Source organism: Marmota monax, unplaced genomic scaffold (assembly GCF_021218885.2).
Source record: "Marmota monax isolate L192 unplaced genomic scaffold, Marmota_monax_Labrador192_F-V1.1 WCK01_AAM20220418_F8-fsc00010, whole genome shotgun sequence".
Taxonomy (NCBI): domain Eukaryota; kingdom Metazoa; phylum Chordata; class Mammalia; order Rodentia; family Sciuridae; genus Marmota; species Marmota monax.
The window spans coordinates 28,351,480-28,473,375 of NW_026692321.1; the positions used below are offsets into that span (position 1 = coordinate 28,351,480).

Here is a 121,896-nt window from a genome sequence, read left to right on the forward strand (position 1 = left end):
CAGTCATGTAATCCATATCTTATTCTGACATTGTGTGAGTGTCAATGTCATGGCCCAAGTTTCTTTCACTACTAAGACATGGGATCTCAGGGATGATTACTAGAATCCTTTGTCTTGAATTACAGTTTAGCTAACCTATTGCATTTCTGACATTTGCCACCTAAGTTTCCAAGAGTCCTCTGTCCCCCTTATTTCACAGAACTGGTCTTCCCTTGACTTTCCATTCTGGGTATCTAGTCTATTTCCTTACAATTTTTACTGCTCTTCCCAAGGTATAAAGCCTGGGTGAAGGTCCTGGCATGGACCTCCATGAAATACTGGGATTCCAGATAGCACTCACTCGATTTTGTTAACCACCCCTAAACACGAGTGAGGCCATCCTGCTTACTTCTGTCCTCTAACCTTGCTCAGTGACCTTGGTGCCATGCCTGACTTCCTTGTCTGAATTTCTGTTGTCACTTTGGTCTGTCCTATTTCAGCAGCTCCACCCTGACTCCCAATGTGTCTTGCTGCTGTGCCTTACTGAAAAGTCTTAAAATCTGATAGGGTGGATAGTGCTGTTGCTGTTACTATGTTGCCTTCCTTTTAGGAAAGCTAAGGCTCAGAGATATTGAGTGACTGGGCCAAGTACATATCTAATAACAGCAGAGCCAGACCTCAAGCTAAGACTCCTGTCTCTAAGTGGTTTGATCTTTGTCCAAATGCTATATATGCTATTTTGCTCTAAAAATCTTAAGGGTGGTTTTAAGATTTAAATGTGATAAAAAGCTGAAAATATTCAGGACATAAATGTCTTGTTGTGATTATCAACAGTCAATGGGCTTCCTCCAGTTTGCAGTAATGTATTTCTTCTGGATGTGTCCAGGGTCTTTGAAACAGAAAAGCTGCTACTCCCTGCGTAAGATGAAGCCTGCACATGGGTGGGAAATTATGGCAATGTCTACAGATGCCAGGTGTGAACAAGTCACATTCCAAAAGTTCATTTGTGGTCATGTAGAATGGAGGCATCATTTTCCCAAACAGATAGTTCTATAAATGGTGGTTAGATTCTTGGGCTGGCCTACAACAGCTGTTTAACTGATGATGCAGCTGGAGCACATTTCTTATTCACCAAGTACTGAAGTAATGTATTTATTATGCTCTTGCAACATAATAATCAAGTTCCTGATCAAATAAGAATGTTTGTTTTCAGTCTTGGTCTCTGTGGAGATGGGTCCTGATAGCAATAGTGATTTGGTCACTAGTGTCTGGAACAGGGGTCGTTCAAAAATTTCCCTGAGTTTTCATAGTTAAAGGAGCTGGTTTGCCAAGTAAGAAATGAGAAGCTAGTCTAGAAAGAGGTCAGGTGTCTGGAAAAAATAAAAAGTGCAGATATGAAATAGAGAAAGGGCAGGAGAAGAGGACATTGGAAAAGAAAATGCTGTGAAGTGGAGGAATCAGAACAAATGAGAGATTAAACAATCATTGGAATCAAAATGAGCTGAGGATGAGAAGCACAATCTGACAAGGAATTGTGAACGAATAAAGGGACCTAGACAATGTGGAGTTAGACAGTGAGGGGTTTTGTTTTAGTCAGCTTCTCATCGCTTTGATCAAAAGACACAACAAGCTTTAAAAGAAGAAAATTTTATTTTGGCTCACGGTTTCAGAGGTTCAGTCCATGGACTTCATTACTCTGGCCTATGGGGAGGCAGAACTTCATGGCTTAAGGTAATGGTGGAGGAAAGGAGTCCAGAACATGGCAACCAGGAAACAGAGAGCGAGAGCGCTTATCACCACAGATCAAATATAAACCCTAGGGGAATGCCCTCAGTGGCCTACATCTTCCAGCCACACCCTACAGGTCTAAAGTTACCGCCCACTTAATCCCTATCAGTGGATTAATCCATTGATTAGATAATAGTTCTCATAATCTAATCATTTCACCTCTGAAAATTATTGCATTGCCTCACACGTGAGATATATGAGGGATCCCTCATATCTATACTATAACAGGTTTACAATGTGAGAGACACAATTTTGCCAGGTGATTTTGAATGGCTTTGAACAGAGATGTTTTAAAGAAAAAGTTCTACTAGTAGTGTTTGTGTAACTTAATTCTAGGTGTAGCCAATGGACTGTCAGATTAGCCACGAATTTTCACAGATGGGTACAAAGTTTGACCCAGGAGAACATTAAGTCTGAGGAAGGATGGGGAAAAGAATCTTGCAGGAAACTGAAATTACTCCATGCCCAGCATAATTGAAAAAAGGCAACTTAACAGAGAAGAAACAGATAGCTCTGGTGAAGTACACATCTTTATTTTGGTGTTTGCCCTCTTACTAAGACATGAGAGAGAGAGAGAGAGAGAGAGAGAGAGAGAGAGAGAGAGATATGGCTGAAGGTCCCAGATTGAAGAACTCAGTAGTCTGGGGGGAGATACTATTGTGAGCTCTCATGCCTCAGGATTGGTTTATCAAGGAATGAGAGATTATATTTTAGGACATGACCAACACCCTTAAATAGAGAGATAATTGTCCTAAAGGAAGGTAGAGATTTACAACATAAAGGATTTAAGAATGTTCTTTATCTCCAAGGTGGGACCAGGGAGCCAGGCTATGAACTGGGAGACCCAAGTGTATCTATATGATGGATTTAACTTGCTCTTTAACTTTTTTTTTTCATAGATTTTGGAAACAGGATGTTCAGTGTTATTTTTAATATTAAAAGTTTTAATTCCAAATCCTTAGTCAAGTCCCACAACCTCGTTATAGATGGACTGGATGAATGAAGGAATGTGGCAGAAGAGGGAAATGTCACCTTCTATCGAGGTCATAGACTGCAGCAGAGTTCTAAGGAGGGGAAAGTGCCCTGAAGATCCGAGCAGTGAACTAACAGTGAGGAGCCAGAGGCCCAAGGTGGAGCTGGGAGACTTCAAGAGCAGACAGGAATGGGAGTGACCTTCCATGGGGGAAGTGTCCCCTGGGATTACACAAATTAAAGAATGGAGACTTTTCTATCTGACCTTCCATAAAGATGTTGGAAGGGCAGATTTCTCAGAATCCCACATAACTGAGTACATATGTGGCTGGGCTGTCTCAGGAATGCAAAGCAGTTGAAGACTGTTCCAGAAGGATTGAAGATACATTGAGGTGAGAGCCAGGAGGGACCCATCAGAAGACCCTTGACAGAAGCCAGTGGGGAAGCCAAGCCAGAAAGACTTTCTACCTCGTTAATCATTTTAGTGAGGTAGGGAAAAAAAATGCATATATACAGATGTAGGAGTTAGGCAGGACTAGGAATTGTGTTTGCCTTTTTCTGATACTATTTATTGTGTTGCTTCCTATTAATTAAACTTCTATTATGATAATCTCATAATGAGAGTATGGCAAGAGAAATACCTGTTCTTTATGTCAGATACTCTTAGGCAAGTTGGGGCTGTTGGCAGAATATTCCAGCCAAAGCAATATTTTGTGAAACTAATTATCTAGAAAGCTTTTGGAAGAGTTTGCTATAGTAAATGTGAGACTTAGGAGAAGAAAATTTTCAGAAACTGTGGAAGTCTCAAAGGATTTATTTTTTAGTTGATATAGCCGGAGCAGTAGAAGTCAACAGTTTCTGATGGAAGCAGACCCTGAGATAGTATTGTTCGTGCAAAATTAAAACAAGGCTTTGGCATTACTTCCAACCACATCATATAATTAGGTAGGAGGCTTGGTGAGGAAAAAGACTTGGAATTTGGCTTTAATTGTATTGCAATTTTGCTAATCCTTTTTTGTACAACGTCCTATAGTTTTATCACATTCAGGTGTTTCTTACCCCTAATAAGACTTTAACAAAAGTCTAGATAATTTTTATGTTTCTGTCTCAGTGTTATGTGCTATATCCTATAGTTAGCAGCTAGCCAAATTGCCTTCAAATATGGTTTTCCAGTTTCATTCATATACCCCATTTCTGGCTTCTGTTCATGTATTCATTTCAGTTTTTTTCCCAATATGACTGCTTACCTACACTATGCCTGTATAGCCACTCGGAAATTAAAAAATACAGTATTTCTTGTGTTGATAGAATGTTCATCAACACATGTCTGTGATTCACATTAGTTTATATATGACTAGTAAGTAGAAAAATAATAAGAGTAGTATAAATTTATGTGTGTCCCTTATGATAACATTTTTTTGTGAAGCCTAAATAATAGTGTTGAATACTTGGAACACAAAGGACACCACCACAATGCACAACAAGCCAGTGCAATCCACAATGCCAAATCCCTGCATGCTTTTGCTCTTTCTTCAGTTTGGCTACATGTTATGTCTTGGAAGGGTTTGTTAGTGGAAGAGTTCCTGATTTTTGTGCATGTGCTTTTTTTTTTTTAAAAAAAAGTGTTTTTAATTTTGAGTTAATTGTAGACTCACATGCAGCCCTATGAAACAGTACAAAGAGGACATGTACAAACATTTACCCAGTTTCCCCCAGTGATAACATCTGGCAAAATTATAATACAATACCCACGTTAAGATGTTGATGTTGATATAAAGAAGATGCAGAACTTTTTCTTCACCATAGGATCCCTCCTGTTTGCTTTCCCCACCTACTCTGACCATGAGTCCCTGTCATCACTGATTTGTTCTCTAATCCTATGGTGGTGTCATTGTGGAATTCAAACCTTATACGTGGAATCATATATACACGGAAGCATATATACACAACCTTGGGAATTGCTCTTTTTTTTCACTTAGCATAATTCTGTGGAGATTCAAGTGGTGTGTGTGCGTGTGTGTGCGTGTGTGTCTAGTTCATTCCTTTTACTGCTGTATCCCATGGTATTTAACCTTGTACCCCCTGAAGACAGCTGGGATATTTCCAGTTTGAGGTAATTATGAATAGAATTTTTATAAAACTTTGTGTTCAGGCTTTTGTGTGAACAAAAATCTTCATTTTTCTAGGATAAATGTCCAGGAGTACAATTGCCAGGTTACATGAGAGTGACATGTTGTTTTGTAAAAACGGCCAAATTGTTTTCCAGTGTGGTTCTGCTATTTTACATTTCAACCAGCAATGTGCGAGCTACCCAGTTTTCCTGCATGCCTCCTGATATTTGCTGTTGTCACTATTTTTTTTTCATTTTAGTTTTTCAGATAGGTGTGAAGTGATATTGTAGTTTTAGAGCACATTTCCCCTGTGTTTGATGACGTTGAACAATTTTTCATGTGTTTAATTGCCAGTGGTATGTCTTCTACAGTGAAATGGCTCTTCGTGTCTTTTGTCCATTTTCTAATGAGATTTTTTTTAACTGATTAATTTTGAAAGCCCTTTGTATATTCTAGATTCTAGTACTTTGTCATAGATGTGGTTTGAAAATATTTTTTTTTCCATTCTGTACTTTGCTTTTGGATCCTCTCCACTGAGCAAACATCTTTAATTTTGAGGAAGTTCATTTAATCTTCTTTCTTATAGATAGTGCTTTTGGAATCAAGTCTAACTTTGTTCCCGGCCATGAATCCTATAGAATTTCTATTTTTAAAATAAAAGTTTTACATTTGACATTTAAGTTTGTGATTAATTTGGGGTTAATTGTTGTATTGCATGCGAGTTTATGTCAAGGTTTTTTTCTTGTTTTGTCTGTGGATGTCCAATTGTTCCAGCACCATTATTTGAAAAAGCCATCATTTCCTCCATTGAATTGTTTTTGCACCTTTGTCAAAAATCAATTGGACATAGTAGTGTGAGATTATTTCCAAGTTCTCTACTCGGTTCCACTGATATGTGTTTCTATTCCTTTGTTAATACCACACCATCTTGATTATATAGATTGCATTTGGGTAGATGGATTTCTCCCAATTTATTCTCCTTTGTCAAGGTAAATTTTAGCTATTTCAATTACTTTTCTATATAAATTTTTTTATCTATCTGCAAAAAAAACTCATTGAGACATTGATAGAAATTGTGTTAAACTGTATTTCACTTTCACTCAACTACGTTGAGTCATCCAATCCATGAACATATTTTGTCTCTCCTTTTATTTAGATCTTCTGTGATTCCTTTCATTTGAACTTTGCAGTTTTCAGTGTACAAGTGCTTTATATGTTTTGTTATATTTACACCAAAGTATTTTCTTTTTGAGCTGTTTTAAATGGTATTGTATTTTTAATATCTGTCTTTCTAGGCTTTCCCTTTTCTGATCCTTTGACTAAAAATGCAAGATTTTGTTTGGGGCCTTTTTGTCTGTGCCCAGTGGTGTTTCTGGGATTGTTGGCTTCTTCAGCTCCAGGTTTAGCATATATGAGGTAGAAAGAAAACCTGGGAAACTCACTACTGTGTTATTCCTTAGATCACAAGGTCTCTAGCTAGTTTAATAATCTCTTTTACGTTTTTTTAAAATAATTTTTTAGATCTCAAGATTTTTACATATACATATATTTATTTTAGTCGAGATGCCTAAATATTAAATCGGAATCCTTCCCTTCAAGAACTTATTATTTAGAGTGCTCCAAATTTCTCTCCACATTAACCCTACACAGTAAATTAACAGAAACAAAGGCAAAATTTTTAGTTGCTAAATAGCTTCTCTAGTTATACTTAAAGCTACTATCTGTAGGTATACATAAAGCTTCACTATTTGCACTGCATTCTACTAGACTTTGTTCCTTTTACCAATAGAATATAATTACTACCCATGTCTCAGGAGAGTTCAAACAACCTCTTCCTCGGGGAAAAGGGAATAAAAGTAGATCTGGCAACTCTTTACTACACTTGGCCCCAATGACTCATTCTAAATTCCTAAATTTGTTTTGTGCAGGTCCTACAGGCTAACCACTTCTTCTCTTTCCCTAGATCAGATCCTGTAGTTCGGTCAAGAAAATGGCCTTGTTATTTTTCTCAATAGTGCTTTTATCTTTCTTTTGCACATTACTCTTTTAACCTGAAATGTATTTTCCTTCTTTAAACCATTCTTGTTTACTGAGTGTTTGCATTGAAGACAACCCTGACCTTCTGCAGCTGGTTCTGATTAAATTCACCTAGTACTGACCATTTCATTTTTCCTTTCTGAGTTCTCCAGTCATTTAGAGACTATAGTGTGTGTTGCATTAATTTACATTTGTTGAAAAGTCTTTAAGAAACTAGGTATTGCCAAACACTGCATATGTATATAGTCAATTCAGCTTGTAAATTCCATTAGTATGGGGCTGTCCTAATCTTGTCTCTTCTCAGATCACCAATGTCAGTTATTTTACGTAAGTCAGATGCTACAGTTCACATGAGATGGTGCTTCTGAGTGAAACTGACAGCCATTTCAAAAAATCACAGCATATTGAAACAGCAGAGAGGTCAAGAACACCAGGTAAATAGGACCTAAATATTTAGTAGGTGTTCTATTGCTGAATGAATAAGAAATGAAATGAATGCCTGCATGCATAAGGACCGCTGGGGCTCAGCAAATCCATTTCCAGTGGAAATTATTTTGGTGCATCAAATATTTATTAAGCTCCCAATAAGTTCCTGTCATTTTGCTAGGTGCACAGATAGGAATGTAACAATTGTAAAAAATTCAGTTTACCACTTCAGGAAAAACAGTGAAGAAAGACACGTATGCACATGGTTAATACAATCCAAGAAAAGCACGCTGATAGCCCAGGGAGAGCTTCGAAGCTTAGCATGATTATTCAGGAAATGATTCTGAGATAAAATGAGACCCATCAAAGCTTAGCATGGAAGAGACCACCAGGCAAAGAAAGGGTGGAAGGGGAAGGGTACTTCCGGGAAGGGGAACTGCATGGGGCAAGGCCTGGGAGCATTTTAGCATGACTAGTCCAGTGAATGACCAGTTGTTTGGTACTATTAGAGGTAAGAATAGAGAAGTATATAGGCATGGACCATGAAGGACCCGTTCTTCCTGAGAGTGAAAGAGAGTTTAGCCAGGTTTGAGGGAGTCCCTAGACCATGGCAGGCGAAAGAGTAACAGGGTTAGAATCATCCCTCTGGCTGGAGGATGAAGTTTTTGAGTGAATTAAAAGAAGGAAAATAGTGTGATAATCTAGGAAGGAAATGACAGAGTCCTTGAACTGGGCTATCATAATAGAAATGAGGGAGACGGAATGCATTAGAGAACTAGTTAGCATGAAAAACTGTCAGGGGCTGGAGATGTGGCTCAAGCGGTAGCGCGCTCACCTGGCATGCGTGCGGCCCGGGTTCGATCCTCAGCACCACATACAAACAAAGATGTTGTGTCCGCCGAAAACTAAAAAAAAAATAAATATTAAAAAAAAATTCTCTCTCTCTCTCTCTCTTAAAAAAAAAGAAAAACTGTCAGGAAGTGGTGATGATAGAATATGGAAGATGAAAGAGAAAGAAGACTCTAGGCAGATCTCAGAGCCCTACTTTGGGTCATTGTGTCTCTTATTGTGTCACAGAAGAAAGGGAAGAGAATGGATAATGGAGATGAGATAATAAATTCGTTTTTGAGTTTGATATAACCATGGGAATATTCAAATGAATATAGGATCATCTTCAACTGGAGAAGGCTACTTGGGAGAGCCATGTCCTCAAGGGAGAGATGAGTTTCAGTTAAGGACAGGAATGGAAGGAGCCTCTACCAAGAAGTTGAAGTGTAGGATGGTTAGATTGCCATGAAAATAAAATTTCAGGGGACAGCTTTGAGGTTGCAGTAGAGGTGGGCTTAGACACAGACAGGAGTTACAGTCTTATGAGATGAATGTGTGGGAAGGTCATGGGATCATCCCTGGCATTCTTCTGGTGACCAAGGATAACATAGCTTACAGGCTTAATATGGTCAGCCAGCTTTGAGTATTCCATTTGGAATTTACGATTTAGTCAAGGAAAGGTCTGAGTTTGGCCTTGAACAACTCCAGTCAAGGGTGAGTGGTGGTTTTAGTTTCCTGTGATAATAGAGAATGTGATGATGATCTCCAGATAATAGCTGCCATGAATCTATAAGCCCTGGAGTGAGTGGAAGTCAGACTGGCAAAAACTGGCCCCAACATATCTGTCTGTGATTTTTTCCAAAAGTATACACCAAACAGAAAGTTAACCAGAAGATGCATATTTGGCTAATTGGATTATTTCAATTTTTTTTTCTGCATTGGTAGTGGAGACAAGGTAGGAAAAAACAGATTGAGGAAACAAATAAATGCCAAGACACAAAAAAAGTAAATGGTTCCCAAAATGATTTCGAAGTCATTTGTAGGAGTAAAATGAGTTTTTATAAGAGGTGCCTTTTTCTCAGCCATCCAACTTTTTTAAAGACTTCTGATTTTTTTTTCTGAGTGGTACTGGTATGGATATTATAGCTGGACATCTGATCAATTATAAGGCTCAACACAGGTACACACTCTAAAATGGAAAGCCATTTCAGCTGTGCTCAGAGCAGCAGGCATTCAAGAGATGAACCTCAAATAGGAAAAGGAAATCATAGAAGTGAAAGTGATTTGAAAGATGTAAAAGCTGTATATGTTTAAAAGGTCGTTCTAATATGATTATGTTTTGCTGTATCATCTCTCCTTTAGTGTCAGGAATTTCTGTTCCTAAAACTCAGGTTCCTTAATACCTGGTGTAAGATTTCTCTAACTCCCAACTGCCTTCTTCAGTACTGCTTATGACCAGTACCACCCCTGACTGAATATTTACCTTCCACCTCAAAGTGATGTTCCTTCATGTTAGGCACACCCTGAAATTAAGGACTCTATCTCCAACCTCCCTCTTCTTGTGTTTCTGGACTTAAAGAAACAATGATTTCCATTGGCATCTCCTGGCCTGGCTCATTCTGTCATCTTCTATGTATTGGAACCATTCTCTTCCATCAAATAGCCTTCATTGTCAGGATACTGATGACCTTGGTCTGAAAGAGAAACAGTCATCTCACCCAAATCTAGAATACTGTCATCAAGTCCTGTACAAAAGTAAATGTCCAGGAAGAAGTGGAGTTCATTTAGTAAGCCAGAAAAAGGTATTCAGGTGAATGAAGAGAAACAAGACAGATATTGAGATGTGGAGTTTAGAGATTGGATTTAGATGGCCTAGTGGGCCAGGGTGAGGAATAGAAGATTCCACCACCTGGAATAGGATTGTTGGTTGATTGGCTTCTACATGTTCTCCTACATGGTGCTTGGGTGTGTGCTGGCTGCATTTAAAGGTCAGGGAGGCAGAAGGTACCCTGGTTTGAGAGTTACTCTGTCCTACTCAACAAACCTTCCATGAATTCCATAGAAGTCCACAGCGAAAGTCCACACTCCTCACCTGGTGCAACCATTGAGTTCAGTTCTTACTGGCTTGGGGATTAAGATGGTCACATTTCCTTTAATGACGAATTCTGATGATACACAAATGGCAAACAGTCCAAAATGCTTCCAGGTTCTCTGCCCTTTGGAGCCAAGAAGTTTCTGTCCCCAATCTCAGGCCCATTCTTTAAATCCTCACTTTCTTTTTCTTTCTCCTTTTAGGGTGTGACTGATAGGGGCAATGGTCCCAAGAGAATTATTGCAAGAATATTTGATTTTCCTCAAACAGAAATAATGGCATGGGCAATGAGCATAAGAGATGGTCAGGGACATGCTGAGTGGGGAGAGGTAGGAGAGTGAAGAAAGAGAATGCTTCATGTTTTACTTACCTGCTGCTGTGTGATATGCTATCGCAAAACTCAGTGGCTTAAATCAACAATCATTTAATATTTTCCATTATCCCACAGATTTACTGGGCCCAGTCGGGTTTGGGGCTCATTGTATTCTCTACATATGACGCCAGTTGGAGTCACTCACGAGACTGCACTCAATTGGGGGTTTCATCCATGATGGCCTCTCATCCTCCAGGGCCTCTGTGGTGCAGACTCAGATCACTGAGTGCTCTCCTCTGAGTTTCTCAAATAGTGCTTGGAAGCAAGAGGGTAGCAGCAGAACTCTCAGCTTTCCTGAGATGTAGGACTGGGACTAGTAAGGTATCATTTCTGTCACATTGCACTCACCAAAACAAGCCGTGTAGCCAGGCAAGCTCAAAGGGAGGGAAGACAGACTCCAACTCTTGGTGGAAACAGTAACAGGCCGTACAGGAACAGGGGTTGGGGGAGTGGGGGCAGGCTTTGTCTCAGCCATATTTGCAGACAAACTACCATGAAGGAAGAGAAAGGTTGTACACAGTGCCTTGATTGATTGTGGTCCAACAGGTGTATTTAATGCAGACAGCTAGCCCAGTGTCTATTCTTAAGAGAAATGTAACTGTCCAAGACTATTAAGAGTAAATATGTCTTTATCACTTATATCTCTAAATCAAAAATTGCCTTATCCTGAACACTATTGTCTGCACCCAACAGGGCTTTCCAAGATAGCTAAGGGTAAATAAAATAAAGATATTCAGCTATGACAACTTTTCTTTAGAGAGTGCTAGGGCTTTAAATGAAAGCAGTAAATTTTCCTCCTCTGCAATAACGAGAAACCCTCAAACCATTTATGTAGCATAATTCAGAAATTACAGCATAGTTTACAATAAAGCAATTTTTGGAGCAGTCGAGTGTAGCAGTCAAAAGATTTTTTTCTTCGCAGCCACACTGAGCAAAAGACGAAAAGGAAAGGAGTCGGTAGGGGAAAGAATTGAAGCTCTGGGTTCCTCTGTAACCTCTACTGTGCTCAGGGCTGGTCACCAGCTGCTCCTGGTTCTGTTTCTTCATGTTTCAAGGAGGGATAACAAAGTTAGGAGCTGCCTTGCCTGACCCTGCCCACTTCAGAGGGTTGTTGAGGGGCTGCTCTATGATAGGTGAAAGCATTGTCAACACTCCAAAATGCTCTGAATGTTGTTATGGTTATTACTATGTTATTTCAGTAAATATACACTCGCCAGTAAAATATCTGTCGATATCAAAGGTGAATGTGTTGATTTCTTTGTCAAGGCTTCTTTGTGGTATGTATGTATGTGTTTGTTTGTTTATTTATTTATTTTGCAGTGCTGGGGAGAGAACCCAAGGCCTCACGCATGCAAGGCAAGCATTCTACCCCTGAGCTACATCCCCAGCCCATGTAGTATTTATTTTTAATTACAAAGTTCATACATGAGTGAAAGCTAATTGTAAAAAGATCAGGCATATTTATAGAAAAATAATAACAAAGCCTCCTCTAGGTCCTAATGCTCTCCCATCTCACTCTCTTTTTAGAGGTAACCAGCATTGAGCTTGTGTGTTCTTCCAGGTCAGTTCAATATTTTAAAAAATTCATACAAAGATAGATACATATAGTTTTTACATAAATGATATCTGTGAGTATGAATGTTCGCAAAATGTATAGATTGTTATTTCAGAAGTCAGTAAACCTATTTTTTATTCTTGCCAAATTCAAGTACAGACTGACAGTAGATACTTCTTGCAGATTGCATATATATAAATTGTCTTCCTCATAGCCATTATTTATTGTGAATATATTCTATTTTACCATATTGAATATATTTTTGAAAAAGCTCTTTAAAACACTTCAGAACAAGTTTTGAAATATGTCAGAAAACTCATAATAAAATCATTGCATTTTGAATCATACGCAGTGGTGCATGCCTGTAATCCCAACAGCTCAGGAGGCTGAGACAGGAGGATCATGAGTGCAAAGCCAGCTTCAGCAAAAGCGAGGCACTAAGCAACCCAGTGAGACCCTCTTTCTAAATAAAATACAAAATAGGGCTGGGGATGTGGCTCAGTGATCTAGTGCCCCTGAGTTCAATCCCCAGTTACTCAGCACCTCCCCTCCCCACCAAATCTTTGCATTTTGGTTGCTTCTGCCTCTCCTTCCTTTCCCTTGATTGTTTTGCCTTTTCCAAACCCTTAAGCTGATAATTGCAAGCAACTCCTCCCCTTCCACTGCCTTCAATATTTTTGGGGGGTCATTCACAGTTCATAGATTCATTCACATATCATTGAGTGACTTTTACATCAAGGTAAAAGTCACTCGATGATATGTGAATGAATCTAAAAGTCACTCGATGATATTTTTCATATCCAAATCCAGGACTGCCTTTGACTTCCTCTAACATTCTTAATACTGCCTCAGGGAACTCTTTGCTCTTCAGCCCCTCTCCCATTCCCTCACCTGCCTATGAAACATAGCCCCTATTTGACTTATACTTTTGATTAATCTGTATGAATGAAAAAGTCTGTTGGTTAATTTTTCATGCCACAGATACTTCTAGAGTGACTATTGTGTAAGTGGCACCGTGGACAAGCATGCATCAGGAGGCCTGGTCCATGCTGGATCATGGAAGGTTTATTGAAAGAAATGTGAATTTGAACTGAGATCTGAGAGAGAAGATAACTAAGTTAATACTCTCTGTGTGTGTGTGTGTGTGTGTGTGTGTGTGTGTGTGTGTGTGTGCTCACATAGGGAATACCTGTTCCAGGCAGAGACTGACCATACCAGAGGTCCTGCGGTGGGGCAAAACCTAGCACTTTCATGGACTCAAAAGAACATTGTGATCAGACCATAGAAAAGAAGGGATAAAGATGAGAATTTAGGTTGAGTCATGCATCTTAGATCATGTAATGTAGATCAGTTGAAGATATTGAGGACATTGAGAATATTAGCCTTCAACTCTAATGGAATAAATAGGCACTGAAAGATTCTGAACAGGAGTCCGTGTGTGTGTTTGTGTGTTTATATGCAAGTGTGTGTGCTTTGGTGTATGCTTGTATACATACCAGAGACAGCGCTGATCAGGTTTGCATTTTGAAACAATACTTTCTGACTGTGGTAAGGATAACAGTTTGGAGAGGAGCGAACATGGAGCAAGGAAACCAATTTTAAAAGGTTCCAATAAACCTAGAAGGTACATTAATAAGAATTAATAGCCTTTGATATTCCTTAAAATCTTCAAAAATGTCCATTTACCACCTCATACTCTGATAATTAAATCCATTACAAATATTTAAATATAATTTACAATAAAACTCTGAAGAGACTATTGCTCGAGTATGATTATCTGTATTAAAACAAGAAAATTTTCTACTATTGACACTGTAAAGCTATGGCAGTTCTGCTCCCTGATGCCCTTCCAGGGAAGGTAGAGAGCAAGAAGGTCCCACTGAGCCTGGGATGGAGGGCTTCAGGGAGAGGGGTCACTGTCTGACAGCCAGGAGGCACTCAAGGTGGTCTTCCATGAATTTATGGTGGTCTAGGTCATGGTCCCTGGAAACTTGATTTGTTACCTTCCTGTACCTACAGTCCTAGATTTTCCCAATTCAATTCATGTACTCATGATCCAGACTTTACTATGGCCATATTTATCAATAAATACTTATGAGCCATTTGTTATACAAAAAGCCATTTGTTGAGAAGGCAGTAATAAAAACATTCTATGCATTATGACCCAGAATTCCCAAAGCACATGATTTGGCAGTGACAGAGGCTTATAAAACTCAGGAACATATTTCATTGCTGTCTTCAGTGAGAGGCTTAAAAGGGCAATATTGACTAAAATGGAGATGAACAGATTCTCACAAACAAGAATCAACAGCAAATGCTATTTAAGGCTTTTCTCTGAAAGGGATTCTGTCTTCTAAAATTTAATTATTCTGATTTAATCCACACATTAAAATATTTAAAAATAAAACCCGCTGAAGAAAACAGAGAAGGGTGCTATCCAGATAACATTGTTAAAGTGAATCTTCGCTTGCTTTTGTTTCATGGGATACTGATTTCTAAGTGTTTGTTTTAAAGCTATGATTTGATGTATTTATGTTTTTTAGTCCCCAGATTCTTTTCCTTTTCTGCAATATTTCTGGTCTGGGCTTCCCTTTCCAATGTTTAAATAATTTGCCATGGATCATATGAAGAAATGGATTTTTGAAATGAGGAACAGTTTTTAGGACGGTAAATGGTTCTGCCTGGGAACACACCCACCATGAGATGGGGGAAAGTGAGGAAAAGCGAGAACATGGAGGAAAGCAAAGCAAAAAAAGAAGCAAGGTTTTATGGATAAGCAATAAACAAGTTTGTTTACTGGGGAAAGGGGATCATTCTGTGTGCCTTCTACAAGTGTGGCCAGCTGAGAATAACCCATTCTTCTACCCCACATATGGCGGCTTCTCCAGACTTACCTTGGAGGAAAGAAATTAGGTTGGAGATGTTACATGCAAGCATTTATAGTCTGGATTTCTCACTAAAACGTGGAACGGAAATGGGAGACAAAGATGTCAAGAGCATTTGCTTTGAAGTCATCTAAACCTGCTTTGACTAACAGTTGTACAATGTTTTATTTTTGTTTTTTGAATTCCATAGGCTTTTGTTTCCTCATTTATAAAACAGAATTATTTTCAAGTCTATGGTGAAAAAATATGTGGTGTGTGTGTGTGTGTGTGTGTGTAATCTATGGATTTAAATTTATAGATATATACCTATATAGATTACCTCTTCATATCTATGTATTTATATTTATGTCACTATTTCTATTTATAACCACATGGTAAGCACTCAGTGCTAGATGATCTTGCTATTATAGTTTGGAGCTAAGATTGGCTTAGACTTCTTGTGGTAGGCTGAAGGGCCCCGCCAAAGATATCTGGATCTTAAGCCTTGGAACCTGTGTTACTTTATGTAGCAAAATAGGCTTTGCAGATATGATCAAGGTAAGGCTCTTGAGACAGGAGATTATTCTAGATTATCTGACTGGGTTCAGTGCAAACCCAGGGGTCCTTATAAGAGAGAAGGAGTGAGAGTCAGACAGAAGGTGGTATGGTGACAGAGCAGAACAGAGAGGAAGAGATTTGTAGATGCTGGCTGCAATGGTGGAGGGGGAGTCAAAAGATATGGGCTGCTTTTGAAAGCTGGAAAGGGAAAGGAAATAGATTATTTTCTGAAGCCTCCCAGAAAAAACCCTACAGATCCATTTTGGATATTTTTATCTCTAGAACTTAGGATAATATATTTGTGATGTTTTAAGCCACTAAATCTCTGGCAACTTGTTAAAGCAGCCGTACGAAACTGATACAGTTGTGCCTAGAAAGGTCCTGTCAGAGCTTCCCCTGCAGCTACCTCTCTCTCCATTTGTTGAGAGTCACAGGCAGTCCTGCAGGAGCTGGAACTTTGAAGGGACACTCGGAGAAAGGCTCCCAGGGCTGTCTTGGAGACTTGCAGTCAGGTGCCTATTCTTCTGCTTTGTCAGCAAGCAAACTGTACCTGGCCTTTCACTATCTTTTGAACAGATCTGGGATTTGGGGAAAGCTCAAGAGAACAAACAAACAAACAAAAAAGGAAAAGCAGGGAAAAGCAGGAACCCACCCACACACATTGCAAGCCGTGGCTAGCTGGACTGTGGTGGTGTTTTCCCCAGAAGGCTCTTAAATGGCTTTAAACAGAACAGTTTCTGTTGTTGTTGTTGTTGGGGCCCTACATTCTTTGTCAGGGTTGTCATGGACCCAAGGGGTGTGACCTGCAAGCCACATCCTCTGGGGTGTTCTGTGGGCAACTCTGCAGCATGGCGTAGGGACCTTGACTTGAGAGCGCTGCTTCCCTCTAACCCTATTGCTCATCAAGTATTTGACCTTTTAATGCTTATTCTTGAGATTAAAAGATCTCCCTAGTCTCCCTCTGTGAAAAAATACTTTGTCCTAAAGTTATGGGGAACTGTTACTTCAACCCCTCATACCTGCTAGAATGTCACCCTTTGTCCCAAACAGAAAAAACAAAAAATTTCTACCCTCTCCCCAAGCAATGGTCACACAAGGGACCATTATCTCATTCTGGAACATTGCACTCACTCTCTGCTCTGTAGCTGGATTAAAGTACTTGTTCCAACATGTTGGAATCCTTTGTGCGTCCCCCCACCCAAGAATCAGTGTGTTCTTCAGTGCTAGAATCAGGTCTGGTAGAGCTTAGTATTCCCAGAGATTAGCAGGGTGCTTGGTACATAAAAGGTTGTTGATAAGTGTTTGTTGAATAAATGAACTTTAGCTTATGTAGTTAGTTATATAGCTCTATTCACCATATGTATTTGTTTTTTTTTTAAATTGATATATAATTTGCATAAGTCCACTAGAAAGCCTTTACACAGTTAAATTATTATACCTTCACTTATTTTTGGAAATATTGAAATTGCTGGGTTGAAAGATAGAGACATAATGATTAATAAAAGTCTGGCAAACTATTTTCTTAAGTGGCTATACCATTTCCATTTCTACCAGCAATGCTTAAGGGTATAGTTTCTTCACATACCCTTCAACTTTTGGTATTGTCATTGTTATAGTTCAGATATTAGGTGTACCCCAAAAACTCATGTGTGAGACAATGAAAGAAGGTTTAGAGGTAAAATGATTGCATTATGAAAGTCTTAACCCAATCAGTGAATTAATTCCCTAATAGGGTTTAACCAAGTGGTAACTGTAGACTGGTAAGGTGTGGCTGGAGGAGGTGGATCATTGTGGGTGTGCCTTTGGGGTATACACTTGATGAGCTGAGCTTAATCTCTTTCTCTGCTTTCTAGTGATGTCCTGAGCCACTTTTCTCCACCACACTCCTCCTCCATGATATTCTACCTCATCTTGGGCCTAGAGCTATGGAGTCAGCCAACCCACAGACTGCACCTCTGAAACCATGAGCCAAAATAAACTTTTCTTTCTTTAAGTTGTTCTTGTTAGATCAGTGGTATTTTAAGTTTTCTAACTTGATTCTTTTTCAAGATTGTTTTTCCAAATCAATTTTAGTATTAGTTTGTAAATTTCTCTTTTAAAAAGCTGCTGGAATTTTGATAAAGATTTTATTAAGTCTGCAAATAAGCCTGGGGAGAATGGACACTGACTCTTAATTCATGAGCATGGTATGTCTTCCCATTTTATCTGCCTTAGTTTCTCACAGTAATGTTTTATAGCTTTTTATTATATTTTATAGCTTTTTATTATATCTCTTAAAGACTTTTCCTAAGTATTTGACATTTTTGATACTACTGCAAATGGTATTTTAAAATTTTGTTTTCTAATTGTCTATTGCTGTAATATAGGAATAGAATTGATTTTTTTTTGCATGTTGACCTTGGTAAATTCACTAATTAGTTCTCATAGTTGTGCACCCACAGATTTTTCTATACACGCAATCTTGTCATCTTTCAAGAATCCCAATGCCTGACCCACCTCTGAAATGGGAGGACACTGGGAATGCATCTCACTCTGCTGGAGTAACCAGGTCACACTGTCCATGTGCTGCAGTCTTCCTCAGTAGCTTCCTAAGTTTTTCTGATGTTTCTGACCCACCATTGGTCTTACATTTTGATGGATTTTCTCAATCTACTGAAATGCTTCAGCTCCATGTTTTCTTCATATTTTTGCTCCAAGTTCTTATAGCCCATAGTTCAGAAGACAAAACAGTTACCAGAAACCCCCTATGCATCTATGGCCAGGAGGAATTTCTGCTCATGTGACCGGGGCAGTGCACTGCTGTTCTTGTTTCTGTACTGTGGGGAAGCCTTCCTCAGTTTCGTCATCATCAAAAAGATATGCTTCTCATGGAATCAGAGCTGAGCACAGAGCAGCATGCTGGAGTGTGGGGTGCTCAGTCAGAGGAAGAGGTAAAGCTATAGGATAGACCATATATACCCACTGGGAAACCAATCCTCTGTACCCCCTAACTCAGAGAAGCGTTTTGAAGGACACATGGGCAACAGTCCTCACCAGTGTGACTGAGCATACTCTGAACTTGACCAAGCTCAAACTTCCAGCTCACAAGGTGAGATTAGCATGTTTTTACCAATTTTAACAAAAGCCCTGATGCACAGGGATAAATTTGATATGAGAAAAGAAATCTGGGATTTGGAAAAGGAACAGTGGGACTTGGGTATCCAAAGAAGAGGCCAAAATAGAGATAATTCTTTTTATCTCACTGATTCTTAGCAATAGGAAATTGGAAGTCTATATGAGGAGTGCACTCATGATTTATAGTTTGCTTTAGAAAAATCATGCTTAGCTTTAACCAAGTAAGACATATATTCTCTTCCACAGTTGAATGAACACCAGGAAGAGGTTGAGGCATTTCTATTATTCCTTTCTATTGCAGGATCCTTACAGGTATTTGGCCTTGGGGTGCTGGGATGTGACTCTTGCAGGAAATAGTGCTTTGTCCAGAAGACAAAGGAGCAGTTGACAGCTTACAGGAGCAGTTGATGGCTTACAAGAAACCGCTGTACCAGGGCTTCTCCTGTCAGGGTGTGGTGCTTCTTGCACGTTTACACCCCTTCTGCCTGAATGCTCCTTCATTTCCTGTTACAAAGAAGTGCGACTTCCTCTATGGTAGTAGATGCTTCAGTAATAGAGTTGCCTCAATCAGAGAGGATCGTGACCCATTCCACAACCACAGATGCCACAGAGAAGTCCTCAGCAGAGGAGTGTGTCACTCTAGAGCCGTGGATAAGTCCCTCTCCCTTCAGGTTGAAGGACCTTCTTCCAGGTAAGAGTGGCTCACAGATGACACACAGACACCAAGCTGCCGAGGTGGCAATGTAATGGTGAGTACAGTCCTCTATACCCGCTAACAGGGAAGGCACTGATCACTTTGCGTTTTGTCCTTCAAACCAAGAACCAAAGTCTGCAAAAAGAGACAAGTATTAAAACCCAGAAGAGCCAATAATCCTCCCCAGAATTGGTGATCTCTTGTAGAAGGGTAATGGTTAAAAAGAAAAAGATAAACCACAGTAGCCTCAATATAAGTGTTGACCTTCATGTCTCTGGGTGCTTGTAACTGAGAAACAGAACTGTGATCCCCCAGGAATTATAGATTACAGGTAGTTTCCTTTCTGGTCTATTTATTTTTCTCTCTTTCTCTCTAGCTTTTCTGCCTCTTTTTCTCCACTGCCCTCTTTGTCCACGACTGATGATTAGTTCAGAGAGAGAGTAATGTGTAGGAACCCATATGTGATTTTTTCCCCTACTTTCTTTCATGCTAATCCATTCCTCTCTCATACCTGACAGTGACCCACCAGCCAGGAAAGTAGAAGGCTCCCTTCCTGGGATGCTGCATGTGACTCTCATGTTTGCTAGAGGATCATCTGATGGATGTAACTTTATCAGCTACCCCAGAAAGGCTATAGCACCTTGACCTTTGCAGGCATTCAAGAAATATTCATTGAAATAGATTATAAATTAAACAGTTTTACAATGCTTTGCAGGAATAATGTAATGTTATTTGAGCAACTGTCAGTCAGTTCTATAATTCTAAGGCACCTGTAAAGAGATAGTTTCCAAAAGAAAAGAATGCTTATGTCACCTACACTTTGTGTTTCCATGCTGGGAAGTTCCTAGTACAGGAACAATCTGGCTCTTCCTGGTATCTGGGGCACAGAAGAATTGGGACACATGGGACACTGCTGTTTCTGCAGAGTATACATTCTGTTTGTCTCTTGGCTGTAGAGGTAACAGAGCAGGCCATCTCTGGCCCTAGTATGGAGTGGCAGTTGTCCAGGGTGGCCTGTGACCCAGTGAGCACGTCTTCCTAATTCAGGGGGATTGATGCACTTCCCAAGTTCACATTTTGTTCCAAGATTACATTCTCCAAACAGAATTATCACTGGGAACACTGGTATTTTGGTATTTCTAATCTGAATCCCATATCTATTTCTGAATTGGTTCTGAGATCAGGAAAGGGATAACATGATGTTAAATATTGACTCACACCTTTAATAATAAAGTTCCTTTCAGCTGAAGTTGAGGAAGGTCATGGGAATAATGCTGATTGGATTGAGCCTCTTTCTTGACAAAAATCACACTGGGATGGAACTCTTGCCCCTCTGCTCCCAACAACTCCCTAGCACAACAGTGTTTCCTAAAGATGGCAAACCTGGGCCACTGCTGCACAGTGGGCAATCAGATTAACCTGTCTGAGTCTGTGTCCTTGGGATACTTGTTTAACTGGAATATTTTCAGTTTAATGAATTCTTTGGTATTAATTCTCCTACTTTGTTGTTGTTAGCACAAAGAAAACAGATCAGGACAGGTACTAGTTGGTGAGTGTCTTAGGCCATTTGTGTTGCTGTAACAAAACATCTTGGGATAAAATTTATTGTTCAGAATAAATTTATTGCTCACAGGCTGGGAAGTCCAAGATGAAGGTGCCAGCAGCTTCTGTGTCTGGTAAGACCTTGGTCTCTGCTTCCAAGATAAAACCTTGAATGCTGTGTTCTCTGGAGGAGATGAGTGCTGGGTCCTCGCATGGCAGAAGAATCGAAGATAAAAAACAGTCTCGTTATTTTCTCAAGACTTTCTATAAGGGAATTAATGCCTGAAGGCAGAGCCTTTATGATCTCTTAAAAACCCCAACTGTTAATACTAGTGGGATGAAGTTTCAATATGAATTTGGGAGGGAACACAAAAACACTCAAACCAAGACAGTGAGTATTCTATCAGTGAATTGTGATACTTTTTATGATTCACCTCTTTACATCAGGTGAAAAACACAGAATTTTCATAATATATTTTTCATTCAATAGATATTTATGCTATGTCAATTTATTCGAGGGCTACTCAAATAAGGAAAACCAGATGTAAACTCTGGCTTCTGCAACTTTTACTCAGTAAAAAGAGACTGGCCTGTAGTTTTCATTTGATATGCGTAGGTTACCAACACACAGGTAGAGTTTCAGTGACTCCAAAAGCTTTTGGAAGAGCAGTCACCATCATTCCCATCTCAGTAAATCCTCCTAGCATATTGGTGGGCTATATGGCCAGGATCTACTATCCACTGATCCCCTACTTTGGGAACTCCAGGAATCCTTATGGTAGACATGCGGCCATGATGGATGGAATGATGTATCCACTGCAAACTGAGCATGCAGCTTTCTTGTCTAAAATAATATCATGTTTGAAAAGTTGTGGATTTTATGTTTTTTCTGATCACAGTGTCACTTCCAATGCACTAGGAATAACTCACCAAAGGCTTAGCACACCTCTTGATGTTTTTGAGCTGTATGTGCTTTACAAATACAATGATTACAACCTGAGGCTCTCATATTACTCACTGTTGTCTATTAAAATACAATGGATAGCAGAATGTAAGATTTCAACATGTTTGTACTCTTTTTACCTGGTGTGGCAGTAGAAGCAAGGAAGGATTCACAATTTTAGTTTTGATATTCGGGGAAAAGTGAGGATTCAGCAAATAATGTCTCAGCCAAATTGACTTAATTGCTTTTTTTTTTTTCAGATGCAGTGATATTCACAGTGAAGAAATTAAATGTCTTATAAGAAAATCAATATTAACAAGATTTTTTTTATTCAAAAGTGGGCTGGGGCCTTATATCCACAGCAATAGAAGAGTCTTATATGAATCTTAAAGATCCCAGATTGAGATCCTGGCATTTGCAGTCAGATTGGCATGAATTTGAATACCACCTCTCCTGTTTGCTTGGGACTAAGAAAAGCTGTTTCACCTCATCTGCAAAATGGAGATGATAATGTCTAGCTTGTAGTCTGTTATAGTTGTTCCTGAGGTGCAAATATATTAGTTTGTGAGCATAGTACCTGGCCTGACATATGTTCTCATGGAATGGGACTAATTAAAGGTAGCCCAAACATACATCATGGGATCTACAATCCCCTAAGAATAGAGGCCCAATTTTCCCCATTAGCACAGAACAGACTCTGAAATCATCAGCCATGGGAAACTTAGGATAGAGAAACAAATGGGAGAGGTAGAGTAGAGAGGAAAAGAACAGGTAACATAGACATTCTCTGAGTTCCCTGGCTTAGCCTGAGAGGCCTTTTCCCATAACGTTGGTATAAGAAACCCTGGCCAATTAGACCATCAGTACCCACAGAAGGGTCTGGGCTACATCACAGTTCTCATTTACAAGCTCACAGTCACCAATCCCCGCTTAAGATGTCAGTGTTGTTAAGTGGGTGTTCTGTGAAGAAACTCTCAAGCAAATGATGCTTTTAGGAGAAGCAAAAAGTTCTTTGAATAATCAGCCACTGTAATAAGGAGGTGAGGGGGTGTTGCAAGTTGCTTGCAAAGTGACAATAAATACGAACTTTCCAAACCACTCATCTGTTTTGCATGTGTAAAATTGGCACTTGAGCATGTCATTTGGCACAAAATTGCATGACATTCAAGTTTTTATATGGATCATGAACATACATTAAAAAAAAAAAAAACTAATTGCAACATGGGAAATCAGTGTTGGCTTTGGCCAGCAGACTGTAAATCATTCATTACAGGAGTAACGGCTGCTGAAAATGATGCTTCCTTTGCCTTTATTTTCCATTTACTAAGAAGCGATCCTCATCATGCATTTCTTTTCTCAGAGAAGCAGGATTCTGACCATATGAATTCTTTAAAGTTACAAAACTAGGTATGCCCTTGACTTACCTTGTTCTTTAGGACCCCAATTGGGTCATTGAAATCTGTGATTCAGTGTACTTTTTTCAGGTGAGAGCCTAGAGCTGAGAATGCAATCAAACACACAAAAATAAGTCAACCATGTGCCTCCTCTGGGCATCTGATTTGGCCTGTGAGTGCGGGCTCAAAAATAACTAGATGCTTAATTACATTTCTAAACTTAGTTCATGAATTTGCATGTGCAAGTAATCAGAGAAGTATTTGCTTAGAAATGTGTTCCATTTCCTGTTTTCTGTAAATCAAATTACTGAGCAGCAGATAGGATTCTGAAATATTTAAAAAAAAAAAAAAACTGTATTCTAGAGCCCCACCACTTTAGCCAGGGGCATTGCAGAATCTTGTGACCCAACCAGGTTAGACATAATACCTCTTTCCGGAGAGGCTGTCACTGGCAATCCAGGACATGGGCCAAAGTAGGTCAAGTGACTTACAGATGCAAGTCTTCCGCATTCTTCACCCTAGTAGAATCAGGTCTTCTCAATATTGGGTTTTTGTGCTCTCATTTTGGTAACCATTGTTAGACTATTCAGTGGACACATAGGAAAGGCATTATGAAAGATGGGAGACAGACCCTTGTATGGTACTCCTGTCTTCAATTCATTCATTCATTCATTCAGTTACTCATTCCATTCAAATGTTTTCAAGTGCATATTATAAATTATATTAAAAAGCAAAGATGAAAAAACAAAACCCCAGATTTTAAGAAGGTATCAGTTATACATCAGTTAACAAATAAATTAGAATTTTAAAAAATTAAAAAGAAGGTAACTGTCTAGAGGGAAACTTTCTACAGACAATGACAATACATTATAATAGGTGCTGCTAATATAGGTGGGGAGCTGAATTATTGATCTCAACTCCTCACTTCTGCAATAATAGACAACTATTCTCCCTATGGCCTTGTAGTGATAGAATGTACTTCCGCTCTCTTGGTTCTAGAATTGGCCATGTAGTCTGCCTTGACCAATGAGATACAAGCAGAGGTTTGAAATGGGTTTGACAGGTTGGGTATCAGTCCTTGAACTTAAGCATCACCACGAGTGGAACAAGGGCAGTTCCAATCAACATGCGGATGGATAGAGTGAGAAGTTAATGCTTGTTGTTTTATTTCACTGGAATTTCATGGCTATATATTTGAATAGCATGAGCTGACTGATACCCTGAGACTAGTGCAAGCAAATCTAAGAGGGCTTCCACACACAGACTTAAAGATTCTGAAGAGCTTTCTGAGAAATGGTAATGACTGAGCTGAGACCGGGAGGATAAGTGATCCATGTGCACTTGTGTGTGCACGTGTGTGTATGGTGGGAGGTTTGGTGGTGAAGGCAAAAAGAAGGGCAGATGGAAGCAAGAGCAGTAAGAAAGCATCACTTATTCTCTGAGGTGCAAGTAGCACAGGTTGGCTGAAGCAGGCGGAAGAGCCAACCCATTGCATAGTACCACCACCTTGAAGAGGGAGGAAGGCTGAATTCAGCAGCACATTTGAGGCTGCTCTCACTGGACAGTGGACAGTGAGCGCTGCTATGGTGTCACTGAGGATTTCCTTGTCAGGAGTTTCTTATAGAGAAAAGCTACTCAAAGGAAAGCTTCAAGTCACCTTGACTTGTGCTTATTTCCCATTATCCGTTGACAAGGATCCAGTGAAAGACGACAATGCAGAGTGTATAATACATACAGTCCTGGTATATGGAGTACATGAGATGATTCTGCCACATATAGTATTCTAACTGTGATTTGGAGATAATACCTTTCTGTTGTTTTGTTTTCAGGATAAGTGTTCTAGAATCATATCATTTCTTTTCTTCTCTTCCACTATGCTGGCTATTATTTAGAAATTCCATTCTTGCCACTGAATTGGAGCCATGATGGAGTCAGCTGATGTGCCCATCTCTTACAGAAGGGCACCATCCATGTAACATCCAGCTAAGCATGCACATATACCACACCACCACTAACAATCCTGTTTCTTTTCTATATTTCCCACTGACCCCTGGTACTCTAAATATCATTAATATTTTTCTCTGATAAAAGGGTCTTAAATAGAATAACTCATATTGATTTGAAAGCAATCAAATTGGGTCCAAATTACCTAACCTAATTCTTTAAAAGAAGAATAATGCATTTGGCTGTTCAGGATTTGTTATTTTCTTTGAATAATGCAATGTTAGAAAAGCACTATAGACTTAGTAGGATTAGATCACTCACCTCGAATGTGTGCTTCTGAACCATATCTGAATCTTATATTAAATGGTAATAATAAGAACCATATCCACCTATCCTTCATTCCTACATTAACTTGGTCCATGACTCGAGCATACCATTAAAACATAATAAGTATATATGTTCTTTCTTTCTTCCTTTTTAGTTAAGAATAATTTTAACTTCATGTGGCATTCCTCTTCTGAAATTTAACCAGCATCTTGATTACCCACTCCTTTAATGAGATCTACAAACTCAAAATTCAGAAGAGTCCCTTTATTCTGACATGTACAACAATTATCAAGATTATCTTAACAACAATCTGGTATACAGTGGAGTCAGTAATTAAACAGAAAAGCCATTTAATTATTTGCCAAGAGTTTACCTGTTAAAGTGTCTCAGAGTTAGAGACTGTCCAGATCATATAACCAGGAAGTTAAAATTAACGACCAGAAAAACAAGTGGCTTTGCCTGTAACATTTCTCTAGGATGAAAATTGGCTTTGGGGTAGTTTGTAATCTGGGCTGTATTCCCTGATCTGCCACAATTAGACATGTGGCCCTGGGGGCAAATCACATAAGCCTCTGCGGTCTTCAGAATCCTCATTCATCAAATTAGAGGGCTGCACCAAGTAAGTTTGAAATTTCTGCTTCTTTCTATGTCTAGCACTTGAAATTATTCTTCAGAGTGGTTGGTGAGCATTTTTTTTTTCCAAATCCACTTAGATGAGAACCAGCATAGAAGAAGCTGAGACTGCAGAGAGTAGCACACAGGTTGAATTTAAAGAACTTTACCACAAAAAGAAATGTGAACCATGGGACTGAATTACGCCATCACTTTGCTCTTAGAGGCCCTTAAAAATAAATTGATAATATAAAGCCTGCTTGGTTTACATATAGATCCCCTTGAAACTTGCATGAATTTAAAATGTGGACACACTCAGAGAAACAGAGGCCAACTTTACCATAGGCAACTATTTTATTTATCTTTGTTAGGTCTCCAAAGTTGTTTGTTCACTGATTCAAGTGAGTTTTTAAGTGGGGTACCAGGGATTAAATTCAAGGGCATTCAACCACTGAGCCACATCCTCAGCCCTTTTGGTGTTTTATTTAGAGACAGGGTCTCACTGAGTTGCTTAGCAGCTCGCTTTAGCTGAGGGTGGCTTTGAACTCATGATCCTCTTGCCCCAGCCTCCAGAGCTGCTGGGATTACAAGCATACACCACCATGCCCCACTCAAGTGAATTTTTTTTAAATTGGTTGATCGATCTTTATTTTATTTATTTATATGTGGTGCTGAGAATCGAACCCAGTGCCTCAAACATGCCAGGCGAGTGCACTACTGCTGAGCCACAGCCCCAGCCCCTCAAGTGAGTTTTGAATTGCATATTTTGTTTTACGAATAGGATGTCTCATGGAGCCCAAGAACAGAAATGAGCTGGACCTCCAAAGAGGTCTGTATCCAGGAAGAGAAAAATTGCCAGGAGCCTCATTAAGGACTCTTTTGTTTGCTGCTGCTTTTTTCTGCTTATTGCTTATATTCTTTTCTTTATGAAGAATATGCAGCCCCATATTCTCCAGAATATGTAGCATATGCAGTCATATGTTCTAGACTGGGCCATTAGCAGGGATTCTGCAGTGCACAACTCCAGGGGGCACTATTCATATTTTGGTGTGTGTGCACGATGCCCAATGGAGATGTGCAATGGGAGGTTCTACTGTAGCTTAGAGATGTTCTCAGATAAGGGGGACCATTGTTAGCTGTTGCCAAAAGGCATTTAGCATACCCAGCTAATTGTAGTTGCTGCAAAACCAATCCCCTCCCCCCAATACAACTCTGTTTCACTAATCAGACCTTAGTAGATATATTTCTTCTACTGAGGCCAGAAATTCTACCAACCTGTCAGATCTATAACACATGCCCATTCTTTGCGGTTCTGTATCTTTGTGCCCGAGATGAGATTCTGATGATAGAAAAGCTAGTGGATCTCCTGTGTTTCACTACTTAAAAATAACTCTGATTTCACGATGGCTCTCAGACCTATCTATAAGAGACTACTTCCTTCCTCAACCTCATTTAGAGGCAAGAACTCCAAGTAGATCCTATGGGAATGTCTTCTAGAATTCCAGAGTTTTCTTGGTTCACTTCGACAACCAGCTCCAAACTCAACCTACTTTGTAAGATGGTTTTCATAGCAACAATGATCCACATGTTTCTTCTCCAAAGCACACAGATTCACTGGACATGAACCAGTATTACACATTTTTAATTTATTTTCTTTGATTCAAAATGTCTCCATGCATTTTCATGAACACTAGATGTGCAGATCAATTTAGCCCTAATTTGCCTTATTTAACTTGGCCATGCTGGGAACTAAATCTTTACTCAAGTGGCTACAGTTAAGATATCAAATCTTGGAGAAGCTAAGCTACTTTTGTTTGGTGCTTGGCATCTGGTGCATGTAAAATGGCCTGGATTGGATATTTCCTTCCCTCTAAGTAAGAACACATCTCTTGAAAGGTTTGGTACAGTCTTGCCAAAGAAGGAAGCAGGAAACTCAAGCCAGCCTGAAGTTTTTGTGAGCTATGGAAAACTGGCTAAATTCACCATGAAAATAATTTGGAAACAAGAAGTGAGCACAGAGCGGCCTCTTCTTATTGCCAGTTCTTCATTCCAGTATCTGGAATACTATGCATTAATTCATATTTACTGAAATATGACAATTATGACTAAATTTTATTCATTTCTGTGACCATAGTTTACAATTGTGATCATCTGAACAAATAACATGAAGTTTACCTTTGGCCTACCTTTTAAAACTAATGCTTGCCATGGAATTAATAATAACAACAAGTTACAGATACTCAGTTTACCTGAGAGACTAAGTTCTTAAGTGATTAACAATTGAACAATTTAATTTGCACATGATAATGTGTGCATTTTAAATGACCCTGTATTTTTATAAACTAAGTCTAAAAAGTGTTAGTCTGAATTACTGAGGCTCAACTGTACTTTAATTAAAGGGAAAAAGTGAGTCTCATTCTCCAAAACCAGTTTACTATGGTACTTACAAGTTCCTGAAGTTTCCCAAATGTGCACCAGACCTTGCAGAACTCAGAACCATTATAGTAGATTCAGTTACTCAGCTAGGGCTATTCATTCCCTTTCACCATGACTACTTTTTTCCCTTTTCAAAAGTTCATTATTTTTCTAGTAATCATAGTGGGTTTTAAAATTTTATTTCATTGTATTTTTTTAGCTTGTTTGATTGATTATCTTTTTTTGTGTGAACACGTGTGTGTGGTGCTAAAGATGGAACCCAGGGCCTTACACATGCTAGGCAAGCGCTCTACCACTGAGCTGCACCCCAGCCTTGATGACCTGTTTTTAATGGTTGAATTTAGAAGGTCCCATAAACAGGTATTAATAAAAGGGATGGAGAAAAGATTTGTCTATCACAATATGGGAATATTAAATTAACTTGAGAAGGACTACCATGTGTCAAGAAAGCCATGCCTAATACCAGTGATATGAAGATTAAAAAGACATGGTCCCAGGAGGAAAGACAAAATTGCAATGCAGGGTAGAGATTACAATGAGAAAAAGCAGGAGTATGAGACAGGGAAGCATGAGGATTGGAATAATTACCTGGAGAAGTTGTAGAAGGTACATTGAAGAAGTGGGTGGGCTGTGTCTTCAGGATTGGGTAGGGGTTACTCAGGACAGGAGGATCATAAAGGTAGTCTCAGTGGTGCAAACCCTGGTGGATCCGAGGCCGGTCAAGAAGCTCTGAGAGCTTGAAGCAGACATTAGAAGAAGAAATGGCAGGAGATGAGGCTCCTGGCTAGGATGGGGCTGTCCATGAAGGGCTCTGTATGCCGTGATAAAGGAATTAGGGTTTTAGCTTGCGGTAGGTGATTGTAGAGACATTTTTTTTTTTTAAAAACAAACATGCTTCCATTTCAATGAAATCTTTCACCCAAGCTCCAACATATAAAGATGGATGAGGAAGTGTTCCTTTAAAGCAGATGCAGGGAGATCTGGGTTTACACAGGAAGCTACCTGACAGCCCAGCTGGACAACCATGAGGAGACACTATAAGCACAGAAGTGACCCAATGCTGCTTGCCTTTTTGAAGACCATGAATGAAGAGCCATCAGGAAGTAGGGAGACCCATTTGAGGCCTATAGTCACACAAGTGAGGGTAAGGCCTGGAGAAAGCGTCTCTCCCTGGCAATAGACAAGTGATATGTCTAAGGTTGGTTGATTGAATGTGGGGGAGGAGAAAGGCCATTGAGGGTGAAATAGAAATTTCCTTCTAACTGCAGCAAGGCAGGCAGTGATGGGGGCGTTGAAATTTTTTTGACAAGAATGTTCCTATTAGATTCTGAGTAGTTTCATTCTAATAGAAGACTCTGCAACCATGTTTGGAATGTGCCAAATTCTCATGGAGACAGGAAATGCTGTAATTAGGGGAAAGACTTTTAAGATCTTTCCTGGTTTTGGATTTGGGAAGATTTCTCAGAGGCAAGTTTGAAACAGAATAGGACCTCATTGTAGTTTTAAATGTCCCCTGAGTTTCCTCTGGCTTCTCTTGTCTGATCAGTAGTGAGCAGGAGACAAAATTCCTAACACTGTCAGCCAAATTCAAACCACTTCTTTCTGCTGCAAGTGTTTCTCGAAAAGCACAGAAAAAGTATAAATTACCATTAAAAAAAAATGGAAAATCTTCACACTACAGCTTATTCTGTGGAAGATATGTTGGCAGTTTGAGTTTTGCAGCCTCCAAAATAAAGTTCTTTGATGGAACACATGTACTTCATTTTTGCCAGTAAACTTCTAAAAACTCAAATTCACAAGGAAGTGAGACCATTTCATTTCCAGAATCAAGGTTGTGCCTGCTCTCCTTGCCCATTTCCCCTGAAGCATGTCCTTAGAGTTAGACCAAAGAAAGGGTAGCATAAAGCATCTTTGTTTTTTTCCTTAGAGGAAGTAATTTTGAAACTATGAAGAGTATATTCTGGCACTAAGGAATTAATGACTTTCTGTTAGCTCTTTGCGAGTTGACCAGAATGAATGCCAACAGTGGGTCTCCTAGGGTGAAGAAGAAAGCATTTTGGTCGATTATGAAGAACTGTGGAATGCAGATTTTGTACCATTTTTATCACATCCACCAGCAACTGCAAAACAAATGTGATTTCAGAATGAGAACTACGGATGTAGAAATACAAAACTAAATAAAAAGAATACTACAGAGACATTTTTATAATTTAATGAGTATGCTCATTACCAAAACTATTTTTTTAAATAAATGCTTATTCATATTTTCAGGTGTTTGCAAAGTTTGATGAAGGCCAGGTATAGAGGAGGGGCTGAAGAATTTCCCTGCTTTTCTCTCCAAACCACCATGGGAGGGAGAGGACTGAACAATCCATTATGCCAATACCAACTTCTTTTCAAAGACAAAATAAGGACCTTGTTTACCCAGTAGTCACCTAGAGAATTCCATGATTTCAGGGTAATTAGATTCCTTCCTAAGAGCTGAATGAAGGTTTCACTTTCCTCTGGAGAAACTGGGCCATTTTAAAGGAAACAATTAACATGCTTTTAACTGCGGCAACAGAATCTCCAGAGAGGGAGGGGCTTCACAAAGTGGCCCAAGGGCCAGGTGACACCTCTGACCCAGGACAGCCTGTGTGTGTACATATACTTAATCTTTGGTCTTTCTCTGGATTTAAAGTAGAAAATTTGAGTCAAGCATCTCTAGGGTACTCTCCATTCAGGAAATTAAATGCTTGTTAAGATTCTATGACTTACCCTGGACTTTACTTCTATTTCACAAAAACATTAGCTTTAATGAACGAACAACTTTGCTGTACTTACAGCAGACAGATGGAAATGCTTTAATGCCAGAGCCTATTGGACTCAATTCCCCCAGTCCTGCTATATCTCTCCCTTCTATTGACATACTGTCTGAAATTTCATGATTAGAGATTCACTCCTTTTGATTAAATATTGTCCTTCCTCTTTTCACATTAGATCAATCTGGGAGCAAAAGCACACTAAATCCTAGTTTGAAAATAAAAACTCACCAAGAGTTGGTGAGGAGGTATCAAAGGAGTAACTTCTATACAGAGTGATCCAGAATGTAGATTGATATTATTACTTTTCAAAACTATTTACAAAACTCTATTTCTGGCCAAGATGAAGTAATAAGGACTGCTTGAGATAGCTTTAAAAATCTGACAAATTAGATGCAATCCTCTTTTTCAAGTCATAGAACATCAGATAAAAGCAGTGACCCCTGAGAGGTGGAAACAATTCAGGTGAGACTTACTATGGTCCCAGGATGTACTTTGAGAGCGTTTCCAAGTGACCTTTCCAGAGAAGATATTGTGATGTGTGTTGCTGTGGCAGGATTCTTGGGAATCTGTTGGTATTTTAATTATGATTGTTATGACTCTGCTTTGATGGCTCTAACTCCAGCTTTCTCCTACAGCAAGGTGTGGCTGAACAAGTGACTGGCTGACAGTCGCCCTTGACAACTTGTCTGACTGATAATCACACTAACAACTGTGTGCCAATAAGCAAATGTGATTGTTGGTGTCTAGGACTTTTTTCCCCAAAATTGTCACCTAGGACTATAAATGTCTGTTCCTTCAGACTGTCATTTGATTATACATAATAGAGGGGTTCATTCTGATATATTCATAAATGCATGTGACATTGTTTACTCTATTTCAACCCCCAGTACTTACTCTTTCCCTCCCCTCCTGCCTTCCCAGGTCCCCTTCCTCTACTCTGTTGATCTTTCTTCCATTTATTTGTATTTGTTTTTTAATTGGTGCATTATAGCTATGTACAGAATTGGCAGACCGCCATTCGGGATACGCCTGCCTCCCTGTGACTCCACTCTGAGTGTTCACTAAGAAAAGTCATCAGCTTTGCCCAAGTGAGCAGTCCTTTGACTTCATCGTTGGCATTGGTAGGTTGCTGGACCCCTTCAAGTGCCACTTGAAGGTACCTTTCTCCTGGACTATTTGACAATTCCTTCTGTGGATACACGGTGCTTGTTAGTAGCAACTGTGCTTAGGTAATTTTCTTTTACCTTTTTTGGGGCCTATATTTTCATGTATTCCTTTTGTTCATTATACTTCTGTGTGCATTGCAATAAACTTGATTTAGTCAGAAACTCTTTGCCTCACTTGGTTTATCATTTCCTTAAAGGATAGAAGGATTCCCTCTGTCCCTTCTTAGTGGAAACACAATCCTTGAGTTAAATTGTCATCAGGTATTAAAGGACTAGATCACCTGGTGATCCAGTGTGATACAGAGGGCCCAGGAAGAGCCCAGTGGAACTCCCCCTTCCAAGTAGAGAAGATAGAGTTGGGAGTCTGGAAAAGGCTCACGTTCAAAGGGCAGAATAATGAAGAGGAAAGAGCTACAGAGAGAGAGAGAGAGAGAGAGAGAGAGAGAGAGAGAGAGAGAGAGAGAAACAGACAGATAGACATTGAGATCTATAGAATCCCTGACTGCTCAATGTATTGGTCAGTACAGTGTACAAGAAGGCTACTCAAAACTAGTTGGGTAAGAACTGTTTGGATGGACTAGAAGGAACAGTACTCACACCCACACTGGGTAGGATGGTGATTGTTTCTACCAGCCAGAATGGAAAACTTCAAAATTCACAGGGTACCAGGTAGATTATTCAGATGGGTCTTGGGAGTAATTCTTTTTAGACTACATGTGATTCTGGTTCTGGTAGCAAACCTTTAAAGAAATACCTACCTGAAAGGATCAAACAGTTTTTAAACAACTCAACTATAGACCCAGAACAGAGTCCAAGAATATTTATAGGAATACAAAAATACCCAACACTAAACTAGATTAAATTCACAATGTCTGGCATCCAATCAAAGTTTATCAGTCATGCAAAGAAGCCAGAGAACTTAAGGGGAGGTGACGTATACCCCATCTCTTGATGTGAGAAATGTCAAAGTATTTGAGTGCATGTTTTAAAACCACCACAATTCCATCAGGGACAATACTGTTAGGGAGAGGTGTGGCTATAGCGAAAAGAGGGAAATGGTTGACACCACGCAGTAGCTGTAAGAACTTGTTCATTCAGCAGAGACATTTTGGACACACAGAATTCTTTCTGAGGAACCTGAGATGGCACAAAGTTCCCCCAGAGCAGGTGGTGGTAAAACCCAAGCAGCCCTGTTCCATGACTGTCACCTTATACTTTCATCTAAGGTGGAACATCCCTGGTAGTCGAAGGATTCCCCTGATTCTCAAATGAGAGTCCATGGATGTATTCCTGAGGCTTTCTGTGTCGTGCTGACATATATATTTGGAGGGTTATCATTTTGATGATAGTCTTTAAAAAATCAAATCTCTACTTAATTATCTGGATGAGCACATCATATACTGCTGCATACTTTCAGTGTTTGCATTTGTAATTTTATTTTCTGTTCATATTGACACCAACAGAAGATAATAACATGGTATATTGTTTGAATGAAGTCTTTTTTTGCAGCGGGGGAAACTTTAAAGAAGGGGTGGGGGAATTCAGCTAGCACATGCCCACTATGATGGAGGCACGCAGAACCTGCGCTGAGCTGAGTCATGCATCATGCGGGGAGTGCACAGTGATATTTCCCAGATTGCCTCTTTGTTCATACCAGCTTGCGGTAAGTGAGGAGGAAATGCATAACGGAAAATGTTCTGTTTCTGATTCACACCATTGTAAGTTAAATTACATTCCCATGAAACGCATGTTTCAAAAATCCCACCAATGAGACTTCATCTTTGTATACATAAGACAGCTTTCTGTGGTTATCAACTGGGTATATCATCACAAGCTTGATGTTGGCTCACTGGCAGGACTTTTTTTTTTCTTTTCCATGAAATTTGAGGTCTGCTTATTCTAAAGTAGGAAATAAAGCCTTGGAATTTTGCTATTGTTTATAGTAGGCTTGTCCTAAGAAATACTCACTACATTACTCTCTGGGGTCAAAATTCTGGAACAGAATTCAATGTGAAACTGGAACTATGCCCATTACTTTCTACTCTTGAAATCCCATTTTGATCATTTAGTTGTATCAAACAGCATCATTGGTTATGTTAAATTGCTATTGTTAATTAGAGTGCTTTTATAATTTTGTTTGCATTAACTTTGAAATGCTTTGGCTTATGGTATAAGAACTGTAAGGATAAGTAAGGACTTCTTCCCACGATCTATATTTTATATACTTCAGAAATATTTTTACAACATATAACACTGAGAATCCATAGAATTTTCTTTCTCTAAAAAAAAAACTATGTTTCTTAAGTCTGAGAAGCGTTTGATTATAAAATGATCACATCTTCTACTACATATTGAGCTGGTTCTTCTGTTATTGTATTATTTCAGCACAACTGACATTCATTCCCAGACTTTTAAACCAATGATTTAATGCCAAAGCCCAAGCCTCTTTCTCAAATGAGATATACTTCCTCTTGCTGGGCACTCTCAAAGTCATACGGACACATCCTTTTCATTGTCCCTGGCCCTTCCTCCCAGCTACATGTTTTTCCAAAGCACTGGTGGCCAAATCTGGTGTCTATTGTGAGCGTTAGCCTGTTTTTCAAATGTCCCAGCACAGTTAAGACCAGGTCCTAGACTTAAACTGAAAGTACAGGGATAGCCTAATAACAAGGGAGAGTATCATAGTTAATACCACAAAAGTTGCTCTTTGGATTTACTGGTCAACTCCTGACCTTTAAATTCCCACTTAGCCATCTCAGATCCCTGCCTTGTCCCTAGAAGTTTGACCCTCTTCTCCAAACCTCTTTCCTCATTGTCCTGATCTGCTCCCTTCCTGGCACCAAATGACCCAGAGTGGAGATGTCTATTTCCTTCTAGGGAAAATTCCCATTCCCTCTGGGGCAATGAGCTCAGTCCTTAAAATGCTGGGTCATCTGGTCTCAAATAGCTTTTCATGTGACATTTCAACCAAACGTCTCCCATCCATATCAAGGGACATACAAGTTTCTCTAATTCTGTAGGGATACAGTCATCCTAAACATACATTCCATTTATATTACAAAACAGAACTTAATAAGACAGGCTTTGGTATCTACATCTGGGTTTATGATAATTTTACTTCTCTCCAAGAAACACAAGAGCACGTGTTTTATATTTGTGTAATTCAAGAGCCCTCTCTGGTTCTTCTCCCCTGACATAGAAACTTTGTCAATAAGATTGATAAACATTATATCTAAAATTGCTAAAATAATAGCAATAATAATATGGAAAAATAGAGTCTCAGCTGTATTGGTATTGTAAATAAGGAAACATTTTTTTAAATGAAGCGGAAAAAAAAGATTCAGATACTCAAAATTTATTTGTATTTTAAGAGAGACGATGTCATATAGCAGTGCAATCTATGAGCTCTAGTGTCAGAATATCTGGGACTTAGGATCCTGACTCCGCTATTTACTAGCTAGGCAAGTAACCTGAACTCATTGTCTCACTTTCTTCATCTGTGTAATGGAGGTAACAGTACCTCCCTCATGGACTTTTATGAGGATTCATATTTAAAAGTGCTTAAAATATTATCTGTAATAAGTCCTCAGTAAGTATGGATAGTGTTGGTGAAGATGGTGATGATGTCGATGATGGAGGTGAGGGTGGTGGTGGTGTGGTAATGGTTGGCATTTGGGTATTCTGCAGGAGGTATATCAACAACAAAAAGTCAGAAGAGATCCCAATTCATGCTTTAGTCATTTTCATTGGTAGTGAACACTTAAAAGTGGACATTTTCTCCTCTTCCTCTTTGACTTTCCTCCATACTTTTTAAAGCACCACAAGGGACTCAGGAGAGGCTGTTGTTGAGCCATTTAACTCTTCCTGACCTTCTCTCTCCTTGGTGGTAACCAGGTGGTAAGCTCAGTTCTCCAAAGGGGTTTCCAGGAATGTGGCTCTTTGTGCTTCTTTGTGCAGGATTTAGCAGGGCAGAGCAGTGTCAACCTGGGAGCCTGAGGAGAGTCACCAAACTGGGAAACTCCAAGAGGCAGTGTGCAAAAGGGACTGTGAGGTGAGGGTGGCGAGGAGGAATGGTCTTCAGACCGTAAGGTGAGCAGCTAAGCACTTCCCCCTGCGCAGGCGCAGAAGCTCACACCTACAATTCCAGCTACTGGGCCCGCAGGGGCCTGAGGATCACAAATTCAAGGCCAGCTTGGGCAACTACACAAAACTCTGTCTCAAAAATAAAAAAGGACTGGGGATGTAGTGCAGTATGAAAGGCCCTGGGTTCAATCCCCAGTACTGCAAACAAACAAACAAACAACAACAAACACTTTCCTCCTGTGTATGGCTCCCCAAACTCTCTGTCTGGGGTTGGCTGACAGTCTAGCCTCTTAAGGTATGACCTTGGCAGCTTCTTCAGTGGCTGTGAAGCTGCTAACCCTCCTATCTCTTTGGATACCCCTGTTGGGAGGTGGAGATGAGATTTTTGCCTCTTGGTATCAGTCCCCTCTGCTGCTATTTCTCACCATTAAATTTAAGGATCTTTGCTGTCAGGTCTCATAAACAGAAAGTGCACTTCCAAATCAGAACCTCTCCGTGGGCTCCCAGTATGTCACAGTAGACAAAAAGATATTCATGACAAGGATTTTTGTTAACATGGGTGTTTGTTCAATCAACAATATTTAATTAAAGAAGTAACAAGTGATAAAGATCATAGGAGTCCCCCAAAGAACAATCCTAACTACTCCTAAACTATGTCACTATATTAATTTATAATTATGAAAATAAAATATTATGGCCAAGAAGGCTTTGGGGTTTTGAAATAGAATGTTATCTGAACATTTTTGATTGCTTGCAAATGTATACTTTATGTTAAAGAAATATGAATTAAATATAAATGGTAGTTTTATGACAGTAGAGCAAATGGATATAGTTTAGAACTAAATTTATTATTATTAACTTAAAATTTGCATGCCAGTTTACATAGTTTTAAACCAACAAATTATTTAGAATAAACATGTTAGGCAGTTTATATTTACTGTGTGCTTTATCAACAGGTGGACCCTCGTGGGTTTTTTGACTATCAAACCACTTCTAGGTAATTGCTGTCAAACATGACTTGACAAGATTAACTTTTCAGCTCACAACCTCTTTAAAGGGGATCACAAAATAGACAGCTGTCATTTCCCTATCATTTTCCTCCTCATGGTTCTCCCAGGATGCCTCTCTTACCTTCCAGATGTGCCCATGAAGTGGAAGCAGTTACCCACTCTGGCCAATAGTTAAGGTTCCCCCAGGATTCAGGTTCAAATTCATCTCACTAAAACCTGTATTCACATACACTATTATGATTTATTGGAAAAAAGGAGAATATGGGATTGGCCTTCCCCTGGACTTTCCTTCTATTCTCCCTTTCCCACCTTTTGGTGATGCTACTTGAGTGATCTACCTGAGTGATGCTTTGTGTAATTCTGCAGCTATTTTTATGCAAGAATATTTTTCCCCCTTTATGATGGATTGAGTCCACAGCCTTGTACATGCTAGGCAAGCGCTCCACCACAGAGCTACAACCCCCCCCCCTTCTGAATCTATTTTTATAAGAAAAATATTGAAATCCTACAGAACATCAACTAACAACCCAAGAAAACCTGGAAGCAGCTACACAATTTTTTTTTTCTAGTTTCTGGAACCAGGGTCTGACTCTTTTGAGATGCATGCTCTAGTTGTAGCCAACAGATGAAGGAGCCAATTCTTATTTCAGGAAGCTGCCTTCAAGCTCAATTAGAAATCTTGAGACAGAGCTTGAAATTCCCATTTTTCATATAACATAATATAAAAAATTGTTTTTCTAGAAAAATGGATTCATGCAAGATTATTCAATCAATTCAACTTATGGCTTTCTTTCTTTTTCCTTTTTCTAATTTCAAATCAAAGGTGTTTTAATCCATAGAAAAGTACTAAACAGATAATGATAACTAACATCAGTGATACGATTGCCCTTTCACAGATAAATGCCTCCTTGTGCTTTCCTCATTTGTCCCATGATAGATAATGAAGGTATCTGGGACTTGGACTCCCATCCCCATTTGTCATCTGAGGACACTGACCATGGTGCCCAAGATCACATGGTTAGGAAGTGATGTGTCTTGGCTAGAGCGCATCTCGCCACCATTCTTACTGAGAAGTAATAGTGGCAGTCATTATGGACCTGCTTCACAGACACACAAAGTTAGACACGTCCCAGACATATGAATGAAGCAGCAGGAACCCACTTTCTGACATGGGTGGAAATGGGCTCAGTCTCTGCAAAGAGGTGACTGTTGTCAACTTCCAGACCAACATGCTCCTCCCCTGAAGATGTTCCTCACCTTCTCCTATTGGAATGTCCTGTGGAATGGCTGACTCAGTCTTTCAGTTTTTAACTCTCTTAGTTTTCTTATCTTCCTGTGACAACCTCAGGGAATAACAGATGTTGCAGGTCCGACTGGTTTAGGCTCTTTGCCACACAAACAATAGTGACAAACAACTTTGGGGGGAAAAAAAAAGTGTATGTTGAACTTTCTTGTCAGTCATGTCATGGTAAGAATGCAGACCCTAGGGGCAGGCAGCATGGCTTGCATCCTGTCCCTGTGGGTATCTGAAGTGTGATGTCAGGCAACTCAGTTTGTTTTTGACAGTCTTGGTTTCTTTACCTGTAAAATGGAGATGTAAATCTCTTCTCAGTTGAATTTAGGAAACTGTCAAATGAGATTCTATGAAAAATAGTACTGATAAGGAGTGATGCTTAATCAATGCAGGTTCCCCTCTTCTGCACTTCACAGGTCTGGCTCTTGAATACCTTTAAATATCTAGGAAAGATAAGGACACAGCTGGCTTCCTGCAGGAGTGTTGGGGCACCTTTGTTCTGAGGACACACTCATTCTTTCCTCATCCAGATTCCCAGCAGTGCTCACTGGCGCTAATGCCATCTGCACAGGGGCACTGGGAAGCCATCTCCTCCTTTCTTCACATGCACACAGCTGGGGTTTAGCAGACATCCAAAGATAGTTATGGAACAAGTGAACAGTGCGGGTCTGACTGTTAATTCAGGACCCTGGACCCTCTCAAGAGAGCTCTGTAACATAACATGACATCACTAATCATCTGGTTAACTGCCCTGAAGCAAATAAAACCCATGAATGTCATTTAAGCCTTATGGGACTTAAAAGTTGCCATTTCCCAAACAGTCTCAGCTGCAGAAGGAGAGGCTACAATCATGTGGCAGCAGAAGAGCAGTTTCTTCCTGAGCCTTGGAATAGTAAAGAAGGAAATAGAGGCAGTAAGTTTGTCTTCAGGAAACTTCAGGAATTGCCTCTGTGAGGCGGGAAACAATGACCCTGCTCAGAGCAACGCTGGGCTACATTTAAAACATTCCTTACTACTTACCTACTTACCTCAGTATTTCAAAGTGTGTTGGGGTCTGAGACTGCCAACGCTGTGTCAATTTTTCATCCAATTGACTAGTCGCCAATTCAACAAATAATTATCGAGCACTTCTTGTGTACCAGCTCTGTGCTGATTATTGGTGTCCTAAATCTTCAATCTGTTCTTGAGCAGCTTCATTAATTCACTTTTCAGTCTCCAAAACATGAATGATGAGCCATTACCCACCTCTGACAAAGACCTCACTTTGGTGAAGAAGAGGCAGCTCGCTCTCTCTCTTCCTGGTTGCTTGGCCCTAGTTTCACAGCCCGGCGGCCATAAGAACAAATTTCATTTCTCTGCCATCCTTTCAAAACCAGAGAACAGCTTCTGCTCCACCCTGAGGCTTTGTTTCTCAAAGTCAGCAGGCCCACATCCTTCTGCAGTACCACATGGGACTCGGTCCCCACCCTCCTCACAGCCTTCCTTATCCCTGAAAACCGACAAAGAGGAAGGGAAGGGCACCTGCTCTGCAAAGCAATCATGGATGACATTCTGGAATTTCTGGCCACTACATGAGGGGAATGGGCACTTCCAGAATTTGACGATACCTCACAAGTATCAAATGAAGGATTCAGAGCAAATGCATTAGCCGGATACGAACCGCAAAGTGAGGGAATGAAAATAAGAGCCTTTAGACAAACCTTCAGGAAAACTTCCCAACCACGAGCCAATCCCCAAGCATTTGGAAAATAGCTTGAGGTGCTCAGCAGATCGCAGTCGGGAGCCTCTGGAGGTGGTTTGTATTGTCTCGATTGTTCTTATTTTCACCAGGGTAAACTTCACAGGGCACTCAATGGTTGGAATTCTTCCAGAGGAACAGTGGTTTGTGATTCAACACACAAAAAGCCTCTCCCTTCCTTTTCTTTTCTCTTCTTCCCCTTTCAGTGTTGGCCCAAGATCTTCTCAGGAGACCACAGATTCCCCTCCAAGAAGACTGTTTTTATTATCAGGTATGATGAGTATACCGGGGAAGTTGATTTATATTCAGTTAGAAGTTTTCTTTAGGACAAAAAAATAAAATAAAGTGAACATCCTTTCTCCTAAACAAAGTATTTGGCACTTGGGCTGCAAATTTATTAAATGTTTCCAGATTGATTTTCCCAGAGCCCAGTCTATATGCACACAAGGATACTGGGCTGGTGTTTCCACGGGCCTCTGCTTTATGCCAGGGAAGAGAAGGTTCAGGTATGAGGTGCCCTATAATGCACAGAGACTAATGCTTCAGCATTCCAAGGAGGTTGGCTGATGTTCCTGGGTCCCCTGGACTGCCCTGGAGTCTAAAATGAGGAGACTGACCTAATGTAGCATTTGCCTTCCAAGAATCATAGGCTGTATGTAAGATAAAAGGAGCAATATTCAATTCAGCCATGCTATCCCCTCGGGACATTTGGTGTGAACACACCAATGGCACAACACCAAGCCCAATGGCCATCCTTCCACATGACTCTGTCACTCTGGTGCTGAGGGATGCTCCTAGGAGAAAGCCAGGAGGTCAAAGATAGAAGACTGGTCTTTTTTCATTCTTTCTTTCTTTCTTTTCTTTTTTTTTTTTTTAAAAAAAAAAGACTGGTCTTTTTACAAAGCAAAGATTCTTATCTGATAGGGGACTGGTCCAGAATTGCCAGCACTCATGCATTTTACTTACTTCTAAAGAATTGAGACTCATGTGAATTAAAAACAATGTTGTCCTTCAGCCTTCTCAGATGCACAAGCTAACTCAAGCAGAAGGTGGGCTACCAGATGCTGCTTGTTATCCTCCCATTATCCATTCTTGCATCATCCTGATAATGGAACTCTGATTTTGTTAAGGGGTTAACTGACTCAATTGTATCAATTTCCACTCTACTCCTTATAACAAGGAGGAGACTTGGGGCACAGTTTTAACCAAGGTGATATAAGAGGAAGTCTATAAGGATTTCTGGGAAAGTTTTCTTTTTTTCTATTTTCATCTTCCTGTTTTCAGCATGGATGTAAGGCTGGAAGTGCAGCAACCATTTTGTGACCATGAGATGATGACCATATGGTAAGACAGCAGAGCAGAAAAACGAAAGGAGCCTGAGACTTGATGTCCTCAGGGATCTGCAGCACTAGGCCTAGAGAGCATCTTTCTGCAACCCCCTCATGCACCCACTCTACACTCACATACACACTCACACCTCATCTCAGGAATTGGGACCCCTCATTCTTTCCAAAGCTTTAGGGATCATCCTTGACTCTTCTCTTTCCTTTACCATCCTCTAGACTCTTACATGTTTTTGTTATCAAGTCCTATCAATTCTATCAGCAAAATATATCTCAAATTAATCTCCTTTTTGTCTTGGCTTCCACTCTGTAGAAAATGCATTGATGCCTGGTATGTGGCTGGAGTCTCTAATGGGGTCTCCCCACAAATGCTTTCCTCCTGCAGTCGTCTCCACACAGCGGCAGAAGTGCTTTCTCAAAATGGATCGTGTCACTTGTCACTCCCTCATGTAAACACCTCTATGGCTTTCCATTGCTTTCAGGAACTCACAATGGCACCCAGGCGCCATATGATCCAGGGCCCAGGCCTCCCCTCATCTCCTCTCTTACTGCTCTTTCCTCTGAATTCAGGGGCTCAAAATCACTGATTCCTCACCCCGGATGATCTTGCCTTCAGTTCAGCTCCATCTCTTCCTTCAAATTGTGGCTTAAGTGTAACAGAGCTTTCCCCATCTCCATATCTAGAGGAGTTCACCGGCCACGGCTGCTCATCCTGGCTCACTTACTTCTCAGCACCCTCACAGCTTACCATGATCCCATTGATTTGTTACTTTATTGATACTGATTATAGTCTTGGACTATAAACCCCACACATACAGAACCCATGTATTTTTCGTCATCTTTTTATCGCTAGTGCCTAGTCTACTGCTTGGAACATAGTTAAAGCTTAGTGGAGTAAATGAATGAATGGGAAAGTGAATTTTATTTGGATATGATACAGTGCAATGCATGTAATTTTTTATTTGATATAAGTATAATGATGTATGTATTTCTATGACGATCTTTATTTTAAGCTATTGTTTATATATATGTATATACTTTATTTATTTGTTATTTGTTATTTTTTATTTATATATAACAGCGGAATGCATTACAATTCTTATTACGCATATGAAGCACAATTTTTCATATCTCTGGTTGTATATATAGTATATTCACACCAATTCGTGTCTTCATACCTGTACTTTGGATAATAATAATCATCACATTCCACCATCATTAATAACCTATTTATTTTTAGTTTCCCATTTTCAATTGGGTTTTTTTTAATATAGGAAAACATGGTCTGAATCACAAATGCATATTAAATGTAAATTGATATTTAACATCTAATGATGTCAAAGTGTTTTCCTTGCCAGTTTGGAATATTTTTTCATATTATTATTATAAAATAATTCCTGTGAATTTATTTTTTATATTTTGGTTTTAAATGGAAAGATTAGAGAGGCATTTTAAGACTGGGATTTGCAAATACTTCTTTACAAATGACACATGGATATTGTTAATATCAATGTTACCAGCATGGACAGTTAGACAATTTGTATTTAAATCTGACTTTTGATAATTTACTGTGTGACACTGAGCAAACTGTGTGTGTCTCATTTATACCTTTTCTTTCTCAGTTTACTATCAGGAGACAGCAGTAACACATCTTAGAGAGTTGTTAGAAAGTTTCATTGAGAAAACTCATTGTAAATGTGTCAAAATATCCAGAATACAGTGAACACTATCTAATTTTAGATATTGGCACAGGTTTGCTAGGACTACCATAACAAAGTCCCATCAACTGGGTCTTTAAATAACAGAGCTTTACTTTCCCAGTTCTGCAGGTTGGATCCCTGAGATCAAAGTGTCAGCAGGTTGGTCTCTTCTGAGGCCTCTCTCCTGGGTTTGCAGATCTCCACCTTCTCCTGTGCCTTCAGGTGGCCTTCCCTCTGTGCCTGTGTCCTGTCTTCTCTACTCATAAGGATGCCAGTCGTGTTGGATGCCAGACCATCCTAGTATCTCATTTTCACTTAATTACCTCTCTAAGATGCTGTCTCCAAATACAGTCACATTGCAAGGCTTAGGACTTGAACCTAAGAATTTGGGAGGGATACAATTCATCCCATAATACTACTAATATTATCTCCCCAGACAAGCCAAACTGAATATTGTGTAGTTTCTTTTTTCAGCACTGGTATTTGAAGTACTGCTGACTTCTTAATGAGAATTTTGAAAAGATGAATACAATTAAACTTGGTAAGTCACATCAGGAGGCCAGTTTATAGAATGACTATTACTTTTATGCTCTTTATTAACTTGTGTGCAATGTGAGTGTCCTTTATGCTTCAGACCTTTAATAAATAATTAATTACAGAATACTTAAATCATGTGAGACTAAGAATAAGCACCACCATGAACTGCATGTGATGGTCAATAACACCCTGGAAGTGGCCGGTGTGCTGAACTGGGCATGGCTGGAAGACTCAGTCACCAGTACCTTCCCTGACTCCCTCCAGCTACTTCAATAGGGCTACTCAACACCTACATGGACACTTGGACCAATCCAGTAAAAACAGAAAATACTTTCAAAGTTATCTATTTTTTTTAAGTAACAGTGGAGAGATAGGCACACCAAAGCATCAACACCAACTTCCAAATTTTCACGATGTACCACTGAGAACTTCTGATTTAGGCTAAAACTTCTTCAAGCAACAGGGGAACTCTTTGAAACACAGCCTTGAAAGTGGAGCTTGGATAGGGGGTATCAGAATTCCTGGGTTGAATGCTGTCATCTATTAGTCGTTTGATGGTAAGCACATCCTTTGTCTTCTCTGAGTTTCAATTTTCCATGCTGGAAAACAGAGGAAATAGTATTTCTCTCCCACCTCACAGAACTCAAGGGAGAAGAAGGGATATCATGAAATACTTAGACAACTATAGTTGATCAACAAATCAATACTACAATATCAATACTAATAGTAAACACTAAATGACCCTTACTCTGCTCTGTGCCGTTGTAAGACTTCTTTATGCACTGGTTCATTTAATCCTCACAACAATCCCACAAGGCTAGTGTTGTTAATTAACATCCTGATTTTAGGTGGCTTACCAGGTCACAGAGCTAGTAAGTAGCAGAGATAGGATCTTAATTCAGGCATTCCAGAACTCTCTCCTGCCCTATACCTGCAAGACATGTGGCTGGATAATTTAGCTAATTTTGAAAATGAAAAGAAGATAGTGGTGGTTATCCTGGCTCAACAAACAAAACTGGGCCTTGAATTAGGCAAATAAGAGAACACCATTGCTCTCAGAGGAGTCGTTACTGTATGAGGCTGGCAGGAAGGTTGCTAGTGTGGGGAGGATTTTTCTGGAGGCCCCAGGTGTTCCCAACACAGTGTACCAAGGGGTGGGAATTCCAGGATGTCAGGGCTTGTTCTTGCTCAGATGGACTGCCCGCACTTTGGATAACAGGTCATTTTGTGCTGTTCTATCTTATGAAGCAGAGGAGGTCTCCTGTGAGTCTGTGGGGAGAGAGGGACTTGGAAACTAAATAAAGACTATGTTCAAATCCTCACTGGGAAGTCTTTCTTACTCTACCTCTCCCAGTATCTTCTGGTGGTTTCCACAGTTCACTTTATACGCTTTAAAAAAAACTCATCTTTTAGCACAGAGCACAGTATTTCACATTGACAAAGCACAAAGCACTTACCAATGATAAGAACTGGGGCAAATATTTTATCTTCATTTTTCTATCTGACAAAAATATGTGCTCTCAGGGAATTGGCTGTCTGATTCCAAGCGGCTGTTGAACTAAATGCATAAATTTTACCTTGGCGTTGAAAGTCCTATATACTTGGGCTTCTTGAACTTCAACATGACATGAGTCCCCTGAGGATCTTGTTGAAATGCAGTCTTTTTCAGTAGGTCTAGGATAGGAAGAATCTGCATTTCTAACAAATTTCCAAATTAACAAATTTAAAAGTAAGTTATTATATGTTTTTCTTTTACACACACATACACACACACACACAAAAGCAAGTGTTTCAAATGTGCTAGTTCTGTGATAGAGCCCGGGTCCTATCTAACTTCTCAAACACTCCCTCCCACCTGCTTTTTCCTTATTCTTATCATATATCTCATGGCCCACCAAATGCCACAAGCTTTCCCAGCTCATGCCTTTGTCTGGGCTGCTTTTCCTGACCAGAGCAACTGCTTCCTCCATCGCTGCCATAGACATCCTACTTTGAAGTCAAGAGTAGTTCAAATGCCTCCCTGCATTAATTTTTATAGCTATCCCCAGAAAATGTCTTCTCTTTCTTCTTAGAACAGCACAGATTATAAAGTCCAAAGTTACTTTTGCCATTTTGTCCTGCATCTGCCAGAAAAGGTCAGGTGGATCTAAGTGAGGTCAAGAGCAAATGGTCAAAGTCACTTGGGCCAGCAACTGAAAGATGGTAGGAGCTAGTTGTGGACATATTTTGGGTTATGTACATTCAGTTCTCCCACATTTCCCTTTTCTACTAGATTCTAGATCACCTGAGGCAAGTCTCTACCATCTGCACATCTTTTATTCTACAGTACTTTGCTTGCAACTTGATCTTGGTGGCCATTTAAAATCAAGATCTGGAAGAGATATCGGCACTCCTGTAGTTGCTATCACAATATCCACAATAGGCAAGATGTAGAAACAATGGAAATGTTCATCAACAGAAGAAATGTGGTACATGCATACAAGGGAAAGCCATTCAGGGCCTTGTGCATGTGAGACAAGCACTCTACCAACTGAGCTATATCCCCAGTCCCCCATTCAGCTTTGAAAAGAGGTAAATCTGTGATATACAACCATATGAGTGAACCTTGAGGACATTGTGCTTAGTAGAATAAGTCAGTTACAGAACAACAAATATTGAAAGATGCTACTTATGCACACTATCTAAAATAGTCAAATTCATAGAATCAATGAGTGAGAAAGGGGAGGCCAGAGATTGGAGGGAAAGGGAAGTTGGTAGTTACTTACTATTAAACAAGCATAAAGTTTCTGTCAAGCAAGATGAAAAAATCTCTAGATAGTGCATGCTTGTAATCCCAGTGGCTTAGGGGGCTGAGGCAGGAAGTTCACAAGTTCAAAACCAGCTTCAGCCACTTAGCAAGGCCCTAAGTAAATTAGCGAGAACCTGTCTCAAAATAAAATGAAAAAAAGAAATATAAAGAGGGCTGGCGATGTGGCTCAGTGGTTAAGTGCCCTGGGTTCAATCCTTGGTGCCAAAAAAAAAAAAAAAAAAGATGAGGGAAAGGGGAGGAAGGCAATATGGTGTTCTTAGAAAGACATCTTGGACTCACCTAAGGGTGGAAGGAGAAAGAGGTGACTCCTGTTGATAATACCAGACTTTATACATCAATACCAAGAAATGCTACTCTCTCATTTTGAAAGCTATTGTCAGGCCCAGGGCATTGGTGGGCATTTGTAATTCCAGCTACTTAGCAGGTTGGGGAAGGAGGATCCAAATTCAAGGCCAGCCTCAGAAATTGGTGAGATCTCAAAATTAAAAAATTGTAAAAAGGCTGGGATGTATCTGAGTGGTAGAGTACCCCTTGGGTCAATCCCCAGGACTGAAGAAAAAGAAAAAAAAACTATTGTAAACGAATATGCATTGACATGGAAAGCTATCAAAAATAAACTGAGCTAAAAAGGAGTATGCCATAAGCCATTACAGACTGCCTAATTCTAATGCTGCTGAGAGAGAGAGAGAGAGAGAGAGAGAGAGAGAGAGAGAGAGAGAGGGATGAGTGAATGAATGAATGAATATCTGTGGACATATGTTTTCAGTTCTCTTGGACATACATCTAGGAATGGAATTGCTAGTTCTTATAACAATGCTATGCTTAGCATTATGAGGAAATGCCAAGCTGTTTCCCAAAGCAGACACACCATTGTTCATGCTTCCCGCCAATGTATAAGGGTTCCAATTCCTCCACATCCTTGCCAATACTTGCTATTTTCTGTTTTTGATTGTAGCCACTCTAATTGGGTTTGGAGTGGTTTTAACTTGCATTTCCTTGATGAGTAATGTTGAGCGTCTTTTCATGTGTTCATTCACCATATGTATATATTCCTTGGAGAAATATTTTGCCCATTTTTATATGGGCTATTTGTCTTGACATTATTGAGTTGTAAAAGTCTTTTACATATTCTGGATGCATATCTTGCTTCTTGTCAGATACATTTTTTTTAAGTATTTTCTCCCACTTTGTGGGTGTTTTTAAAATTTCCTTGATGGTATTCTTTGGAGCACAAAGTTTTTACTTTACAGAAGTTTCTTTTGTTGCTTGTACTTTTGGTGTCATATCTAATCAACAGTTCCCCAATCCAAGGTCACAATTCACTCTCTAATTTTCTAAGAATTTTCTAGTTTTGGCTCATACACTTAGATCTATGTTTCATTTTGAATTAAATTTTTCATGCAGTGTGAGGTTGCATATTTTTATATTTTTTTGCATATGACTATCTGGTTTCCCCAGCACCATTTGTTGAAAAAACTATTCTTTCCCCATTGAATGGTCTTGGCATCCTTGTTACAGCTAAATTTTACATGGCCACTTGGCTTGGCTTTAGGGCCCAGTCATTTGATCAAACAAGTCAGATGTTGCTGTGAAGGTATTTTGTAGATGTGATTATCATCTACAGTGAGTCATTTGACTCTAAGTAAAAGAGTCTCCTCAATAACATGGATGCTTCTCATCCGGTCAGCTGAAGGCCTTATGTGCTAAAATGGGAGTGTCCAGGAGAAGAAATTCTTCCTCAAGACGGTCATGCAGCCTTGAGGAAGGCCGTTTTACCTACTGGCCTGCCCTGTTTCAGTCTCAAGACTAAGATATCAACTCTTGCTTAAGCTGAATGTCTTTTGTTTCTTTTTCTGGACCAATTTCCCTGACCAGAACTTCCTGAAAATGTTATAGATGGGGCAAGAGTGTGAAACCAGTATGCTTAAGAGACATCTAGACTCCTGTGTTCATTGCAGCCTGATTCACAATTGCTAAGTCATGGAATCAACCTAGGTGTTTTTCAATGGGTGAATGTATAAAAAAAAAAAGTCACTCCCCTCAAACAGATATCATTCAGTCATAAAAAGGGAAAAAATCCTCTCATTTGCAGCAATACGGATGAGTCTGGAGGACATGTCAAGTGAAATAAGCTAGGCACATAAAACAAATACTCCATGTTCTCAGTCACGTGTGGAAGCTAAAAAAGCTAATCTTGATCTCATAGAAGCAGAGAGTAGAATAATGGTCACTAGAGACTGGGAAGGGGAGATGGAGAAGAGTTGGCAAACGGGTACAAGATACAGCTGGAGAGGAAGAATAAGATCTAGTGTTCCATAGCACAATAGGGTGACTATAGTTAACAATAATTGTTTGTGTATTTCAAAGTAGCTAGAAGGAAAGATCTCAAATGTTTCCAACACAAAGAAATGATAACTCTTGGAGGTGATACATGTACTAATTACACTGATTCGGTTGCTGTACATTGTATACATGTGTCAAAATATTTTACCATGAATATGTACAATTATTATGTGTCAATTAAAATAATAAAAAGTATTAGATATCCTCGTCTTGTTCCTTATCTTAGAAAGAAAGCTTTCGATTTTTCAACATTACAAATAACTTAGCTGTGGGTTTTTTAAAAAAATGTAGATTCCTTTATCAAGAATAGAATTTCCATTCTATTTATAATTTGTTGAGGGATTTTGTCAATTGTTCTTTCTGCCCCTATTGAGAGACCATGTGGGTTTTGACTTAGGGTCTAACATAGATTGATTTTTGAATGTTGAACTACCTTGAATTCTTGGATAAATAACTCCTAGTCATGGTTCATGATTTTTCTTCATATATTACTAGACACACACACACACACACAATATAAAAACCATTGTATGGAAAACATTCAGCACTAAAACACAATAAATAGAACATTCTACCAAATTAAAAAAAAAAAAACAACAAAAATAAAAACTCTCAGATAACTTTGTTAGTTGAAGATGCTTATACAGTTTATTGGAGTTAACCAAAACCCCCAAATGACTGAATCATTCTTATTAATCAAACTTCATTAAACTTGCAGAATTCAATATGGTTTATAGAATGACTTTGAATTCCTGCCATTATTTAAAATATCACATCCTTTTCTTCCTTGTTGTTTGTACTTCCATTTGCTGCCTCCAGATTGCTGGAGGGTGGGGGCAGTTGGTGATGGTGCAGGGCGGGTGGGCAAGGCATATGCTCTGGATTAGTCTCTCAAACACAGAGTTTTAGAGAAGGAAAGCCCAGCAGTTGAGACAGGATGAGTAGTCATCATGTGTGTCTGGTTAATTCCGCTGTTAATCACAGGCTTGTAGACTATGGGGTCAGAGATCCCCTTAAATCACTCAATTCCCTGCTCTTAAGCCAAGCTACAGTCGCACAGGAATAGATGCTCAGTTTCACTTTGGATTAACCATTGTTAATTAGTTTTCACAATTGTCACAGATGTGCATTTGTATTTTTGTAGCTCTTAGGTGAGAAGCTCCCTTTATTTACAGTTGAGGAGCTTCAACCTTGGTGAAGTACAAAGGACTACAAAGTGCATGTAAAATATTATCTTTTGCTCTTTAAACATGTATCAGAGGAGATGGCTTCTCAGCACTTCCTAATCATCCCTATGGACACTGGTAGAAGAAGTCTTCCTTAGCATTGATCACCTTTTCCTCTTGTTTTCTCAAGAGTGGAAATGAAAAACAGTTGCTCTATTTTATGGTCTCAGTTAATTTAATTTATATCTGCTGTAAATATGATTGCTCCAAACTTCATAGAACTTTCAGTTGGGCATATAGAAAGGACCTTCCCTCTTGCCCCAGTCATTTCCAGTAGATATATTTTATTGCTTTAATTTATGTTTTTATTTCTGTTGTTGCTTTTTTCAAAAAAAGTGATATTTTATTTTTATGATGAATTCTTCCTAGCAACTCTCTAGACATGTGGCATTCCAAAATCTGACTATTTTAATGGCCCTTTCCACAGGCAGATGATCTTGATAAGACAATGAAGAAGGTTTAAGGAGTACTGCACAGTCTCAAACTTGGCAAGGACTCAGGCAGGCATTGTCAACGTGGCTCCTCAGAGGTGCTGTGGATGGACACAGACGAAGGATCTTTGGCTCACTGCATGTGTATATCGCTGTGGATATTTTACACTCATGAGAAATACCTAAGAGGGAAAGAATAGCATGGAATGAAGTGACTACATCCCACTAAGAGACTTTCAACTCTCACCGAATGACGGAAAGAGGTCTTTTGCAAGGGCTGACTAGTATCTTCTACCCACTGTTTGGCTCTGACCTATGGCCTGGAGGCCAAGCATGAAGAATTTACAAATTAGGCATATGATTCTTCCAGAGGAAGTTGCATAAGGTTGAAGCGACATGGCTAAACTTTCTCTTGCCCTGTGGATTTATGGCCTCACATGTGGATAGAAGAATGCAAAAGCAGATCTCCACGGAGTGAACCAGCTTGCCTCTGCTCTGGAGCAGAGTTTCTCACCTTTTCAGCTGATGCAAGTTAGCTTACTTCCTTACTCAGTTAAGTTTCCATTCTAGCCTATTGCCTAGTCCTTGTGGTGGAGAGACATTCCTTTGCTTCTAGAGACAAACCCAAAACTAACTAGGATTGTCTTCAGGGATTTTTATAAATAGGGAGGAGAGCTTAGATGTCAAAGCAGGTGTTTCAGTTTCCATTGTTAATTCAACTTCCTTTCTCCCTGAAATAGTGAATCGATTCCATTAAAAAAAAAATAGTAATAAAGCAGTTGAGAAGGACCCAAGGATCTTTATAAGGGATTTCTGTTTTTCAATAGCACTGGAAAACATGAATTCTGTTATTTATTTCACATATTTCACAAAGGATCTCTCCAAAATTGTCCTACCTCAGTAGCAGATCTGCACTATTGTCAATAGCTACCCCCTTTTCTGGGTTTCACTGCCTGGGTTCCAATTTGGACTCCATCACTCCTACCTGTATAACTTTGCGTAAGTTAAAGTACACATGACTCTCTTAGAACAGTGTCCAGCAGGTGGTGAATGCTCAAACTAACACTGGCCATCATGATGATGATGGAGATGAAGTGCCAGGTTCTTTTCTAGGCTCTTTGGATATATTCAAATCCTCACAAGCACCCCCTTTTTCATACAAGAGACAAAGCTTCAGAAAGAGTGAAATATTAGCCAATGCAACAAAGTTTCAATGTCTCAGGGAACAGACTCAACCAGTTCTTTCTTTCTTTTTGTAGTTGTAGATGGACAGAATGCCTTTATTTTATTGGTTTATTTTTATGTGGTGCTGAGGATCGAAACCAGTGTCTCACTCATGCTAGGCAAGCGCTCTGCTGCTGAGCCTCAACTCCAGCCCTTCAACCAGTTCTTTCTATTCCAACTCCAGAGTCCTTTCCTTTATCGCACCACCAGGTTCCTGGTACAGATATCAGCAATCTGCATGAGGAAACTTCTTTACAGTTGATAAACATTTTCACAAATATTGCTTGTTACCACTTAACATTTACACAAATGTATATGTGTGGCTTAACTGCTGGGTGATTAACAGATGAGAAATGGGTTCTGATAGGATGAAACTGACCTGAATGTATACAGCTCATGTGTATGGACAGAAACCAGTTTCTGGCTCAGCCCCTCTTTTTCACTTATGTCACTGCTATGGCTTGGTTGAGTGTCCCCAAAGGCCCATGTGTTGAAGGCTTGATCCCCATAGTGGCTCTATTTATTGGAGGCAGTGGAACCTTTAAGAAGTGGAGCTTAGGAGGATGTCCCTAGGTCACTGGAGGCATGCCTTCAAAGGGGATCATGGGACCCCATCCCTTTCTTTTCTCTTTGCTTCCTGGTCATGAGGCAAGTGGTTTGACCCCACCACACATGCCCACTATGATATGCCACCTTGCCACAGGTTCAAAGCAATGGAGCCAAGTGGTCATGGACTGAGACCTCAAAACTAAAAGTCCAAATAAACCATTTCTCTTTATAAGTTAGTTTTCTTAGTTTTTTTTTTTTTTTTTTGTTGTTGTTGTTAGAGTGAGAGAAAGCTGACCAAGCCAGTCACTCCAACTGAGAAACATCTCCTTTCTGAAGTCCACTATGGCTTTTTCAGTTATCGGTCTGAATTCCTTTCCATGGCCATCTGCTCCTTCAATTCAAGCTTTGATTTTTCCTTTAAAACTCTGGTGAAGAGTCCTTTCTTCCAGGGAGTGTTCCCTGATTTAAGTTTAGCAAGACTAAATTTAGTCTTTAACTTAGCAGGACTAAAGCCCATCAGGTGGTCTACACAGACCCTTTGCTTTTGCTATACTGCTCCACACATGGTGTTGGAAGCTTCATAACTGCCCTATAAGGAAAGTACTTTGATTGCGAAGGTGGAAAATCCAGGACTCAATGCAATGTGGAGCCAGAGACCCTTCTCTTAAGCACTTCCTTACACTACTCTGTGCTCAGATTTTCCATCTCTTTAGCTCTGCATTGTGAACCCAGTTCTGATGCTCTGAGCTCACCTGTAGGGGAAAATGCCACTTCTGAGATGGACAGTATTTGGTTGAAGTAGTGGAAAGTCTTAGCCAAATATCCCTGAGGTACTCTTCAAATTAAACTAAGAAGTAGATGCAGGTATTTGTGAGAATAGGCATACTGCACAATTGGCTCAGTTTTGAAGAAAAGAGGTGGTCTTCATGGCTGTCTTAGAAACCAATGGGCTGGGTTGCAGTTGATCAGTTGGGAATTATAAATCCAAGAGTCTATGGCCTACATTATAGAAGGCAGCCAATGAATATTGAGCATATTTATCAGATCTTTATTGAGCACCATCCAAATGCTAAACTCAGTACTGGGCACCATAGGTACAGTGGTGAATAAGAAAGTCCCTGTCCTCATGAAGCTGACATCCTTTTGGAGGAACTAGACTAACAGATAAGCATATGATATACCTGGTGGTGATAAATGCTGTTCTCCAGAAAAATAAAGCATGGTGAGGTGATGGAGGTTGGATGTGAAGGGAGGTTTTTTGGTGACTGCTTTTGATAAGCAGTGAGGGAAAGCTAGACAGAGGATATGATTTGCATAGAGTTCTATAGGATAAGGAGCTGGCAATGCACATAGCTAGGGGCAAAACATTCTGGATTCAGTAGATGGAAATACCCTGAGCAGAAAGGAACTCAGGCCATGTTTGCTAAATAGCATGGAGACATTCCATATGTTGAGGCCTAAAGCAAGTTGTTGGCTTTCTCTGAGTCTCCTTTTCCTTATCTGCATAAAGCCCAGATGTCAACTGTGGCCTCTCTCTGAAGACAGAGGAAACAGTAACTTAATGCATCCCCCTGTCTCCTGCTCCCACCGCAATGCCTTAGCCAATACAATTCCAAGGCCCTTGCCATCAGGAATTTTCCAGTTCCTCAGAGGTTCTAGCCTCATTTCCTTTCTGTATCTCAAGCCCCTGACCCATATAGTTTTGCCTCTTGAAACTGATTGAAATGGGGAAACTTGGTCCTCTTATAAAACCACAGTAAACTCTCTTCTGTGTGCATCAGCTGAATTGAAGAGATGGGGTTGGAGACAGACCCAGCAAAGGACAACAGCGTGTACAGGAGTGACAGGGCTGATACTTTGAATGAAGCAGCCCTAGGACATTTGTTGGCTCTTTGTCAGGTCTGGCCTCTGCACCATATATATATATATATAGTGGTGGCTCCCTCTCCTCTCCATTCATTACTCTCAACATTTCTTTCCAGTAGCAAAACCACAAAACTTCTTCCTTCTTCTCCTGCCCCCCATCTCCTCTTCTGATATCCCAAAAGCTCAACACCCCATGACTCTTTCGAAGTATTTTCTTGAACAAATACAGTGGTATCTCTAAACTTAATTCTAGAGCCAGTTTAAGAAAATATTTTTTCACATTTAAATTGAATCTTACATTTAAATTGCCTGCAATTCTATTGGTTCTGTTGGGTTACTGGAGACCTAATGGACAGACAAGCTTTGGCGGCATTATTGCCATAAAATAAATGTTCACTACACAGAGGTGATGATGAATGTCATTCCTATGGTGGTGATATTCAGCTCACTGCTCGTTTGAGACCCTGCAAGTTGGGGGCTTAATGGAGAGGTGTTAAAGAGATGAAGGGATAGGAAAGTTCTTGCCACAAGTAGGGAAAGAATATTGAGGCTACACGAGGCAGCGACAAGAACAAACAACAAACTATCCTCCAGGCACTGGGGGTAAGGCAAAGGGAATGGAGAAGAAAGTGGTGGATGAAAAGTTGTATGGCAAAAATTTAAAGAAACTATAAAAATTCAGATCTAAGTCCTAAACCTGGTGGGTGCGTGACACTTCCCTACATTTCATAACACAAATTGGCCTAATGCAATTGAAGGAGCACGAAATGAATTCTGGTGAAGGATCATGGTGTATCAACATCAATTCCCCCATCTCTTTCTTCAAAAATCTAAAAATACCCAAACAAACAAAAATATTTTAGTTGCCAATGAAATAAGGATATGACTATAATCTTAAGCCACAAACCATGTAGCAAACCTGCCAAATGTTGTGCAATCTCGTTCAAAACTGAGGAAGAACACAAAGAACTAAAAACATATCCTCAGACCTTGGGTAAGATGAACATTTCCCCCAAAGCAAGCGAGACTACCCTGAAAGGTCATCCAATGATTCTTTATGTGACATAAGACCTAGGGGCACAGAGGGCCATAGCAGAAGAGAACTCTCCCCATAGGAACCCGGTGTGGCAACTCAGGGTATCATGGGTAGAAAAAAAGAGGAACCAGGGTTACATGTGATTTTTATGCACTATGAGTCCCCTAACTATAAAGATGTCCAAAGGTAAAGTAAAATGAAGAAGCGGAAGAAAGCATTTTCCAAATTATCAACCTCTTTAATACCAAAAATTGAGTGGGGATATACATTTCCAGGCTAAGGAAAATCACAGTTTTGGTGAGGGTCTATAGCAGGAAATATATTCTGAATATATATATATACATTTTTTTTGGGGGGGGGTACTAGGGATTGAACCCAGGGGTGCTTAGCCATTGAGCCACATTCTCAGCCTTTTTTGAGTCAAGGTCTCACTAAGTTGTTTAGAGCTTCACTTAGTGGCTGAGGCTAGCCTTGAACTTGAGATCCTCCTGCCTCCGCCTCCTGATTAATCACTGGGTTTACAGGTGTGCACCACCACAACCAGCTCTTTTATATGTATGTGTGTGTGTGTGTGTGTGTGTCCCCAGTACTCCCTTTCCTTCTTTGCTATGGTATGAATATGTCCTTCAAAGCCCATGTGTTAGAAATTCAATCCCCAATGCAACAGGGTTAGGATGTTAGGATGTGGGGCCTAATAAGAGGCAGAGCTCTCATTAATAGTGATTGCTGTTATTGTGGAGTGGGGGAGTTATATCCCAAGTGTGTATTTCATAAAGGTAAGCTCTGCCCCCTGTTCTCTTCCCTTCTCTTGCCCTTCACCTTTCTACCATGGCATGATGTAGCATGAAGACCTTCAGCAGATGCTGGTGTCTCACTCTTGAACTTTCCAGCCTCCAGAACCATCAGCCAAATACGTTTCTGTACATTATAAATTATCCAGTCTCAGGTATTCTGTTATTGCTGCAGAAAATGGAGTAAGACATCCATCTTTTTCAACAAGAATATGAGATGAAAACCAGAAAGAACCACCCTATAAACCTACTTTGATGAGAGCAAAAACAACAAAAAAATACAAAAGAAATCATCCAAAGAAGCAGGGTGAGTTTAACAAGTTCTCTATAATATTTTTTAAAAATGAAGATAAATGTAAATTTAAAATATTGCAGAGAAGAAAACCATATTATAAGCAACCAAAATAAAAATAACCCTAGCTTAGACAGGACTTTAATTCATTGATTCATTCAACGAGAAACAACCGAATACCCCCGAATGCTTGGAGTGCTTTTAAATGCTGAGGACTTAGCAGCATCTAAGTTGGCCAACAACTCTTCCCTCAAGAAATTTACAATCTAGGGGAAGAAGGGTGGAGAAAATAGAAAGCAGTACAAATTTTGATAATCTTACAAGAAAATAAATGTCTGAAGAGATACTGAGTGACCCGTAAAGTTCTCTCTGACCACATTTTATCTAAAGTACATATAACATGAATGATTCAGGCCTGCAAATATCTGGGGAGACTTTCTAAGAACATACAGAAATCTTATACTTAAGATTGTTTGACTTATGATTCTTATTTTGCGATGGTGCAAAGGCCATATAGATTCAGTGGAGACTCTACTTTGATCTTTTCCTGGGCTAGTGATATTCTGTGTGATACTTTCTCATCTTATAAGAAGGGACAGTCAACTGCAGCTCCCATTGAGCCACATGATCACAACCTGTACTCTATTTATAATTGGTGTTTGTGAAAAAGAAATGAACAAAAGAAACAATATATTTTTAAAATAGGAAAAAAAATGCTTAATTTGTAGATCAAAAAAGTAATGCTCTCATGACAACTTGATATTTGAAAGATCATCACTAGAATATAAGAAAAATATATGTAACCAGTCCTGAATCGAAGCTGGTTTTGTGGGTTGCTTTGAGCAATAGCCTGTGATGAAAGAGATGTTGTGTCAGCTCTGAGCTTAGGCTGAGGATGTCTTGCATACTTCCACTGTCACTTTTGCAATCCCTCTCCCATACTGCGAACAACCCTCAGCAGTCCTACAGGCCCAGGGGACATTGCACAGCCAAGTCACTCCCACTGTCACTTCCAAGAGATAACCAACTACCAGACATGCAAGGGAGATGAGTGTAGGCCAGCCAGGTTCCAGTTGACTCAGGTCCTGACTGGGTTCACCCACATCAGCCAAGCCTGATCAGCAGAACCATCCCACAGATATGTGGACTTGTCAGCAGTGACAAGTGGTGTTTGTGCTTGGCCACTGTGTTTTGGAGTGATAGGTTAGGCAACAAAAGCTAACTGATGAGTATATAAGTGTTTTTCAAAATCTCTACTCACTTTTAAAGAGCTAATTTACAAAATAATATGTCCTTTGTAATGGCATGTTGACCTGAAATTCATCACATCAATTATCATTATCCCCAGTATCCACAGGGGTTAGGTTCCAGGACCACCAGTGGAGACCAACACCTATGGTATTCAAGTCCATTAAAAAAAGTGGTACAGTATTTGCATATAACATAAGCAATACTCCTGTATACTTTAATCATCTCTAGATTACTTCTAATGCCTAATACCTTGTAAATTACATATAGATCATTGTTATACTATATTATCTAGGCAACAGCAACAAGGAAAAAATGTCTATTTATGTTCAGTACAAACACTTTTTAAAAAAATATGTTTGATCCAAGGATAGTCGAGTCCACAGAAGACACAGAAGGCTGATTGTACGTTTTAGTTTCTTTTTCTTCTGTTAAAGTGGAATTATATTTATACTTTTTTTTAAAAAAATAGCACAGAATGCTTTTTATTAATACTTACATTGTAAAAACTGATACCATTTTACCCAAATTCTACAAATTTATCTATCTTCTTAACTGTATATATTTGTGAAGAGATATCAGGAACAATTTTCACCAAATGTTAGTAACTGTTCTTTCTCAGTGGTAACATTTAGTGTCATTTTTGAATTGTTCTTTTTCTATATTGTTTGGGTTTCTTGTGGTGAGTATGTAACAGTGTTATAAAAACCAGTTAATCATTCTTTCAAAAAGAGCTAATATGCAATTATGAAGAGCTCAAAAAAGAATGGGAGCATGTTCAAAGAACATGAAGCAATGTGGGAACCTGGACTGGCTCCTCAACTCAAAAGTGGACGTTCATGAAAAGACTGCTGAAATTTGAATAAGGCTTTTAGAGTCATTTGTATTGGATCAATGTTAATTAACCAATTTGATCATTGTGATTATGTAAGATGCCAACAACAGGGGATGTTGGATGAAAGGCAAAAGGGAACTTTAGGTACCATTTTTGCAACTATGCCTAGAACTATTTCAAAATAGAAAAGATCATGAAATTATATCAAACTGTGTAAATAAAAAGTTGGAATTTGCTCTGTTATTTTTGAATAATAAACCTATTATTCTTTGTGAAACAGATATGGGGAACAGTTTAAAAGTGACCAATAACTAATGCATACAGTAAATAAAAATTGTGATTATGTATATGCTCCTTTTAAAAAAATTTAAGTACTTATTTATTTTTTGCAGTACTGGGGATCAAATCCAGCAAAGTGCTCACCAAGCATGCTAGGTGAGCACTTTGCTGAAATACATCCCAGTTCCTGATTTCAATTTATAATTTTAGAGTGCCATAATATTCTAGGAAATAAGTTTGTTGATGTACAAGTTTAATGTCGGCAGTATCCTCTCATGTTATTAATATTTTGGTAATGTTTGCCTTTCAAGGAATAGATCTATTCCTTATTATGTACAAGCAGAAGTTTATATACTCCTTACTATTTTAGGTAATCATTAGTATATTCATAGCTTGATTGTAGGATTTTGTTAGCTTTTATCAAAGGAATAATAAAGCAATTTGAATACTGTGTCACATCTCTAAGTTATTGAAAAGACGACAAATATATAATATGAATAAGGGAGTCATGCAAGTCTGGGGTTTCTGATGCATTAGAGAAAGACTGGTCCAGGTTGAAGTGGTGCTCTCCTTGGAGGAGCAGTACTCTGGTTTTTATCAATTATACTATTCTTTACATCCATTTTGGTACCATGACTGAATGACACCCATAACACACACCACATGCCAAAATACCCTCTCAATGTATAAATAAACAACTACAATGCGTTCCAATTGTTTCATAAAGGAGCTATTTTTGGAAAGAGCAGAATAACTTCATCCCAGATTCATCACGGAGAAATTCCTAGATGGATTCTGACACAAATAGAAAGAAAACGAGAAAAACCTTAGAGACTTGGAACTACACAAAATAAACCACACTTTCCTTAGTTTGGAGACAGTACTGATTTATTTCTTACAAGAGAGCAATAATTCACACCAAGAATATTAAATTTGTTTACAAGAGTTGGGGCTGAGACTTCTAAAATACTACTGTCCAGTCAGATGTCAAGAATGTTAATTAGCAGAAGGAAGGGGAGGAGTGGATGGGAGGCAGGCCCTCAGCACCAGCTCCCTCTGTAAACAGCTGTGTGTCTCAAATTCCACCGCAAATACATGCAGGCGTTCTTTGAAGCCAGGAGATAATAAATGATAAAGTACCTAGCAAAGAAAAATGTGAAAAATTGCTATTCAAAAAACTGTTAATTGAACAAATACACTCTACTTGTAAAGTGCCAAAATTTGGACTTTGGTTGGTTCAACTAACCAATTGTGTATTTACTGTTTGAGTGTTCTTTCTGATGATTTCTACCAAGTAGAGTACAAAATGCAGAGACAGTTGAAAAGTCCATTGATGCTCTACTGTTTAACCATCAACTTATTAGTCCAGGTACAAAACAGGGAAGAAAAATACACCCACATTAAAACCAACAGGCTTGCCAAATGAAATGGTACATGACTGTAATCCCAGCTACTTGGGAGGCTGAGGCAGGAGGATTGCAAATTTAAGGCCAGCCTCAGCAAGTTAACAACACCTTGCCTCAAAATTAAAAATTAAAAAGGGCTGTATATGTAGCTCAGCAGTAGAGCTCCCCTGGGTTCAATCTCCAGTACTGAAAAACAACAATAAAAAACACCAACAGGCTTTTACATTCTCAATGCTCTTATATCTTAACCTTTTTAGATATAATTGTATACACAAATGAATGTAGATAAGTTTGATAATTCATGTGTTGCTTTACTTTTTTTTTTTTAGTCATAGAGTTGAACCAAAATAATCTCTCTTCTTTTTGTGCAATGTTACCCCAAATTCAAGAGAGTAGGTATTGGCAGTCAATTCTCATGATATATCCTCCATCTCCTCCATCTGTCTCTTGTTCATCAATGTCACAGTGAGCTTAGAAATTGAAGAGTCATTTTTCACTATTCAATCCATTTAAAATCAACCTCAGCTAAAATTAAAATGCTATACGAATCAAGCAGAGCTACACACACACACACACACACACACACATTTTTAGTTATAGATGGACACAATATATTATTTATTTATTTTTATGTGGTACTGAGGATTGAACCCAGTGCCTCAAAAGTGCTAGGCAAGCACTCTACCACTGAGCTACAACCCCAACCCCAAGCAGAGTATTTTTAAATATTAGTTTTTATATGTACACCATAAGAGTTCTAAGTCAGCTTTGCCTAAGGAGTAAAAGGAAACACAGCAAGATATTATATTTTCAGAAAAATGTGCCTGGAAATGAGTGCTTATGCTACTAAGAAGTTTTATTAAAGATAAACAAAACTCTAGAATAATAATAATTATTATTATTAAGAGTGGACAAAAAAAATCTCCCCTACCAATGAAATCATTCACATATTCATTAGGCCCAAATTTAGTGAAAGCCTTGAGCCCAGAATCTAAGATATAGCCATGAATCAATCCCCTTGTTCCTCTCCCCCGTCTTCAAAATTTCTCCCATGACCATGTACTCACCAGAACTGTGCATGGTTTAATGCATTGGGCAAGCAGTCAGGTCAAAGCCAACTCTGATAAATTTTTGACATTTGCTGATAGAGATACATTGGGTGGTGGTGTTTTTCTTTCAACCTAGGAATGTTCCACCCATTCTGGTGAGAAGGAACGCTGGGCTCAGAGAGGCCTACCTCAGAGAGCAGGGTCACTGCTCAGGCTGCAGATGTTGGTGGAGAGGAGGTATTGAGCGAAGTGGACTTCAGTCAGCTTTGCCTTCTATTCCAAAGCTGAACATTGGACTTTCACGGCCAAATTTTTGTTGTTGTTATTGTTTTTTGTTTTTTAAAATCTCATTTGCAGTATGCAGCCAGGAGTACAAAGCTCAGGACCTGCCTCAAGGGATGAGCAGCGCTTTGGCATCTGAGATAACTGTGCCACCGGGCCCTGTTCAGAGAGCCGAGCCCACCACCAGGCCAGCTGAAGAACCAGTTATTTGTGCACAGAGTTTAAAATGGGGATCTGAAGTGGTTCATTTGGTGAGAGGCAGGATGACTGTGTGATCTACCCTCCAAACTGAACACTTTCCAAAGAGGGCACCATTAATAATCATGCCAGGTTAGCAGACAGAAGTGGAGCCTACCCCCGGGCAAACTGGGACACATGGCCATGCTAGTGGGAGGAGACCTGTTCAGGATGTCTGTGTTTTCTCTTCAGTAAGTTTGCAATTACGGCACACTGGAAACATTTATAGCTTCCCCCAGGCTCCACCTCCAGGGTTACACTGCCTGGAAATGATTTTGAGGGTGTATTTTGGGGCAAAACAGACTTGTTCAAGAAAATGTCCTTATAAATGTGTAGTGATGACTGCAGAAGTCACACTCCCACTTGCCTTTCCCGTGTGGTTAGAGGAGATTCTAGAATTAGAAAAGAACCCCCCAAAATGAAAGACCAGCTTGGCTCTAAAGGCTTAATTTTGAAAACAAATACACAAAGTGGCTGGTGGGATCTTTAAAAGTGTTGCCCATCGACCTTCCACCTCTTGTTCAGTCTGGATGGGATGCTATCTCATTTCACTTTTTGAAAAGTTATTTTAATCTCCAGCTTAGAAACTGACAATAGTTAGTCAATATGAAGGAAGTCCAGCATGTGGGAATCTCACATTATCTTTGCCAGAGCATGGTTCACTCTCCGGCCGCCATTATGTTATACTTCTTGTCTTTCTTTATTTGAAATACCTTTGATGTGTCCTCTCAAAAAATGTAGTCTTTGCAGAGCCCGGGGAGGGATGCCTGAGCTGTGGCGGGAAGAGATGGGGCTGGAGCTGGGGAGCTGGGTAGGGGGCAGAGGGGTGTAAATAAAATAAAGGCCTGGGCAGAGCTACAAGAATATTTAGCATTCCTGGCTTCCCACAAAGGGTAGGTCAAGGAGAGGGAACGAGTGGTTGGGAAGCAGTGCACACCACAGCTATTCTTTTTCAGGCCTAACCCAGTCCACTGTATCACATAAATGTCCCCAGTGGGAAGACCTTGAGTTTATTTCACTGTGTGGCTAATGCTCAGTAATCACACAAGATGCCTGTCCATCTGCAGGATGGGGTCAAACTGTGGCAAAGACACAGCTGCTGATTTTGGCTGTGTGTTAAATCCACTTTTGCTAGTAATTGTCAAAGCCATATTCAGAACACTCTGTTTAAGGCATAGAGCCCTAGAAATCTGGTTCCCTGGGCCCCAGTCAAAACAAAGTCCACTTCTTTAGGGTGAGCCACAGGCAGTCTGTCTCGGAACCCTGATGTCAGCTTTTTGGATGGGGACTTTGGAAGAGGAGCCATGCTCACTGTTACTTGCATGGGTAGTGAATTGAAGATGGGCCTCTCTTCTCCGAAACTCAGAAAGAGAACGCACTTCATTGTTAGTAACAGAATCAACCACACACTTCTGGAGACTTAAAACAGTCATTCAGCCTTCAGTTTAAAAGACACTTGGTCTGACAGGCTTATTCTGGTCTTTGGGGGTTAAATCAGTCTCTGCTACAGCACCTATAAAATGCTATATTGAGACTATTTCACTAGGTTTCCAACAGTGGGAATTTCCAGCTACTGGAAATACCCCACGCCTGTGTAAGCTCATTTGTTTTTCTTAATTTGAGTCTCTGGTTATAGAGCAAATAGCACAACTTACTTGCTGTTGAATGCTAATTCCTTCAAGTGTTTAGCCAGAAGTATTCATGAAAAATGGAACACTATGATGGGCAGATGTCACACAAACCTCCTTTGAGCCATGTGGATAAGCGAGTTTGGGGTGATAAAACTGAAAAAGTGCCTCTGTGACAGGATCCTAGTACCAAGAAGATCTTCAGTTTCCCTTGATAGGTGTCTCCATAGCCCAAATGAAAGTAGAGATTTGTTCACTGTGTTAGGTTCAATACTTAGCAAAAACCACTTTAGTTTTTACTTTTTAAGTTTTATTTTATTCAAATAAACAGACTCAATACAGTGACCATACCTCTTGGATTTCCTGAGGTAGCCCTAATTTCAAATATTTAATTGATTATCACTATAAGTACGCTAGAACCACATTCCCTCCATTTTGGATTCAGAACACACAGTGGCAGAAATCTTGGAACATCCGTGTATTTTGAAGGAAGAACAGGGGAGTGGGAGAGAAGGGAGGAGTGGACGTTGAGCACCTACTTTGGGACAGGCAACATGCCAGGAATGTGCAAGGTTAATATGCTTAGTTCACACCATGGTCGGCATTATTGCCCTAATTTTATAAATGAGAAAACTGCCACTCAGAGAGCTTTGGCAACCTGCCCAAGGTGCCAGCATTAGTTAGTGGGCTACAGAAACCAATAGGAGATGATAACTAGGTAGGTACATAGATAGATTTACTATAAAGAATTTGCTCACAAAATTGTGGAGGCTGGGAAGACCCAGATCTGTAGGCCAAGTTTGCAATCTGAAAAGACGATGGCAAAATCATAGTCCAGAGGCCAGCAGGCTTGAGACCCAGGAAAAATGTAGGTGTTCCAGTTAAACATCAAAGATGGGGGAAAGCTGGTGTTTTTGTGGGAAGATCGCTGGGCAGGAATAGTCTTTGTACTTGAGCAAAGGCCAGCCAGCTTGTTCTCTTGAGCCTTCATCTAATTGGATGGGGTCCCCCTGAATTATGGAAGGCAATCTGCTTTACTCAGTCACCCATTTCAATGTTAAGTCTCACCCCCAAAATATCCACAATAATGTTTGACCGATTACCTGTGACCCAGTCAAGTTGACACATAAAATTAACCATTACAGTGCCTGGCCATGAAGTCATTTAATCAAGTTTCAAATCCAGGTCTGTCTCACCCCCAAGTCTGTGTTCCTTACACTGCTGTATAAGTTACTGATCTCCCTCCCATCCCAGGAAACAATCCTTCTTAAGAATATAAGATTTATAAACATAAAAACTTTATATAATGAAGATGAGAAGTAATGTGTAACATTATGACAAATGATCAGTCATATTAAACAGATAATTTCCCCATCTGTTGCAAAATGTGGACCACGTATACTCAAGTTTTGCTCCCAGTGGAATCAATTTCCTTTTTGTATTCTGTATTGAAGGGGATTCCAAATGCAATGCAGACAGGATTGTCTTTCAACCCCACATGGAGGCCATAATTCAAAGGAGTCAAGACCCTCCAGTCAAGACCCTGGCTCTGCTCAGGAGGCCTAGCCATCTGTCAATGCCTGGTGACAGCAGAGATGAAGAGGGTGCTGAGGATTGCCCATCGACAGCTAGCAAGGGCCATGAGGCTTTCCAATTACTGCTGGCCCCACGTTAACTTCCATTCCATAAACATTTATTGGGTACCTGCTATATGCAAAGCCCAATGTTGAAACAAGCTTGGGCTAACAGAAAACAAAGACATGGTCACTCTGCTCCCCATGCTTATAACAGAAGGGAATAAGAAACACAACTGTATAAGAAAAAATGCATGATGATGGATGCAAGCACCATTCTCCAGCAGCTCCCAAGGGGAGCCATATCACTGGGCCTAACAGGGTGAACAGTGGAGATGGTATTTGACATAGGCCTTGAAGTATGTGTAGGAGTCCATTAGACAGGGGTAGGAAGGATAAAACAGGAGCAAATGCACAGAGGAGGGAAGGATCTGTCTAAATAATAGTGAGTCATTAAATTTGTCTGGATTGCAGAATATGTGAGAGGGAGTAGTAGGAATAAGACTTATTTCCTTGGCTTGCACTTCACCCTGAACTTTAGTCGCATGTTAGATTCATCACTTTTGGCTTGTCCTCCTGAGCAGGACCAGACTCCCCTAGTCAATGGACAGCACTTGCCTAAAGGTCAGGCAGACAGCCGAGCCGCCCTCCTGTGTGTGTTCTTACTCAGAAACTCGGCCTGGGTTGTGAGAACGAGCCTGCTGGCCTGGGGTGTCTGTCCAACCCTCTTCCTGACCTCTTGCTTTCTCTGTCCTCCTCTAAGGTCTGGCCCATCTGGCCTGAGGCTGCAGACCTCCAGAGTCTGAGCCAGCTCTACTTGCAGCTAGAGGACACAGAAGAAGCCACCTCTTGTAGGCCCCTGGCCCTTTTAGGTCCCCAACACTCCTAAGGTGAACAGCTAGCATTTCTTTCCATCTGGTTCCAGGCAATGGCTAAGGCTGGTGGGGACCTGTCAATTACCTAAGCTGTAGGATGTTTGCCTTTGGAATGTGGTTTGAGTGTCAGTCTGAGGTTTAAATCCAGACAGAACAAAACAAGACAAATTCTGTTTTGCTGCCTCTAAAACTGTTGATTTCTAGTGAAATATCTCCTAAAAACACATTAGGCACAGTTACCCATAGGCCAAAACCTATGAATAGAAATGAGAATGTGAAAAACTTCCACTCTCATGGAAGCATCTGGTTCTAAACTCTAAGCAAACTTCTCAGGTGCTGCAGGACCCCTGGAGGGTTGTTAGAAATGCAGATGCTGGGGCTTGTCTCTGACCAGGTAAACCACAATCCCCAAGCTGTGGGGTTTTAATCTCCTTAGGCAATTATTATGCACAGCTAGAATGGAAAAGTACTTCCTGGGGTAAAAACTTTATGGTATTTTTTTTTCATCATGTTCTCTATCCATTGCATCCTGGAATTTCAAGATTTAAGAGGGATCTTGGAAATCAACCAGTCTAGCACCTTCCAAACTCATGGTAGGGAAGCTGGGTTAAGAGCTGGGGGTAGAGCGGGAGGCTTTCCCCTAGAGTACATGAGGAGCCATCTGCTCTTGGAGTATAAGTTAGCATCTTGTTGCCTGAGGAACACAATGTGGAAAACGCTGACTTAGTTCAGCCTTGCCCAAGAACACATGGCTCTGGATTTTGAGCCCCACTGTTCCTCCTGCCTGCCTGCTCAGCTTCTCAAGGATCCCTACCACCCCAGCCTGCAATAAAGATGACGTGTGCTAACAGATGAGACCCTCCTGGGAAATCATGTTCTAGAGGTGTGGAAGGTGATGTATGCAGTGGGCCACATGCTTGGCCTTTACTAGATCCTAGAGCATCTCAGAACAATTGAATATTCACAAGCTTCTTCCCATTCCCTGTAAGAAATTCCAAATCATAGGAATTGGAAACAAAGAGTCCTCTCTTCCCACACTGGCTTGGAGCACCAGAATCCTGATGGATTCTGAGGAGCCAACACCAGCGACTGTCCAGGCTGAGTTCCTGCCAATGCTTAACCAAGAGCAGACACTCTTTATAGAGTGGAGAATGTATAGCAGAGCACGGAGCAGAAGAGTGGGGAGCAAGAAGCTGGGTGGGTGAGTGGACAGCATGAGGTTGCTTGGCCCAGAGCTCTGACTGCACTTGACCTACCTGGCACCTGACACGGCATCGATAAGTGGACACTTCTTCTAATATTGTGAAGACTGCAATTGTCAGCTTTACATCCTCGGGGACTCTAGCCTGGTGCCCTGTTTGTATGAATTGATCAATTATTGTATAAATAGTGGACTAAAAGTGAAACAAAGAAGGTTCTCTACATCTTTAGAGAAAGCTACTCTCACCCTCGCTCTCCTGGGTAAACCCCACTCTCTTCTAGAAGCAAAGCTCTCTGGCTATTTGGTCTGACCCCAGTGTACCTCAGCTCATCAGTGAGGGACAGAACTGTTCCATGAACACCTCTGCTCAACACACAATCCCTTTGCTTTCAGATCCTTGCCCAGAAATGACCAGGCCCTGGGTCCCCAGATCCAAAATTTTTGTGGCAAGAAAAGTCCTTCTAACCTGAAATGTTAAATAGCAAATAAAGTGATCCAAGCTCCCAATGAGCCAGGCAAGGCCACCCCACATAGAGCTGTGACTATCACAATAGGTGATTGTTTAAAGTGTTTTAATGAGTCTCAAAACTTCCTACATAAGATCAGCCTCCACTTTAGTCCTCTTGACAGGCTCCAGTAAATAACACAAGTTGACAGGAATAAAACAGCTTGCTCAGGAGCAATTGAGTGGAATTAGAATGAACAGACAAGAAAGAAAAATTGGCGCTTGGGTCACAAGGAACTTTTTGTTAGGAACGCTCTGGGGGATTTGGTGGGATGTGGTCCCGCTGACTAATCACCAGTATAGAAAGTTTACAGTCTCTCCACCATGCCAACGTCTTTAATAACTTGAAAAGCACAAGAGGTGGCTGTTAATTTCAAAGACAGTTATATGAAGCTTTTATTGAGTGTGGTGCAGAGTATATAGTTAGCAGCCTGCAAGATAATGAACTCTTTAAATAGGGCTTTCAGAAAACAGTTTTATTTTTGCTTGAGCCAAAAGAACAGGATTTTTCCCCCCTCTCTGTTATTTCAAGGCATAAAACTGTATGAAGTAGGATCTTTTTATTTCACACAAGATGGGCCATTTCCTTCACTGAGGGCATCTGCTATGCCATGGAGCCATAACTGCTTAGGGACTGGGCTTTGATATCGTCTTGATGTTCCTTTCCCAGAAAGAGAGCAGATGGGCAAGGAATGCGTTAACCTGTGGTGTGGGCCATACCAGCGCCCCCGTGGACACTGGCTCTGGGGCCTTCTCTGCCCAGCCTGGGCTGATAACACTAAGAAGGGGTGGAGCTCCTCAGGCCCGGTATTGTTACAATGTACAAGAAACAGAGACCTCATCAGTGGGTTCTTCAAATTAGAGAGAGGAATGATCTACAGAGAAAGCAGAATTTCACATGCTCCCTAGGAGGGGGTCCGGGGTCAGAGGCCACATGGAAGGAACAAAACGGCTACAGCTTGCCTGCCTTGTCTAGATCTACACCATGGCCTGCCTGCTCTTACCTCTGGATGCTACACGTTGGCAGTTGATGGGCCTGAAAGCTCCAAGCCACAGTGACAGGGAGGTAGACCTCCCCTCCCCTAGGCAGCCATTCGTGACTGTGACCACCAAGTACACACTACTGGGCTTTTCTCCTCCTCCTTCTTCTCCCTCCTGGATCCGCCCTGTTGATATGTGTAGAGGGACTGAAATATAGAAAATTGCCTGGCTCACCTCGTAGACCATGGATCACTTATTCTATCATGGTTGTATTAGTATTCATTAAGCACTGTGCAAAGAGCTGGGGATATAAATGTGAGCAAGCCAGACAACGCCCCCACCCAACCAAAACATACAGCAGGTGGGCAGGTGCATCCCTGCTGCAGGCCACCGTCACCCTGCACTCCTCAGCAAGTTTGCTACGACTTGATTTCTGCCAGGGAACCCCATGAGCTGAGCCTCAGTGGGACCAAATGCTATTGGCCAAGGTGTGAATGCACAAAACACCATGTATCAGAAAATAGTCCTCCTCCAGCCAGCCCTTGGGAGGAGAAAGGGAGGAGAATAATAATGTAAACAAAGACTTTAGTTAAGGGAAAATGAATTATTTTCTGCCTCAGCACTGGCAACAGTCTTGCTCCTTATTTTATTCAGTCTTATTGGCAACATGCATTCACTCTCTCAGTTTTTTTTTTTTTTAAGACAGATTTCTGCCTTCACACACAATGGGGAGTTGAGCAGTTCCCTAGGATTAACCCTGCAATGTGGGTGGAGCATTTCCTTTCCCTAGGTGGAAGAGCTGGACAGCCCAAGAAAACTCCTTTCAGAAGGTTTTGAGATCTGAGTTCTGAGCAAAATCTGACAGCCTCACCCATCTCTAGCAGCTGGGAACTTGTTGGAAGCTGAGTCTGTGATCTGTAGGAGTCTGGAATGCCTACGAAGGCGATTTGCAGAAGACACTCTCAGCTTCATGCTGGCCTGGGGTACACAAAAAACCCAGAGAGTAACAGTATTCAAACAAAAGAGGGGATGGAATTCTTTTAAGGATATCAGAAAGCAAAATGATCTCTGGATGTTTAATTTACTCTTTCAAGGTCTTAACAAAGAAAGAGATTTTTAATGCATTTTGAAGTTTTTATATTTTAATTTGTAGTGATTCCCAGTCCTAGTGGTGCTTGAGAAATACTGGAGGAATGTGTTTAAATAGTTCCCCACTCCCCATTCTCCATCCCTGTGAGAGTCATTTCTCAGCAGTGTTAATAGAAACGAATGACGGTGGTGCTATCATTTAGGGGCTGCCTATGGGATAGTGACATCAGAAGGACCTAAGCCGGGGATGTTGTGGACAAACACTTGTCTTTCTTAGGAAAGGTAACCTTGGGGATTGACATAGCAGGGATCAGGCATGCAGATCCTGGAAGCTCCAAGTTAGAACCAAACACCCCTTTCTTAAGACACCAGCAAGCTGACATATCCTCAGCTTGGTCAGTGTGCTTCCAGGATCCCCCACACTAGGGACATAGTCAGGGGAGGGAGAAGTATAGGAAATACCATCTTTGGAGAATAGCTACTGAGTTCCCTGCAGATGCTCTGCAGGTCAAGCTGAACAGCTGGGCTGAAGGTCAGGTAGTAGGTGTTTCTGAATTCACCTTGAGTCCCCCCAAATCTGCATCATTTTGCCTTCACTTCAGACCCACCTCACCTGTCCCTATGGCCCTTCTCAGCTGTCTTAGTCTATTTTCTGTGACTATAATAGAATACCCAAGGCTGGATAATTTATGAAGGAAAGAGGATTACTTTGGCTCACCATTTTAGATGTCCAGGAGCACAGCTCCAGAATCTGCTTGGCTTGTGATGGGAGCATTGCTTTGCTCATGTGTGGTAGAAAACAGGAGTGTGCAGGCATGTGCAGAACAGAGGGATCACATGGTAAGAGAAGAGACAAGAGGGTGGGCAGGCAAGTGTGGAGGAGAGAAACGTGCAAGAGAGGAAACGAGAGAAAGCTGAGGAAGCCCGATATGCTGCATACCAATCTGTTCTGGAGGTAACTGGCCCTGTCCTATGAGGGAAGAACTCACTCCCACAAAAAAGGCTTTAATCCTTCCTAATGAAATCACCTCTTAATGGACCCATCACCTTTCAACATTATGACATTGGGGAACAAATTTCAACAGGAGTTTTGGAGGGGACAAGCACATTCAAACCATAGCCACCAGCTATGCGTGTGCTTGCTGCCCAAGGCTCCTGCTGTCACTCCCAAGCCCACACAAACGTGTGAAGAAGCCTGCACAGAGCCAACCTCTGGGTTGGAATGAACCCCTCCCGCAAGGAGGCAACCCTTCTTTGCCCATTTCTGGAGCTTCTGCACCATCATCTCCCTTAGAGCCTTTGACTGCAGAAACTCCGGGCAAGGAAAATTTGCTTCCCTGTGCAGAGTCCACGTGTGTACAGAGAAAGAAAGAGCATCTGAACTGGTGCCAGGGAGTTGCTATTTTTAACAACAAAACAAAGCCCAGTGACCACTCAGTGCTGCTCTCTTGGCCAGCACGGGCTACGGGTTTGTGGAATGGAAAGGCTGCCACCTACTCCTCACCATCTGGGTGGCTCAGGCTCAGGCCTGGGATCTACCTTGAACTTGGGGAGATGGCTTTGCACAGTTAGGTATTCAGGCAGCTGGGACAATGTTGGGTGGGTTTATCAACAACTACTCACTGAGCCTCAGCCCTTGCCAGGTACCCTTCTAGACTTTTTTGTCTTGCAAATTAACCTTAAAAATAGCCAGGGATAGATGAGCTATACCGTTGCCCTGTGACTAATGGAGAGAGCATTCTCTTACCATCTCTGGGGTTTATTGAATGTGACACAGTGAGTCTGGTTATAGAATTTTCTGGGGGATTCCACAGATGGGGGATTCCTGGTTTGACATACTTCCTTGTCACCCCCACTTTCTATGAAGTTCTGTTTCTAAGGTGGGCTGCCCAGGAGGGCTTATCAGGAGGCTGCAACACCTTTGGCCTTATTTGAAATGTTGTGGGTACAACAAGTTTTAATCCTAGCAGATGCAGTCTGGCTATGTGACAGCCCCTTTCCTTCTGAACCTAAGCAATCCTTGCAGGGAAGCTTGAGCCAGAGGGATCCTCTGACCCCTGATAACTAGGCAGGAGCCAGAGAGTCAGGGCAGTCTCATTGATCATGTTCTTTATTTTCTCAACGTGTCCAAGCAGAGCAAAGGCTTTGAACAGAGAAACCTGAGTTTGCTTGCACTTAGCCAAGACTGGGGAGGAAACATATTTTCTTCCCTCCTCCTCACAAGGGGGCCTTGCCCATTCCCTGTGTGCAACAGTATCGGTCAGAGGAACATTCTGAGCGGGGGCCTCTCTTGCTTCTTTGCTTTGGATCTCTCCTCCCAAAGCTTCAGACTGGAGTTGGGGGTGGGGGCAGGGCTCAAACCACCTTAGAACCTGCCTCCACCTCCCTGAGTCTGAGTCAGGCCTCCCAATCCTCCCCAGGGAAACAGAGCTGGAATTTTACACTTCATTTCTTTCTTCTTTCTTTTTTTTTGGTGGTGCTTGGGGTTAAACCCAGGGCCTGTGCGTGCAAGGCAAGCACTCTACCAACTGAGCTATACCCCCATCCTCATTTCTTTTTTTTTTTTTTTCATTCATTCATCTACAAATATTTATTGAGCTGCTGCTGTGTACCAGGCAATCCCCAGGGAACCCAGCTGGTGATCTTCCAATCAGGATACTGAATGCTCACTATGGAGAAAGGACTGTCTAGATGAGGCCAAGCAGGTTCATTCAGGCTCTGGAGCCATCAGATGGCAGGGCAGAAGTGAGGGAAGACTTTCTCTGTGCAGGAATCTAGCCACATCCGGGAAACCCTTGGGGGGCAGTGGGGTATGGGGAGAAACAACACAGGGCTCACAGGGTCTGTGGCCATAGCACCCTGAAGGCTGGTCTGCAGCCCTCTCGAGAGCTCCCCATGTGCCCAGCCTGCCCAAGGGTCCAATTCTTTAGGACTTGAAGAGCTGGTACCAGACTCAAAACAGACATTTTTCCTGGCCAGGGCAACATAGGAGATCTGAATGCTTAGAATGTTGGAGTTTACTCTTTGAGGTTAGTAGGGAGATCACAGGAACCCTAACATTAGGGCCTTGCCCTAGATGTTATTTTGTCTGTGGACATACTGTGGGTATTCTTCCCATAAATACAAGGGTGAGCCCAGGGACAAGAGGAGCAGTGCCCCACGGCAAGGTTACTGTGTTCCTAGATGCAGTAAGCATCTGCGTCCTCATCCAGAACAAGACCCTCCCACCCCTGAGATGGAACTTCCCATTATAGTGCGCTTGCCTCTTCCTAGGCTACAGGAAAGCAACAGTAAATGAGGCTTTGGATTTCCTAAATATCCCCCTCCCCATTTCATAGACACTCAAAGAGAAGATTTTTCTCACAGAAAAGACTCAAAAAGAAAGAATGTTTATTAGGTCGATTAGGCATAAACTCACACCGTTAAACCATCCAATACTCGACAGTCTGACACCAAAGAGCTGAAGCAAAAAAAGGGCTTGACCCAATTATGACATTCAGGTGATAAATCACTCTGATCAGGAAAGGATGTAAGAGGAGCAGCTGAAAGTCTGTCTCCACAGCCACGTGGCTTGGATCTCTGGAAAAGTGGATATTGGTTCAGACAGCAATTTGTAGGCCCTGATTAGTCCACTCAATAGTGACTGAGATTTCCCAGTAGACACTGCACCATAAAGTCAATAAATATTGAACTGATTTTAAAAAAAATAAAAAAGATCTTTTCAGAGAAAAGATGCATAAGGGAAGATTGGTATGCTGGCTTGAAGATAAATGTCTACAAAGACTACACTCTGAAGTCCAGGGAGGAACCTTGTTCACAGCATCACAGGAAGCAAATTACTCCAGTCTTAAATAAGATCCCTTTGATAGGCAGCAGCAAATCAGTACAAATTAAGGCAAATGCATTCGTGACTGAGAGGGTTTTCTTTTTCTGCCTGAAAAACACCACTAGCCAGGCTTCTGGTAGCTGTCTTCTAGATTGGGGCCTCTGGTTTACACAGTGGTTGAGTCAATTTGGTGGAAGTTCAAACCCTTAAGCCAATTCCTTCATTTAAGTCCCTGGGTGCTTGTCTTATGTTTCTAGGCAGGCAATTGAAATTTGGATATGGTTTTTCTTTTGCACTTTTTGCCCAGCAAATGTAAATGCAGTATCGGTGAAGCATTGTGACCGCAGAGCGTGTGGCGGGAGGGCTAGCGGAGCCTGATGTGATGGGGAGCAAGAGTGCTGCAGATACCAGTTGTCCTGGGACAGTCCTGGTTTATGCCTGGTGCTCTCCAGTCCCATCATCCAGCTTTCATCTGCACTTTCCAGAGTTTCTCAGTTTGGATGCTGCATGACAGGCACTCTAAGAGAGATCATTTCCCAGCCTCTGGCATCATTTGAAGAAAAGGATGTACATAGGAACTTTTGTTTTGGATAAAGAGAGAGTCTATGATTTGGCAGGTGGGGTTGAGCCTAGAGAAAGAGGAAAGGGGCCTGGGATGGATTTTCTTTCTGCAGGGGGCCACAGACTGAGCCCTAGACTGAGAGACTCTAAGGTTGCAGGGACTCCATTGACAAGGGCCATGGTGAGGTCTGGGGGAGAAGGGCACTTCTTGCTTCAGAGCTGAACATCAGATGGAGACCAAAGAGGTCCAGGGGCTCAGTAGCTGGGAGGAAGTTTCCTTCGCAGGGCTTTAACTACTTTGCTTTTAGAGCTCAAGGAGAGGATGCACCCATTTGTTCCTGAGCTCACACATGACAGTCACAGAGAACTCCCAGAATACCTGGGTAGGGCTCTGACAGCACTGCCAGGTACCTACAGCTCTGCAGAGGCCAAGAACAATTAAAACGTGTGTGCTAGCAAGCCTCATCCACAGCATTAAATCCCTGAAATCTGAGAACGCTGAGCTTAGACATGAACTGGGAATGTTAGCAAGACCTGGCTCCAATATGGTGGTCATCTTCAGGACCAGAGTCTACCCACTTCCGCACATCTTGCACTCTGTGATATGCCCTCTCTGCATAAAGCCTCCCTTGGGGCATTCTTTCCCCTACCAGATTGAAGCTCCTCTTGGGTAGGCACTTTTTGCTTCCCTCACATGATATAACCTTGTTTGGTTTAAGGGGTGCTCAGGCAAGTTTGGTTGGATGAATGAACGAATGATAATGAGATATGGTGCATCTAATTCGCCAGCTTGTCAGCAGCTAGCTAAACTTTGTCAGGGGGCTGCAGAACAACTGACTTTTCAAGGAAATGGGCTAATTCATAAAATACTCCAGCATTTTAGGTCCCTCTCTAGTCCAGGAAATGCTGTTGCTCTCAATAACATTTTGCTGTGTTGCTAATAACTGACGTCTAAAAGTCCCTTAAAAGCTTATTTTAATTGATGAATAATAATTGTGCATATTTATGGGGCACAGTGTGATATTTCAACACATATATACAATGAGATCAAAGATACAATGAGATTGAATATACAATGTGATCAAATCAGGGTAATTAACCTGTCCACCACTTCAAATGTTTATCATTTCTTTGTGTTGAGAGCATTCAAAATCCTTTCTTTTACCTATTTTGAAATATACAATAAATCATTGCTAACTATAGTAACTCTACTATGCTATAGAACACTAGAACCAGGCAGGAATAAGGTACAAACCTGCAATCCCATCTACTCAGGAGGCTAAGGGAGGCAGATCTCAAGTTGAGGTCAGCCTCAGCAACTTAGTGAAATCTGTATCAAAATAAAAAATAAAAAGGGCTAGGCATGTGGCTCAGTACTGGGTTCAATCCTCAGTACAAAAAAAGAAAAGAGAAAAAAAAAAAAACACTAGAACTTTTTCTTCCTATCCAACTGTATTTTTGAACCCCCAAACCAACTTCTCTCTACCCTCCTAGCCTTTCCCTTTCCCAGCCTCTGATAACCACCATTTACCATTTAGTATCTACATTTGTGGGATCAATTTATAGTTCCCACATATGAGGTACTTGTCTTTCTGTGCTAGCCTTATTTTACTTAACATAGTGTCCTCCAGGCAGGATCCTCAAAGAATTAATAATAAAACTACTATATGATCCAACAATCCCATTACTGGGTAAGTATCCAAAGGAAAGGAAATCAGTAGATTGAAGAGATCTGTGTTCCCATGTTTATTGCAGCAGTATCCACAATACCCAAAATATTGAATCAGCCTAGGTGTTCATCAGTAGATAATTGGACAAGAAAATGTGACACATATACACAGGGATATTGGCTGAATATTATTCAACCATTAAAAAGAATGAAACCTTGTCATTGTGGGAAGTCTCCTTTGAATAATAATTTTTTTCTCAGGTATAATCCCTTTATCATGCAATGAAGGTGTGAGATGGTAAAATGCCCGAGAGAGTGTTTAACTTATTGGGAAAGCTTTAGACTTGTGCTGAATGGCTGGTTTGGAGACCTATGTCTACATTATTCTTTAAGGGATCCCTTGGCCAGAAACTAAGGGCTACTGGTCCTCAGTCACCAACCATGTTGGTCTACATGGTTTCCAAAGGAGATGGACATGTATCTCCCTAATTTAACTACATGTTCCCAGCATAGATGGGTGTTTATCTGCAGGAAATAACCGATGCTTCTCATCAGCATACCTTTCTACATTAAATATACATAATGATTTCAAACCCACTGGGCTTCAGTGTGGAATGAATGGTGTTAAAACAATCTCTGTCCCCTTCCTAGGAACTATGAAGATTTGGGAATTTAACCACAAGGTCCACTTTTCTACAAACTGAGACTTTATAGAACTTCCCTGTTTAAGTTCTGAGTTTAAAGCCTGACTCCTCCACTTAAATAGTTATGTGGTCCTAAGATACTTATGGTCTTTGAACCTGAATTTTATTACTTATCAAATGAGAACAATATTATCAAACTGATGGAATTGCTGGAAAGACTAAATGAGGTAGTGGTATTGAAAAAATTTGAATTATTCTGTATTACGTAAGTGACTAAAACAACATTAGAAATGTTAAAAATTATCAATCCAGTGGATATAATAAGGCTTAGTTTTTACTGACTGTCCCTGTATTTCAGGAACAGTGAAGTTCTCGAGCACATACCACCTTGTAGTTAAGTGAAGGAACTGAGGTACAAACCTAGGCCCTGGCCCCAAGATCATGCTCTTGATTTCTACCTGCATTCCCATTTCTGTACCTGTAATAATTAACACTCAACTGTGTTGGAAAAAAAGGCCAACTTCTTTAACCACATCTCCCTTTACTCTAATGTAACCTAGGTTCCTAAAGTTTTGCAACCTACCCAGTTAAACAGGGAAAATATTTCTATGACAATAATTGAAACAAACTGGAATTTTGGTTTTTGCATCAATGTCATTTGTCGGAATCACATACTCAGAATCTGTTATCTTTTATTCTGAGCAGAGAATCCAATAGGCTTATGCCTCAAGAATAACTTTGTTGAGAGCAACATTATTTTCCTGCTACTATTTTTCTGGCTGGTAAAAATTGGAACACATGATAACTTGACTCTACCCATTGGACAAACAGTGATACACCCTCTTCTGTTACTGGAAAGGGCTTTACTTTTCTTGAGCAAAGAGATTCCCTGGATTCTAACTGCCACTGATGACTCTAGAATAATTTTCTGTCACTATAAGAGTACACACACATTTGGTCAAAGCTGTGATAGATTCTATGTGGTTGCTTCAAAAGACAGCAGTCCTCACCTTTGTCCTAAGAATCAAAGATAAGAACTATTATTTATCATGAGGCTACTATGGTCTAGGGACTATGCTAAAGGTTTCCTAGATTGTTATAGTCAGGGCAGGCTAGATTATGGTGTGGCAGCAAACAACCCTCAAATCTTAGTAACTAATGGTAAATTTACTTCTTAATTTCATCAAAGATCATTGCAGGTTGGCTGGGCCTCCCCTCTACCTCTTCTTACACTGGGAGCTTCCACCATCAAATGTATTGCTGGTTGCTATGGAAAAAAGTAGGGATCATAGAAATGTCTTCCACTAGTTAGAAAATGCTTCTGCACAGAGTAACACTCTCAATGAAATGCTCTCACTTCAATGGACAAAGGAACTCACACGGCTAAGTCTAATATCAAGGGGCTAGGGAAATGCAACCTTTCCATATGCCCAAAAGGAAGAGCATGAGAGTTTTTGGTGAGATGCACAAATGACCACCACACTTGTACTATCTTAAACCTCACAACAGCTCAGTGAGGTAGGTCTGTTGTCTTCCCTATTTTATAAATGGGGAAACTAAGAAAGATTTAGTAACTTGCCCAAGGTCTTAAAACTCGTAATTTGAACACAGAGAATGTCTATGGCTCAGGAATGACCTTTTCTAGAGTACAGGAACATAGAGGGCAGTGACCTCATGGATTTGTTCTTCTCCACCACTCTAAGCTTTCCTGCTTCTTGGGTTCTTCTGTATTATCTTACTCCCAAGCCTCAGCGTTTATAATTCCCAGACATCTTTGTCCCATCTGAGTTTCTATGACCTGCTCTGGCTTCACAAGTCCTTGCTCTCAAATCAGCTGTGGTGAGACAGGCTTATGAATGGTGAACAAGATCAGCAGATCCCCGTGCAGGAAGAAAGGAGGTCATTTCGAGCTACCTTATTTTATAGATTAGAAAGGTCTTGCCAGCTTCCAAAATCCATGTCCCAATTTGTAATCCAGAATGCTTTGATTGGCGGGACCTTGCCAAGATTACTTCTATGCAAGATATCATATTTAAAAGAGAAGAAAAAGACAGTGGAGGATATCCCTGGTGGGTAGGACATGATGCCCTTGAACTTGAATGCATCTGTAAAGAGGAATTAAGCCCGAGTAGAAGATTTAGTTCATATGCCCAGAATCTAAAATTTCACAGTTCCACCTCAGGAATTCTTGCATACATTCTCGAAAAGTCTCCCTGAACTTTCTTAACTTTGCCATCTTGAGCTCTTAAAGAAAACACTAATTGTATGTTTTGAAATCCACAAAAGGAAAGGGGTGAGGGACATGGAGACCAATCGCTTCAGCCTGGCTTAAGCCTTCCCTGGCATTAGCCCCAGGGGTGAGCTTGCCTCTGTGGATTCCCAGCCGGGAAGCACCACCCGGGTTTATTTTCAGAGGTGGAAACTCAAGCAACAATTATCTCCTGTCACAGCAAATTAAAAGCCCAGGCTCACCCATCCCAAGAGCAGGGCGAGTGCAGGACCATAATGACAGGCCAAGGCTGGTGCATTTCCTTTAAAGGCATGGGCCACTCACAAAATGCACAAAATAAACAGAGACATAAAAGTCCATGGAAAAGGCCCACAAGTGAGAACAAGCGTCTGTGCCAAGATCACAGAGTGCATTTTGATTCCACAGGGGATTGAGGATTGTGGCAACAGAAAGTGCTCAGATAAGTTTTTTGTTTTTTTTCCTCCTGTATTTAGGATAATTTGGAAGCTATTGTGCATGACCTTTCAGAGGGTGAGGATGGATGGCCTTACCTGTTTCTCTCTCTCTCTCTCTCTCTCTCTCTCTCTCTCTCTCTCTCTCTCACACACACACACACACACACACACACTTCTATGACTTTAAGAGCATCGTCCACTTCCACTAACTCCTGTCAGAATCTCCATCCCTTCCTGGACACCTGCCTCCCTTCTAGACAGGAACTGTGGCCTTGCTGGCCAGGGCTTTGGCTTGAAGTGCCTCTCCCCTCTTATATTTGGTGCCAGCATCATTTGGCAAGAACTTAGGCAAAACTTGCCTCTTCTGGGAAGTCTTCCAGGACTGGCACTTCTGGACCCTAGCACCCCTGCTTACAGCTTCTCTATTAGTTGTCTCTGCTACTTTGTGTTAGTAAAGGGGTGGGAAGTTTTATTTTTTCCTTTTATTTATGCCATGCATGTTTAACTTCCAAAAAGTGTTTCCACATCCACTATATTATTTCATCTTCAATGTCACCTGGTGAGGTAGGTGGGTGGGGAAAAGCATTCCACCTAACAGTTGGGAACTTGCAAATGGAGGTGGCAGAAGGGCACAGGCTTTGGCTTGGGTGGGTTTCTAATCTCCCTAAGCCCCAGGTCTCTCATCTGTAAAAAGGGGATAAAAATAGTTCCCAACCATAGGTTATTTAAAGGATTAAATGAGACCACACAGGTAACGTGTTTACCTCACACAGAATCAGAGCCCAGTGTCATTATTTTAATGATGATGAAATTCAGGCTCAGAGTGGGGAGTGTGGCAGGGAAAGCCAAGGGCTTAGAGGCAGCAGATTCTAGTTCTCTGTGCTCAGTGGCTTTGGGAAAGTCACTTTACCCCTCTGAGCCTCAGTTTTTTTCATCTAATAGAAAAAATGACACCATATATCACATACTCTGGGGGAGTTGAAAGGATTAATTCAAAACCACTTTTGAAAGCAAATTCTAAATTATGACATGTCTCAAAAAATGTTAATTTAATTAACTGTCTAAATTCCTACAACACATAAGTGCCGGAACCAGGTTTCTCACTCCTGATGTTCATTTCAGCAGGTCGTGTTTTCTGCCTGCCTCCCACTGGAGTCCCATAAATGCTGCTGACTGGCTGGTGGGGTGGTTAGGTGGGCTGGGTGCCACAGCTCCAAGCACCAGGATTGCACAAGTGTGGCCCCAGCTGGTGGCCTCTCCCTGTTTCTTCCCCACACTCATGAGAGTAGAATTATGCAGAGAAAGCAGAGCTCAGAAACCAGAACCATTCTTGCCATCCCCAACTCTCCTGTTTCATCTCTGCTATTGGCCAAGAGAACAAAGAAGGGTCAAGGAGGGAGAAGACTTAATGAAAATGGATCCCAGTGCCTTAGGGACTGTGGCACCAGGACTGGTTCTGAGAAGGTGGGAGGAATCCTAGGATCCACACAGCAACAAGGATATGTGTTTTCACTAGCATTTCCCCACTGGCTCATGGGTCAGTTCTCTAGTTAGTCTTCTTTGGAGTTTGCAGGCAGAAAGTACCTTGGTCTTCACTGCATCTTTCTCTTCTGTCTCTGGGAAAGCCCAGAGCAGAAACTAGCAGGTCCCTTGAGAATAACATCATGAGAATCCCTGCTCAGAGAAGAACAATCTGCCTTGGACATCTTGCCTTGGTTGCTGTGTTAACCTTGGTTTTCATTGCTGCGACCAAAACACCTGTCAAGAACAACTTAGAGGAGGAAACACTTATTACTACTTTAGTGATTCAGTCCATTTGTTGGCCAATTCCATTGCTCTAGGTCCAAGATGAGGCAGCATATCATGGCAGAAGAGTGTGACAGAGGGAAGCTGCTCTGGGTCATGGCAGGTGGGAAGCAGAGAGAAAGGAAGAGGAAGGGATCACAGGAAAGATGAATCCTGCCAGGGCATGCTTCCCAGTGACCTACCTCCTCCAGCCATGTCCACCTTCCTACAGTTACCACCCAGTCCCTTCAAACTAGGATGGACTGATTAGGTTATAGCTCTCACCATCCAATCATTTTACTTCTGAACATTCTTGCATGAACCCAGGAACTTTGGAGGGACATCTCATGTCCAATCCATAACAGTTGTGAAGGACTTCAGGGAGTGTCTGAGTCCCTTCTGACCATTCCTTTGAGATGTTCCAGTTGGCCCAGACAGGATCAACTTTGATGTACTCAGGTCAACCTATCCTGAACTATCTTGCTTCCATCCTCCCTGCTTCCAAGTATCCTTTTCTAAGCACCAGTTGCTTCAGTATAGCTTGGGGTTCTCTGAGTTACTGTTCAGATGATAATGAGCACATGGACAAAGGGATCAGTGGGGTCAAGGACAAAGAGGTTTGATCTCAAGCTTAACTGTGAACTCCCAGCATGACGTTGGGAATATTCCCAAGACCCCCAGTCAGACACACATGGTCTGACCCTATGTTGGTCATAGGGATGAGGTAGAAATTAATGAGACCCTGAACTTGGAGTTCATTGAATGTAAGATTTTACCATAAGAGTAAAATTTATTTTTCCTAAGAGTTACGTGAACTAGAGGAGTAGACCACAAATTCAAGTTCATAGGTCTATATTGAGTCAAAATGACCACCAAACTGTGTGGAATCAACATAATTTAAAGAAGAGACAAGGCACCATGAGTTCTCTTCATACACCCTTTCAGTATCCATACAGTATTATCATCCAAACATATTCCTACTATCTCACCTTAGTCATATTTCAGTTTTCGGGTTCTATTCAAAAGTGGACTCCAAATAACAGTGGCCAAAAATAACAATCATGTGCTTGTTTCTAGTTCCATAATTTGGAACATATCCTCTGCTGTCCTCATCTGGGGTCATGTAGGCCACAGTCAGTTGGCAGATGAACAGGTAGGGAATAGGATAGAGATTGGCAGGGCCCAGCTGGCCCACTGGGGCCTCGGTGGGGATGACTGGCATTACTGGGATGACTGGGACATTCTCTCCATGTGGTCACTGGTCCTCAGGAGATCAGCCTGGACAGGTTTCCTTACATGGGAGTCACAGGACATCAAGAAGTTGAGAGCAAAACCACAAGGCCCACCCTTACTTCTGCCATATTCTGTTGATCAAAGCAAGTCACAGAGCCAGCCAGGATTCCAGGAGAGGAAACACTCCACCTTGATTTTACATTGCAAGGAAGCGTGCATCCAGGCATGGAAGAAATTACTGGAGCCATCGCGTTATAACTGGTTACAGTCACTGATGCTGCATACTTACAGATTATTCCTTTCACACTTGGGAATGGCCTTTTCCTCAGTGACAAAGGCAAGTGGAGACTCCCACTGGACTAAGTTATTTAAGTGGGGATATTCATTTATATGACATCATCAAGCACCACACACATAATCATATTTCAAAACAACTTCATTATTGTTATTCATTATTCCCATTTTTGTTTACCAGGAAGGCTGATGTTCAGGAAGGGTTAATGACCTAATGTCACTCAATTATAAGGGGAGGAGCTAGGAGTTTCTGCATCTTTGAAATAGGAATCGTAAAACTTCACCACCTGCACAGTTAGGAGGCTGGAATGAGGCACTCCATGTGCAAGTGGCTGGTAAACCCCAAAGCTCTGCACAAATATTAGCTGTTTTCACCAGGCCAAATAGACTCTGTTGGGAGAGGGGGCCGCGCAGGAAGGCGCCAGAGCCATCTGAGCCAGACGCCAACTGTTGTATGTCTCTCAGCTGCTATTTGCTTTGGCTTCAGACCAAATCCTTCACCCAGTGCCTTTGGTGATTATGGACAAGAAAGAGCCCCATGGGCCAGGCTGGCAAGCCAGGGCATGCTACTGGTGAGGACAGCCTGCCACAGGCTTGCGCCCACCGCAAGAAGGGAGAGGCTCTAGCCAGGCTCCACCTGCCTGGCCGTTGTCTCTAATAGCCACAGTGGTCAGTTAGCATAGGTGGAGCTACATTTTTCTTTAAATTATTACTCAAGGTCACATACACATCCTTGAGTTGCTCCAAGTTTACTTTTCCCCAACTCTTCTCTAACTTTCAAACCAATCCTTTCTATTTTGCCTTATTTAAAATCCCCTTTCTTTATAATTATTTATCCCACATCTTTATTCTGTATACCCAAAGTTTCCTCCACCTCATTATCTTATCTGTTACCTGGCTTCTTTATGTTCCAGTTCTGTGGCGGACCTCATTCTCTCAGAAGACAGAAGGCAGGATCAGTCTTCTCCAACCTTCTATTTGTACATATACCTTCTACCCACAGGTAAAATCTTTTCCTCCTTTGAGGTGCATGCTACCTTGTTGCTATCATCCGCCAACTTCCCATCTATCACTACAATCCTTCTTTGAGAATTCTGGTTTCTCATTCACAGCTTAGATCACGAAGGACACCTTCAGTATTCATTCAATGTTTCGGACTCATATTTCCTTAAGTTTTAAAACCCTATTGCCCTTTGTCCACATCCCATGATAGCAGAAACACATTGTTAAAGGCTTTACATGGGGAAAAGGAATTAGATTTACATGATATAGCTGATGGTGACAGAAACAGAACCTGTGAGATGTTAAAGGGGACAGGTTTCAGCTATCAATCAGGAGTGATCTACTGGTGAGGAGGCTGCCTTGCAGTTAATTACTTCTAGCTACAGGAGTATTCACACAAAAAAAGACTGATGCAGGTGGCAAAATAAGTCAGATTAGGAGTCAGGAAATCTGGTTTTTGAAGGTTATCTCAACTCCTTCGCAACTAATGGAAATTGGACAGTTTTCAACTTCTCTAAACTTCAGTTTTCTCATGCTTAAAAATGAAGAACGATAATTCTTATCACACTCTATCACAGGAAACCAAATGCAATCAAGAGTGAGAAAATAATTGTAGGATATGCAATAAATATCATTAAAAGCTCTGGTAAGACAATATATATATTGTCTATATATATATATACCTTATATAAATCTAATTTTATGTTAAGTTAAAAATGAAGAGAGAGGACAACTAAATACTGAATTCTGGTTCAGAGGGTGGATAGACGCTTGCATTTATTTCCAACCTCCCTCCACTTCCTCAAACTCCTGGATATTTTAAAGGTATAAACCAAGAAGTGTGAGAGGACCGAGAAAAGGGACAGTAACAGCAACATGTTGGAGGTATGAGGTAAATGACAACAAACCTGAGAAAATGGGACGCTCAGATAGCTTTGGGAAAGCAGTCAAGGGGATCTGGTTAATAGTACAAAACTTCTAGCTCAATCAGCCTCCAAAACACTAGGACCCAGGATGCATCTTCTAGGCAGAAGATTGATACATCTTCTCTGGAAACATGTTGATGCTGGGTTCCAGCCATATCACCCTACGGAAACACTCATATTCATCAAGGGCTACCCATAGTTTGAAGCTTCCAATCAGCTTTTCAGTATCTCAAATGTGAAGAAACCAAAGAGCATCAGCCAGATGATGAGCATCTCTACTAAGAAAGACAAGAATGCTACTGACTTTTGTATGGCGATTGTCTGTCTTATAACTTAACTGAATTCATTAATTCTTTCTAACAGTGTTACAGATCATGTCACCTGTAAATGAGACTATTTGACTTCTGGTTTGGGTGACTTTTTCTTTTTCTTGCCTCACTGCTGGCTGGTACTACCATATTAAACAAAAATGGTGGGGCTGGGATGTGGCTCAAGCGGTAGCGCGCTCGCCTGGCATGCGTGCGGCCCGGGTTCGATCCTCAGCACCACATACAAACAAAGATGTTGTGTCCGCCAAATACTAAAAAATAAATATTAAAAAACTCTCTCTCTCTCTACCTCTATCTCTCTCACTCTCTCTTTAAAAAAAAAAAAAAAAAAAAAAAAAAAAAAAAATGGTGAGGGTGGGCTTCCTTGCCTAGTTCCTTCCTTCCCTTTTTCTTAGAGGAAAAGCTTTCAACTTATCACCAGTGAGTATGGTGTTAGCTGGGGCTTGTCATGTGTAGCCTTTCTTGTGTTTTTGTATGTAGATTCTTTCTGTACCTAACTTGTTGGGAGTGCTGATCATGAAAGCTGTTTAATTTTGTCAAAAGCTTTTTCTGTATTTATCCCACATGATCAGATGGTTTTTGTCTTTCATTCAGTTAACATGTATTGATTTGCATTTCTTTAGATGTTTGGTAGAATTCAGCCTTGAAGCTATTAGGTCCTGAGTTTTACTTTAATGGGGGATTTTTAATTACTGATTCAGTCTCCTTGGTTATTGATTTGTTTAGATTGTCTATTTCTTCATGATTCAGACTTGGTAGCCTGGTAGCTTGTGTTTCTGGGTTATTCAATTTTTTGCTGTCTAATTGTTCAGAGTAGTGTTGTGATTCTTTATATTTAAAAAAATTATTAGTTATTGATGGACCTTTATTCATTTATTTGTTTGTATGTGGTGCTGAGAATTGAACCCAGTGCCTCATACATGCTAGGCAGGCGCTCCACTACTAAGCCACAACCCCAGTCCTGTGATTCTTTGTATTTTTGTATCAGTTATATCTTCTCTTTTACTTCTGATTTTGTTTATGTGAGTCTTTCTTTTTTTTTCTTGGTTAAACTACTAAAGGTTTGTTGATTTTGTTTATACTTTTAAAGCTCAACTCAGCTTTGTTGATTTTTTTCTATCTTTGTTTATTTCTTTCACTTATTTTTGCTCTAATCTTTGTTATTTCTTCCTTTCTAATAACTTTGGGCTTACTTTGTACTCCTTTTTCTTGTGCCTTGTGGTATGTTAGATTATTTGAGATTTTTCTTCTTTTTAAATGTAGGCATTTATTACTATGAACTGTCTTAGAATTGTTTATGATGTGTCCCCTTAAGTTTGGGTATATTGTATTTTCATCATTTGTCTCAAGGCATTTTAAAATTTCCTTTCAATTTCCTCTTTGATCTATTGATTGTTCAGAAGTAAGTTGTTTTAATTTCCACATATTTGTGTATTTCCAAAATTCCTCCTGTTATTGATTTCTAGTTTCATAATATTGTGGTTAGAAAAAATAATTGATGTGATTTCAACATTCTTATGTTTTTTTAAAGTCATGTTTCGTGATTTGATTTCAGTTAGCGTTTTGTTGCTGTGACCAAAATACCTGCAAGAACAACTTAGAGGAATTGGAGTTTACCTGGGGCTCATAGTTTCAGAGGTCTCAGTTCATACATAGCCAATTCCACTGCTCTGGGCCCAAGGTGAGGCAGCACATCATGAAAGAAGAAAACTGCTCAGCTCATGTCAAGGTCAGGAAGCAGAAAGAGACAAAGGAGGAAAGGGGCTACAGGGGGAATGAACATTTCCAGGGCACTTCCCCAGTAACCCACCTTTTCCCAAGGTTCTGACTGCCTATGATTACCACCCAGTTCACAGGAACTAGGATGAACTGATTAGGTTACCACTGTCACAATCTGATCACTTCACCTCTGAACATTCCTGCATTAATACAAGAGTTTTAGAGGGACACCTCATATTCAAACCACAATAGTGACCCTGATGTGAACTATCCTGAAGATGTTCCATGTGCACTTGAGAAGAATACGTATTTTGAAAACAAATTTTTTTTATAAATAGTTTATTTTTATTTTAGTTTATTATAAATAGTTTATTTTTATAAATAAACTAAACAATTTAGAAGAAGTGACTATTTTTCAAGAGAGAAGAAAAAAATATGTATGATATGGCTATCTTAGGGAGGTAAGACATGCAACCATGTAACAAAATTGAGATGTTTTATTAAAAAGAAACATTCATAATGGGGAAAAAGTGTCCATGGAAATAAAAAATATGATAGCAAAATTGAAAACTGAAGCAGAAGGGTTGAAAGATAAAGTTGAAGAAATCTTCCAGCAAGAGCAAAAAATTAAGAGATGGAAGATAGGAGAGAAAAGTTAAGGAAAGTAGATTACTCTGAAAAATCCAATATGGAAACAATAGATGAGCTCTCCCAAAATGGACAAAATGAAGGGATAGACTGACAAAGAAATAATTCAAGATGACTTTTCAAAATTGATAAACATGAGTTTTCCAATTGAAATAACGAATTAATGCCCATTCTGATCAATAAAAATAGATTGATAAAAATATTAGTGCAAATAATTATGAGATTTTTAGAATTAAGATCCTATAGACTTTCAGAGGAAAAATAATAGTTACAAAGAACAGGAATCAGGATGGCATCATCCTTTTCATTTGCAATGTTGAATGTTAGGATAATGGAATAACACTTTCAAAATTCTGAATGGAAATTATCTACATCCTAAAATTCTACACTCAAATCAAAATATGAGTGTAGAATAAAGACATTGTCAGACATGTAAAATTCAAAAAAATCTACTTCCTATCTGCCCTTTCTCAGGAAATTTTCACAAAATGTACTCCACCCAAATGAGAGATTAAGCCAAAGAAGGAAAGACAGGACATGGGAAAGAGGAAATTCAACACGGAAGAAAGGTCAAAGATACTTCCAGAATGAAATGGAAATTTTTTTGTCAGCTTTTTGTCTCTGTGACCAAAAGATCCGCAAGAACAACATAAAAAAGAAAAAGTTAGTTTTGGTTCACAGTTTAAGAGGCTCAATCCACAGTTGGCCGACTCCAAAACTCTAGGCCTAAGGCAAGGTAGAACATTATGGTGGAAGGGCCTGGAAAAGGAAAGCTCAGGACAATCAGGAAGCAAAGAGAGCTCTGCTTACTAGAGACAAAATATAAACACAAAGACATGCCCAGAGGGACCCACGTCCTCCAGCTATCTTCCCAGTTACCCCTCCCCCAGTTAATCCATATCAGTGGATTAATCCATCAACTCAGTTACAATTCTCACAATCAACTATTTCACCTCTGAACATTCCTACATTGTTTTATACATGAGCTTTTGGGGCACCTCACATGTAAACCATAACAAGAAACATGAGCTAGGACTACAGTGGTAATATAGCTATAAGGGGCTATCAGATCATTTAGGAACAAATAAGAAGCTCCAGGGGATTTCTCCAACATGAAATTGATTGACCGAAAGTAGTTCTGAATATACTGGCAGGAAATTTAGGCAATTGGTGGAGATTTTGATGTTGCCTTAATTTAAGTGCATAAAAAAGTGACCCAAAGTACATTATTTAACTCTAGGGAAAGTTAAAAGTTATTGGGGGAAAAAATAAGTTTACTACATGGCTCAGCTGTGCACATTGCTTACATAGTCATAAAAACACCAAATATTGTCCTAACCAAAATTATGATAGAGCTGCAATGATCCTGGGAAAACCGGAGGGTTTTGTGGTGGTGGAGGGGTGGTGGTGGGTAGAGGGGAATGAAAGAGAATGAAATGCTCTATCTCCAATGGTAGAAAGTCAATAGATAATTTCTCAAAATGAAAAACCAGAAAGTAGTAGTATAAGTTTGTATGGAGGATCAGTCATTTATTCAAAAACATTGCCTCTGGGGAAGGGAAATTGAGTGGGGAAACTGATGGTTTTTGCGACACACCTAGTAAAATAGCTTAACAAGACATGTGCATAAATTTGATTAAAATGCAAGTGAAAAATTGTCAAATAATGTGGATGATTATTCTTGCTGTTCTACTTATAAGGCTGTTAATACCCAGGAGGTTAATACCTAGTGAGACCAGGGACATGAGTCTGCTCACCTTCCTTGCCCCATCACCTCACATCATGAAAGCACCCCACATGAAAATAGCTCACCTCGCCATTTTCAAAGGTAATGTTGACAACACTTGATTACTCCCTGCATACTAGCTTCGGAACTTGATGCCTGGTTAGGATATGCCCACTCTATATGAGAAGGGCCACCTTCAGTCAGAGGTTACTCCGACGACTTCTCCAGTTTCCTCCCACTCCAAGACAGGGGATAAAACTATACAAAACTCACTGGAGTCACACAGATACATGCCTAGGGGCCTTTGGGGTTGATGAATGGCAGGAGCCAAGATAGAGTCAGGGAAGACTCCTGGAAGAGGCTATCATCTGTGCTTACATCTTAGGTTTTGCTCCTTAAAACTGTGCACTAGTCATCTATTTGCTACATTGAATTAAAGCATGACTAAGTAGTGCATTTTAATGTTTTCCTTTCTTTTACATTGTTCGTTGAACACACAAAGTCATAGTTGAAGAAATTGATATTTCCAACACCTAGTATCATGGCATCATATAGCAGAAGAAGTGTGGGTCTGCTGTCTAGCTGATGTTCTGCATAATAAGGAGAGAAGTTCCAACTGTCAGCAAGAATTCCAAATTGCAAGGAGCAAGTGGATAAGTATTAGAACTCAGGTTGTTTGGTTTGATTGACTCTGTCTTTCACTCACCTTCTACCAGTCTCACCATCAGTTACCGGGGGGCTACAAGGAACCACAGGAGAGCAGAATCCCTGTCGAGGCAGAAGCAAACAAGAGATAAGGGGAACATAAGATTTGCAGTGGTAGTTGGTTCTTTGGCAAAACAAACAGCTTGTGATAACCTCATTCCAAGCTTTAACATACCTTGTGTCAAAAATGCAAAATGCCAAGTGGAAGAAAAGCACTAGACTTCTCAAGGGCCCCATCCAAAAGGCCTCATAAACCCCATTCAAACACAGTTGCTCTCATTATTGCCTCTGAACTTGTTCAGTGTCCCTCCCCACCCCCAGAAGAGTGCTCAGGTTTCCTTCAGGCTGGGATCCAACTTGCAAAGACGTGCCAAAGAGCTAGTGTGTGGGGTGCTGAATTTAAATGCCCCATTCTCTACTAGCCACCCCCATGAGATGGCATTTTTGCATGAACAACATGAAGAACCAAAACATGATTTGAGATAGACTTTATTGCCATGATAAATGGCTTTCTCTGAGGGGCATTTCCACAGGCTTCAGTTGTGGTAGAAGACACTATGCATTCGAGTTAAGATCTCTTTCTTGTGTCTCAGGGAAGAAAAAATACTTGATGAGGTATTATGTAGATGTGTTAGTCTGGTTCCCCTGGGAAGCAGACTCTGAGATGGGAGATAGGCAGATGAGAGATTTATTGGGAGGTAAAATCTATGAAACAAGAGGCAGTAAGAAGCAGCACTGGACAGACGAAGTCCTCAGACTGAGATGAATATCTGATACCTGAAATGAAAAGGGAGAGGAAGAAAAATGGAGCAAGGAAAAGCTCAACCCAACCCAATAGAAATTCCAGAATTTCTATTACACAGAAATGGCCACGCTGCAGGGTCTCCACCATGCTCAGTCATGCAGCAGAATATTAAATCGGCCCAATGCTGAGGCTGGAACTCCAGGGCACTGCAGATGGAGGCTGTCTACTAATTGCACTTTATATAGCTGAACATCAAATTCTTTTCTTGAAGGAAGTTGTGAAGAGCATGCCTGTCATAGTAGGGATGACAATAAGATAATAAAATACTAAGATGCCATGCCTTAAGCCAAGATTTAACAGATGTGGAAAGAGTATTGCAAAACACTGTCAATCGAGATAAGAATACGGCCAGGCATGATGACACATGCCTATAATCCCAGCAACTTGGGAGGCTGAGGCAGGATCACAAGTTCAAAGCCAACTTCAGCAACTTAAAGAGGCTGAAAGAACTTGTTGAGACCCTATCTCAAAATAAAAATCATTTTAAAATGGGCTGAGGGGTGTGACTCAGTGGTTAATTACTCAGTGGTTAATTATTGACCTGGGGTCAATCCCTGGTGCCAATAATAACAACCAAGAAGAGAACATACTGAACTGATAGAAATTTGAAACTTGAATGGTTTAGTTTTCTATCCAGTTTTGCAGTACAAACTGTTTCATTCATTATTTTAAATTTCATCATTGGCAACGGCTTATTGATCTTCTGTGTATCATACACTATTCTTGGCCTCCACTCACAAAGAAATCTTAATGAAAGAATTAAATAGTTAAAACAATACATAATAAGCCCTAATGGAAATGCCCGTGAGTTATTGCAGAAGCTCAGAGGAAGGTAGGACAAAAACATGAAATAATTTAGGCTTTTGTTTCACCCTTGGATAGGAGCCCTGTCAATCTACTTCATAAAGCACCAAGTCTAGTGTGTGTATTGTAAATGAGCTACCCAAATGGTTTGGAATAGTTAGGCAGCTGATTATTTCAGCAATGATCTCTGGAACAGACAGTTCTCTGTTGAAAAGAAGATCATAGTCTCATAATGAAATTTAGACCACATTGGAATCCACACAATCCCCACCCTAACCAAACTGGACATTGACTCCAGGGGTAGAAAGGTAGGCAGACTTTAGCTCACAGGTTCATAGGCAATTTTGCCACCTCAGAAGGCCAGGGCATCACTGTTCCCTATTTGGATTCATTTTGGTCATACAGACCTGATACCCAGGAATATGAATGTTGATCAGGAGTTCACATGATGTGTACCGATCTGGGATGAGAATCTGTGGTAGGCATTGAGGAATATAATGATGTATACAACATAGCACCTGCTCTTAAGGGGCAAACAGTACCAGGTCTTGGAAAGTCCACTAGTTCCCATGGAGCTCTCCTTGTGTCTATGACTGTCTTTGGGCCCCTCTGAGAGCTTTGATAGACTACCTCAGACTCTCGGACTGTCTGAGCCTGCATCTTCCATTGACCTTGACTTCTACACTGAGCCCTACACCTCCAGACCATGGAACTGCTTAAGTTTATGGTGTTGTTACTGCCGTTACTCCTACTGACCTTAAACTGTATGACCCTAACACAGTCTGAAGTCATTACACCCACCTGTGCTAAGGGCTGGAACCACCATTATCCTGACATGCGTAGGCTAGGATCAAAACTAGTCTTTGTACAGCACACATTAATGTCCAACTATCTGCAGTGGCTCAGAAATTGGCGTTATTCTCTGTCATGCATGTCTTGAAATGTTTTTATAACAACAGGGGAAAATAAATCTACCCTACGTGAATTAACACAAAACCAGCTTCCAAGTACAAAATGACTTGCATCTTAATGCAGAAAAAATATACCAAAGTGTGCTATGTATTTTATTCCCAAAGCCCACCCTTTGTTTCTATGTTCTAAAGTAGGGTAAGAGGAATTCTGTTATGTGTTCTCTATTCTTTTTCTTTTTTAGCCTGTGGTCTTTATATTTTAGCTACAAATCACCCCATTGGTAAGAGAGTCTCTATCAGGAATCACATGCTTCATCAAAAGTAAACCTCACATTCCTCTTCTAATTGTTGCCTTCTGACAGGTCGGGGAAAATCGTTCTGTTTTCATAGTGAAGTCACAGACATAAATCTCCTAGGATTAAAGCCCTCTCAGCAATCAAGCATGCTCACATCATCCACAAGGACTTCTTTCTGTGTGTGTGAGAGAGAGAAAGAGAGAGAGAGAGAGGGAATCCCTTTCAGTAAACTCGGATTCTGGAAGAGAACAGCAAATTCACCAGCCCCCTCCTCAAGGGTTCTCCAGTCCACTGGGGCTTATAAACCCCAGGTTCAAACCCAAGTTTATATATAAAACAGGAAAACTTCTTGGATTTTTTATTTCCCTTATAATCTCATCATAGTACTTCTTCCTCACTCTCCTTGGCTTCTCCACTTCATTTGTTTGCTTGCTTGTTTGTTTCATTGTTTATTTTAACCTACAAGCCACAGCGATAGGAGAGAAAGAGCACTGGATTTGGAATTAGAAAGAACCATGTTCAAATCCCTCTTCTTCTGCTTTCTAGCTGTTTGACCTCCTGTGCTCCCTCTTAGTCTGTTTCCACAGCTGTTATAGAGGAATATAATTTCACAAGGTTATTGAGGGAACCAAATGACCTAACATATATAAAAGTGTCTGGCACAGAAGCCTTTAATAAAATCCTCCAGTTTCACTCTCCTGATTAAATGCTCCTCTGAAACAGATCTCACAGTGAGCAGTCCACTCAGCAGGGATCACCTCCATGAAGCTGGGACACTGCTGCAGAAGTCAGAAGTCAGCTGCTGTGACCAGCTAGGAAGGTCCAAGCTTAGGAGGAAACACAATGATCGCAATACTGGCTGCCATACTTCCCCAAGGAAGCCAAGCCATGGTGTCTAGAGCAGTGAAAGGATTCAGTTGCCCTCCCCTTTCTCTTCTCCCTATATTTCAAGGCCTATCTTTGTCCAAGGAAAATCAAATTAGAAAAACCAGTTTACATCAGTGATTAAGTTTGTCAAAATATTTTCCTTTAACTTTGCAAATATTGTCTACTGAACAATGATGCTCTTTTGACTACCTTTCCCCCAATCCTGTCCCAGCTGTCTCCTCTCTCTCATGCCTCCTCAGTTTCAGCCAAAATCTTTGTTGCAAAAAAAACACTCTTAAAACGTGAGCTTTGCACTCAGGTGGGTTTAGGTTAATTCTCTCTCAGCTACCCATTAGTTAATGAAACTTGGGGCAAGTCACACTCTTTGGTTTCAGACTCCACATCTGTGAAATGGGGATAACAAACAACATCTTACCATGTTGTTGGAAGAATTAAATAATTTGAACTGTAGAGGGCTGTGGGTGGTATGTAGTAACCAGTGAACACACGATGGCCATTATTATCATTATTATTATCCTCCTATAATTATCAGTACATCCCAGCAATAGCAGTATTGCACAATTGGACCATTGTTCTATTTTGTTCCTGTCCAATGGGGGAGATTTGGGGAAAACATCTATGGTGTAAGAATTTCCAGCTGAGGAATATGTGACCTTATGAGAAGAAAACGATTAGAGAAGCTAAGGTAACACGTCAATCTATAAAATTTGGGGCAAGTAAGGTTATATTTGTTAAAATAGTTCTCTAAAGGCAAAGCATCAAACAAAGAGTCTCGTGATATTTTATGCACATCATTTTAGAGAGAATTGATTTCCATTTACCATCTCTGGCACATGGGAAATTTTGCTGGGACACCTTGGTCATTTAAAGTTAAAACAATGTGTATGTAGTCAGTGGGCTCTATAATAGTCGATGCCAAAGGCATCCTGTCTGCCTGCTCCTCCACCCAAACATCTCGTGTATTTTTAATGTGGTGACTTGGAGCTACTGCCTTGGCTTCCCTGGATCTTCATTGCAGCCTGTCTTGAACCATCCCAGCACCCTCAAGAAACTGACCCTGGCCTACAGACCATGGGGGACTGGAGTTATTCTCCTCCCTTCCCTCTTTCTTCTCCTTGCTTCCAAATCAAAAGCACCCTGGATCTGTATGGAGAGTTGTCAGTTTTCACTCAAAGCCACACTCACCCAGGGAGAGGAAATCAAGCACTGTGGACCAGGCCAATCTCCTCCTTCCTCACCCTGCACAGAAGGGGGTCTCTGTCCAGTGTTTCCAAGGGTGTCCTACGGGGACATGCCCTCTCTTTTAACTCACCCTTCTTTCTCTTCCCCTCCATCGGGCTTTTTATTCTCTGCTCTTTTAGTGCTTCGACTCCCCCACCATCTTCTCCAGGGAGCCTCTTCCTTCCTTTAAGAATACTTTGGCGTCCGGCCCCAAGACTCTTCTAGTGATGGGCAGTTTGGCAATGTCAAGCATTCTCAGGATGCCGCTGGCATCCTCCTCAGTGACGGCCAACTCCCAGGAGGAGGGAGGAGGGAGTTTTAGTTCTTTCAATGGGGGAAAGATGAGGGGGGGGGGGTTCTACTCTGTACTAAAATCTGTTCTTCCAAATTTCTGAAATTCAAAACATCTCACTAGGGGTATCTGTTTCACTGAACAGACTCCTAACTAGGTTCCAATTTATAGTACTTCTAGTAACATAATATGACTCTCTATTTCATAAAATCTAGAGCCCTAAACATATGCTATTATTAATGCTTCTTATAATATGTTAATATTCAAGGTGCCATGTTTAAATTGTTTTTCCCTGAGCTCCAGGTTTTTCCCACAACTTGCAGAGATAAGGAAGGGTAGAGAGGGGGAGAATGAGCCTCAGTTTACCCCACTATGCTCATAGCCTAAGTAAACCTAACTACTACATCTACTGGGAGCTAAACCTCAGACCTGCCCATACCAGAATTTCTCAGTAGGAAGAGGAAAGGATATTGTTAGTATAATATTTGCTAATTTTGTTTGTCCAACGAAGAATGCTTTATTATACTGAGATACAAGGCTATCAAATATAAAGCTGCCCTATTGTTGATGGCTCCATATATTTTTTCTTTTGATTTTTACATATAAAATCCTTATAGGCAGGGACTGTGTATCTTCATGGGTCATTTTTCCTCAAGAAGCATTTGTTGAGAGCTGGATACACACCAGTGGATTGAATGGGGGAGGACTTTGAACTCTGCATGACTGCCAATCCACAGCCATCTTGTGCTCAGCAACACACCTTTAGGTTGCCAATTTTAGTAACACACAACTTTGTTGCCCTGACCACAGCTGTATGAACCAGAGGATCAGCACCCAACCCAAAGACATCCATCTATAGGTTAGCAAGCATCACAGAATCTGGTTAAGTGAGACAACTTTGCCCCAAGGAGAATCCCACACTGGGTAGGATGCAAAATACTAGCTTCTTTCTTTAAGGCAACTGAAATAACAGATACAGTATCTTTTGATGGCTTCAGGGGAAAGATAAGCTGAGTCACTAAAATGGACTTCCATGTCTGAGGGAATGCTCACTAATGATGCTGTTGTTAGGGTATCATTGACCTTGATGTTCAATGACCAAAACTAACACTATTAGCTAAGGGATGTTCCAGTAACCACAAGACTTAGCAGGACATGTGCTGGGACAGTTTTGCCAACTCTTTTCTTTCCCTTGTATCATTATGATGAATATCCTTTATTGGAGTTAATTGGAATGTGTCTCTATTACTTGCATCCTTAGAGAACTAATTAACAATGTGCCAGTGTGCCCAGTGCTGGGAACATCATGATGAGTTTGTGAGCTCTATTCAAAGAGGTGAACTTGTAAGTGGAAATGTCCAGTAAGTGGAGTGTTTTAGTTTCCTATGGCTGCTGTGGCAAAATGCCATAAACTTGGTAACTTAAACGAACACAATTTTATTCTCTGAAAATTCTGGAAGCCAGAAAACTCCAATCAGTTTTACTGGAATTAAAGTCGAGATGTCAGGAGGGCTAGCTTCTTCTGGGAGCTCTAGGGGAGAATTTATTTTCTTGCATTTTCTAGACTTGACTTACCACATGGCAAAAGTCTTGAGAATAATGTAAACATAGAGGTCTACAAAAGAGGCAGCCAGACCAGAGTAGGGGAAGCCAACACATAGGGAAATTTCCTTTTCTCCATCCTCTCTGACTTGTCCATCATCTCAGGATTCCAGGAGAGAGATGAGCATAAAGACTCTGCCAATGTGTCACTCGGGGTGCAACTGCACAACTGTCTGTCCCATCTCAATAAAAGTCATTGAGCTTACTCCTTTCTCAAAATAGAACTTGGGAAATGCCTTCACTATCCCACTTCTCCCAAATAAGAGTGCAAAGATATAGGCCAAGAGTCAAATGGGAATGAGGTTGATGTGCTCCAAAACAACAGGGGTTGGGAATGGGCAGAAACATAGGTGATGTTTCCTAAGAAAACACCCAGATATGAGGGGTTTTTTGTTTTGTTTTACTGTGGATGAGGATTGTGATTTGAGTTGGAGATGTGATTTGAGTTGGAGGGCAATTGTGTGGTATTTATCACTTAGATTTAGGGGAAGGATTTTGAGGGAAATGACTAGCTAGTCATTAGAAATCATTTCAGACACCAAAATTGATGTGGAGGTTGCATTAGGAAAGGAGGCTTCATTTACTAGAGGATAGGAAAGTTAATTAAGCAGCAAGTGTGTTTATAAGTAAGATGCTCAGACGAGTTTGTAATGTTGTCCTTGTCATTATAGGTTTTCCTGGTACAAAAATACTCTGTTGGTAGTTATGGGAAAGGTTAATTTTCATTAGGCATTCACTTACTCATTGCAAAATGAAAATGTGTGTGTTAGTCAACTTTGCATCATTGTCCTTTGGGATAAACAATCTCTAGGAAGAAAATCTTTATTTTTGTTCATGGTTTCAGAAAGATAGCTCATAGTTGTCTGAGCCTGTTGCTTTGGGCCTGAGGCAGCACAGTAGGTAATGACAGCAGAAATATGTGATGGAGGAGGCTTGTTTACCTCATGTAGGCTGAGAAGCAAAGAGAGAGACAGGAGGGGGCCTGGGTTCTATATCCCCTTAATGAGTTAACTTTCTTCCACTAGGCACGCCCCCACCTACCGTTCTACCACCTCCTAATAGCACCACAGGTTGGCAACTAAACCTTTAGCACATTGCTTTTTAGAGAACATTTGAAATATAAACCATAACTCTGTGTGTGTGTGTGTGTGTGTTCTCAACCAATATATATATTGTATACCTCATAATATAGTCAGGTACAAAGACTGTATCATGAGGTAGACAAGGATTCAAAACTTGGATGGATGGATGGATGAATGGATGGATATGTATATGGATTGATGAGTGTGTGGGTACATGGATGTAAGCAGGGATGCCTTGTCATGATTGGAAACTCTAGCTTTAAGATCTCTGACTCTGAATCCAGACAGAGGAAGTAGGGAAGTATCATTAAAAACTTGTGAAAGAAGCATTTGCAGCCATGTGGCTTCATCTGGACTGGTTGTATTTGGTTTCTCCTGAAGTTCATTGGGGTTGGACCATCTGTGGCTTATGTTTGGGGTGCCTGAAAGTGGCTTTTCCTTCCCTTTACACAGAGACTATCATGATGCCCTTTTGCATTCTTCTCTATCTATGTCAACTTTATCTGGATACTCACTGCAAATGCTCATGTGGGCCAATTCCATTACATTGCTCCACCCAAAATTTGCTGGATACCATTATCTAGAATAATTGAGCTGATTTCAATATAAATCAAAAAAAGCCACTCTCTGAATAACGTTTGGTGATTTAAATTGATGGCCCTGTATACCTTAAGGGTCTGTGGTAACATAGCCTGGCCAATTTCTCTTTTGCCCCTGGCTCTATTGGGTCTCATCCTACCTACCCAGGCTGACCTTTTGCCCTGCCCCGCACTGCAGCCAAATCAAAGGACTCACAGCTGCCCTTGTGCTCCTGGCTATTTCAAGCATTCTGTGACTTTGTTCATAGCGATCACTCAGCCTGAAGCATCTTTCCTCTCTCTCCATTTCTCTCCACTTTTCCTTCCTTGCTTTTACCAATCCCCGAATACTCAAAATCCACAATATTATACTCAAAGCAGCTTTCATTGACCTTTCTCTCCCATTTCCACCCATTATCAAGTACTTTCTCCTGTACATACTTCTTTAGAGCAATGATAAGCCCTCAAATAAACTTATAGCAAGAAAAAAATAAACATACAAAACACCACAAGCAAATTAGTCAATGTAAAAGTGACCAGAATCTGAGGAAGGTCCACAGTGGAGAAGAAAAGTAAGAGGCCCAGTCATGCAAATGGGCCAGATGGGGATTAAGGGATCCTACTGTAAAAAGGCCAAATGAACAACCAGAGCAGTCTCTGTTGTTTCTAAGTTAAACATTTTTATTTCTCAGTTGAATCTATTTCTTAGAAATAAACACATCCCAGGACTGAGAAAGACTGTGACTCTGAGAAGATGATCCCCTTCTACACTCTACAGATCTCCAGGTTGCACTCCGAGCTCTGGTCAAGGCAAGGGACACTCATGGGAGCAGCCACATTCATCTTGGACGTTAAAGGGATGACATCAGTCACAGCCATCTCACCTTGTTCCCTAAGACTCCAGAAGGACATTGGAATTATAGCAAAAACAGCCCCACCAGTGCTCCCACTGGGCATGTCAAGGTGATTTAGGATAAGGCTGCAGGAGGAACACTTCAGCCTAATCCATAGAGACCGTGGGATGTTATTTCCTGGCTTGTTCTTTATTTCTCAGCTGAGGATGGTACTAATTTCCTGTAATAAACTTTAATCGTTTGGGCACTTCCTCATTATTTTTTTATTCTTTTGGCAACAGATTTATTAAGATGTAATTCATATACCATACAATTCACCCATTTAAAGTGTACAATATCATGGCTTTCAGTATATTCGAATAATTTTGCAGCCATTACCACAGGCAATAGCAGGACATTTTCATTACCCCAATAAGAAACCTCTGAACCATTAGCCATCATCTCCCCAAATCCCCATCATCCTCCAGCCCAGCCAACCATTAAGCTATTTATTTTCTCTATATATATATTTGCCTATTACTGACTGTTGAGGGCTGAAGTATGTCCCCCTGAAATTCAAAGGTTGCAGTCCTAACTCCTAGTACCTCAGAATGTGACTTTAGTCTTTAAGGAGTTGATGAAGTGAAAGTGAGATCAAAAGGATGAGCTGTAGTCAAATATGAGTAGTAACATTGAAGAAGAAATTTGGGCAGAGTTATTGAAGGAAGCCCATGTGAAGACACAGAGCCGATGGCCATCTCCGAGCCAAGGACAGAGGTCTCAGAAGAAACAAACCCTGCTAACACCTTGATCTCACATTTCCAGCCTCCACAACTGTGAGAAAATAAATTTATATTGCTTAAGCCACCTACTTACCCAGTCTGTGGTAGTATTATGGCAACCCTAGCAAACTCATACCTGGACATTTCCTATAAATAAAATCATACAATATTTAGTTCCTTTGTAACTGACTTCTTTCCCCTGGCATAATATTTTCAAGGTTTATCCAGATCGTAGCATGTATTCTTACTTCATTCCTTTTTATGACCAGATAATATTCCACCATATGGATGCACACATTTTGTTTATCCATTAATTATTGATGAACTCTTGGGTGATTTCTACTTTTTGACTATTTTGAATAATGGTTTTCTAAACCTTCATATGAAAGATTTTGTGTGAATTATGGTTCGGTTTTCTTTTTTTTAATATTTATTTTTTAGTTTTCGTCGGACACAACATCTTTGTTTGTATGTGGTGCTGAGGATCGAACCCAGGCCTCACGCATGCCAGGCAAGCGCGCTACCGCTTGAGCCACATCCCCAGCCCCATGGTTCAGTTATCTTGGGTAAATATCTAAGAATGGAATTTCCTGGAAACAGGTAATTCTATGCTTAACCTTTTGCAGAACTGCCCATTGGTTTTCGAAAGGGTCTGTACCATGTCACATTTCTAACAGCAACTTATGAGGGTTACATTTTTTTCCACATCCTCACCAGCACTTGCTATTATTTTTCTTTTTGATTACAGCCATTTTAGTGGGTACCTTATTGCATCTCAATGTGGTTTTGATTTCCATTTTTCTTATGGCTAATGATGCTTGTTGGCCATTTGTATTCTTACATAATGTCTATTCTGATCCTGTGTCCATTTTTAATTCACTTATCTGTCTTTTCATTGCTGAGTTATAAGATTTCTTTACACAGAAAAAAATACAAGTCTCTTATCATCTATATGATTTACAAAGTTTTTCTTCCATTTTATGGGTTGTCTTTTCACTTTCTTGATCGTGTTTTTTGAAGCACAAATAGTTTTAATTTTTATGATATCACACCTTTGGACGATATTCCAAGTTATAAGCTGCATCATTCCAGGGTAGGGCTACATAGAAATCTTGCATACCTGGAGTTCCTTTTAGATAGGGTAACCTCAATTCCACAAATTAAATTGACACATAAGACTCTTGGATTTGGAAATGAGCAGCCTGAGGAATTGGCTGCATGAGAAGGAATTGGTGTGATGGTAGAGGCACCTAGATCTTTGAGAACAGCACTGCCAGAGCTCCTTATACCATCTTAAGTTTCCTCCCAGATGCAAAGCAATGGTGGCAAAGACAATTTTTCCCAAGAATCTCCAGTGGTATGGCCAGGCATTGCTCCCAGATGGCTCAGAGCCTACTCTCTGGCCCATCTTGATTTCCCACGATCTACTTGATGTTCTTCAATAAACCCCTTTCCTGCTTAAACGAACCAGAATGGATTCTGTTTGCAACTCAGAACCCTGACCAATAAATAGCCATTTGAATTAGAATAAAGGAATTCTGGGATTTCAGAAACTACAGAATGTGTTACTTCCACAAAAGTAAATTTATTTCTGTCTTTTTTTTTAAAGTGAGACCTCTTATAGTTTATCAGTTTGGCCCTGTTTTCTTACAATTCTTTAAACAAAACCCACGCAATTCTTAATACAAATTCAAGACTTTCAAACAGCATAATTTTCCCTCATGGGAAGTTTACAGAAGTGCGGTGAATGTGCTCAGTTTATCCACAGACTTAACTCATCTAATGATCAATGGATGAAGCGCAGGGGGCAATTGTGAACCCAGGTGGTGGAACAGAACACAGATGTTGGCCTCATGGAAATAGCCCGGAGCACTGGTCCTACTGGTTTGAGCTTAAGATGCTGCACAATAACCAGGAAATGAGACCTACCTTTTTCTGAAGAAAAATGAATAACAGTCTTGGAAAAAGGTAATATTACAATTGTTCCTTATGAATTGTTAGACCAACCCCAACTAGATTTAAGGAAGAGACTATTGGTCTTTCCTTGGTTCTGGTCCCCATTTGGATTCCTAAGCCAGTTCTACATGTAGAGCTTTGAGACTTCTCAAATGTTTATGGAAGCCTCCTTGGACTGTCCCAAATTCACCAGATATTTTCCCAATACTCTTTTGACTTGATTAATAATTGGATCTTATATAAGGGGAACCACATTAATGAAAGAAGTCATGTTCAAAAAAAGCAAGACATTATGGAGATCAAGAATGCTTTTTTGTAAACTCAAGGCCACCAATGCCTATTCCAAACTTTAAATCTTCAGAGATCAAAAGTCCTGCTAGAGGATAAAGCATACCAAAGCCATAGAGAAACGTTAGTTTTGGCAAGATGAGCAAAGAGAAGTGGGAAGAAAGTAAGCAAACAAAATATAGAGAGGAAATTCTACCTTGACTCTTTTCACAGAAGTTTCATTGAAAAACAACAAACAATCAGCCAGCAGTCTTTTTATATCATTGAACAAATAATTAAAGGAAAAATATTCAAAATGAGTGACCTCTGCAGGCTCTGCCCTTTGCAACACGTGAAACTCTGAGGCTAGAAAATTTTATGGAATTTAATTTCTTCGGTAATTAAGAGAAGGCCAAACATCATGTTAACAGCCTCAGGTGGATGGCATTTCCCTTCTAGGTAAAAAATAGACTCACTCTGAAGCCCGTACTGGCAGGGACCATTTCTATGATTTATTATTAGAGATGTTTCTCTGAACATACAGGGCACCAGAAGCCACAGAAATGAGGTGTAGAGTTCTCTCCTGAGTATGAAGTCCATCTTCAGTGAGGGTTTCATTGCAATTGTCATTGCCAATGGTGACATTTTCTTTTCCTTATTTTTTCAAGTGGAGAAAATTCAGTCTGAGTGCTTGTGTTTAAAAAATAAAGCAAAATAAGGAGAGAGAGAGAGAGAGAGAGAGAGAGAGAGAGAGATTAAGGGGAAGGGGGGGAAGAAATGAAAGAAAAGAAATATACTTACTCTTCTTCAGTGTGGATATTCCATTGGGTCAAAATCCATCCCTGAAACAACAATTCAATGGCCTTTAATAAAGATATCAAGTCCAGTACTCCACCAAAGAGAGATAAGAAGTCATTCAGCTGTTTTCCCAATGGAAACAGCAGAAATGCTATTCAAATCTCCCACCACAGTTGCCAATTTCCATTGATTAAAAAAATAAGACCTTATTGGTTTAGAGAACAATAATGCCATTTGCAAAGTTGACTATAGAATGAAAACATTTCTTCTTTCCTTAGCACATATGCCTCCAAAAATTATAAACACAAGCAAAGAGCAGAAAAGATCTTTCATTTCAGATTTACTGAGCTCAGAATTAGGACTCCAGGTAGGCTGAGTGATATACAGTCTATAGTGTTAGTTCTTTTGCAAGCAGAACTCATGTCAATAGAATAGGGTAAATAAGGTGAATTGGGTTTCATAGTGAAAGCTCCAGAAATCTGCCCTGTACAGTCAGTCTGGCAGTTTAAGCCCAACTGCAGCTGCTGGCCTCTGCCCAAAGAAAGAAGTCCAACCACATCCTCTACCTGGGTGCACCTGAATTTATGCCTCATTTCTTTGCTTGCTCCATGCTCTGTGAAACTGATCTGAGTATATTTCATTTTCATTGAGAGAAACCCAACTCCAGGTCACAAAAATCAATAAGAGCCCTGTATTCAGTTTGGCTGCAAAGTTAGAGAACAAGGTGAGAAATGGTCCCTAAGTTAATAAAAGGAAATAGAACACACACATATATGCTTGCCCACATTCAGGTGTCTGAACTCACTTCCATATGGGCTGCCAGACAAAACTAATTGTAAACCAAGCTGGCGGACAGCACAGAGAGTGATTAGTTGTCATGAACATAATAAGAATATCTCCCCTCTCCTCCCAAAGGTGAAGAAAGATAACAAAAGTAATGTGAATGAGATCTGAGGGTATCACCAAGGGCAGTAATTCCCATCTTTTTTTTTAACATCAGTATGATTTCTTTTCTTCTTATTTATTTTTTAACTTTATTTATATTTTATGTGGTGCTGAGGTTTGAACCCAGTGCCTTACACATGTTAGGCAAGCCCTCTACCACTGAGTCACAGCCCTAGTCCCAGTAATGCCCATCTTTTGCTGAGATTTAAGTCACTTGATACATCATTTGAAAAATATGGACATAGATATACCTATAGCACATGAAGGGAGGGTGAGGGAAAATTTTTAAAAATTTTAACCTGTTATAAGGTAAAGAGAGCATTCCTGTCCTAAGGTCTCAGACCAGGGTCCTTTCTTTGGAAAATACCTCAAAATTTTATAGCAAGTTTAGGTAACACATGTAATCACCCATGCATGGTGCAGGGTAGGTGGATGTTTAATTGAAATATCCCAGGGAGTTAAGGCTGCAGTTGAGGAAATTGACTTTTGAGAGCAAGTGCAAAGAAACCCTCACTTGCTGTCAGATTTGCCTGTGGATTCTCAGTGCTGGAGTAATCTCACAGGCTGGAAAGACCTTATTCTGGATACAGTATCAATAATCTCCCAGATTCTGGGATAAAACTCCCAGAAGCTCAGACTGTTCCCTCAGATCTGTCTCCACAGATTCAAGAGAATAAACCTTTATCCACATGTCAATATCTCACTGAAACATTCCTGAGCAGAGATGTCTTCTGGTTGCCCTTCTCCTCTGGGAAAAATAGGAAACTCATTTGGACCTTCATCTGGTCTCCTCTGAAAAATTCTGGGAGTGACTTTTTCGTCAGAGGTGTTAAGGCAAGAGAATGTCCCTACTAGAGTAAGAGCAGAGCTGACCCCACCACAGTGCTAAATAATTCCTGTATTAACCACATGTAACCTTCACAGCAAACCCTGAAGAAGAGTCAATGATTTTCCTTATTGTGCAGATGAGAAAGCTAAGACACATGGAGGCCAGTGACTTGTCCAATGCTGTGTAGCTCAGGCATGTGCTGTTGAGCCTCTGAAGAGTGTGTGTGTGTGTGTGTGTGTGTGTGTGTGTGCACGTGCGCGTGGTTTATGACCAGCCAGTTCTTTGCAGCTCTTGAACTAGGTAACTAAAGCCACTAGGAAAGACTACTTCCATGGTCCAAACAAAGAGTATGGCCTAACTTGCTTGGGCCTGGCAAGGCCCTTCCTGCTGTTCTAACATGTCTGCCCCCAACACATGTTCCTGACAATGTGCTCCTGACATATATATTGTAGATTCATGGGGGTTTTTTTGTTTGTTTGTTTGTTTGTTTTTTCACTTCTGACTATAGCAGAACTCTTTCTCCTTTCGGGCTGAACATCTGCCTCCCAAAGGTCATTTTAGGAACATTTCTTCTACCCTTGCTATATGGTAGTAAGAAAACAGACATTCGAGACAGTTTTGAGCATGAATCCTGGGCCACTGACATAGGACCTCAAGTTCAGAATGTAATCAAACATCACTAGCTAGCCCAGCCTGGAGATGTAGTGCAGAGAAGGTACAGTTCTGGGTCAGACAAAGAAGCAGTGTTAACTCATCCTGAGGTATGACTGTGATAAACTGAAAACCCAAGCTGATCACGTGGCCATCGAGGGTACAAAGTCCTCTAAGAGGAACTAATGGAGGGCCACTGTCACTTGGGAATTGTCATCAGCATCTGTGAGAACTTCCAGAGAAGAGGCCTTTTCTACCATGCTCTGGGGCAATGGTTCCAAAATGGAGCTTGTGTCCCATGGCCCTCATCTTCTTTTGTCAGTGTCTCCCCGTTTCTCTTGCCTGGGAGATGGCTGACTCCAGAACCTCTTCCTCCAGCTTTATGCCCTATGCAGGGAGCTGAGAAAGGGAATCAGAAGAGCTTTCATGATAAGAGACCTGACCAGCCAGGCCGGGGACCAGTTTCACTGCATGTTACATTGGCAGTGATCCACACTGGTCCTGAAGAATCCCAGCTGCTGAGTCAAGATGGTGCCCACACGTCTAGAGCTTCTGGGAAACAGGGAACTGGAATGCGGCCCTGCTTCAGTGTGCCAGACCAAGTTTGCGGTAAGCACTGTGTACTCAGCTCTCAGCATCTCTACTGAGATAAGTGCTCTGAGATGGGATGGAGCTGGACAGTTGAAAGCCTTTGAATATATGCACTGTGAATGGAAACAGGGTTGATCTCTTGAAGAGGACTGAACTTAACATCTGCCTGTTTCCGAAAAGTAGGTTTTCTGGAATTCTACTCTAGGGACTGAAGGAAATAAACTCAGTTATAAAAACTATCTCAGTTATAAAAACTCCCTTACAATGTGCTCTAAAACTAGAAATGATTCAAATGACCATCAGTAAGTGGCTGGATAATGAAATCATGGTGAATCTATACAATGGAATATTTACTCAGCAATAAAAAGGAATGCATTATATTATTATGTTTGAGAGCATGGATGAATCTCAAAACAATTGTTCAGAGTGAAGAAGTCAGATGAAAGAGAGGCCATATGGTGCCATTCCATTTATATAAAGTTTTAAAAAATACAAATGAATCTCTACTGACAGAAAGTACGTGAGTGGTTGTCTGAGGATAAGGATGTGGGCCAGGGAGAAGCAGGAGGGAGGGGCAGCGGGGAACTTTCAGGGATGATGGATTATTCATAATGGATTATTCATGGTCATTTCATAGACATATACATATATCAGAACTTTTCAAAGTATACATATCCGTGCTGGTTGGCTTTTTATCACTGTGACAAAGTACGTGAGATAAACAAAGAAGGAAAGATTGATTTTGGCTCACAGTTTCAGAGGTTTCCATGCACGGTCACTCGTCTCCTCTCCATTGTTTCTGGGCCTGTCGTGAGGCAGGACATCATGGCAGGAGGGCAAGCGAGAGGAAAGCTATTTTTACCTTGTGGTGACCAGAAAGCAGAGAAAGAAAGAGAGATGAAGGATTCAGGGTCTCCATAGACCATTCAACATCACACCTTCAGTGACCTACTTCTTCCAACTAGGCCACCCCTAAAGTTTCCCCCACCTCCCAATGATTCCAACAACTAGGGACCAGGCCTTTGACACATGAGCCCTTGGGGGATATTTTAGATCCAAATTATAACAGTATTGAATATGTGTAGTATATTGCACATCAACAACACTTCAAGAAAGCTGTAAAAAGAGAGGCATAATATTATACAAGGTGCTTCATACTGCGCCTGGCATCTGGTCTATGCTTGATAGATTAGAGCTACATTATCATTTTCACCCTGTTGAGTTCAGCAGGCTCTCCCATACAAGGAACATCTATTCTCCTCCAGAAACATTTGGAACCTCAGAACCCCCCCCCTCGCCATCCTGCCCCTGCCCATTTGTAAAAATAAGAAAGGTTTCCTGGGGTGAGTTTGAGAAGTTCCAGGGAGACCACCTGGACATGACCAAATTCCCACTGTACCCCTAAACTTTGGTCCATTAGTGATTCCTTTCTCAATTAAATGTTTATTTAAAAACACACACACACAAATATGCCTTGACAGGAATAGTTTTCAATTTCTTTTTCTTCTAGAAAGAAAGAAAGGGAACAGACAGACAGTATTGGATCAGAGGGTGAAATACCGACAAGGAGAAATTTTTTTCTCAAAGATGGATCTCAGTAAGTTTGCTATTTTGGGGTCATTATCTCGTAAAGGCATTGGTAGCCTCTGTATTTGTGTCACTGAAATATGGGGAGAGTGTTTCAATCTGCTCTAAGGATCAGCATCTGGCACTCCTCAAATCCATACAGAAGGTTCTAGACAAAAAGGGAAATTTGGGCTGCTATTTTAATTAAGTGAAAGTCAATCTGACACTTCACTAATTTTTAACTTCCTAATTTTCTAGGCCCCTAAACTCAGTCTCTTGGTTACTGGACAAGCAAGTTGTTTTTGCTCACTTATTTTGCTATTTTTTCTGAAGGTTTTTCTGTCCCCTCATAACCCAAGAGCTGGGATGCTCGATTTAGTTTCAAAGAGAAGAATCATAAAATAAATCAGAGAAGGTCTACTATTAAAAACTAAAACCCAAAGCAGCCAGAGGCCTGTGCCTGGACTCGACCACCTCAGGCCAGCTCTGGCAGGTTCTCTGGCCCCTGATGGCAATGTTGATTGTTCCACCTGATCAGGTGCCTGACTCAGGGACTCCACCTACACCTGCATGTGAGTCAGTGCCCATTCAGACCCCCACCCCCCTCACGTCTTAGATAATGAAGGACTGACCTGCCTGTAGGAGGGGCCACCCCCTCATACACACACATCCCTGGTGAACTTAGAAAGCGGTGGCAGGGCTGGCAGGCCCCACAGACGCAGAGCTTTGCACCCACCTCAGAAATATCACAAGGAAGAAGACAGAGGTCATGGAAGGAAGTGTACACAGAAGTGTCCCCAAAGCCTGAGTTAGTCAGCTGATTAATAGCTGACCCTGAGTAAAAGGGCAAAGTCTGCAAAGCACAGTTTTTTTATTCTACAAATGTTCACCGAACAACTACTGCACAACAAGCCCTTTAATAAATGTAGAGAAACACAGGTGAATAAGAAATAAGATCCCACAGTGTGACTGGAGCTACAGACTTAACCAACTCAAATAGCAGGCTCTGATCAGGTGGTCTGCCCCCCAGGGGGCCCCTTCTCCCCCCTGCCAGGTCCCAGCTGCACTTCCATTCTTGGATGATATTATTGTCTGTATTCCTCTCAAATCCACTTCTCTCTCATTTGCCCATTCCTCTTGCACTTAATACCTATTTTCTGGGGAAATCTACTGACTGATCACTCACGGATTCTGTTACCTTTTTTCAAAGATGTTTTTTTAAGAAGGTGTCCAGGGTGGGAGGTTGTTCCAGCAGAACAAAACTTTATCCCAAAGAATCGTACCTCTGATAGCAAAATTTTTGTCGTGGCAGAATGGCTCAAAATAGACTTTTTAATAGTGACATGATTTTAATATTCTTCTCTCTGGTTATAACCTCCCTTAGCTTGAAAACAATAATATGAAGTAGTTAATGACATTGTATAGGTAAGGATATAAGACTCAGAAAGTTCTCGTGTCTGATACGAGATCACATTGCCAACAATAAAACAAGACACGCATGAAGTTCTCTGATTGCAAGGCAGGGTCTTTCCCGTGTAACACATGCACTTCCCTCGCTCGCCCCTTTGTAGAAGTCTTCAGGCCATCAGCTGGCTTGAGTTAGGATGGACATGGACTTCAATGGGATAGCCATTTTTATGAGTCTTTCCATAACTCAAACAGGCACCTGGGGTATTGCTTTTCGTTTTCCTAAGTGGTCTGCAAAAGTCACTCCTCTTACCTTTTCCTCTGAACCTTGCTAACCTAAGCTCCCATCTCAAACTTTGACATGTTGAAGAGGGATAGTGGCTTATGGCATCATGCCAATGTCCCCTGAGTCCTTGGGTACTGCTTATGGATTAGCCTGTCCTCCCACCTTCCATGAATAGAGGGCTCAGCCTCAGTTGCAGAGAACTTCTCTTAATGGTCCATCAGGGAAAAATACCTCCCCTCTGGTGGCCTTGGCCTAGCCCTGGTCATAAAAAGGGATTTCATACCATTAGTGACTTCCCCTTCACAGTTCGTTAGCATGAAATGTCTTGGCAGCTGAAATGACAAAGGGGACTCCCTCCTCACCAGTGATTTCATGGCGAGAGACAGAAAATACCCTATTCTAAATGCAGCCACGGAGCAGCTGTATTTGCAGCTTTAATTTGTGGCTCTGACTCAACAGCAAGTTGAGATGCTGGAAAATGCTTGTAGCACCGGTCATCTGGCCACCAGATGGCAAGTTGGATTTAACTTTACACGGTAGGTCTTGTGCATAAACTGGCTGGGTCTGGACACCCGCTTTGTTCACTTTACTAGAAGACTGTGCTACCAAGGCTGAGCTGGAAGTGGTATAAGTTGAAGAGCCTCATATGGTTCCAGTAAAAAGTGATGTGTATGTGTGTTTATACACATATGTATATACATACGTACACATATACACATATATATATTTTTCATATGTATAAAATATGAATAAATACATGTGTTATTTTTACTCAATATTTTTTATGTATCTTCCAAAGAGGGTGGAAGTTAGGGATGTATTTGCATTTGAGGTCAGGATGTGAAGATCAAGTATCTTTTCTAGGAAAACTGAGTGTTGTTCCACTGTTGGGGCCATCAAAGACAGGAATTGAAAACAATAAATCCCAAAGTCTTGTGAAACTCATTTTAAAGACAAGAAGAATAAGTGATTCTGTTGACTAATTAAGTGTCTTCATTGATAACTAAGGTGATACCCATAGCTGCCTCTGTAAGTGTGATAACTCAGGCATTGACCTACCATTCAAATTTCTTCTGCTTTGGACCTATTGGTTTAACTACTGTAAATAGAGTAGTTAAACAACCAGCCCCACTTCCTCACCAAGCAGAAAGGGTCAAATAGAAATGGATGTGGTTTGGTGTGGAATATTATCTCTGCTGTTAACTTAGGGTACAGTGACAAGCACCCTCTAAGACAGCCCAAAAAGTGAAGTTAGAAGTGATTTGACCCACTTCTAACAAATATGGAGAAGTAACTGAATATCAGTTCCAAGATGAGATCATATGAAGATTGTGGCTTCCATCTTGAAGGTACAGTCTTTTGCTCTCTTCTCCTTGTTCTCTCTTCCTTCCTCTTCCTCTTACTCCTTCATTCCTGTTCTCTCTGAATACTCTTTCTATGAAAAGTCTGCTACCATGGTATGAATTAGCTCAGTGGAGAAGGATACAGACCTCTAATAATGATAGAAGTGAGCCTGGAAGTAGGTACCCTTCTCCATTCTCCCCCTCTCTGGCCTTCTATGAGACCACAGCCCTAAACAACAGTTTGCCAGCAACCTCAAGACAGACTTTGACCCACCAGCATTTAGTTAAGCTGTGCCCAGATTTTTAAGCCATAGAAACTAGGCTGGACCCTTCTATCTGAAGCCACTAAGATCTGGTGAACCAGTCAGTAAACAGCAACAAATAACCAATATAATCAGCAATGGGAGACAAGGTGATCCCCCTTTAACCACTGCAAGGTTAAACCACGTGGCTACTGGACTCAGTGTCTAGAACACTCAAGTTATAAACAAATCCTGATTCTGGGGAAGAGTTGTTCTAACCTCAAACACTGGACTCACCATGTATAACTCATTATGCTTGGAGGGACCTCATCGGACACACTTCTACTACTGGTTAGAATAGTTCAAAGATGGTCTTGCCCAGAGTACTTTTGAAAATTCAGAGGCCAGGGGCTGGGGTTCTAGCTCAGTGGCAGAGTGCTTGCCTAGTACGTGTGAGGCACTGGGTTTGATCCTCAGCACCACGGAAAAATAAACTCATGTTGTCCATCTACAACTACAAAGAAAAAACAGAGGCCAGGGCCCTATCCTGGGCTTACTAAAATAGAACCTTTTGTATTGGAACTTGAATCTGAATTTCTAGAAGATCATCCTGGTGATTTTGCCATTTAGTTCAGTTTTAAAAACTGCTTGGATGGGGAAACAACAACAACAAAAATCTTTTCAAGTCATCTTCTATATTGGTTCTTTCTTCTTTATGGCTCTCTATGTTAAGGGAGGTTTTGTAACTAGCAGAGATTAGACATTTTGGAAACTGAGTCCCAGCAGTGAATTTAGCATACTTGAGTGTCCTAAATGTGGGTGTAGTGTCAGCAATTTTCAGGTCTGGGAAAACTAAGCAATACTCCAAAGCTTACTTGTAGCCTTGAATCTATCAAAATAGTCATGGGGTCTACCATAAATCCATGAATAGTTTGTTTTCTAAAAATTTAAGCAAGCAATGATGTGTTGCTCAAACCAAATGTTTTCAGAGACACCATGGTATGGGGAAGGAGACTTTGGGATTAGTGTCAGAAGAACAGGGTTTAGGTGGTGGCTCCTCTACTGGCAGCTGTGTGACCTTGAGAAAGTTAACTAAGTTTCGTTTTCTTCTGGTTTAATTTAAATGGTTTATATATACTTTTGTTATAGAACCGGGACCATAATATTATATAAGTCCCTTTGCTTGCTTTTTTTGCTCAACATTATATTCTGAAAATCTTTTCATGTCATTAAAAGTACTTCAAAAACATTTTCAAGGGCTCCATAATATTCCATTTTGTAGATCTATTAGAGCTATTTTCCTGTGGTTAACCCTTTAGGCCATTTCCTAGGTTGCACCATTAGAAAGAACATTGTGAGAAACATCTCTGGATATAAAATTTGTCCACACTTCTTATTACTTCCTTAGAAGGAAATCTCAGAAATAAAATTACTGTTTCCAAAGGTCTGAATACTTTTAAAGGCCTAATACACATTGCAAATTGTTCTTTGGAAAGATTCAATGTGTACTTCTACCAGAAGAAAGAGAATTTCTATCTCAGTGCAACCTTGCTAACGTAAGACACTACCTATTTTTAATATCTTACTAGCTAGGTGGCATACATATTTTCACTAGTTTGATGGTTAAAACTTGCTTTCTTGGTACTTTTAAATATATTTTTTTTACCATGCCAGTAAGATCAAATACTTTTCCTATATTAACGAGATATTCTTCACTGGTAAAATGAGAATAATATTCCCTACTCATTGAGATATTGGAAGCATTTAGGGAAAGATAATTGTGAATACTTTTTAGAAATGCAATTATATAGTACCTTTAAAAACATAACTATTGTGGTCTCATTTTAATTTATATGTCAATCTCCCAGTCCTCCTTCATCCCATACATTTTCATTTCATATAACCAGAGACAAAGCATTAAGAGCTGTAATGGGGGAATGCTCAAATGACAAATGCACTCACGCAGCCTGCGTGGCTGTTTCCATGTTGTCACTTTTGATTATGGTAGGTTTGGGGCTAGGGTGACTTGGTCGATGGTATTTTAGTTTGGGCCTCCAGTTACTTCACAGCCACTCTGCATAGCCACTTCCTTCCCCTTTGTGAGCCACATCCCTGAGTCATTGTTCAGCTGTGGGTAGCAGCAGCAGTAGGTTTCTCAGAGTGAGTACCAAGAATCACCCGCTTCAACATACCCTAGGAATGGGTCTACCTACATGTAGAAAGTGCTTGCTTTTAACACACAGAATAAGAGCAGCTCCGAGGGAAAGCTATAATCCCCCAAATTTCTGTATTAAGTGGATGATTATGATTACTCTTTCAACTTGACTCTCTCACTTATTGAAAAAGAAAAATTAAGAAATAAAAACAAAAACAAAAAAGAAATAAAAACAAAAAATGATGTTAAAAGTCCAAAAATACAGGGAGAATTTTTCAACAAATTCACTATCAAGCATTAAAGATGTTCAATAACATGGTTTCTCGAGGGGAAAAAATAAGGTGGATTTAAACGTAATCCACGTTCAGTCAAACTATACCTTCACTCTCAGAAGCCTGGAGTTAAGCTCTCCTCTTTTCTCTAGGCTGTCTTTTGTGCCTGGTGAGCAATGGGGGTGAAAATTGTAAAGGCAGACTCTGTTCTTTCTTATTTATAACTAAAATATAAAAATGAGTACTTGGAGACCACTTGTACTAGTGCCTATAAACCCAGAGCAAAGAATTTTGTCTTAGTAGCTGTAAATAGAAGATTATTTTTTCTTCCAAATATATGGAAGAACTTAAGAGGCATATTGTGTACATAATTATACAGTTTGTGTTTTAATTCAATGGGAATTTGGGCTGAGTATGGACTGTAAAGTTAGGCATTTGGGGTTTAATTTGCTTTGGTATATCTTTCCCAGATAGGACTTCATGTTATTTGTACAATTTCATGGTGTCTCTATAGACTTGTTTTATTATTGTCCTATGAAAATTTTTATGCAATAAATACTAAAAATAAATAAAGAAAAGGGGGGGCAAACCAGCTTCTTAGTCTTTTTCAATGAGATTGAGTCCTTTTGTCAAAAGTAGCTCAGTTACTAAATACTTTCTGATTACCAGGATTGTATGAGGAGCACCTGCAGCTCCCTGGAGTGAGGATCCCTGCAATGCTCAGGAAGCACTTGCTAGGGAAGCCTGACAATATTGCCCTCCTCCCATCCAGGTTTGTAGGACTGAAGAAGATTCAGCCATGGGTCAGTGTGGTGCTGGGTTTACCATGGTGCATGTTCCCTTAGCTCATGGCTGGCTTAGAACAATCATGACCAATGGATACTGAAAGCATGAGGGATGATTCACAATGAAGGAAAAATCACCAAGAAATTCATCCATTTGGAGTTGGCCATTACTGATCTTTTGTCCCTTAAATGACAACATCTAATTCTTTGGAATGGGGCAAATTCAAGTTAGGACCTTTGTGCTTCATTCACATTTTCCTTGCTGCAAGTTCTCTGGTCAGTGCAGAGCATGTACCAGGATTTCTTCCACTTTCACATTAGAAATACTATTAATATTAAATAATAATAACTACTAGTGTTTATGCTAGACACTGAGGTACAATGAGAAGTAAGTGGTAATATGCAATGCCTCAGTAAGGTAGGTGCTGTCATTGTCCCATTTGATAGGTGAAAACCTAGCTCTGCCAGGTCAGATAATTTGTCGAGCACTGACCTAGGAATGGGCCCAGTTGGAATTCAGGCAAAGTCAAATCCCAGAGTCCCTGCTTCTCATGATGACTGCAAGTGGTATGGACTACTTACTGTTCTGGACACAGACATTAAATGGTTCACTGGACTATACTGTTTTTCCTTTCTTTTTATCATAGACTGAAGCAAGAAGCATCCAACTTATAGGGAGATGTGCTACAGATATAAGGTTGGAGCTTTGTGTTTAATCGTTCACAGCACAGATTTTTACTTTCCAATGCTAACTGGGATGGACAAACCAAATGGAAAGTAAGAAAAACATTTCTTTCCCTACGTGCCCCAAAGGAAGGGTTCCACGGAAAGTTGAGAGAACTAAATAGTTCAGGACAAAAACATCAAGAAGTTTGACGTCCAGGATTCTCCCAAAGCCTCATGTCTCTATCCATGAAGTCAAGTAGATTTAGTCATCCATGACCTTCTGTGGCCAGATCCTCCCCCACCAAGACTGTTCCCTGAGAAAATAACTATTTAGGTTGCCAGGAACAGAAAATTCTAATGTTGCATGGCTTTAGACAATTTAGTCAATTTAGTTTTCTGATCAAATGAGGCACCTGCAGGCACTGACTCCTCTCCCTCTGACTTTCATGACTTATAATTCAATTTGCTTTGGGCAATTTCTTCTTCAGGCCTTCATGGCCCAAGTTTATGCTCAGTTCTTCTCAAAATCACCTCTCATTTGCAAGTCTGCTTCCCTCCTTCACCTCTGCTTACTCCATTTATGAACTTCTGAGTGATCCTAGTAAGTCAAGGCTTCAAGTTATAAAAACGGTGCTAGAGACACATCTGCCTTAAGGAAGAGACAAAATAAATAGGGAAATATAATTTGAATCATATGAAATTGAGACTATGAGCCTATGGAGTTGGAAGCATCCACTGAACCTTTTTTAGAGTCTCCCTTTACAAATAACTTAGTTTAGCATCAAAGAGTCTCCAGTTTGGAAAAGATCTCTGAGGTAACCTGACCTACCAACCAGCTGCTGTTTGCCTGCCCTTTATATCATTTACATATGCTTTTAAAAACAAGGGTACTCATTAAACTAAAAAGCTTCTGCACAGCTAAGGAAATGATTAAGAACGTGAAGAGAGAGTTACAGAAGGGATAAAATCTTGGCCAGCTACTCCAGAATATACAAAGAACTCAAAACACCTAAAACCAAAAAACCCCCACAACTAACCCAGTCAATACATGGGCAAAAGAACTAAACAGAAATTTCTCAGTACAGGGAACACAAAATGCCAATAAATATGCTAGTATTTACCATCCTAGGGGGTAAATAAAAGTAATAAAGTGGTGAACACTTAATTGGGCACATACTAGGAACTGAGCACTGTGCTAAGGGTTTTGCATGTATTAATTCACTTAATCCTCACAGCAACTCCATATGGCACATGCTACTGAATTTATAATAAAATATCCTAGTTTTATATGAATTTATAGATGAGAAAAGGGATTATATCCTTTATCCTACAAAATTAGGGTAAGAGAAATAAAATAAATATAATAAAATATATCTGATAATGTATCTAAGATCACACAGCTTGGAAATTGAACCCAGTCAGTTTAGTTCCTGAGCTCATGCTCATACCTTCTGTTTGGTAGATCTTCTTACTATTTTCATTTTATAGTAACTAAAGCAAAGCAGGAGTAAGTAGTATATATTGATAGTATATATTCCATATCTACAATGCATTAGGCATTTTAATAGGTATAAATACTTGAATCTTCCCAACTATCCTGAAAAGAAATTTTTGTTGTAGTTGCTTTTATAACACATACAGTTAGATATAAGCCCAATGTCAGATTGCATAAATTCACCTATATGTGGTCTCTGTCCTGGATGGCCCTGGGAAGTCAGAAAGATGCTGGACTAGCTAAAATTTGGCCCATTCTGTAAGAGAACAAAATCCAAGCTTAGGTGATGCTCAAATTAAGCCACAGGACTGGAAGTGATGAATATACAATCCCCAATGCTTGCTCTGGACCCTGATGTCTTTCATGCCCAGAAACCCTGGGTGAGAAGCCTAAGGTACATCTAGCTGTGCCACCAGCTCCTCAAGGACACTTGGGTCAGATCCTGTGCTAGGCAGAATCTCATTTTCCTCCTCCTCTAAATGGAAAATCTGTTGAAATGGTCTGTAGAGCCCCTCCATGTTCTAGAACTTTCTGAGTATTCACTAAGATGTGGAGTATTTACATCCATGATTTCTTCTTAAGAGATACTCCTGTTTCAAAACCACTTCTTCCTGTGATTTGTGGCAAAATATAACCAGTGATCCTGAGAGTAAGAAAGTGTATTTGAGGCCAGAAAGTGCAACCTCCTAAGCACCAATCCCTTCCATGTTCCCTAATAAATCCCCTCCCTACAGACTCACCACATTTGCCATCTCCAGGCAAACAGGCAGCAGTTCATGACCCAAGGCAGATGGATCAAGGCTCATAGAGACCATGAGGACTGAGGAAGCAGACTTGTGGGGTTTTGTTGTTGTTGTTGTTTATGATTTTTTTAATTGTAGTTGGACACAATACCTTTATTTTTTATTTATTTATTTTTATGTGGTGCTGAGTATCGAACCCAGGGCCTCACATGTGCAAGGAGGGCGCTATACCATGGAGATACAACCCCAGCCCCATTCCTGTGGTTTTTAAAAAGCACACCGTTCAGGTCATAGCACATAAGCCTCAGGAGCTGCATTTCTCCAAAATCAGGCAGACCTCACGGATAATGCTGTTTCTGAATATTCTTCAGCTGTCTGGGAAGTATCATTGAGACACTCAGATAGCTGAAGCAGATTCTTCTAGAAGTGTCCTGGTTTCTAATTTGTGATTCTTTAAAGCAGCACTTACTGGGTTGAAACTGAACTCTGTTGAATGACCATTGCCATGACGTGAACACCTGTGCAGTGCGCACTAGATACCAGGCTCTATTCTGGGCTAGTCGCCTGTGTTCGGGAATTAAATCTTCACAGCCATCCTGGGAAGGCTTTGAGGGTTCTGATTAGTGGAGGTTAAACTTGGTCACTCAGGTGGTAGGTGGTCTGAGTTTCTGTGTCTATGATAACAACAGAAAAACAACAGAAATTTCTTAAAACAACAGGAATTTCTCTCTCACAGTTCAGCAGTCCAGAAGCCCAACATCAAGTCGCCAGCAGGGCTGCACTCCCTCCAAAGACCCTCTCTTACCTCTGCCAACTCTAGCGGCACCAGACATTCCTTGGCCCGTGGCTCTTCACTCTAATGCTGTCCCATCTTTATGGATCTTCTATTCTGTGTCTGTCTCCTTTTCCGTGTCTTATAAGGGCACTTGACCTTGGAACTACAACCTACCCTGTAACCCAAAATAAGTTCATCTTGGCCTTAATACAATTACATCTGAAAAGATGTTTTCCCACATGAGGTCACATTCACATCTTTGGGTGGGGGGGACCATTTCATCCACTACAGTCGAGCAGCTGGGATACGTTGGACTCAAGCTGTCCAGTTCCACGACCATGATGCTACTCTCTCTTACATGCTTGCTCCTCGCAGGTATCAGCAAAATGCCTGAACAATTATCTGAGCTTTTCACAAATCATCACAGAGCTGAAGGGCTCTTTTTTCTGTGCTGACATTCTGTGCCTGCTCCTGAAGAGCCACACATAGCCTACCCTACCTGACACATCCCCTGTTAGAGTTGATGGGCAACAGCAAATTGACTTGCTTTTTGGAAGATTGAATTAAACTTTGCAAATATTAAGAGCCTGTATGGTTTCAAAATGGCAAGCATAAATATAAAACCTCACTGTCTCAAAACCACAGTTGACAAAAACCAACACTGGTGAAGACTTACGCACCTTGCGGTATAAACCTGACATAAGGCAGCGATAGTCCAAAACACAGCCCTCGGATCATTCCCCAGATGCCAGCAGAGTTGGGATTTCTACCGGAGATCTTTACTGATGAGAGAAAACAGATTTTCAAATGAAGCCTGCTGTTTCAGTGTGGAAATTTTGAGGCTGTGGACAATCAATATTGTCACCGAAGGAGTGAACTTTATTTCCTCTGAGGTAAAGTGATGAGCCCAGGCACAGCACTGGCTCTATCGGATATGATTGGAAACAGCTGAAAAATAAGCCTCTGACAATAAGATTTTAGGACAGAAAGTCTGCCAGAGCTCTAAGTGCTGTTCAGAATAATAAAAAGAAAGTAAACAATGCCAGAGGCCAGAGGAACAAAAGGAAAATTCTTACTTGGTTTGTTCTCGTCAAATACCATAGAAAAATAATCTGTACTTAGGCAGCTCTTCTGGAGGCCAAGTTCCTGAGCAGGCTCAACTCTTCTTTCTGTTGAAGCTTGGTGCTTTGCAAGCTGTCAGTAAATCACTTGCACTAGTGGATAGAGCCAAGATGGTTTTCCGTCGAAAGCTAGTGAGAGCCTCGAGGTGGATTCTGAAGGTCTCTTACCACCCCAGCCTGCTCCAAATGGGCTGTTCTTCCTTTCATTGTTGTGACGTTACCTTGGTGTCTGACCCCTCTGGGAGAGCTGAGTCCATGAGTGGAATCCTTAGGCCATTAGTAACTTCAGTTAGCCAAGAGCATGACTTGGAGCAAGGGTGCTAGTGATAGGAAACTACAGATCATGAGAAAATCCTTTGGATTAGGTATCTCCTTACAAGTGGCAATCATTTTGCCCAACATCTAGAGTTGCCCAAAGAACAAGCTAGAAGCTCAACCAGGCAAGGAAGGAACAAGGGATGGATGAATGATAAACTGAGCTGTTGATTCTTATGTAACTGAAGCTTGACTGTATGAACAGGCACATAATGATCAAACTGACAAACACCAGCATTTTTACCAGCGACCCAGAGGCTTGCTGACAACACCATCTCCGGGGCCGTGTTATAATGAGGTCCTTCTGATAACTTCCTCCTTTGGATGGAGTCCAAGAAGGACACGTGCCCTGTGGAATTCCACCCTGTAACCCGCCATGCTTCAGAGAGATTCCAGAACTGTGATGATATGACTTATGCAGGCTGAAGGTTACCTGCTCCTCCTCCTCCAGCTCCCCATCCAGCAAGGAAAGGACATGTTGTTAGTGTCAGATGACAAGGGTCTGCTTCCCTTCACTAAAATAAGCTTTTCATGTCATACAGACTCTGAAAGACTTGAAAAACCATTCCTCTTGGCCTCTGTGTAGGAAAGAAAGTATCACAATCTGACATGGCAGTGGGGACTACTGAAGCCCAGGGTTTCTACTCATCCTTCCTGCTATTTATGGAAACTCTTGGGGAAATGTCCAAAAGCTTTTATAACTCTTTCAATTAATCCTGAAATTCTGGTTGCCATTCATAGCTAGAAACATATGGGTCACAAATGGTTTGATGCTGATTATTTCAAGAAAAAGCCAATACATTATGAAAGGTTGTGGTATAATAGAGGGACAGTATGAGTAGAAAGAGAATTTGTAGTATTTTCTTGCTTCTTTGGTTATGTGAAATCAACTAGGGAAAAATGACATTTTAAAGGGAACATATGGGATTTAAGAAGTCAATATATACCTCTCTTTCCCCCATCCAAGTATGAACTAATTAAGAAATGGAGGTCAAAATATCACATTGGTTCATAAAAACAGGTAAGGTACCTGGCATCTCTAGCTGTGCTCCCTGGGGTTAGGAATTATCACTACCCTTTTTAACAAACTTAGAAAACCTAAGCCTTCCTAGTGAGGGACCAGGCTGAACATGACAGAGTAGAGCAGAATATGTTTTGTTGGTTCCTATGGGAGGGCAGAGAGGAAAAGCCCGAACTACACTCACAGATTCATGTCCCTTAGCCACCATCAGGTGACTCACGCCATCTCCATGGGATATTAGCACTGAGGCAGGAAGTGAGGGGCCTTTTAGGGGGAAAATCCCTGTTCCTGAAAACCAGAGGAGAAAATGTTCACTCGGAAGTAGGAAATTAAGTGGTTAAATTTATCTTTTTGCAGGAAACATCCATACAACTCTTTAGGCCAAAATGAATTCCTGTTGGTGCTCCTCTGGGAGACTTCTCCAATGGAGGCCCATGTTACACAAGGAATTTTCACAAAGACCAGGATTATCATGGGTGTAGAATCTAATCTACCTTTTAAAGATTCAAAGATTTGTATCTACTTCCACAGGCTACTAACCAATCAATTCAAGTCTGTGATGAAGACATACCATGGAGGCAGCCCTAAACCTGAGCTTGGTCTCTTTGGAGTCTGCCATTTTTTTTCATTATGGACATCAGTGATCCACCTCCTTACTGTACTGCCAGTCTCCTGAAGGGAGCTGTTAAAAAGTATTGATGACCAGGATCCTCTACAAACCAAAAAAACTGGGAACTCTTGGGGTGAGCCTAAACATGGGAAGCTTTTATAGGCCTCCCAAACAGAGTCCCATATGCAGCCTGGCTGGAGAAAGGTTCATGTTGATGATCCTTCTGTCACTGACCCTCCAGATGGCAACATTCTGGAGCAGGCAACCGAATGGTGGGGAAAACTGCTCTGAAATCAAGAGGCCTGAGCTTCAATCCTGATTCCTCTTCTTACTGGATATTGATTAAGTTACTTAACTAGTCTTAATCTCCTCAAGGCAATAAAGGTCATTCATGAAAGGAAGTTCATATAGTGAGTGTGCCCATGCAGCCTGGGCCTTCAGCATTTATAATGGTCAACCTCCGAAGGGTTCCTTCTGTTTGATCCATCATACCTTTGTGTCTGTTGCACATGGCAATGGGCCATAGCTCTGCCATGCAGATGCTTGGGTTATGCCCCATCTGGAGAGTCCCTGTTTGGCTTAGGTTCTTGAGAAATGGAAACAGAATTTACCATCCTGAAATCAGGAGCTAAGTTTCCTTTGTAGAAAACTATAGCTCCAAGGACCCTCTCATTCACTGACTTGGTTTAAATATATATATATATATATATATATATATATATATATATATATATATGGAAATAATACCTTTATTTTATTAATATCTATTTTTTATGTGGTGCTGAGGATTGAACCCAGAGCCTCACACGTGCTAGGCAAGCTCTCTACCACTGAGCTACAGTCCCAGCCCCTCGTTCACTGACTTATGATATAAACTTTTATGGAATGGGTGGAGGTTCTTTCAATTCATAATATTTATATTATAAATTCATATTATGAATGAGTCCATTTTTTAAGCCTCATGTGCCTTATCATTGGTCTATGTCACAGCTATCTCACTTGTAAAAACCACATCTGCTTGCTCTTATCTTCAGAAAATCACACACTGATACTTTTTTAATAAATAGTTCTTGATTATGGGAATAATTATGGCCTTGGGAGAATTTGTTTATATAACTAGATCTCTTAGGTCTTAATCTTACAGTAGAAAAGGACCTTGGATACACAGGTCTTAGAGCTAAAAGACAACTT

General features: G+C 40.6%; 2 long non-coding RNA genes and 1 other non-coding gene across 5 annotated transcripts; 2 read left to right on the forward strand and 1 right to left on the reverse strand.

The window, feature by feature from the left end:
• The first annotated feature begins 19,077 nt into the window (after positions 1-19,077).
• LOC124090846 (uncharacterized) lies at positions 19,078-22,974 on the forward strand. The gene is made up of 2 exons (XR_006851240.2): positions 19,078-21,067; positions 22,137-22,974. It is a non-coding gene; the product is annotated as an uncharacterized LOC124090846 (long non-coding RNA).
• A 27,125-nt stretch (positions 22,975-50,099) lies between these two features.
• On the reverse strand, positions 50,100-108,288 carry LOC124090794 (uncharacterized). Of its 3 annotated transcripts, none has more exons than XR_006851223.2 (5): positions 108,102-108,288; positions 106,655-106,765; positions 102,891-102,931; positions 89,774-89,835; positions 50,100-51,255 (listed from the first exon to the last, which is right to left on the reverse strand). It is a non-coding gene; the product is annotated as an uncharacterized LOC124090794 (long non-coding RNA). The 3 variants fall into 3 exon arrangements; XR_006851224.2 differs by lacking the exon at positions 50,100-51,255 and adding an exon at positions 60,104-60,333; XR_006851222.2 differs by lacking the exons at positions 50,100-51,255; positions 89,774-89,835 and adding an exon at positions 98,600-102,743 and having other exon boundaries at positions 108,102-108,287.
• On the forward strand, positions 102,570-102,781 carry LOC124090887 (small nucleolar RNA U3). The gene has a single exon (XR_006851271.1). It is a non-coding gene; the product is annotated as a small nucleolar RNA U3 (small nucleolar RNA).
• Positions 108,289-121,896: the final 13,608 nt, after the last annotated feature.